General features: G+C 41.7%; 2 protein-coding genes across 5 annotated transcripts; one reads left to right on the top strand and one right to left on the bottom strand.

The window, feature by feature from the left end:
• The first annotated feature begins 40,035 nt into the window (after nucleotides 1–40,035).
• OPRM1 (opioid receptor mu 1) lies at nucleotides 40,036–84,193 on the top strand. The gene is made up of 4 exons (XM_048488519.1): nucleotides 40,036–40,420; nucleotides 57,354–57,706; nucleotides 60,309–60,829; nucleotides 84,068–84,193. The coding sequence occupies exons 1-4, from the start codon at nucleotides 40,206–40,208 to the stop codon at nucleotides 84,074–84,076; spliced, it is 1,098 nt and encodes a 365-aa protein (XP_048344476.1). The 5' UTR covers nucleotides 40,036–40,205; the 3' UTR covers nucleotides 84,077–84,193.
• On the bottom strand, nucleotides 81,358–130,921 carry IPCEF1 (interaction protein for cytohesin exchange factors 1). Of its 4 annotated transcripts, none has more exons than XM_048488495.1 (10): nucleotides 130,907–130,921; nucleotides 110,460–110,496; nucleotides 109,722–109,891; nucleotides 102,201–102,274; nucleotides 101,371–101,442; nucleotides 96,865–96,923; nucleotides 95,316–95,407; nucleotides 88,767–89,139; nucleotides 82,891–83,081; nucleotides 81,358–82,015 (listed from the first exon to the last, which is right to left on the bottom strand). In XM_048488495.1, exons 3-10 carry the CDS (start codon nucleotides 109,878–109,880, stop codon nucleotides 81,812–81,814), a joined length of 1,224 nt encoding a protein of 407 aa, XP_048344452.1. In that variant the 5' UTR covers nucleotides 109,881–109,891; nucleotides 110,460–110,496; nucleotides 130,907–130,921; the 3' UTR covers nucleotides 81,358–81,811. The 4 variants fall into 4 exon arrangements, with proteins under 4 accessions (XP_048344452.1, XP_048344435.1, XP_048344462.1 ...); XM_048488478.1 differs by lacking the exon at nucleotides 130,907–130,921 and adding an exon at nucleotides 119,976–120,070; XM_048488505.1 differs by lacking the exon at nucleotides 130,907–130,921 and adding an exon at nucleotides 110,647–110,661.
• Between the last annotated feature and the right edge of the window lie 13,258 nt (nucleotides 130,922–144,179).

The following is a 144,179-nucleotide window of genomic DNA, read 5'->3' as shown; positions in this document are numbered from 1 at the left end:
TGCCTCCTCCTTTTCCTACACTGTTCTATCCATTGTTCTGTGTCTTTTGCCATGGTTTGCTTTCTCCTCAACTTTTTTGTCCTGTCTCTTACATATCATTTTAACACACCCTTCTTCTCCTCTCTATTCTTTTTTTTTTGCCTTATACCTTTTCATTATATTCCCAGCTCTGCTTAGTCACTTATAATGTTTTGGCTGTCCCCATAATAGGGCTTTCTCTCTTCATTGTCTCCTGCAAGCCATGAAAGATTGGCAACCCTAGCAGCAGGTGTCTCAAAAGATAAACTGTAGTTCTTGCTTAGGCCCCAACATCTGAATGTTGTTGAAATACATATCTCTCTTTGGGCTAGATTTTGTAGACAGAATAACATGCTTTGTGAAGTATATTTCTATCCAAAAAGTTGAACACAGTCAGTGCAGCACAGCTATTATGAGATAGATTCCTACAAGAGGCAGAGTCAAACCTTTTGGAGTTTGGAAGGAGATCACTTGAGAAATGATCATTGCTGTGTAATTAACAGCATAATCTAGATGTCCCAGGAATGCTACAACATCTGAAGGATGTTGCCTCCAAAGGAGCTGCTGCCTCCAAAGGAGCTCTGAACAGTGCAAGCAAGAGGATAATTCAAAATTCCTCTTGCTTCCATCAAAGAAACAGACTTGCACCACTATTTTTGATGGTGTAAATCTGATGACCGTACCAGGGCCACTACCAGAGCAAAAGTCTGGTGGAAGCCAACTAACGTCAACTGCACTCCCAGAACACCCCCAGCCAGTCAGTGTCCAGGAGGACTCTGATGTAGCTCTGGGGGCCAGGCACTTTTGGGGGCCCTGCACTGTGAACCTCCGTGGTTCCCAGCCACTTCCCAGTTTGCCCTCTTTGAATCCTAAAGCTACTCCCCCTGCTAAGGATTGGGCTGCCCAAGTATTATAAGCATGCCCCTGTTTTCATATGTGTAGTTTTAGAGGAATTGTGCTGTAGAGTCTTGATTATTCCCCAATGCCCTTTAAACTAACTTTCAGGAGATCTTTCAGGCACCTAACTTTATGAAGCATTAATGTTTGTTCAGAAGCAAGTTCCCACTGGGGTTCAACAGGGCTTACCAGCATGTAAATGCTCATATAATTGCAACTTTCCTCTTGCCTAAACTTCTGCACTTCACAATTTCCTGGGCATATATTTAAATGTTTTCTATTTTGTATGGAGATGGAGGTTTTCATGTCTTCTTGAATTATATTTTTATTCCAAATTCAGAGAGTGTCGTAATGATTGAAGGAGACCTTATGAATATTGTTCCTGCTGTGATGCAGCTTTAGATTTGTGGTACCTGAGTACTCAGCACCACCACTGGACAATAAAAGAAAATGCAACTGAAAACCTTGCTTATAACACATTGACCATGCAAAGCACATAGGAGAGATTAACCCACCAAGGCAATTCATAAACAACAGAGAACAAAAGCACCTCATCCTTTGCAGAGAATAATGTCACTGAAAGGTGACAAAAGGAAGAGAAATGTGAAAATCTAATCAAGAACCTCAAAGTACTTTTTCTCACTTCCAAGAATAATTGTGCATTATGCATTGCAAAGTGGGCGATTTCATTTTCTCTGAGATCAAAGAGAGATTCAGAACCAAGTCTGCATTTTCTGTTCTTTTTCCAAGACTTATTTTCATTCAGGACTTGTTTTTAATCAGCAAACAGAAATGGCTGTCTTTAAATAATTATCAGTGTCTTAATTTACAAGGAACTTTGATGACTTTCATTAGACTTGTTAGCTATCCATCAGAGAATCCAAACTGGATAATGTTTTAAAATATATGTATTTATTTGCCACCATTTTTGAACAAAAATATTCATTAGGCTGGTCATATTTTTTAAAAAATCCAAACAACATATATACCAGCAAAATCCACAAATAACTGTATCACATTTGATATGCAAATTAGTTCTAGGCCTTTTTAATATTATTTATTTTAAAAGAAAAACACAAAAAAAGAACAAGGGGAAAAACTCAAAATCCAGCAACTAAGCAAAAGCTTTAGCTTTGAAGAGACTTGTTCACTTTGTTAGACTGGTTATCACCTGATAATTGTTTGTGTATCAAATTGATATTAAAGATATAGTTACAGAGGCCTGTTTAAAACTTTTTTTGTGCTTGCTTTCCTGAAATTCCATTTAAAATGAACTTCGGATACTGATCTCATGAGTTCTGTTAAATATTCTGCAATAACCACCCCCACCCCCCAAAAATCCAGGCAAATAGTCTATAGAGGAGGATTTTATAAGCACCCCTCATAGAAAATGTGATTGTTGTTCAGCAACACTTTGCATTTTTTCAATGCAGGAAACATTTGTACAGATCTTCTGTGAAATGGCCAGACAAAGTTGAAGACATTTGCCAATCACTTATTCATAGTAGAATATGGCTCAGGTGTTCATTGGCACTGATAATGGTTCCCACTTTTAGAGACAACTCTGAAGCCTTCTTTGAAGTGAGCAGCCATGTGGGAATTGCTTTTTCTCGTCACAATTACCATGCAGCTGCCTGTGAATGCAGAGCCATATGTGCAAAGAGATCATGATGTCTTCCCACATTATCAACCATCAATGCGGTAGAGAGATCCAACGTTTAACTCCGCTCAAGTGATTGAGTCAATCACATACTGACTTATTGTTCCACTGCTTCTGCAGCTGTGTATGAAGAGGACTTTTAAGACAAAGTAAAGTATGCGGTAGAAATCTTCCTTAAAACATATATTCAATTCTATTTATCCAGACAAATTAGTCCTAAATATATAACTTTGAAAGAAATGCAAAGTTAGTCAGCACGGCTAAAAATTGAACTAAGTTGGAAACTTTGCTGTAACCTGTTTAAATCCATGAGACACACTGATCTATAAATAGAAACAAACAAGCAAATATTGCAATAGCTTTACAGTGAATTCCAAAAAGAAAAAAATCTTCTGAGTCCAAACTTCTGTCATTTAAGACATGTCACCTGAAACTAAAACCTACAAAATAATGATGTGAATGGTCTCTAACAAGTATACAAAGGTGTGATGTTTGAGACCTTCTATGAAAAACAAAAAGAGGAACTGAAAAGAGGGAAAGGAGTAGAATTCTACTTCTTTTTACCTAAAAATGAAACTGCGCTATTCAAAAGCCCATTTCTATCTAATTCTTATACGTATTATTTAAGAGGTGGAATGACTTGACAACAAACCACCAACCAATTAGCATGCAGGAATCATGAAGTGAGTTGAGCCATTTTCCATCGATTCTCCTTCCCTGAACCTAGGACCCTCTTCCCCACCCCAAACAACAAGCAGTCCCACCAGGGCAGTTGCAAGTTGCTACCTGTTTCCTGGCCGGCCAGGTCCAAGCCTCTCCACTCCACTATACTCTCTCTCTCTCTCTCCCACCCCCAACCTCCTAAAAAGCCAGGGCCCACTATATGCCCCACCTCATTCCACTGCCTGCTGTCACCTTCCCAAAGACTAACCCAACCACAATCCACCCCATTTCACCCTCCCAACCCCAAAACCAAGCTGGACCAGTGTAGCAGTGACAGTTTGCAACTCGCTGCCTCGCCGGTCTGGCCCAAGCCACCCCATTTCATGTCCTCCATTCCATACTCTTCCACCCCAAGTCTCCCCATGCCATGCTCCCCCACCTCAAAAAAGACAGCTGGGCCAGAAAAATAGTGGTTTGCTGCCCACTACCTTATCAGCCCACCCCAAGCCTCCCCGTTCCACCCCGCCCCCAACATCCTGATTGCACCCTCTCCCCAAGACTCCCCATCAGTGGTGTATTTACCTCGGGAACATGGGGTACCCTAGGTCCACAGGTGCCCCCTAGTGGGGGCGCAAAAATTGCAGGTTCATTTGTGTGTTTTTATCTATTTTTAGTGTTTTTTCTGTTTTTGGCCAGCAGGGGGTACAGTTTTTAGGATAGCAGCACCATATTTTCAGGGATCTTTCAGGAGACCCTCCTGATGATACCACGCAAGTTAGGTGAGGTTTGGTTCAGGGGGTCCAAAGTTATGGACTCCAAAAAGGGGTGCCCCATCCCCCATTGTTTCCAATGGGAGCTAATAGGTGATGGGGGCTACACCTTTGAGGGTCCATAACTTTGGATCCCCTGAACCAAACTTTGCCAAACCTGGGTGGCATCATCAGGAGAGTCTCCTAAAGATACCCTGAAATTTTGGTGCTGTTAGCTTAACAATTGCACCCCTGACAGCAGGCACCCTTCAAATTTCTCCAGATTCTCCTTTTACAAATCCACCCCCTTTGGCATGGACTTAAAGGGAGAATGTGAGGTCCTCAGTTTAAACATTGAAAGTGATGCTGTTTGGGCGTGGATTCCACTGGAGGTGTTTTGTGAGAGATGATGCTGACATTTGTTTGGTAAATGTTTTGCTGGGGGTGATTTGTGAGAGATTTACATGCTTAATACCCACTTGCACTGGCTTGGAGCTGTTTATCAGGCTAATAACCTACCTCATAGGGTTGATGTGATGACAAAATTAGGAAAGAGTATTGGTGTGGAGAGAACCATGTAAGTTTTGCTGGGGGTGGGAGGTGTTTTGTGAGCTGGTGAAAAAAATCGTTGTTTAGTCGTGGTGAGGGAGGGTGGCCACCCATACGGGGGGCATGCCAAACTCAGGTTTTGTCCCCGGGTCCAGTTTGCCTAGATACATCTCTGCTCCCCATTGCACCTTTCCCCCACCCCAAGCCTCTCCATGGCACCTTCCCCCACCCCCACCCCAAACCTCCCCATTCCATTCTCCCCCCACCCCAAAAAGCTAGCTGGGCCTGAGAAATAGTGGTGGTTTACCTCACCAACCCAGCTCAAGCCGCCCCATTGCCCCCTCCCTGCACCCCAAAAAGCAAGCCAACCTGCCAGGGCAGCAGCGGTTTTCCTTCCACTCTGTTGTCAGCCTGCCCCAAGCCTCCCCATTATATCTTCCACCTGAAAAAGCAAACTAGGCCAGAGGAAAAGTGTTGGTTTGCCACCCACTGCCTTATCAGCCCACCCTAAACCTCCCAATTTCACCCTCAATCCAAATCTATTGATTGATCAAACCTCCTGCCTCATCAGCTTAGCCGTAACCAGCCCATTTCACACACACACACACACACACACACACACACACACCCCAAAAGCAAGCTGGGCCAGCAGTGGTTTGCTGCCTGCTGCCTTGCCAGCCCAGGTCAAGTCATCCCATTCTACCTTTTCACCACCCCAATAAGCAAAATAGATCCATAGGGCAGTGGTGGCTTGGGCCCAATCCAAGCTACCCTATTCTACCCTTCCCTTGCCCCAAGCCTCCCCATTCCACTCTCCCCCATTCCAAGCCTCCTGTCTTCCCCCTGCCCAAAGCCTCCCAATTCCACCCTTCACCACCCCATGCTGCCCCATTGCACCCTCCCTCCAAGTCTCCCCATTGCACCCTCTCCCCACCTCAAAGAGCAAGCCAGGCTGGTGGGGGGTTACCATTAGGCTTGCCATCCCCTTCCCCATTGTCTTACCACTCTCCCCTCACCCCAAACAAAACAAATCAGGAATTACCTGGCATGGACAGGGAGCAGTGGCCTTGGGTGAGTTCAGCTTGGTCTGGGCCAAAGCCTGGTGTGAGGGTGCTCTCTTATGGAGGAAGAGGAAGGGAGAGGGGACCCCCCATGATCCCTCCCCCTGTCTAAAGCCCATCTTATTCCATTTTAAAATGGTCTTCACTGCTAGTTTACTAATATTTCCCCTTCTCCCTCATTTTTTTCCACAGCCACATCATTGCAATATATTCCCACCCACTCCCATTTTTATCTTATGTCCTTATAAAAAAGAAAACAGACTCCCCATTCCACTCCAGCAGTCCTCCAACATTGGAACTGCAGCTGCAAAACATCAGCATGAATATCAGGGATTGACATGGGTGGGCACCAGCAGAGGGCTCCCTACCTTTTGAACACACCAAGTTACCAATGCAGAAATGCTGAACACTACTGGAAGAAGCAGAGCACAAAAAACCATACATTCTACTTCCTCCTTCAGGCACCCTTCCCATGGCCCAGAGGCCTCTGTAACATCCCATGGGGTCTCCAGAATACTCTCCAGCTTCCTTACGTTGGGAGCAGTGTCTTTTTTAAACTTATTTTTAGATACAATGGAATTGATGAGGCTGAAAAGTATACTCCACTCTCTCCAACACAACTGCAAGCGAGAGTGAGGAGAGACAAGAGGCACAAGAAGGAAGGGAAAGGTAGCTATGGGTGGGGGCAGAAGGCAGCTTCAGTTCCATCTTAGAAGTTAGAACCCCCATCCCAGTCCCACTCCATCAGTCCTCCAATACTCTATTCAGTCCTACATTATGTAGCCGGTACTGACAGTCACCATGTCATTAATCATGCAATTTTACTTAGGAAAACTCCACAATGGAGAATGCAAGACCATGATTAAGACTATATAAATGAGCTAGGCTCATTCCGCACACGCAGAATAATGCACTTTCAAGCTGCTTTCAGGGCTCTTTGAAGCTGTGCGGAATGGCAAAAACAGTTGTGAAAGCGGCTTGAAAGTGCATTATTTTGCGTGTGCGGAATGAGCCCTAGATAAGTCAAGCGACATCACATCAACACATTCAGGTTAAGAATTAGCAAGGAGGAGATTCATCATTTTGAGCCAAAGAGGAGTCGTATCAAGGGAACGTCTAAATAATCTGAGCCAAGAAAATTTACTGAAGAAAAAAAGTATCTCATCTGCCTGGGTTTTTTAAGAGATCCAAATTATGCTGTTTGGACTAAAAATTGTCAAGGATCATAAAATCTGTCTCACATTTAAGAACATACAGTTCAAACTTATTTGAAATATAATTGGCAGCATTCAGACTATTACGGATGCCATGGTGCATCTCTTTGCAGCATTCTCTCTTTCATAATCAAAGCTGCCAACTGCTTTTTTCTGACTTTCCATTCTTTCTCCTTAGCTGGAGAGGGTATCACCAAGCTCTGACTGGCATCTCACTCCAAGAACTCTAGAGAAATTGATCTTATATCAGCAGCTTTTTTAATATGAAACAGTATTCTTCTCTGTAAATATAAATGATTTAAATATCCCTATAAAAAGAAAGTTAGCTGTTAAAGAATAAAAAGCACATCTATAGTAATACTGATGGTTCAATAAATGTATATTAAGCAACAATTTACTGATAAGGAAGTAAAATCAGATAAATGAGGCAAACGTTTTGTGATTATAGGTCATATTAAAAAAAACAGGTATTCCATAGTTAATTGTTATGTACTTAATAAATTAAAGCAATTATTTGATTTTTCTAAAACATTAAATACATTTATGGAATTATAAATTATAATGGATGAAGATTTTAATAGCACAATGGACTCAAACATTAATATCTTTACCACTAGTAAAAGCAAATAATTTTTTTAACCACAATCTTTTCATGAAGAGCTAAAAAAATTATTTAAAAATCTGTGGGGATATTTCAAGTCTAATAAAAGAGACTATGGGTTTTTTTCACTATCTTATTCTAATAAACAAAGATTTAATCTTTGTGATTCCTAAAATGATTCCATTAATTTATACTGTGCATATAGAACAAAAACTCTTACTGTTCAATGTTTGGTTGCAAAAATTAGGAAAACTTTAAAAAACTGAATTTTTATGGAGATTAAATATGATCAAATTAAAACAAGAAGGGATCTTTGGACAATTAATTTTGAAATTAAAACATCTTTTGAATGTAATAAAACAATAAATATCTTAGCAGATTAAGTGGGACACAAGTGAAGCTTTTCTAAGAGGTATACTAATTAAAATAGCAGCCATTTGTAGTTACTCTAGTAAATTGAAGTAAAAGAGAATTTCTAGAACATTAAAGGAGGATTTGATTGCATTGATTAATCAATTCAAAATTAAACCCTCTGGAAATGGCACAGTGGAGTGGCAATGAGCTGTGCAAAAGTAGGCAACCTTTTTATTTTTTGTATTGGACTAGCAGTATAACTATTAGTTTTTTCAACAGTTATTCTATGATGTAATTATTATTACACTAATTAATTATCTAAAACAATAAAAATCAGATTGAAATAAGAAACACCACCCTTCAGCCTAGCAAAGAGATGGTCAGGCAGCATATATAACAGTGTGCCTGAAAAAAATATGGCTTCATTCACAACATATATCAAAATTAAAAATACAACACAATACATAATACTCCTTCAAGAACAAAACAGAACAAGGTTCTCTTGCATCAGACCCATTGGTGAGAATGGAAACACTGACTCCCTTCCATCTGATGGGTTGTGCCCTTTAATGCTAATTGTTGATTTTCTTTCTTTCTTTCTTTCTTTCTTTCTTTCTTTCTTTCTTTCTTTCTTTCTTTCTTTCTTTCTTTCTTTCTTTCTTTCTTTCTTTCTTTCTTTCTCTCTTTCTCTCTTTCTTCTTCTGTCACTCAGAACTGGCTTATGCAGAAACACTGCATTGCTAATTGCAGGAACTGTTAAGAGGATAAGTAATAGACAAACTGCAAATCTTGCTCTATTCTCGTTAGTTTCTGTATATAGAAATTCAGATGCCACTGCTGACAAGAAATGGAATATGTGCCAGAAAATGTCATACATAGTTTTTTAATTTGTGATGAAGATATGGTATTTTCTGGCATCATAGTGCTAACAACCCTGATGGAAACCTTAGAGATGAGTCACAAACTCCTCTGACAGAAGATATTTAGACTATACATATCTGGACATCTCATGTATTAGAGACATTATGAAACCCTCATGTAATCCCATGTGCAGACTGTCTGAACATAGCTGCCCGTGTTGTGTCCAGCCCAGACAAAACATTATATAATGCAGCAGGCAGGGACGTAGGTAAGGGGGGGCACCTCAGGTTCAGCTTGCTTGAAACAATGCATGGAATGGAACAGCTGGAAACCCCTCAGTCACTGAACCCACCCCCATAAAAAATCTATACCTACGTCACTGGTAGCAGGAAAGAAGCCCCGAGCCCACTCTGTCCATCACAGAATCATGATCTTCAGTTGACGAGGGTATGACTCAAAACTGAATTATAGAATAAGAGTTGCTCTAGTTTCTGAGAACTGAAAGTGACTTGAGATAATTTGGTACCTGGGGGAGCCACTCCCTTCACCTCTGGCACTACCCCCACCTACTTCTCCACCACCACTTAGGAAACTAGAGCTCCCCTCTTTGGTCTCAATAACAAAGCAGCAAGCTGGATATGCCCTGTTGGGAGTCTCAAACTTGTGCAAGATACCTCTCACAAAGATGTGGCCCTCGTTCTCTGAGAAGTATTAGTCCCTCTGGTTGCAGTGCTAAAGTGGAAAATGCAGCAAGGTAAGGATAAGAACACAGGCAGTAGGAAGGAAAGGAGATTGCAACTCCTCTGCAAAAAAAATCAACCAGCTGAGGCGACTACCTCATATTGCCTCATGGATGAGTCAGCCTTGTGAGAACATGTCATTATTTGTATGCCAAAGAATTAAGTGCATCTAATAATCTGAGTAATAATATCAGTAAAAAGAATTTATTAAAAACATTTTTATCCCACCTTTCCCAGTTGTTCAAAGCTGTATACAAAAATAGTTACAATATTTTTATTTACAACCAAAACTAAAATAGCAAACCCTAAATCTCTCCCCACTCCCCCCTTAAAAGATGCCTGCTGCTCAAACCCCTTCAAAAGCCATGGCAAACAAGAAGGCCTTGTAGCACCTCCTGAAGATCTCCAAGGAGGGTGCCCCCCCCCCTTCCAGGAGTCCAGTCCACTGAGCCAGAGCCACAGTGGAAAAGGCCTGGCCTCTGATCATCCTAAAAGACCACTTTAAGTGCCAGCCTAAGTGCTGGAATAGTCGTGGGATGGTTGTTTGATGACAGCCGTTTGCCCACAAGGACAAATAGAAGGTGACTGTCCTTTAAATGCTGACCTCTTGCAGGAATGCTTGTCTTTGTTGGCTAATTAATTTATTATTGCCAAAGTATTCACCTTTTAGGCTTGTACTGGTTGTCAGAAATATGCTCACTGATCTTCATCCGAACTCTGGAGACAGGCTTTCAACTCTAAAAATTTATCCTTGCCATAACTACCTCTCCAGCCCCAAGTGAATTACAAAATTATTGTCCTTCAAAAGTCCAATTTTAAAATTTCTTATATGCACATAATCTAATTCTATATTTTAGGGACAACAGAACTATATGGGTACAAGCAGGCAGAGCCAGAAATGGCTCCAATTTAGGGAGCCCAGCATACTCTGCTCTTCAGTCCAGAGACAGCTGGTTTTACAAAATCCATTAGTGTCAGGGTCTTCTACTTGCACATTCTCTTATTATGCCCTTTAGAATTTGTGCCTTTTACCAGCATAGTCAAAAATTGGTATATCCTTATCCCTGGAACAGTTTCTACCTTAGAAACCCAGGTGGGGCTTTGAAATCTCCTGGAATTACAAATGATCTCCAGATGATACAAATCAGGTCCCTTGGTGAAAAACTCCTGCTTTGGAAGGTAAACTATATGGGCATATGGCATTATACCCTCTCCTTCCAAAACACTGCCCAGGATCTACTACACACACACGCACGCGCGCGCTTGTGTGTGTGTGTACAGTGGAATCTCGGTTTTCATTGGTAATCCAGCCAAAAAAGAATCAATGAAAACCGAAACCGATGAAAACCGAGGCAAATTTTTCCATAGGAATCAATGTAAATCCAATTAATCCATTCTAGGCGCTCCAAAAAAACATACCAAAAACACATTTTTTGGTGAATAAACATAGTGTTTAATGCTGAAAACAGTAACAAACAACAACACTAGGACCAGCTTCAGAGCCAGTGGACCAATGTCACACCAGAAAGCTGTGCAAAGAGGTCTGTTTCTGACGCCCCTTTAAGATTTGTCTGAAATGGGGCAAGACATTGTCATTAAACAAGTTGCAGACACGGCCTGCAACAGCTTTGTCCCGGTGATTTTTCTCCACAAACCCCTGCACCTTACTGCAAATCGATGAAAACCGAGGCAAATCGATGAAAACTGAGACAAACTTTTCACTGAAAAAATTGATGAAAACCGAAACCGATGAAAATCGAAGGCAATGAAAACCAAGGTTCCACTGTATATTAATTTGTGTTGCTCTTAAGATTATGCAGAAATTGCTGCATGGAAGAGCTTCTACAGGAATCTAGAGGAACCCAACTTCTAGCAACCATCCCTCTGAAATCAGCATATATATTTATTTATTTTTATTTATTTTCTTAAACTTTTATACCGCCCCATCCCCAGTGATATGAAATTTTTATTGTTTTTATTTTAATCCCTTATGAAAATAACACATATTTCATTTCTCATTGGTTTCAATAGAAAACAGACACAGCCAAGCCGAAACTTATTTGCTGTTTATCCAACTGGAATGAAGTTCTCAAGGACAATACTCTTCATCCAAGTGATTCCCCCTGCCAAATTTTCAGGCCAATTGGAGAAAGGATCCCAGTTTTATTGGCAATTAAAAGTTTTATAGGCAATTAAAAGTTGCATTTGCATAGGAGACAGAAGCAGATACGTTGCATCCCCTGAAGAAAGGCAGTTTTACACAGCAGGCACAAAATAGTATTTAGCACTTAAAAAGCGGGCAGAGTTCCACAACAGATGCCAAGGTTAACTACCTGAGCACCTCAAGAGAAAGGCTGTGATTCTTTTGATGATCCTCTGGATATCTATCATTTCTGATCAAAACATTTGACTGAGAGAGCAGATCTCTGAGGGAGAGCACTGCTACAATGCTGGGGGGGGGGACCAAGCAGCCTTGTACAGGGAATGGAGGGTGGTGTTTAGCCCCAGAAGGCAAAGCAGGTAAGAAGAAAGTCTTGAGGTCACCTGGATGAAGCCCAATCCCAAGACAAAGTGCCCAGCTTTGGGAGGAAAGGAGGAAAAGGTAAGCCCTGTAGCTGTAGGCACTGCATCTAGAACCTAAGTATGTCCCAGGCATGATCTCTGCTCCTTCTGCTACCCCTTGGTCCTTAGAAGTGCTGATGGTCAGAAACTCTTGCCCCACATTCTTCTGATGGAGGGTTTAATGGCAACAGCCTGGCTTACAAACAGGTACTTCATTTTGACAAGGCTGCCTGTTGATAGTAAAAACAATTTGTATTGAATCTTCCCCCCACCCCCCCACCATCCCCACAACTGACTCTCATGCCAGGGACATTCTTGTCTTTGTCTGGCATCTAAGATCACCAAGAAAGTGAAGCACAGCATTGCAGAGGCAGGCACTTGGAGAAGTAGTGTTTTCTTCCTTCAGCAAATGATGCCCTCCAAAACTTTCTCTCCAAGGGTCTACCCTGGACTGGCACACACAGTTTCAAACAAATACACCATAGTGATGCAGTGGTTAGAATGCCAGGATATGGGAGTCTTGGCTTTAAAACCCTGCTCTGCCATGGAAGCTGCTGAATGTCATGGACCAATCCCATACTTACAAACTAACTTGCCTCAGAGGACTATTCTGAGGATAAAATGGAAGAGGAGAACATTCTAAGCTGCTTTAGGTCCCGCACCCCTGCCGGGATAATTTCAGGGCACTACATACATACATACATACATACATACATACATACATACATACATACATACATACATACATACATACATACATACATACATACATACATACATACATACTGCAGAAACTTTTTGGAAAATAAATCTTCCCTAATATTGTGTTTTTGTTGTAGAAGGGTATACTTATTAGTCAGATCTTGGAAACTAACCAGGGTCGTTATTTGGATAGGAGACCACCAAGGAAGACTCCTCAGAGGAAAGCAATGATAAACCCCCCTTTGCTTATCATCGGTCTTGACAGCACTGTGCTGGAGTCATCGTAAGTCAGGTGCAACTTGATGGCATTTTACCTGTACAATATTACCTTCATTTATAATAATTCTATTATTAGTATTGAAATTATCTAAAAGTGTGAATACCCAATTTACACTTGTTAGCAAATAGTTTATTAAACAGATACCTAAAGACATTGTAGAACCACAGGCTAAACAGAGCCTGGGTCCATCCAATTTCTTTCTTTCTTTCTTTCTTTCTTTCTTTCTTTCTTTCTTTCTTTCTTTCTTTCTTTCTTTCTTTCTTTCTTTCTTTCTTTTACTTCAATCACTGAAATAGTATCAAGATTCTGATGAGGTTCCATTTCATTTATCTGGCCTCTTCACCTGTTTAATGTAGTAAAATACATTACTGGCAGAATTACTCATAGTATTGATAGTACTGTCAGCCTGATCTTCAGAGAATTAGAAAAGCAAAAATGTTTCCAAGGATCCATTCCTGGCTTGTTCATGGAGCTGAATTTATCTTCTCTGGAGGATAGAAAGGCTCTCCAAATTTTAGCTAAAGATTCATTCAACAAATATGATTGACAGTATTTATCAGCAATTTTAGATAAGTTAAAAATAACTAAAATTTCAAGGCGTCTCCTTTGCTTCTCCTTGAATCTTTTATTATCTGAGCTTTCCATACTTGAAAAAATATAAATCACATTGGAGAAAGAGGATCATTTTTGACGTAGTCCCCTGAGAAAATCTGTTTTGCTGACATACTTTGTATGAACTTGGATGCAACAAACCTTTGTTTAAAAAAAATTCTGCTTAAATATTTTGCCCATAACTGAAAACTACTTCTTCTGCTTTTAAAAATGATAATTAAAAATTAGAATCAAAATTAAAATAAGAATTTAAAATGAATTTAAAAGTAAGGATTAAAATAAGGATTAAAATGGTAATAAAATAAGAATTAAAACAGAAGAATTCTTATGTTATCACAGCTTTCATAAAAACCAAGTCACTTACTCAGTAGTGAGTTCTTTAATCATAAGATTCTAATAGTGCCATTAATTTACTTCAATAGGCTTAGAAGCATGTAACTCTACTTTAGATCACTCTGGTTAACTGCTTACCTAAACCCAAACTCAGGTGGATTCTACGTGGGTGAAAATGGTGTAAAAAGGTTTAAAAGGGTATAAAAGGGTGTAAAAGGGTTTACACCATTTTCACACCACTATTACACCACTGTTTTTTTCCCATATGGAATCTGCTTATATGTTAGAATATTTAAATATTCCCTAGACCAGGGGTAGGGAACCTGCGGCTCTCCAGATGTTCAGGAACTACAATTCCCATCAGCCCCTACCAGCATGGCCAATTGGCCATGCTGACAGAGGCTGATGGGAATTGTAGTTCCTGAACATCTGGAGAGCCGCAGGTTCCCTACCCCTGCCCTAGACCCAACTCATGTTCCCCACAGTCACACAGCACCTTTAAGGAACAGTTTCTTTTTTAAAAAAAAAAGGGAGAGGAGGAAAAGAAAGCTCAAGCAGACTCACAACAACACCATGAGAGACAAAGTACTCCTGCTTCCCCTTCTCCATTTTCCTATGCAAATATCGTGATTGGGATAGAATTATTTCCCTGATTTTGCTACTCCACATGGAGAATTTGTACATATAGAGTAGCAATATTGGGGAAATAACAGTTCAGTTTTCATGCAGGGAAATGGCCCAGGGGTAGCCTTTTGTCTTCCTGTAATGCCCTTCTGAGCTGCAAGCTGTTTTGGTGTCTTTGGTGTGGAGAAAGGCAGGATATGAAAGAAGTAAATGAACAATAAATATAGCTGAACATGGGAGACAGAGAAAAGAAGACTGGTGAATGGCCAAGAACAAGAGATGAGGCAGGGAAGGGTAGATACAGACAAAAGCGCTGTGTCCTGCCCAAGTCCTTGAAAATTCCCTGTCATGCAAGTGGGCCTGTCTCATCAGCCTGCATCACACTTGGGCCATAGTTTTCCAAGTCTGAGGCGGGGCGGGCGGGAGCATGTCAGAAGTCCAAAAGGGAGATAAAGCTGGGTCAGTAGTTCAGAGGGAAAGAGAGAAGGAATAGGAAAAGGGGAGTGGCTGTAGAAGGGAAGGGAAAGAGGAAATAGTGAAGAAGAGGAAATGAGATCCTCTCCCCTCAAATCCTTGTAAGTTCCTGCTTGTTTATATTAACACTAGCAGTAAAGCCCATTTTAAAATGAAATCAAATGGGCTGTAGACAGAATGGAGAAGGGTCCTCCATCCTCTTTCCCCCCAAGAGAGCAGCGCAGCACTGGCTTCTACCCCAGCCCCAGTCAAACTTACCCAAGGCCACTGCTCCTCGTCCTTGCCAGGTAGGTCCTGCTTTCTGTGGGGGCTGGGGGGGCTGAGGCAAGGGGGAGGGTCATGGCAGGCAAAAACGTAGGTAAGGGGGTGTTCCTGGGTTCAAACACCCCATTACATGTCCAAAGGAAGACGGGACTGCCGGCTGCCACCTCAGCTAGAGGTGGGGGTGGGAGGGTTTCTTTCTTTCTTTCTTTCTTTCTTTCTTTCTTTCTTTCTTTCTTTCTTTCTTTCTTTCTTTCTTTCTTTCTTTGCCAAGTCCTGCTTCAATGGGCAACTTCAAAGCACTTTTTAAAAGATATGCTAAGGGTTCTGATAGCAAAAGTTTTAATTTTGGAAAGCAGAGCAACATATTCAGGAGAGGCAGTTTGGCTTCTAATGTATTTCATTCTGATTAAAAAAACATACTATCAATGTTAAACATTCTACAATTAATTTTTAATATATTTTTGTCAACTCTGGAAACAAATCATGATAATTCTGCAAGTGAAGCAATTATAAATTATGCAAGTATGCAAAAACTTTTGCTTATTTAGTGTGCCACTTTGTTTGTAGAACTTGTTATGTGGCCTTAGAGCAGATCTTAAAACACTAAACATTTATGAAATGCATCTCCTTAAAATCACTTGTCTTTCCCCTTCTTTGGAGGCATCGACTCATCATTCCTTGTCAACTTGATAGCAATAAGCTGTTGCTAGGATGTGAATGTTTCCATGGTAATAAGCAAACCATTTAGTGAGGAAAACAAATAGAATTCTCCCTTTCCTTTATTTCTCAACTTTTATTTCTCTCATTCTCTTTCTCAATATTTTTATTTATTAAGCCAAAATGACACACAATTGAAAACACAGTATGGCTGCTTGCATTCTCTATTGAGTAAGCTACATCTGCAAACTTGATTATTCCAGTGAAACTTTTGTGTAGTGATTTGTGAAAATGAGAATTTTGATGTAGATCAGAGAATAATATGCAGCTGATTGATGCAGGACATCATTTCAAAGCTAGTGGGCCCTGATTATATATCATTCTCCACAAGTTCTCTCAGGAGATAGAAGGAACATCCTTTTTCTCTTAAATAAAAGTGGGTTGTGGGGTGACTCCAGCATCTCACACTGTCTTGTTTGTTCTTTCTGGAATACTTAAAAAGAATAAATGCTTCCTTTTATAGCATAATCTGTGGTACAATTGCCACCTGTTGGGTCTGGAATTGTAACTACAGTGTTGTGAACTGTGATGTTCTGGCTCAGATAGCAATGGATAATCCTTATACCTATTTCTATTTTCCTGTGTACCAAAAATAGTTTTATGGATAAGAATAAATAAACCTGCTGGATCAGTCCAGTGGTTCATCTGGTTTGGTGTACTGTTTTACTCAGTGGCCAGATGAAGGTTACTAACCTCCAGAATTCTCCCTGAATTACTTTTTAAAAAATGAATTTTAAATGTTTGATTACAGATAAAAATAAGAGGAAATCCTTCCCTTCTCCAAAATTCTGACCTCCCCAAGATGAAAAAGGTAAAGGTCATCTCCTGTGCAAGCACTGGGTCATTACTGACCCATGTTGCATCATGACATTTACTAGGCAGACTTTGTTTATGGGGCTTGCCATTCCTGGTTGTCTACACTTTACTCACAACAAGCTGAGTAATCATTTAACTGACCTCAAAAGGATGGAAGCCTGAGTCAACTTTGATCTCCTACCCAAAACCAGCTTCCGTCACGATCGAACTCAGATCATGAGCAGAACTGTGGCTGCAGTTCTCCACTTTGTACCATGGGCACCATACAAAATATCCAGGAATCCCCCAAACAGAGTTGGCATCCTTAGACCATGACCTTCCCCCAAAGCTGCCTTCTAGCAGTGGTATTTCCTGCTTCTAGGGGTGGTTCTTAGTCACCAAATGTCACTCTGTATATCACCTCATAGTTGTAGAATTCCTTCATTTTAAACATTCATCATTGTTAGCAAACAAGAAGGAAATATTATTGAAAGGGTTGCCTGGGAGGAAATAGTCTGATTGTTCCCTGTAGTTTGATCTGCAGAAATCAGCAAGTGACCTTTTCTACTGCATGAGGACAAGTTTTTGCTGCAAGAAATCTGACCTGCCAATCTGGCTGTAGGCACAGAATCAAGAGCCAGTATAAAAAAGGTAACCCCTTTGGCTGTGATGCAGTCATCTTGTTGGATCTACAATTACTGTTTTGGCACAATGGTTGCTCTGACTCAAATCATCCAGACAAGCAATAATTGGAGTGGGAATTGCTGCCCTCTGCACTCATGGTTTATGGGTGATCAACACTTTGATATAGAGTACCAATCACCCACCAGCCTGTTCACAAAGGAACAATTTTGTTCATGGTGAGTAGAGAGCATGCAGAGAACAAGTCCTACTGTGCATTAAGTGCCTGGAATGCCTGAAGAATATGTTGAATGCCATAGTGGAGGAAAGTAATTTGTGGCTGAGGTCTGGGGTCAATGTATGGCAGTAGTAGTAAATTTTTATTAAAGCAAGCCATCTCTCTCCCTCTCCTTCATTGCAAATATTCCTTAAGGAAAATGGCCACAATGAAGCACACAGTTAGGCTGTAGCATACTGCAGCTTATATTGTTCAGTAGACATACACGAGTCTAACTGTGCTGAAGGGTGACCAAAAGTTCCTTCTTTCAGAATCCTTCAGAGATGTTAAGGAGCATCTGGTGGGTTAGTGCTGTGTGTACCTTAATTGTTTTTGTTAAAAGGCAAATCATCTTTTACATCCTTTCTCCTTGAAACGATTTGACTCCCTACCACCACCACTGCTAACAATATGCTCTGTGTATTTTTAGGAACTGCATCTAAATATCTCCAGCATGTGGTGCACAATATGGCTGTTCACAGCTTCCTGGGATATGTGATAACATTTGTTTAATGTTTCCTTGGGCAGACACCCAAGATTGACAGTGTTTGTTATAAGTTATAATGAAACTGAAGGTGGGAGTTTTTGCTAAAAAAAAAATGAACAATTTTCTCAGCCTTTCCCTTACTACCCAATTAGAACATTATGTTTCCACCATGACAGAGCTAAATTTCATGTAATAAAACATGCTTTTTTAATTGCCACATCATGTTTTTGAAAATTTCCAGTCAGTACTTCTGGGCTAAGAATTAGTTCTAGGTTAAACATTTATAGAACAATAATATGCTCATAACTCATTCCTGTAACTGAAATCTAGTAGGAAAATATTTTGTTCAGTACTGAAAAAAGACATACCCTTCTAACCTCACTGAATTAAATAGATTTAAAAGCTCTGCTCAGGATTTCGTTTACTACTGAAAGTTTCATATTCAGAAGTTGTATGACTCTACTGGCACTTCTGTAGCTGCCTCCCCATCCGTGGAGCTCCGTTTTAAGGCATATTTACCTGCCACCATCTTTGCTGTATTTTGGACACGAGACCTGTGGAGATCCCTGCAGTCATCAGCTATCTTGTACAAGTAATCTGTGCAGTTGCTGAGAAACAAAAAACATCTTAGCCTACCCCTAACATCTTACAACCAGCTTACAGTAGCTTCAACTGCATAGTTCAGTTAATGTGTCAGCTGTGTATACTATAGCCAGTCTTACCCTCTGACTGAGCTGTCTTCTTTCTGCCCATATACCAAGATGAATATACCTGCATAACATACAAAAATAACATGAGAAAGTATAGGGTACAGAGAAACCATGAGGCTACAAAAGAAAACCTCACATTAACATTACCAACTATTTCAGAAGAAATTACATATTTCCAAACCATTAATGTTGCATTAGAGTTATGTTACCTGGCTCCCAATTTCATGTGAGCTGATTAGATACTCTGTATCATAAATAACCTCTGGATTCATTTGATCTCTGACAATTCGGGGGGGGGGGGTTTTCTGTGTGCCATATACTTTAAATAATTCAGTTGCAGTGGTATGTGGTCTGTGGATTTCCACATTTAAGCTATAACTTGTCCGTTGAATACACTTGAGTTGGGTAATGGGTAGCACTGATTAGGACTGCACTGTAAATCTTCCTAATTACTGAAGAAGAGACATGTATGCTCTAGCATCATGGTTTGGTCATTAAAGGGATCTACTTATCAGACACAAAATCACTTGCAGTTAGTCCCCTTTTTGCACTAACACAACTGTGTGCATTCTTTAAATGATGAGCATTGAATACATTGCATTATTTGCTTTTTGCCCTTTTCTTCACAGGAGCTGTTTGCGAGGTCAACTAGGCTCATGGGCAGATACCAAGGGTACAAGGAAACATCTAAGCAGCAAGTCAGTTCAAAAATGCATGGAGTCCCCTTTCTGAAATTCATGAATTGCCCTTTTAACACTTGAAAGTGAAGGCAGCAGGAAGGTGGAGAAAATAGCTGAGAGAGAAAGCAGTCTAATCCTGCAGATAGCCAATCATAACCAGCAATAATACGTTAAGCTTGAGAGTTCTGTATTTTCCAGATCCATGGAGAAGGCTTTATTCATAATGTTATAGTACATAGGAAAGCTGATCCGATGACTTCAAAAAGTAATTTGAAAATTTGTCCTCAGATGACAAGATTATTTTTGAGAGACAAAAATTCTGTATATTCTTGGTTTGTTTTAGAAAGTAGTACAGACATGTATCCAGCTTAGGTTTCGACAGACACACCATTCATTCCCAAGGACAGATAAACTTAGAACAAGGGAACCTGAAGTTTAGCTGAGTAGGATCTCTCCTGGCCCACTTACCACATTGTATCACTTCATGCCAAGATGAGACTATATGTTTGAAATGCTTTCCTGTGAAAAGCACATGGAAAAATAATATGTCAGGGATAACAATAAACTAAACCCATTTCTCACTTACAGGTTTTTGAGCTGCTGGAGCATTCAGACAAGTAGCATATATGCACACCCTCACATGTAGCTCAAGTAGCATGTATGCACACCCTCACATGTAGTCCTTGATATACATTATCAGTTGATTTCTGCTACATTTATAAATCCACTTTAAGTGTAATGTAGCATAGTCTATAATCATCATCATTTACCATTTATTACCATGTTAGGGTCTGTACAGTGTTAAAATCAGACATGTTCTTGCCTGATTACTCACAATGTAAAAATGCCAGATTAGTAGTATTTGGTTTAAAATTCCTTTGTCCAGTGCCACACTCACAATCACATCAGGCATGGCAATCCAAACTCTGGATCTTTTTCACACTCATGCATCAGTCAAAATGTGTAAGCATGGTCTATGAACATAAACACAATCCATAAGGGTTGCCAAATGCCATTCTGCTAGCAGTAGTATTGGAATGCTGACAGAACTGTTGGCTGAATCCCACAGACTCTACACAGTTGGAAGGGTATATGAATAGATTTTAGTGCCTTTGATCTTTCAGAATAAAAAAATGGTGACTCAGGCAATAAACAGGTACTGGTAATGGATACCCAGACTAGACTGCAAATGATACTGCAGGAAAAAAATATTCCTAACCTTGAAACTCAGATGAACAATATGTACTGTATTTTCAGATTAAGTTTGCTGATGAAACTTGCCTCAAAAAACCCAACTGTGGCTGTAATTCTTCCAGCTACCCACCAAATTCTTAAATGTATTCATAACCTATTCTTCCTGCAAGGAGTTTAGGCCAAAGGAATTCAAGGGAGAGGTTCTGTTTTATCAACAGCCCTCTAGAATGGATTAACCTAACAAGGCTAATTTGCCCAACATTACCCAAAATTGTAGCCAAGTACAGTTTTGTAATTAGCTTTCCTACATCCATATCAAATCTACTAGCCATTACAAGGCTCTCTCAAAAAGATGAACAGGTGGCAGAACACATTCACACTATTTTTAAAAGCTTAGAAACAAATAAATATAATATAGTGATCAGTTTTTTTCACCCATTTCTGAAGTTTCCAAAGAATATATGATTGATAAATAGTATCCCTCTACAACTTCGGCAACGTTTGTTGAATACTATGAAAATGACCTGACCAAAAATGTCGAATTGAGTCTTGTTGAACATTCATGAAGTGGCGACAAACCAATATAAACAGGACAATTCTGAGGACACTTTCCTGTGAGTAAGCCCCATTGAGGCCCCTTCTGCACAGCAAATGTAAATCGGGTTGCAGCCGGATAAATGAATCCAGCATGGCCCTGGGCCGTTCACATGGCTGGTCCTCTCACATAGTCAGCGAATGAATTGTCTGGGGAGTGCGCCTTTGCACAGAGGCATGATTTTTTTTGTTTACCTCCCACTGATGCATAGCTACGCAGGCATGCACAAATGAACCCCCACAGCCATGCTGTCTGACGTTACAATCCTTTGTGCCTGCGTGACTACGCAGATGAGCACTGGGGAAATGTTTTTAAAAGGAACATGCAGTCCAATAAAGCACCTCCCTTGGTTCACTTGGAAGTGGCTGCAACCCAGGATTTTAAAAAAGAATCACAAATAGTGCAATTCTTGAGTAACCCATTTTGGGGGGAATAACATAGGGCTTGCTTTAGGGGTGGGATCCATATGAAGTCCCCCCCCCAAAAGAAACTTTTTTACCGTTGTTATCCCGGGTCTGCCCATGTGGAAAGGGCCTGAGCGGACCATAGTAGGATTCTGATTAGACTTTCTTATGATTGCACTTAGAATTAAGCAACTAACCCTAAGCCCATTATGTTTAACTAGTTTAGAATCAGATATTTATTAACCTGCCCCCAATTGCACTTGCAATTTATTGTCACTTTTTTAAAAAAATTACTTGCTTTCACTTATAATTTCCAATACTGACTTCTGTCTCTGTATTCTGCAGTCTCACTGTGGAAAACATACTTGAGAAAATGTGAAATTATGTTCCTTCAGTAATTAAAGACACTCACAATGCAGTTTTTAGTCTGTTATTGTGATATTTCATAACTTACGGTATATGGATTTGAATATTAACTTAAAGGAGGAAGCTAGAAAACTAGAACTGCAAAATGAAGGAAATAGATGATGTTTTGCAAGCACCTATATGTTATGTAAGTTAAAACTTCCATCTGAGATAACCATTTGGATTTATGAATAAGACTCCCAAGAACGAGAGATGATACATACCAGGTGCCATTTCATAACAGGAAAGATGATAAAGTGGCACAGAAGAGTAAAAAACTATGCATATCTCTAGGGAAACATTCATTTTTTAAAAAGAATTATTTGAATGTTTTCCTTTTTTCCAGCTGATTATATGCAGGTTTGCTGATGAAACCTGCTTCATTGAGGTTATGATTCAGACAGTTACAGTGCAATCCTATACTGAGTTAAACTGTTCTTGGGTGACTTTCCCTCCCCTCGCATGCCACCCCTCACTCCCTTAACTCCGTTGCATGCCACTCCTCCCTCCCCTCCCCCTCCCTCCGCTAGGGTGGGTGGGCCAGGTCCAGATGCCAGGTCCTGTTCCCTCCCCTCCCTTGCATGCCACCGCTCACTCCCTCCCCTCCCTTGCATGCCACTCCTCCCTCCCCTCCCCCTTTCTCCACTAAGGTGGGTGGGCCATGTCCAGATGCTGGGTCTTTTTCCCTCCACTCCCTTGCATGCCCCCCTCCCTCCCTCCCTCCCTCCCCTCCCTTCCATGCCACTTCTGACAGCCTGGCTGGATATTAGTCACCCAAGACCATCAAGAGACTTACAGTCTAGTCCACAGGGATGAGGTGACTGGGGACAGCATGCCACCACATGTGATGTGAGGAGGCAGCACACTTGGAAAGCCTCCATAGGGCTTAACTGAGCTAGAACACCTTTTTGGGTGGCATAAATCCAAAGCACTGGCCACAGTGTTCCTGACTTGAAAGCCCAGGTAGAAGCTAAGTCAACTGCAACCCCAGAAACACCCTGGCCCTCCCTCCACCCCACATGCTGATGTCTACTTGGACACCAGCATTAGTCTGCAGCAACACCTACTTCTGGGTTTTGCTGCCACAGAGCTGTGCGGCAGCCAGACACTGGGATCTTTGTCCTTTCTGACAGCAGGGGAACCCCTTATGCTGGTGAAGGAGTGAATGTGTCAGCACAGCGGCTTTCCCACAGCCCATTCGTAGATATACCCATCTGGACTGGGCTGCTCAAAGAATACAATTACATTTAGAAAGACACTGAAAAAAACTATAAATTTACTTACCACAACTTTGCACTAATGTTTGGGCAAAATATATTCAAATGTAATGAAGTAATGTCTTGTTTTTCAGTTTCCAATGATTGTACATAACAAATGTTGCAGCAGTTTAAATAAAGAATATTTAAATATGAAAGCACTAAAAGGTACAGATTTCTTCTGTCCAGATTGCTCACATTTTATGGCATATTGTTTTGGATTTGACACTGCAACAGCATCGAAGAAGATGTTTAAAAATATGCCCAGAGGATGAATTGGAGTGTCTACTAGTTTTGTGGGTTTTTTTACAAATGGACAAGAGCATAGAGTTGGCAAACATGCTTCTTTGACAAGAAGCACAACCATTTACTTGCATTTACAGAGAAAGTCCTCACTCAAAGACAAGTGCCTCACTTTCAACCCAGTCAGTGTTCTCAAACTCTTCTCCTTTCTCTATCCTTGAATTCAAAATGAGAAATTGCTTTCTGTTATTTTTCTGCCCTGCCTTCCAAACTTTGACAAGTAGCATATACCAAAGACTAGAGCTTTCAAGGAACATGGCAGTGCTTATGTCAAATCCCTGACTCCTATCAGATGATTTTCCAAGCAATGCTGTGTGAAAGAACCATTTACAATAATTAAGAAAACCAAACACACCAGCCTCACAATTTTACTGAGAAAATTTAGTTGCTGTCAAACAATATATATATAGTAGCTGTGGTTTAAATGTTATGCCCTCTGGGCTTAATTAAACACTTGCAAAAATGTCATGCCGGAATGGAATAAGATGCTGACATTAGGAGAAAGAAACCAATGTCTGTCTAACAACTATGGAACACTAGTTCCATCCAACATGTTCTATTTAGAATTTTTATTCTTATTTGCATTCTAAGATTCCATAAAAGCAAAGGAAGCATTCATAGTTGTTAAGATGGGTATCCTAGAGCAATCTGGGGCGGGGGGGAGAGATTTCACTGTGGCTGGCCATGACATTATAGCAGCATAGCTGAATCACTCCCTAAGGGGACAGTTACACTGCAGCCAGTATCGTAATTGAGAGGGGTTTTTTTTCTTCCAGGAACCATCTTGCCAGGGCAGAAGTGCCAGTGTTGAGATTGCATGGCAGGTGTTTAACCGTGGCTCAGGGGGCTGAAGTGGGGGTTTGATGAATGGGTTGGTTGCCACCAATCATGAGGCTGTAGACACAGGGGCAAAGAAAGCTGCTGAAATAAGCCCAATAGAAGGGAGGGGCAAGACCAGACAGATTAGTTCCCACCCACATGTCCTTGGCTGGCCCCAGAATCCAGTAGTCATACAATAATCTCCCTGTATTGTCGAAGGCTTTCACGGCCGGAATCACTTGGGTGCTGTGTGGTTTCCGGGCTGTATGGCCGTGTTCTAGCAGCATTCTCTCCTGACGTTTCGCCTGCATCTGTGGCTGGCATCTTCAGAGGATCTGATGTTGGGAAAGCAAGTGGAGTATATATCTGTCCAGGGTGTGTGGGGAGTGTCCAGGGTGGGTGGAGAAACCTTGTCTGTGAGTAACAAAGAATGTTACTCTTGTCTGTGAGTAACACATGATAAACCAACCTGGACATAGAATATTATTTGAAAAAACAGAAATTCTGGACCACTCTGAAAGCCACTACGTCAGACTACACAGAGAAGCAATTGAAATCCATAAGCACATGGACAATTTTAACAGGAAGGAAGAAACTATGAAAATGAACAGAACTTGGCTGCCAGTGTTGAAAAATACTAGAGTCAAGACAGTGTCTAACCAGCTCCACACAAACACAGGATGACCATAGACAAAAGAAACAAAGGCCAGGATACTTCTATTCAGATGCTCCCACCAGTGACCTTGCTATCTCCAGTGTTACGCCCATGCTATAGTCCTCATTGTTACTCATACTTCTATTCAGACGCCCTCAACTATTGACCTGGTTGCCTTCTTTGTTACTCACAGACAAGGTTTCTCCACCCACCCTGGACACTCCAACAGATATATACTCCACTTGCTTTCCCAACATCAGATCCTCTGAAGATGCCAGCCACAGATGCAGGCAAAACGTCAGGAGAGAATGCTGCTAGAACACGGCCATACAGCCCGGAAACCACACAGCACCCAAATAATCTCCCTGTCATTGGACAACTGCCTGCCTAGTGAAGGGGAGCTAGGGCAGTTGCGAATGCCAGAAAAACAGGGAAATCTGTAGACGTTACCAGCACCCATTGGGTTTGCCCAACCCCCCATTCCCTGAGACATCACACCCCCACATGAGCAAGGACATGGGGACAGGAGGGCGGTAGCTTACGTCTGAATCAGTTGCCTCCACCTGAGGATGGAAACCACATGGCCCCCAGGTCCACAAGGGTGGATGGCTCCAGCAGAGAGGAAGAGCACATAGCATGGGAGGATTCTGATTATATTGCCAACACTACCTGACATTGGGCTTCTGCCTCATCCAGTCCTGGCTGTTCACCTGCTGTGCAGACTTTGCCCTCCCAGGTGGGTGTTGGTTCAAAGGGCAAACTCCAGGGGCATATCTAAAGAAAATAATGTTCAGAGCATGCATGAAAACTGTGAACCCCTCCAGAAACCTGAAGTTGCAAACACAATGAGTACACCCAGGCAGGGGATGTATACTATTAAAAAAATATTTTTCAGGTTTGGGTTTAATAGTATAGGAAATTTTCAAACATTTTGAAACATTTTGCCATTTTCAAATCCACACTTCAGCAAAGGTGTAGAGCCGAATTTAGGCCCAGCTGAGCCAAGACCAGAGTTCAGCTCTGCACTGCCTGCTGCCTCCAAGACTCAGCCAGCAGGGAAGGGCAGAGAAGAGGGAAGGAAGGGGAGAAAGATTCCCAACCCAATTTTAAGGATCTGCTTTTCGGCTCCTCTTAAATCACTGCTATTTTTCTGTATTCAAAATCCCAAAAAAATACCTTCTTGTTATTTTTCAGGTTCTTTACAGTTTGACTTAGCTGAATGCACACCTCTACACCAGGGTCTATTTCTCAGCCAACAAGCAGCCTAGGCAAGGAGTCCATCCCCTCCATACATTCAACTTTTAAATAAGCAATTTTTTTGGTTGTATTTGCTGTCCATTTCACAACTTTGATCACAATTCACATGGATAATATAACTGTCATGAAAGACAATAAATGAAGAGGTGAGTCCAATGCTTACCGATTTCATGATGTTTGTTTATTTTTATGGTATCAAGTATACTCACATACTGTTGGCTGAATGGGCCCTAGTAGACATGTCCCTATGAATATCAGTGCTATTGTAAATGAATGAGAAGATGAATGACTTGCACTGTTTCTTTCAGCTGTCAACTGGATAGTTACAGATAGCCCATAACCTGCCTATAGAAATATGACTTCAAAAAAGTCTATTTTGGGGGCGGGGGGCGCAAGGCGGGGTTTACAGGCTTTATTAATATATTGCTTAATTTGCTATCATCAACCATTGTGATGAAAATAAAGTATCTTTAAAATAACAGCTGTGCTAAAAGAAACTATGGCTGATTGTGCACAGCAAAGTTCCCATAATTTCAAAGAGAATTGGCTGGGGAGTCTTTGTTTCAGGGCATGTTTGGCATTATTACCCACTGCCCTGTTTGAAGTGGGGCAGACATTATTTATCAGCTGGTTTTTTGCTTGCGTCTGGAGGGGGGCAATATTTCACGGGTTCTCTATTGCACATGTATGCTTTAATTTTTGATACAATATTTTTTATCTTTAATCTTATTAATAGATTAATATATCAATTTTTCAATCTACTGATAGATTGCTATATTGACATAAAAAGGTGAACTATTAAAGAAAAGTCTTGACTATGACATCGGTACACTTTGATCATTGATTGTCTTTTATGTTGGGAAGTGAGGGGGAGTAATGAAAGTGTGCAAATTGGAAAGTCGCAAAAGAATAACATGAACTGCCATTTGCTAAGCTTCCCAGGTACATGATTGGCCATCTCCCAATGTCCTGTGAACCCAAGTTCCAAGACAGACAGGCTTTTCCTGGTGTTGTCTGGAATCACTGATTGCTTGGGTATAAAGCCATGAAGCTGGAGACATCCCAGTTTGTTGATCAAATGCAGGGGCAAATCCGATTGACTAGTCGTATTTTTACATTTTTTTGTGTGTTAGTGTCGATTTAGCAATCTAGTAATAAGGTTATTTAATTTTTTTATCTAAAGATATGCAAGAGCAGACAAGCCATGAGCAATAGAAATGATACAGCAGGACAAGAAGCAGGAAGGAGTCGGCAACAGGGAGGAGGGTGAGGAAGAAGCATGCAAAGCAGCATGAGGGAGTGGGGAGTAAGACTAGGCAGGTAGGCTGCAAGCAGAGGAACAGGTCTGGGGCAAAGCTATGCCCAATGGTAAATCTGTCCCACTCTGGCAGCGAAGCAAAATTAAAATTGTTCTATAAGTGAATTTGCTTGCTGCAGAGACTGTGGAAAGTGAAAGCAGGTTTAGAAGAAATACATCCATACCAGAAATATTGCCACAGTGGACATTCACCTCCATTCCTCAGCAAACACCTTGTGTATACTCAACCAATAATTACTTTCCTGAACACAAAAACAGTCAACATCTGAACATAAAAACATTGCTTCTAGTCCCCACCTTCACAAACCTCTTCCTAATTCCATAAAAGAATCAAACCATGGTGCTAGGACGGGCACCATGGCAGCAGGCTGCCTACTGGGCCACCCATGGTGGTGAACTCCCCCCACCTCCCTGCAGTCCGCCTTCTGCAGGAGGCAGTCTGCAGGGAGGTGGGGGCAGCTCGGATGGGCGCCGTGGCAGCAGGCTGGCCCAGGAGCTGACCTGTGGCTGTGGTGGCCATTTGAGCTGCCCTGCCCCCAAGTCCTGCCCCCAAGCCTCACCCTTGAGTGCAGGGGGCACAGGGATAGCGGGTGCAGGGGCAGGGGGTGCCCAGAGCAGGGGTTTTCCACGGGAGCAATTTCCTCCTGATACACCTCTGTACTCTACCATGGATGCTTACTTGCTGACCTTAATGTAGTCACTCGCTCTCAATCCAACTGTCAAGCCATGGATCTGAGACCAAACGAGACTTTGAAACCAACAGTTCAGAAAGCTTTATTTGGAGAGCATCAGTAGCCAGCAGAAGAAAAGCCAATTCTGAATTGTCTTTTCCCAAACCCCAGTATATCAACCCAATGCTCATCCCTCCTCCCACATATTCCCATGCCACCTAACTACAAAGCAAAGCTGGGAAATAGAGAGACAGAACTCCAAGGCCAGAGGATGAGATAAGCAGCCATCTGGCCTGGGCACCCCTACTTGTTTCAGTTACACAGAAAAGAAAGTAATTTTCCATCCAGACTCCTTGCTCCCCCTCCCAGCTGCAAAGAGGCCTCCCTGATCCCGGGTTCCCGCCTGACACCAACATACCTCAAAGGAGGCAAGGACAATGTTGAAAGTTTTTTCTGGGCCCCCATTGGGAAGAAAACATGGTCTAAACAAAGAAATTAAAATTTTGATCTGGTATATATAGATCATAAGTGTATTACAATTATTTCAATAGTTTCAAACTAAATGCTGGAGAACACTGGAGTTTCTTAGAAGTTTTTTAGGGTTTTCTTAGAAGATCAGCAAAGGCAGTAAAGCTTTTCTGAAAAACAAATTGCCACCATTACCACTACCCTTTACAAACTGATGTTGTGGAATGGTACTGGTAGTGTTCTGGCATTCATTGTCTATGGTTGTGGCATGATTTGAGAACCAACCGGTCTGGGCAGTGCTTGCATTAATTGGAAGGGGATTAGACAGTTTCATGGAAAATAGATCTATCAGGGCTTACTGGCCATGGAGACTAAAGAAAACCTCTACATTCTGAGGCAGTCAACCTCGAAATTCCAGTGCCAGGAAGCAATATCAGGGGAAGATTTCAGCCCCTATTCCTTGTTGTTGACCCTCCAGAGGAACAAGTCAACCACTGTGTGAAACAGAATTCTGGACTAGATGGACCAGTGGTCTGATCCAGCAGGGCTCTTCTTATATTTGGTGTTTGTATGTCCTAAAGAGTTCATCTTACACTGTGCCCCAGAATACTCTGCAGCATGTAAAAATTCCATAATAGAAGACTTCGGAGTACATGGCAGTTCAACTGGTCTGAACTCACAGAAGCTCCCTGCTGCACTTTACTCAAAGGGGGGGGGGCTCATTGGCATCAGAGCAGACTGTGTTTGACGCTCACCTCTCCAGAGGTTCTGCAGACCTTTAATTCAACAGGAGAACTAGATAAGAGTTTTTTCCCAGACCCTCAAATACTGAAAACACCTAGGATCAGTAAGTGTGAGCTGCTTTCAGTTTCAGAATCTGCCTGTCCATTTTTCCCTACCCCTTTCCAATTCCACTTTTCTTATTTTCCAGGTATTTTCCCCTTTCTTTATACTTCTTCTTTATACTTCTTATTTCTTTATAATTATTTCTTCCACCGAATCTTTTTCTTTTTTTGTTGTTTATAACGTTTTGTGAAAACATAATAATTTTTTAAAAATCCATGATACTGCTCAGCAGTACCGCCAGCGTTGAAAGGGTTACATGAAGATAGATAATTTGACAACTACTGAACTGCCAGGATTCTGTCACTGACTAAAATTATTCCCGATACTCACAAGGGACCATTTAACCATTTAAGCTACAGACCTTCAGCAACCATGCAAGAATTTGACAGTGAGATGATGGGTAGACCTGACTTGTAAACCATGTGTCTGTCAACTTGATACAATAAACATGAATGAGACTGATCTCTGTATAAATGAATGTCTCTGTCATGTGAAGGTTAACTTGATTTGTTTTGCACAAATATATGATCAACCATTATTGAGTTTATGTGCAATATTTATTAGGACTGTCGGCTTCCATGCGCTTGTCAGCAAATACTTTAGATAACCTTCGACCTTTAATTTCACAGAGCTAGCGGTTATTTCACTGGGGCTTCATACAACATCCTGGTAGATCAATGCCTCAGAGTTTCGTTTTAACATAATGGTTTCCAGCAAATACCAGAGCTGTGTGTCTGAGTAAGGAAAAAAATAGCTGCAGAAAAAGTAAAACATACTGGTGTAAACAAATGAAATCTAGCCAATGACTTGTTGGTGATTTGTTTATTTACTTAAATCATCACATGAAAAAGAAAAAAATGAGATGCAAACTTTTTAAAAATTAAAATTGGATAGATTCCTATGAAACTATCATAACTGAATTTCATGAAAAGGTTTGTATATTAACAATACCATAAATGCATTCAGGGCCAGACTATTAAAAGGGGGATTAATTAGACAATGCCATTTTAGCAGAAGAGCCCTTTTGTCTCCCTTATTCATACATTATGTTGTATTTCTGAAATCCCATTCATTATAGTCCTTAAATCCAGAATTAGAAATAAAAGGACTGGTTTAGATATTCTACCTTTCTGTTTTTAATCTTAACTCGTTAGATGTCTCTGTGTATTTATAAGCAGAGCATGAAGGTTTCCTCCCAGTATTGGATATTTATGGATGGTGCTTTTATCCTCAGAAGTTTCCTTTTAACAACTACCAGCCATTGCTTCCACACTCACAGTCATTAAAGTACCATAGAATCCCCACTCGATCCTTAGGCATACATAAAAAAGGAAGTTAAAAAGTCATCACATTACAAATAGAGCCATTCATCTTTATCAAATGATCTGGAATGATCCAAAACATGGTTACATGGAAGCCAGCATCACCACACACAGTGGTACAACTTTGACAGTGATGTTCAGAACTGGGGTGTTCATGTGCAATATTAGCATTCTTGCTTGGCGCTGCCAGTTTAATCTATAATTCACAGAAAAACACAGGAATTGGGAAGAAATTCAAAACCACTTTGAAGTAAGGTACGTTACCTGAATAAGCACAGCAAGCTCTCTACCTGTGTACAACACACACACACACACACACACATCATCATCATCATCTTCATCTGCAAAGGACTGTTCAACTTTGAAGTAATCATTGCTGTTGCAGGCAAAGCTACCAAAAGCAACTACTTCTGTCAAGGAACAGTGATATCTAGTTAACGTTTTGCTCTCACAACAATAAACGGTAGGCAGCACCTTTTATTAGAACCAACTAAAATTTTCATTTCACAATGTGCAAGCATTTGGGGTCTCCAGAACTCTAAATCAGGCTGGATTTTTTCCCCAAGAAAACAAAGGGAGGAAGTTCAGGCCATAATAAAAAGATAATGTCTGATCTGCAATTCATAAATAAAGTATTAACGAATTCAGTAAATTAAGTAGTGTTGGGGGAACCTAGGTTAAAGTTTCACTGAAGCATGCTGGAAAGAAGAAGAAATAGTAGTAACTGTTTGACAGTATATGAGAAAAGTCAGTCAGTTAATTAAATGACTCTCTAGCACCGAACAGCATCCTTAAAAGGGTGAGAGCAGAGGGAAATGGTGGTCATCCTTACACTTTTTACTGAATTATTTTATACATTATTGTAAATGTTGTTTCAATTTTAAAATACTATTCAAAAGTTTTCATGTTTTCTGTATTAGGGACCCTAATTGAGTGGACAGGCAGCATAAAAATATTTTACATAAATAAACAAACAAATACATCCCTTGACATTAATTTAGAAGAAGAAAAAGAATTAGTTTTTATACACCATTTTCTCTACCAAAAGGATTCTCTAAGGCCCTTTGCACACAGGCTTACAATCACCTGCCCCCAGTGGTGGGATCCAGAGGGTTCGCACCACTTCTGCAGAACTGGTTGTTAAAATGGTGCTTGTAAACAACCAGTTGTTAAATTATTTGAATCCCACCCCTGCCTGCCCCCCCCCCCCACATACATACAAAAGGTAGGTAAGGCTGAGAGATTTCTGAGATAACTATGACTAGATCAAGGTCACCTAGCAGGTTGCATGTGGAAGAGTCGGGAATCTAATCTGATTCTCTAGATTTGAGTCCACCGCTCAAGTGGAAGAGCGGCAAACCAAATCCGGTTCTCTAGATCAGTGTCCTCCATCCTCATCCAGAATCCCAGGCTCAAAGAACTAATACAAAGTTAATGAAAGCCAAATTGGGTAATGGGTGCCCGGAGGATAACATGGCTGCCTTTGATCTGACACTTAGCAACCTTCTGCCTTGGACATGTTGGCCACCCGTTTGAAAAAAAAATGACTTCAACTTGACTAAGCTTGCCACTGTTGAGTGGGATGCAAAGCTATGCAGAAGCATACCAGGACTTGTTCCCCTTTTCACTTTTCTCAAAGGTCTTCAGTTCTGCCCCATCTCTTCAAGGGCAGGGGACTCCTCCTTGCTGCCTGTACCCAGGTGATAATGATGGCAGGAGGGCAGCAAAGTTCAGAAGCAGCTCAGTCACTTTTCATGCCACTGTGGCAATCCAGTGCTGCATGTTGCACTGCCAGAGAGGTATGCTTGGCTGCTCTTGCAGTGGTCAGGGCCAATGGAGGCCAACATAACTGTATAGTTTAGTACAGGAAAGAAATCACATTCAGCTCAAGGACACAGTCAGGTGCTTCTATTAAAATACCTTTATTTATACCTTGCTTTTTTCAACATGGAGGATCTAAAGTGGCTACAACATCATTCATCCCTCCTCCAGTTTATCTTCACAACAATCCTGAGAGGCAGGTTAGGATGGGAGTAATTGGTCCAAGGCCACCCAATGAACTCCCATGACAGAGTGGGGTTTTGAACCTGGGAGTTCCCAGATCATAGCCTGCCACTCAAATCACTATAGCATAGTTGAATTATGTAAATCAAAGTAAATGATAGACTGGCTATGTCCACAGTTAATTTTACTTTCATGTTCAGGAGTCCTTTCAACACCAACAAGAAGAAGCCCCTTATAATCACGCATGTTGACAGTTTTGCAGCTTTGGTGATTCTGGTTCATGGCTAAAGGCAGCCCCAGCAAACTAAAACATTAAACAGAAGTCATCCCACCACATTCCTATATTGAAGTGTTCACAATGGACCTCTATTAAGAAATATTTAGGGGGAAAGCCATGTGAGAAGAATAGGACTGGGAATTAAAGCAGGCAGAAATCAGATTTCTTGTTTGCCAGCTGTCCTACACAATCCATATTTGTTTTGCATTCCAACAAAATGTTTCCACCCAATGGATTCTTCCCCAAGCATTGAAACACAAAGGGTGCCTGAAAAGTCAGTTTTGTTCTATTTGGCCTGACCATTCCAGCTCCCCCTTGCTGCACCTGATCATGTCCTGAAACCTATGCCTTAACAATGGTTAAGCAAGCTGCGTTAATGAGATGCTGAATTATCCATTCGCAGAGGATTATTTACATCAACTGAGGAAGTAACCTATGAAAACGCTTTGATATCGCAAACGGTATTATAGATAGAATGGCCTTCTGCTGAACGCTTTGCATTCCAAAGAAGTACAGCATCACTTTAGTTCCCTATAATGCAGTCAAGACTGTTACTAAGGGAATTGTCTGAATTTATATGTGTTGTGTACTTGTGTAAGGCGGAAGGTTTTGTGGTTATAGTACTGTTCTAGATTATTAAGGCACCTTAATTACTTTTTCACCTCACTAAGTAAATGGTTTTGTTCAACACAGTTGTTGATGTATGGATATCAATTGTAGTAGCAACAAGACTGGCAATGGAATTAAGCCCAGGAATCCTGTCAAATTGGTTCTACTGAAGGATTCCATTTCAAATGTTGCCAGTTTCAAAAGGCAGAAGCAGCAAATTCCTTGTCTGTCTATGTGATAAAAGTCAGGCCCCTTACACTATTCAGCATCACTTCCTGTTCTTCATGTAGCTGCAAACTAAAAAACCTATGAGGGTACACAGATGCTAAGCCAGAGTAGTGTATTATGTCGTGCCACTTTAAGGTTTGCCTGAAAAGAGCAGCAGGAAGAATAACAGGCCCAGATTCTGGAAACAGCTGACAAGAATATAAACTAGAAGCCTCAATCATTCTCACAGTTCTGGACCAACCAGTGTAAAGACTGGCCATGCTAGTGGCTGCAATTTTTACCAAAGGGTTATCCAAACAATTTGCTCCTAGTAATGCTCCACTGCTTTTATTTTTAGTGCCAGTTCAGAGGAAAATGTGATACCCTCTCCATACACAGCCTTGATTTTAAGAAGGATATAGTCCTCCAGCTGCTTTCAAGGTATAGATGTTTCATACTCCTGCACTGGAGAACTCTCACTCTGCCAACCGAGCTTCAGAGGAAGTTCAAGCTGTTCTCAAGACAGAATCTAAAGATGCCCTTTGCCAGTTTCATGTCCACAGTAGGTGTAGCATTTGACCAGGGGCGTTATGCCCATTGGGCAAAGTGGGCAGTTGCCCAGGGCACCCCCTTGTGGTGGGCGCCAAAAATGCAGGGTTTGTTTGTGGGGGGTTTTTTGGTATTTTAGTGGGTTTTCTGTTTCTGGCCTGCAGGGGGCGCAGTTTTTAGGCTAGCACAGGGGTAGGGAACCTGCGGCTCTCCAGATGTTCAGGAACTACAATTCCCATCAGCCTCTGTCAGCATGGCCAATTGGCCATGCTGGTAGGGGCTGATAGGAATTGTAGTTCCTGAACATCTGGAGAGCCGCAGGTTCCCTACCCCTGGGCTAGCAGCACCAAAATTTCACTGATGTTTCGGGAGACTCTCCTGTTGCTATCACCCAAATATGGACTCCCAAAGGGGTTGCCTCATCCCCCATTGTTTCCAATGGGAGCTAATAGGAGATGGGGCTACACATTTGAGGGTCCATAACATTGGACCCCCTGAACCAAACTTCACCAAACCTGAGTGGTATTATTAGGAGAGTCTCTTACTGATACCATCCAGGTTTTGTGAAGTTTGGTCCAGGGGTCCAAAGCTATGGACTCCCAAAGGGAGTGCCCCCATCCCCCATTGTTTCCAATGGGAGCTAATAGAAGATGGGGGCTACACCTTTGAGGGTCCATAACTTTGGACCCCCTGAACCAAACTTCACCAAACCTGGCTGGTATCATTAGGAGAGTCTCCTAAAGATACCCTGAAAGTTTGGTGCTGCTAGCTTAACAATTGTATCCCTAACAGCAGGCACCTTCCAAATTTCCCCAGATTTTCCTTTTAACCCCCCCCCCCTTTGGCATGGATTTAAAGGGAGAATCTGAGGTCCCCAGTTTAAACATTGAAAGTGATGCTGTTTCAGGGTGAGGGAGATTCAACCCCAAAATAGCATCACTTTCAATGTTGTTTAAACTGGGAACCCCAGATTCTCCCTTTAAGGTGAATTTAAAAGAAGAATCTGGGGAAATTTGGGGGGTGCCTGCTGTTAGGGGTACAATCCTTGACCAAATGAGAAACTATAACAACTTGAAAAGGAAAAAACTTTAAATTTTTGCTTCAAATGATCAGTCCAATGGCAATGGGATTTACACCTTGGAACTGGCTGCAGAACTCTTAACAACTTCTGGAGGAAAATCAAAGGACAAAATCTAGTGTCTAACAAAATCTAAAGTAAATTACAGTCCAGGCTAGAAACACAAACATTCCACCATGCAGGCAGGCTCTATTTATTCTTTTGCCCCATTGTGATATTGATTTGTTCTTTGTGCGTTTTTTCCATAGAACACAGGATCACCCTCCAGCAGATGGCTAGCTGCAAGGCACAATCAAACAGTAGCCCTTGGCCTTTTGAAGTCATTGCTTGGATGTATGCCTGTAATTTCATGTTTGAAAGGAAATTAGTAGCTTTCTAACAAGGCAATATATAGGCCAAAGCACACTGCTGATTACTTCTTGGCCACAAAACATATACCAAAGACACATAATGTAAACACAAGGTGAAAGTAATTTTGATTCCAAACACCATTTCGAAGTCACACTTGACTAAAAGATAAAGGTAGTCCTCTATGCAAATACCAGGTCACTACTGACCCAGGGGGTGACTTCACATCACAGTTTACTAGGCAGACAGTTAATGGAGAGGTGTCCATTGCCTTCCACAGTCGTCTACATTTTACCCCCAGCAAGCTGGGTAATCATTTTATGTCAACCTTGAGCCAGCTACCTGAAACAGATTTTTGTCAGGATTAAACTCCGGTTGTGAGCAGAGCTTTGACTGCAGTACTGCAGTCTACCACACTGTGCTGCAGGTAATACTTGACTCCTTGTTATCAACAATTTTAAACATGGTTAATGACTAAAGAATATTATGCAAGAAGAATGTGAAGCTTACCATTGGCTTTATCCTGCATTGACTGTATGAAGGTCCAATTACATTATATTGTTTCTTCTGAATATGTCTGCAAATTTAGCTGCCATGGCTGCTTTACCAAGGAAGCAAACTTTCAACCTTTCCTCCTCTGCTGTTTCCTTACTTGGAAAAAAAACATAATCCCTGAGATACTTTTGCCCCAGCAGGGAAATACAAATATAAACACAGCTTGAGGGATGCATATAGCTCAGGTGTAGGTCTTGTTCCAGTACAAAAATGGTAGTGGATTGAAAGGTTGTATCTACATACACACACACACACACACGTACACACACAACCACCCTACTTCTGCCCCCTCACAGGCTATTTTTCTAATTGACAATCCTGGCAATTACATCTGCAAAAGAAAAGCAGTCATTTACAAGAAATATTTGAGCCCACAGTACTTCTCCTTGGGCATTACTTCCGTTTCACTGCTGTTTGATACAAGCCACTGGTATGGTCTCTTCTGCAAAACTAATGAAAGGAGTGTGAATGCAAGAGCAGGGTAATGGTGTTGCACAGCTCCCATTCATTCCCATGGAGCATGTGTAGGACAGATGTCCTAGCCCTTGGTATCAACATAGAAGTGCTGTAGTTTGTCATTCATTTCAAGAAACAATGTAAAAGCATGCTGGGGTACAATTACACAAGTATGGCATCTGGGGTTTGTAATGATCTCCATTGCTTACACTTTTGGGCCCTACTGACCCCTGATTATTAACTCATGCACTTTATCCTTCAACTCAAATCATACAGTCTTGGAATAAAAACAGAAGACAATATTTAGCAGTACATGTCAACCACAGTATCCAAATCTGAGAGTGAGTGAATGGTTAAATTAAAGTGTAATGTCCATGTTCATCATTACCTTAGGTCTCTTCCCTGCACCAGCTCAGTTTTCTTCTCTACTCACTTATATTGGTCTTACCCCAAAGTCATTTTAACATAACATTCAAAAAATCTCACTGGACAGACGAGGGGAGATCCAAACACCACAGAACTATGCCCCTTTCCACAGAAAAATGTGTGGAGTATGAATGGCAACGGCTAAGAACACATTCTTACATTGTGTATGTCTCTCAGGAGTAAACCATGACCCAAAAACTTGTAAGAAACTTAAAAAGAAGCTTGTGGTTCAGCTTGCACATTGCCCAGTTGAAGTATTATAAGACTAATAACTATAAGACTTCTTCTTCGTCTTGGGCTGTATTCCCCTTGAGGGGGTTAGCACTGACATTTTCTTGGCCAAGCAGCTTGATTTTGGGCATTTTCAGGGGTAAGGTTGACACACACATGTCTTCAGCAATGCTGTCCATCCACCGTTTCTTTGGTCTTCCACGTGGGTGGTGGCCACCAGGGTCAAAGTTTAGGGCCATTTTTGCAAGAAGTCTCCTCCAGGAGCATAATGTGCCCGTGCCGCCGGAGCCCTGTTTCCCTCATTTTCTTTGTAATTGGGGTCATTCCAAATCTTTGCCTTGTGACTTTGTTTCTAACACAATAGGAAAGAGTCGGGCCAAGCATCCACCAGAGCATCTTCATTTCCATCATATGAAGCGTCTGTTCATGTTGGGCAGAAGGGGAATGGGGCAACGGCCTGCCTGGCGCGGCCAGCTCTTGCGCCATGGGAGCTGGCTGTGCTAAGCAGGGAAAAACCCCTCCATGGGGCAGAGGGGGAATGGCAACAGCAGCCTGCTCAGTGCTGCTGGCTCTCGCTCCTTGGGAGCTGGCAGCTCCGAGCAAGGAAAAACCCCTTTGCCTGTTCCGTCAGGCAGAGGGGGGAATGGCAGCGGCCTGCCTGGTTCTGCCAGCTCTCGCACCATGGGAGCCGGCTGCACCAAGCTGGGGAAAAATCCCTCTGCCCCACAGAGCAGGTGGCTGCCTGCTACATGGGGCAGAGGGGGGATGGCAGCGGCGGCCGCAGGAGCTCTTGTGCCACAGGAGCTGGCAGTGCTGAGCAAGGGAACCCCCCTCTGCCCCACCAGAGCAGGCGGTTCGTGGGGCAGAGGGGAATGGCGGCGGCATACCCACTGTTGCCATCTCTCGTGCCGCAGAAGCTGGCAGAGCGGGGGAAAACCTTTATGCCCTACAGAGCAGGTGGCCGCCTACTACATCGGGCAGAGGGGGAATGGTGGCGGCGGCCTGCCCGGTGCCACGCTCTCGCGCTGTGGAAGCCGGCAGGTGGGGCAGAGGGGGGATGGCAGCCTCTGCGTTTTCTGCCCCTCCATGTGTCCCTATACAGCAGGGCCCCCTCCCTCATGCACCATCATACTGCAGGATAAGGTAAGTGGTGGCACGGGGGTGCGGGGTGCAGTGCGGGGGGGCTGTGCGGGGGGCTATGGGGGTGTGCAGCTTTGCCCAGCTATGCCTCTGCTCTGGTGGGGCAGAGGGGGTTTGCCCTGCTCAGTGCTGCCGGCTCCTGCGGCAGGGGAGCCAGCGGCACCAGGAAGGCCGCCGCCACTATTCCCCCTATCCCCTAGCAGAAAGACACCCCCACCCATTACCACAAGCTTGTCTTTGGATCAGGACTTGGGGGACTGAACTAACACCTACAATAAAGAAGACAGCTGGGGCAGGCTCTCACAGATCGTCTTGACGAGGCTCCCCACTCACTTCTTTGAAGTAAACAAAGCCCGAGTCCATTCGCCGGCACTGCTGCCGCAGCCTCATAGTGCTCCATAGGTGTTGCAGAGGAACTGCGTGCACAGAAGCAGCAAAAGTTTCCCGGTGCGTTGCCTAATCCGGGAGAGTAACAGACTCCCGTGACTCACGGTTGGTATGAATCAATTGTCGCTAAACCTCCCAGTCCTTCGCCTCAGCCTGGGAACCCCGTCAAGCTCAGCCTTCCGGTCCCCTCATCGTTTTTCGAGGGAGGTCTTTGCGGACACGGAAGATCTTAGAAAAGCGAGCGAGCTGTTACAAAACAGCGGCCGCCAGCGCTGCCTTTGCTCTGGGGTAGCTAAGGGGGCGAGAGGGCAGACGCTGGGCACCCCGCAGCCTGAGCACACGCAGCCGCCAGCTGCGCGCTTGTGCAGGTTGCGTTAGAAAGAGCCTCGCACCCCCACCCCGCCCCATACGCTCCACCAGCCTAAGGCTCCTCCTCCCCGTGCTCATCCAGCCAACTTGCCCACTTGTTTGTGGTGGAACCAGCTGTGTGAACGCACGTGTGCGCGCCCCTCTGGGGGGACAGGCAGCTTTTGATCGCTTTCGGGGATTAGATCCGTCTTCCCCGGTTTCTTTCTTTGTCCCTTCGCTGCCGCCTTCCTGCCCTGGGAAGGGATGCGGTGGGACCCAGCGGCAGAAGGCTGCTTTCTCCGGGCTTCAGCTTGGGAGCGTGACTGGTCCGCTGGCTGCTCTGCCCGGGGTCTGATGCTGCAGCTGCTGACCCGCGGCCGGGCTGCTTCCCCGCTTCTCTAACGTCCCCTGGACGGGACTTGGGCGCCGCAAGGAACGTGCCCCGCGCCTGCCTCGCCAGCCCCACGGACCCGCCACAAACTCCGCCGGCTGCAGTCTCTGCCGTCTTCTCCGCTGCGGCCGCTCCAGCCTCCTCAGACCGGTCAGTCCCTTGGGAGAAACCAACCAGGATTATGGAAGGAGAATTCTGGAACCAGAGTGACCTCAACAGCACCCAGTTGCCCTGCGGCGGCCCCAACAGCACCCAGGGGGCAAGAGGGGGCGGCCCGTGTCCCAGCGCTGGAGTCGACCCTTCCATGGTCACAGCCATCGTCATCATGGCTCTCTACTCCATCGTGTGCGTGGTGGGGCTCTTTGGCAACTTCTTGGTCATGTATGTCATCATCAGGTAAGGGGCATGCAGAGAGGGGGAGCAGCTGTTTGGGTTCCAGCTGGGGCTGTTAATGCAAGGAGACACGGGTGGAGATCTAATGGATCCAGGGCAGTCTGTTGTGGGCCCCTCAGGTCAGCAATGTTGTGAGGGCGATGGGCCCTTGTCAGTGTCCTCACTCCTAGGAGGGCATACAAGAGACACTGCTCTGAAGAAGGGGTCCCTTATGACTGTGGTCCCTTATGACTGGATTGAATGCCATGCCCAATTTGGTCCCTTATGACTGGGTTGAAGAGTTTGATTGGGAGGGTCTCTTCTCCAAGGGTAGCTTTTCTTTTTTCAGATGTGGTGATCCTTTCCCAGGCATGCAAGATCATCCTCAGAAATGCTGCTTTACTCACAGGAGGGGTCAGGATGCCTTTTGTGGACTGAATCTCAGCAAACTAGTAACCCACTGAAGTCTGCACCATGCCACAATCCTTCTTCTCCCACTTCTTGAGAGAGAGAAACCCTGCAGAGGTTTTCTTTTTCTCCCCAATATGGCTCATGCTGTTGAAGGGAATAAAGATGGAGAAAATGGTGGTGGGAGGGAGAAATGTATTGAGAAGGCATGCAGCTCTTGTTTAGATGCTAGAGGTTTGATGTGAGCACTGATGCCTTTGTGCTGGTTTCAGTTTGAAGCCAAAAAGAAAAGTGAGGGAAGCAAGTAAATCTGATCTTGAGAATACTAGGGAGTCAGTGGAGAGTCAGTGGGGCAGAACAGTTTCTAAATGAAAAAAAATACTCTTCTTGTTCAGCAAAATAATTTTCTAGTTACAAGTAAGGCTGATTCCACATGGGCCAAAAACAGTGGTGTGAAAACGGTGTGAAAACAGTATAAACCCTTTTACACCGTTTTAAACCCTTTTACACCATTTTCACACCATTTTCACACTGCTGTTTTTGGCCCATGCGGAATCAGCCTAAGAGAAAAATATAAGATGACATTGGAGCATATTTCTCATATCCACAAACAGATAGGAGATCTCCCCATAGAGATCAAACAGTGTTTAAGATAATAACCACATTTACAAATGTATTACATTTTAATGCCAACTTTCCTCCAAGATGCTCAGAACAACATGTACAGACATAGTCTTGTCCTCACAACAGCTCTGTGAGGTAGGTTAGAGTGAAAGACAGTGATTGAGTCAGGATCAACTCAGAAAGCTTCATGACAGAGGAGGCATTCTAAACAAGGTCTACCTGATTCATGCATAGCCCTCTAACCACTTCACCACACTGGATCCAAACTGTCTAAAATTGGTCATGGTATTCTCAGGATTATATTGATGTAGTGAAGTTCAGAGCCACCCTTTAAAAGGACAGAGTTAAGGTTAAAACAAACAGGGCTAATTCAGAAGTAAGTCCCAAGGTATTCAGTACAACTTCCTCCAAAGTTAAAAAAAATGATTCTGGTGGTTTTTCCGGGCTGTGTGGCCGTGGTCTGGTGGATTTTGTTCCTAACATTTCACCTGCATCTGTGGCTGGCATCTTCAGAGGTGTATCACAGAGAAAAGTCTGTTTCACACTGAAAGCCTTCGACAATACATTAAAAAAATTGTTTTCTCAGAAGTGCATGGATCAGTTTTTCTATGCATATATACAAATATTTCCAGTAAATCAGCTCAAAATGTTGATTTCTCAAGTCACATTATTTTTTTCACTCTCCCCTCCAAATTTCATACTAAAATGTTTTCTGGGTTTTTTTTTCTAATGAGGAAAGATTTAAGCTCATTCAAACATAAAAAATGCAATTTTTTTGCAAGCGAGTGAATAAATTCTAGGATAGAAGTTACTGTGTGAACATTTGTTTTAGATTTAAGGGTTAGGGTTGTTGCTTTAAAAGAAGCAATGATTTATGTCACGTGTAACATTGTTTCCTTTTTACAAATGTTAAATTAGATTTTTTGCAAGATTTTTAATATTTTTTGCAAGATTTTTAACATTTTACAAATGTTAAATTAGATTTTTTGCAAGCGAGTATAATAAGTTCTGGGATAGAAGTTACTGTGTGAACATCTGTTTTAGATTTAAGGGTAATTTGTTGCTTTAAAAGAAGCAATAATTTATGTCATGTGTAACATTGTTTTCTTTTTACAAATGTTAAATTAGATTTATTTAATGAATGTCAGGTAGGAAAGTAATCCAATTTTCTCCTGGCACAGGACTAAAATTTAAGGGGAAAAACGAGATTACAATTAATTTAAATGAGAGCACAGCACCATCTATTGAAATGATTGATAACAACAGGTGGAAATTGCTTTGAGGAGCCACAGTTTGATAGGAGGATCTGCTGCAATCAAAACAGCTCTGACTCTTTCATTGTCCTCCTCCCCCCCTCCCCCCCCCACACCCTTTCAGACTGATAGGAGGCTTAAGGAAACAAAGTCTGTATATTCTAGTAATAAAATAATAGATATTTGGTTTCAAGTAAAAGATTGCTGACGTTTCATACTGTTATTTTTGCACTGCTATAAATATCTTTCAGATTGCCTTGTATATCTGAGTTATTTATGCCTACTAATTGTTTACAATTCACAAACAATACTTTTAGTAGAAGTAGACATGATTTTACAATGCATTGTGTAAACGTTTGAATTCTGCAAAATTTTCCCTCAGGCAATATGTTAAACAAAAAGAACAACTGTACAGGAAGGGGGGAATGCTAAAGAGTATGCTGGCAAGGACCATTTGCTTGTCTTAGGAGGTCATTGGAAGAAACCCCCTGAAGACATGAAATGCAGTCCTATCTTTAGTATAGTGTCCCCCATGGGTATGGATTGGAATGATTCTTTCCATGATTGCAGTAAGAAGATAGTAAAGAATAGAGTATTGTCTGGAAAGGACTCTGCAGAGGTGCATGTTGGGACTGAAAAGCAAATGAAGGCTCCTTTAAATAGTTTTATATATTATTATCAGTAGTACTATAAATTATTTGTACTGCTTTTGAGATGTTTATTTGCCACCTATCCTCTCTATGCGGAAATCTCAAGATGATTCATGTGGGGTTTCCAGCGATCTTCTGTGCAAGCAATGATCAAATCTTTGCACTTTTGCTTATCTATGCAACTAATTATTCCATATGTTCCTTTCACCCCATCATCAAATAATACTACATTAGTTTTAAAATACAAGATTTAGTGAACAATAGGACATGATATACAAACATGAAGCAGGTTTACAAACTTAAAGCAGGTAATCACAAAATTGATTTTGATCTTAAATTAATGCTCCCCCACTGAATCCATGACTAGTTAAGATGGTGTTTTGTCCTGCTGGAATCCATTAACTGCAATTCTGTAAAGGAGCATATTAAAGATCAGGTAACTTCCATCCATTTATGAATATCATCTATATATATAAAAAGCAAACCGTGTATTTGTTAGTGATGGTATAACTCAGTAACTGCTGGGCCGATTCCTCTGAAAATTCCCAGCCACTGTAGTCAGCCAGGCGAGAGTGTTTTTAGATGTTCACATACCTGAAATTTCACACCTGGCCCAGGTAAAACGCCTTTTTCCTGGCGCTCCATGGTGAAGGACATGCTGTGTGTACTGTCACCCTTAGAATGTTCGTGCAGCTTAGAATGTTCGCTCAGATGGCCAGATATGAGCAGTGAAAACAGCACATAGGCATTAGCTCGAGTGGAAGTGAAACACATACACATACATACACATGAAGGAGAGGGAAGGGAGGGAGGGGGAGGGGTGGCATGCAAGGGAAGAGAAGTGAGGGAGGGGAGAGAGTGAGGGGTGGCATGCAAGGGAGGGGAGGGAGGGGGCCCAGCATCTGGATATGACTCACCCACCCTAGCGGAGGGAAGGGTCAGCGTCTGTTCCTTTCCCATTTCACCACAATAACCCACAGCAACGTGTGGCTGGGTACCACTCGTTTAATAATATTTATGCTTTCCAAATCATACAAAGAAAATTACTTTAATTTCTTATTGAGCCTAATAAGTCCCATAAGATCTGATTCCTTTCCTCCCTGGGATTACCGGTAGTAGGTCATTCTTCACAATGGAAACAATATCATGTATTTTACTGGCTCTTGACTACTCTTTTTTATATATGAATTTTGAGGAAAAGAGGAGACAGAAAAGAAGCACCTTTAAATAAGCAATTTGTACTTCAAGATATATATTTTTTTTTTAAAGCGTCATAAATTGTCTGCTGGATCCACAAAAATAAAAAGACACCTCAAGCATGAGAAACATGTGCAGTGCCAGTAGAGGAATTGCAATATCAATTTGTGTGGTAGTTACTAGAGGAAGTGATTACAGACTGTCTTCAAATTGGCGCAATGGATGGTAAAATTGGTATAGTTTGTATAGTTTATTTGGTATAAGTCCCTATGTGAGTTCTGGGTGTGACTATAAAGTTCCTGGATCCTTAACCTGAGACAATTGACCATTTCACCCTTTTTTCCTTTAAAAAAATCATAAACTGTAATCTTTTTGAACAGAGCACTGGGTGTGGTGAAGGAATCACTTGTTTCTTTTTTTTCTATCTATGTACTCAGAGTGCTTTCAAGGTTGCTTCCCAACCATCAGAATAAAAGAAAAACGATTTGGTAGCCACTAGCTGTGGCTTGTCATATTTAAAAACAGAGACTATGGCTCATTCCGCACACGCAAAATAATGCACTTTCAAGCTGCTTTCACAACTGTTTTTGCCATTCCGCACAGCTTCAAAGAGCCCTGAAAGCAGCTTGAAATTGCATTATTCTGCGTGTGCGGAATGAGCCTATGTGAAACTATCATGTGTAAATTGAACCTAACTGATGTGCAAATCTTACTCTTCTTCCAGTATAGGACAAGTATTTCATAACAACTAGGGAATTGTAAACTATTTCTACCAAGTTGTTCACTTTGGTAGAAATAGTTTACAATTCCCTAGTGGTTAAGATCGTCTTTCATATTAAATACTTGTGGACTGGTTTGCTTGCTTCTTGCCCTTGCCACTGAATTGAATGGGACATATTCTCATAGGGTTATTGTCCTTGATTAAACATTGCTGGAGATGTTAAATGTTTGCATTTCTGTATTTGAGAAATGATGTATCTTCTTGTTTTATGTATGATAAAAAATTAACATTTTTGGACTTTTAAAAATTCTAGCTCCTTCCATATATGTAGTCAGTGCTCACAATAATGGATTTTATATTCATAAAACTTAGCATTTATGTATTGTTTTCAAAGTTAAAAGTACTTCACATGCATGCATTATCCCATCATAAGCCTTACAACAGCACAGCAAGATAGGTCGGTATCATTCACTTCTTTCAGAAGAGGGAGGGAAGCTGTGAGAAAGGGGTTTACCTACATCAGTGGCAAAGAGAGCCTTTAGACCACAGAGGTTCTCTACGTTTATAAAATACATAGTATGAGGGCTGCTAGAAAGGATTTTGCTCACAATCAAACATCATTTACCTGGGTTCTAATTTACGTGGGTTTGAATCCCCATTCGTGCCATGAAAGCTTGCTGAGTAACCTTGGGCCAGTCACATTCTCTCAGCCTAATCTACCTCACAGGGTTGCTATGAGGATAAAATGGGGGAGAGGAGAACAATGTAAGCCACTTTGGATCCCCAAGAGGGAGAAATGTGGGTCACAAATGAAATAAATAAACAAATAAAATGTTTAAGCATAGAAGCTTCTCATAGGTGTAATCTTTGCTTTTTTTTGGAATGCAGACAATGGGGTACAAATAAGAGATGTTTACCATTTCTGTCTGGTAGAACACAAATTGGCATATCTGCTAGATATTGTTTGGTCTTCACAGTTCTGCTCCCTGATTCTGGGTGCTTCCTTACCCTCCATGCAAATTGATCTAAGTTTGGAGCCACTCTCGCCCCTTCCACACGGCACAGGCAGAGTGGGTTGCAGTCAGAATAAAATAATCCGCTCTCCTGTTTTTGCACTTGCATGCCTCCATGCAGGCAGTGACTGGAGCCCATGGAAACAATGACGGTTGCTGTCACTCCTTTGCACAGAGGTGCATCTCTTTTTTTGTCCTTTACCTCCCTCCGCTGCATAGCTGCACAGGCGGGCAGGCATGGACCCCCACAGTCATCTCACGATGCTGCGAGACATCCCTGTGACCCTGCATGGCTATGCAGCTGTGAAATGGGACCTTTAAAAACAAAGGGAAGCATGGCCGATCAAAGCGCTTCCCAGCCAGCCATTCACTCACAAGCGGCTTCAACCCGGGTTTTACAAAAAGTATCATGGAGAACACAATTCTAAAAAAAAATGGTTTGGGGGACCTAACATGGGACAGCCTCACTTTAGGGGCAGGAGCTGTGCGAAGCCCACCCACCCACCCACCCCAAAACAGGTTTTTTTTTTACCATCCCCAGCCGGAGTTTATTGGCCCATGTGGAAGGGGCCTTTGTGACAAAGGACTGAGACAGATGTGAGACAGCCCACCTAATCTTGTTAGGCAGGAATCACAACCTCCTCAGGGTAGCAATCTGGTTCAGAAGGCTCAGTAAAGATGATGCTCCTTCACCAGCATCTACATTCATCTTTTGAATGGTACAGAATATTACCTGAGAACGGCCCAGAACTGTCTTCTGCATTCCAATAGTTCCGTACATTTTCATTGCAATTGGTAGAGATTGAAGAGACTCAGGAACTTGTAAGAAAGTAAGGACTGCAATTTAGTTTTTAAACATCGGGATCTGTAATGAACTTTAATCACGTTAATGTGTGATTAACAATAGGCAAGTCTCATGGTTTTTAGGAACTTGATTTTGAAATAAATTAAAAAGCTGGAGATGTCATTTTGAAGAATGTAAGCTGGTCAACATTCTGACTTTTACCTTCCTTTTTAAACTGCATATAGTTCAGGTACATCTGAAGGTGCACCCAAAGATCCTGGTTAAGATATCATCACAACAGAGCATGCCACTGCCTAGAGCTGCAGTTCTACGCATACTGAAGGGCCCGTAGCTTAGTGATGCAGTACATGCTTTCTTTGCATAGGTAAAGAAGTCATATCTTAGCTTCTTAACACATCCATTTAAAGGATATGTTTATTTCTGAATTACTACTGGGCAGGCCTCTACCTCTGTATGATTTTCATGTGATAAATGGCCTTTTGGACATTAAATTACTGGTGATAGATCCAACAATAATGTGCTGCTCTTTGCATGAAGCTTCTTGAAAGACAGGGTGGATTGTTCTGGAACAGGCTGTATAGCATTTTATGAAACATCATTGAAGCATAGGATACTAGGCAAAATAATACTAAAAGGCAACATTCTCAACAAGCTGAAAGTTGACAACTGAGGAAAGCAGAGAGGGAGAGGATGAAGAGAAGAGGCAAATGTAACTGGATAGCACACCCTTTGAGATCCAGCATGGTGTAGTGGTTAAGAAAGGTGGACTTTAATCTAGAGAACCAGGTTTGATTCCCCACTCATTCACATGAGCAGCGGACTCTTATCTGATGAACTGGATTTGTTTCCCTGCTCCTATACATGAAGTCGGTTGGGTGACCTTCAGTGGCATAGTGCCAAGGGGGCGGTGTGGTGCAATGCACTGGGTCACATTGGTGCAGGGGCATGGCAGGGGTGTGGAGAGGTGTTCCAGGGCACACGCATGCCCTGGGCGCAGTACCCCCTCACTCCGGCCCTGGTGACCTTGGACTATTCACAGTTCATTCAGGACTCTCTCACTCCTAACTTCTTCACAAGGTATCTGTTGTGGGGAGAGGGAGGGAAAGAAGTTTGTAAATTGTATCGAGTCTCCCTACAGGAAATCCAAACTACTACTACTACTATTTCTTTTTCTTCTTTGTAAAGGTACTAACCCCTTACTCCATTGTAAAGGATAGTAATAGCCAGTGCAATAGGATAGCCAGTCTGCAGTACAGCAAGAAATCACAGCCATTTAATCTGCACAGGAATGGTCCTATATATTGCAGAGACTCCAAAGCAATGAAACTCTTTAATGATGTCTGGAAAGATAATCAGGAATTCATCACCTAGTTGAAAGAAGCATATTAACCATCTAAGACAGGAAATCCTCAGTAATCAAAACATGTTGTATGCATGTCCATAATGAAAAAGGAGATCCAAAATGCATATCCATCATGGAAGAGAAAAGAAGACAGCCCAAAACAGGAGGTATTGTTGGGCAGATGTAAAACATGACCAACAACTGATAAAAAACACTGCATAAGAAAGGGCCCATTCACTTACTTCCTTCCTTCCTTCCCTCCCACCCCCCTCTCTCTTTCTCTCTCCCTTTCTTCTTCCTTCCTCTCTCCCGCTCTCCCTCTCTCCCCCTTCCTTCCTTCCTTCCTTCCTTCCTTCCTTCCTTCCTTCCTTCCTTCCTTCCTTCCTTCCTTCCTTCCTTCCTTCTTGCCTTCCTGCCTTCCTGCCTTCTTCTTCCTACTGCACTCTAGTCTGTTCAAATTTCAGCCTACTTCACATGTAAACATCACACACTTCTAAATCCATTACACACTTCTAAATTACACATTTCTAAATCCATTGATTTAGAAGAGTATAATTCTGATTAGAATTGCACTATAAATCCTACATGACAGTATCTTTGATGCAATAATCCTGTAATTCATGAATTGTCACTTTGAATAAAATACAATTTCTATCAATCTAGAGATTTGTTGACATGCCATTTTGTCTTAACTGTGTTATGATATGCTATTCTTCTCTGTAACATCTCCATTTTAGTTTATGTGCTGCCAAAGTTAGTGCAAGGATTCCTGAATTATAAGGTTGATAAGGTAAGTTTTCCAAGATCTGATTTGATTTCATAAAAACAAGCAATTGTCCAACCATCAGACTAATTAAAAATATTGCAAAACCTGAACTATCTCAAGAATGGGTCTTGGGAAGACTTTTCTTCCTTTGTAATGTAAGTATAGTATTTGTGCAAGTTAAATTAATTAGTATGAATATAAATTCAGATCTTTTGCTGATGATGTAGTAATTATGATGGAAAACCCAAAAAGTTCAATAAATACCCTAAGAGAATGTTTAGAAGAATTTGTTAAAAGTATTTGTGCAAGTTAAACAAGGTACACTTGCTAAAACTGACTTATCTTTGCCTGTGAGTCAAGCAAGGAACTTTGGAACAAAATTTACAAACAAAATAGAATGATAAACTTGAGATTCTATTACCTAAGTATATGACTGGAAGCATCTAAGGCAGGAAGTCCGCAGTCAACAAAACATGTTGTATGCATGTCCATAATGGAAGAGGAGATCCATAATGCATAATTCATATATTCTTGGTTTTAACAGCCCAATCCAGAGAGGGGAACAAATCCACTCCCTCAGCTTCCCCTGCACCAGCATGAGGGCCATTCTACTGATACAAGGGGCACTGGAGGGGGGGCAACCTACCCTGGTGGCCAGGCACTGTGCAGCTCTGGGACACTCAACCTGAAAGTTGCCTGTATCACTGAGGCCTACCAGTACAAAATGCTGTGTGGGCATGGTTGGGGACATTCTGGGGGTGGGACCAAACTTAGTTGACCTCCAGTGTCCAGTCTGCCTCCATGTGCCAGTGAACCCACCAGCAGAGATATGCCACATTTTTCATGGTGTACCTCTATTCTTGCTTATAGGGGATTTTAAGGTGAGTTTTTGTTTTCTACTTTTGGGGACTTCCCACACAGTGAGAAAGCCCTGTGGAGTGGAACAGGTGGCACCAGAGTGGTACAGTTCCAGCCCACCAACCCTGTACAGATTGGGTTGTAAGTCTCATCACTGGGCAGGTTAATGAGAACGGGAATCCCTTGGGATTCTCAAAATTGCTAGTCATATACATTATGATCTTTGTCCACATAAGAATGTATTTAGCGGATCAAATCAATGACTCATCTAATCCAGCACTGTATCTTGCAATGGCCCATCAGATACTTTTGACAAACCCAGAGGAGGGCATATAGGTTACATTTCTCCATTTCTGACCATCAGGACACACTGCTTTTGCATATGGTTGCTCAGTTTTATTAACATGACAAACAGTAGTTGGTACATCTATCCTCCTCTTGGTGAATGTGTGCAATCCTTTGAAAAAGCCATCTGACTTAGTGATTTCCACAAGTTAAACCTGCTTTTGTTTATCCAGTAGAAATACAAATCAACTTGAATTTGTAATCCCATATTCCAGTATTATGAGACTAGGGGTTCTTTCGATTCAATTTGCAGGATATTAATATATCATAATAAACTTGCAGAATGTGTGCAAAGAAACATTGAATGGCATTTGGTATCAGATAATTCTAACAGAAATTCTCCCTTTTCCCCCACTACACAGGCCTACACAGGCCCTTCGGGGGAGGGCGGTTTATAAATACAATAAATAATAATAATAATAATAATAATAATAATAATAATAATAATAATAATAATAATAATAATATAACAAAACTACCAGTGATTTCAAGAGATTACTGCCATGGGGGGTTTTCTACTTCTACTTCTATAGAATGGAATGGTCTCTTTGCATAATATCTGCACTAGTCACTACTGATTATACATGGATTCTGTTGCCCAATGCAGAGCACATCACTAATTGCTTTATCCTAAATGTTCCAGGGAACCACAATAAGTACATATGGTTTTGCATCCTTATATTTACCTTAACAGATCAGTGTGGTCTCAATGCTGGGTATGCTTTTACTTTTATATCATTATTGTGGTATGAGAAGTCACTTTTTCTATTTAACAAACAGTTGCAAAAAACCAGACAAATCAAAGTAGTTAGATGTCAGGAGGCTTGAAAATAATTCAACCAGTCTCAATGTGTTGGTTTACAAAAGCCAAGCAAATGGTCGTCATGCTTCCCTGTCACTTTGCAAATCTGAGCACCTGTTGAACGGTCTTTGGAATACATTTTTCATTTCAAATGAATATTTTTAGGAAGAAACTTTCATCTCCATTTAGATCAGCCCTGACGTGCTTGTGCAGGATCAGGCAGTGCTGTGGACAAAGAATCACTGGAATGTTTGCATTAGTTGCTATGGAGGCAATCAGCGGCATTGTCTTTAGTAGACTTGATTAAAAGCCCATGGAGGAAGTGCACAATTGAAGGTGACCTTTTCCATGATGTTCTTCCAAATGGAATGCATATTTATTTTTTAAAATCAATATTTTGTTGCTAAGCAAGCTTATTTGCTCAAAATATTTATTTACCACTTTCTGCATGCTCACAATGATTTACCCCATATATACTCGTGTATAAGTCGACCCACATATAAGTCGAGGCACCTAATTTTACCACAAAAAACTGGGGAAACTTATTGACTCGCGTATAAGTCAAGGGTGGGAAATGCAGCAGCTACTGGTAAATTTCAAAAATAAAAATAGACACCAATAAAATTACATTAATTGAGGCATCAGTAGGTTAACATTTTTTGCATATTTATTTCAAAGAAAAACAGTGAACTAGCTCTGTTAAGTGGAAAAGAGGGTCAACAAAAACAATATGGTCTCAACAATAACTTTAAAAGTACAAAAACCTTAGCTCAATCAGCAACCAAGCTAAAACACAAGAGTTAAAATCCTTCAAAACTGGATTTTTGGTCAGGGGAGGAATTTTTATGTTAGCAGTACCAACATTTCAGAGTATCTTTAGGAGACCCTCCTGATGATACCACCCAGGTTTGGTGAAGTTTGGTTGAGGGGGTCCAAAGTTATGGACCCTCAAAATGTAGCCCCATCTACTATTAGCTCCCATTGGAAACATTAGGGGATGGGAGCACCTGATGATACCACCCAGATTTGGTGATGTTGGGTTCAAGGGGTCCAAAGTTATGGACCCTCAAAATGTAGCCCCATCTACTATTAGCTCCCATTGGAAACGATGGGGGCACCCAAAGTTATGGACCCCCTGAACCAAACTTTACCAAACTTGGGCGGTATCATCAGGAGAGTCTCTTTAAAAAATCCCTGAAATTTTGGTGCCACTAGCCTAAAAACTCCAACCCCAGCCCGGAAACCACACAGCACCCAAGTTCCTTATCTATTCTTGTATAGCTTTCTTACATTAAAATAACCTAAATATTGCTCTTGCAAGCAGCAAATAATCCATTAAAAACAGGTAACCACTGTTGTTTCTAGGCAAATGAGACAATTTCTTTTCAAATATACAAGAAAACGGAGTATGGCTTTCAGTATGGACAAGATGAAGGGAATTTTGTTATATTTCTCAGCTCAGTCGTAGCCTATTATGGTATTTATTCTTATTGAAAATTACCAGCTGTTATATGGTTTTACCAAAGCAACAGATACAATAGACTTGTCCAACAATATGCTGGTTCTTGTGCATTTTTTACAGGAGCTTCAGGAATACAGTTCATGAGTGGAATATGTAGTCAGAGGATTTAATGGAGGAATGTATGGGTAAAGGGCTGCAAAACAAAATTGCTAAACTAAAGATATACATGGAAATCACTGGTTTGGATTGTTACCATGATTTTTTGGAATAACAACACAAATCTGAGATTTTTAGGTATTACAAAAATGTGTGTTCCTGCTACTAGCCAACTATAGCATGTGCATGTATTTTTCTTTGATTTTACTGATTTCCTGAGCAATTAAATTTTTCCCTTCCACTCATATCTTTGCAAATGAGGAACACAGAGGGGTGACAGGAGGACCATTGGCCCAGCTTTACATTCACAGGGAACTTAAATTTAGATTGTTGATGTTATCTCCAAATCAGGTTATATATACAATCACTGAGACACACTGACAGGACTAAAAGATGATTATCATACAACTTTAAACTTGTGCATCATTACCAGGCCACCCCGCTTATAGTGCATACTTAGAATTAATATCCTCCTCTGTCATCTGAGGCAAAACTGGGAGCTGCACCGGACACATGTGTTGCTAAGGAGGCCATGAAAGATATTTTGAAACATAAATACATACAAAAGACAGATCTCTTTGAGTAATGCACAACATTGATTTAGTGAGATACATGGGCTATAAAGACTATCCTGATACATAATTCAGTGAGATAAGCAGTTTATACACAATATTTGCCAGCTCACTAAATTGTTATTATATAGATGATTCATCTTGATTAACTTGCCTATACAGATTAAAAAAATTAACATTCTCTGCAAAAATATCTCATAGCTATTCCTGCTATTTAATAAGGAAACAATTATTTATAATAAGAATTATCCTGTAATTCCTCAAAATATAAATACCAGTAATACTAGCTCACAGATTATTCAGAGTAGCTCTTAGAAAAAAATAAGGAGAAATTCCCTCTAGTCTTATCATTCCAAACATTATGAACATTGCCTAAAGTTCCAAAAACTTATTCAGAATATTCAATTTTTCACTTTTCTTTGGTGATATCTTCATTTTAATAAGTGATATGTTCTCCAAAGACAATTCAGCCAATCTTGTGAATGTAAGTCTCTAGGTAAAGCAATATTCATAATTTTCACACCTCTGATTGTTATTTATCTAACTGGAAATCCGTAGTCCATTTATTATTGTAACTTAAAGACAGACAGACAGACAGACAGACAGACAGACAGACATGTTCTCTTAGCCACACACACACATGGATCCATGCTCTTAAGATGCTAATTAAGTATGTGACCAATCAGATGCCTTGCCTTCCTGGCCAAGTCCCCTGCCCAGGAACCAATGACAATTCCTCTTCCTTTTAAAAACCCTAGTCAGGATGCAGCACACCTTAGTAGGTTGTTCATGTGGCATGGGATGTTGTATGACAGCTGGCTACTGTGCATACTCGAAATGAGTGGTGTGGCACAAGAGTGATGGGAAAAGCACAGAGAAACTTAGCGCAATGGATTTAGCACTTTACACCAACACCCATCCTGGATTCAAGACCACATATTCTGTGGCTAACGTTTCTCAGTTCATCTCCTCTGGCCTCACTGGAGGGGGTGAACACTCACTGGCATGCATGCCAGAGACTGCTCACCCATCTTCTTTCCACCCTTCTCTTCATGCATGGCTGGAAACTGCCCTAGACTTGCTGCCTGTCACAGCTGCCAGGGGGTAGTCTAGTAGCTGGATCTGAACTGGTATGGCAGCTGTGACAGTGACTGACACCATGTGACTGAGAGGGCAGCTGTGACAGTTGACTGACACCATGTACAGTGTAGTGGGTGACATGCACACCCCATGCCTGATTCCCTTGCAGGAGGAACCCTCTCCCCCCCCCCCAGCACATGCCAGAGAGGACCCATCATTTACTATTGGTATGAACAGGTGCTGCCAACAGGTAAGGATTATGGGAATGATGTGAGCTAGTTGCTTGTGGGAGAGCCTGAGGAGCTGATGCCACAGACACCACCCCACCCCCCCCCGACTGCTGAGTGGACTCTGGAGTTACCTCTCAGGGATCCTGCAGGACCTACTAACAAGCCTTCATCCTCTTGTCACAGATGAGTTTGTATGTCTTTCCGTCGGCTGCATGTGGAGATCCAACAGGGACAGCTCCATCCCCAACTGCTCACCGCTGTTTCATCCAGAGGCTTCCCTGTCTGTCTGTCTGTCTGTCTGTCTGTCTGTCTAGTTAGCTTAGAGCCAGTGTGATGTAGTGGTTAAGAGCAGTACACTCTAATCTGGAGAACTGGATTTGATTCCCCACTTCTCTACATGAGTGGTAGACTCTTATCTGGTGTAGTGAATTTGTTTTCCTGCTCCTACACATGAAGCCCAGTTGGTGACTTTTAGCTAATTTGAGAAATCTCTCAGCCCCACCTACCTCACAGGGTGTCTGTTTAAGGGAGAGGAAGTGAATGAGTTTGTAAACCACTTTGAAACTCCTTAGAGGCAAGAAAAGTGCAATATAAATCCAAACTCTACTTGTTTATTTATTTAATTTATATCTCATGTGCTCTCCCCACAGGGGACTCAGGGAGGCTTACAACATATTAAAATGTACATAAAATACATCAAATACAAATAAATTGGAAATAAAAATAATAAATACAATAAAACCAATTAAAATATCACCTACAATATTACTCCAAATGTTGAACAGTCTGTTTTCATGAACAGTCTGTGGGTTGCAAGACTGTCTGCTTATTTTAGAGATGTGGTCTCACAGATATGAAGGCCCCAACTATTAAGATCTTTGAAAGTGAGTACCAAAACCTTGAATCTGATTCAATTTACTCCACCTGCACCCAATGCAACTGACAGAACACCAGTTGGATATACATTCACCAGGGCATCCCAGTCAGTATTCACACTGCCACATTCTGCACCAGTTGGAGCTTCTGAAGCAACTTCAAAGGCAGTCCTGCATCGAGCATGTTGCAGTAGTCTAGTGGTGACCATTGCATGGATCACTGTGACTAGGTCAGGATGATATAGATGTGGGCAGCAGCCTTGCCTGGCGCAGGTGGGAAAACTCCAGGTGAGCTACATTTGTGACCTGGGTCTCTATGGACAGGAAGGCATTCAGAATCACGCCAAGGTGGAAAATTGGGGCAGAGCAAATTATTTCACTCTTCAGGCAGGTAAATTAAAGTTCTAGAACTTTCACACCTACAACCCATGCATTCAGACTTTGCTGGGATCTTTCCCTGAACTTTAGAGCAAAATAGTTTTAGAGGGAAGCTATGGAGACCTTGGGATATGCACCACAATGCAGTGGGAAAGTGAGAGGGAGTCACCTTTCAGATAGCATTGACCCCAGAGCAAATAAACCTATGCGGAAACAGCTTAAGATGATATAAGATAACACTAGACTCCTTTTTATTTTTCCAGCTGTTGTTTGATACATCCAGTAAAGTGAGATAAAGGCTAGTGGTAATAATAAAAAGAAAGACTGTAAACTTCCATCTTTTAGGCCCTCCCCTGGGCATCATTCCATGTTTGTAGCTTTGGTTTAATTCAAGCTTTGTTGCTTGCATTACACATTGATTTGTTGCTGTTAACCCACAGTACTTGGATGGAAGACAACCAAGCTTTATTCAGTGGGACAAGTACCACTAGCACAATCAGAAGCTTAAAGCGCCATCCTACATATGGCAAGCATGGCAGAGCCATACACGAAACCTTGGGCTCAGGGTGGTATCCATATGAAGGACTGATGATGACTATCCAGAAACAGCAAGATCTAATTCAATGTTTCATTGTATGTCTTACCTACTACTTCAAAGAAAATTTTTGTGTAGTTGAGCTATGTATTATACCACACAAGGTCAAGACAGAATAGTGCTGAATAATTCCAGTAATGTGTTATTTGCTTGGCACAAATGGATCCAACATTGGCCCTTTCCCCACTTACCCTTTTCCGAGGGTTGCTGCATGCAATTCCCAGCGCGTGGCATCCCTGGTGTGCGCCCCGGCGTCCCCACGACCCCGCGCTCTGCGCGGGGTCATCAAAAGGCGCCCTTTGAAAGAACGCCAGGAATGCCTCGCGCTGAGGGGCGCGACAGCAGCAGCGTCGGGGCGGCTGCGCTGTTGCCGCCCCTCTCAGTGGGGAGTGCCGAGGGACCCCGTGCTACTCTCCTCGAGTAGCGTGGGGCTTAAGGTAAGTGGGGAAAGGGCCATTGTCTTCCCTCCTTGCTATGTTACTCTGGAACAATTGGTAAGTGTGAACTGGATCAAAATGGGATCCAGCTGAAATATCTGACAGAAGGGGTCTGCTGACACACCCACATAGAAGACCACTGATTCCTATGATGCTTTTTCCTGTACTCTTCAAAACTAGGAGCAGAATTTTGAGGAATGTTTTGGGCAGCTATGGGAAGGAAGGAGGAAGAGTTGTTCTTCTGATGGAAATCCCTTCCGTCATTGGTGGTCTTGCCTGGGATCCAATTCTATTACTCCATGAAGATTTCCTACTCCTGAATCATTAGTCTTGTTTTAATTTGATCTTGATACATGTTTTCATTTGTCTATTTTGCTGACTTTTCTAGATACACCAAGATGAAGACTGCAACCAATATCTACATCTTCAACCTTGCCCTGGCAGATGCCTTAGCAACAAGTACGCTGCCATTCCAAAGTGTGAATTATCTCCTGGGAACATGGCCATTTGGTACAACCATTTGTAAGATTGTTATATCCATAGACTACTACAATATGTTCACAAGCATTTTCACTCTTTGCACTATGAGTGTGGATCGTTATATAGCAGTTTGCCACCCAGTGAAGGCTCTTGATTTCCGCACTCCCAGAAATGCCAAAATTGTCAATGTCGGCAACTGGATTGTTTCTTCAGCCATTGGTATCCCAGTTATGATCATGGCAACCACAAAAGAAAATAATGGTAAGCAAGGATTCCATCTGCTTCAGTTTATGAGATAGACAGACGCCTGGGCATCCCTCACCCAGGTAGCTAAATTAAGTTATTTTCCAAGACAATTATTAGGAACCTGCAAAAGTTTTACAAAAATATACCTCTATCAAAGTTTTAACCCCAAGTGCATTCTAAAATGGTGCTATTTGAACAGCTAGCTAAAATTTGGAGTTCATAGCCCAGGATCTGCCCACGAGCAGTCACTTCCTACTCATTAGAAAAGCTTGATATTTGCAAGCTATGGTCAAGCAACAAAGCATATCTCCAAATGGTTTAAGTCATTTCAGGCCACACAGAAAGCTGAAAAGTGATTCAGTATTTGGTATGCATTTGGTATTCATGTAGATCAGGACACACTGCTTACTAGAAAAGTTTCAAAATAGAACAGTTTCACACTTAGCTATCAAATAAGTAATATAGATTACCTCATAAATGGGACCACTATTCCAGCAAGAATATGTGGTGTAGGGTAGGAAATAGAATGTTGGATATTAAGTTTTATCATGCCTTCACAGATTTCAGTCATACCAGGATTTGTGGGAGGGGCTTTCTAGCATCAGAGCAAAGTATGCTGCCATATGTATACAACACTCATAGCAGCAATCAAGTGCAGTACATTTATTATTTTGTTTTATTTAAACATTTTAATGTTATATTTAAAACAGATTTGGTTGATTACTTAGTGAAATGTAATGATACTGTCAAACGTAAAGCTACGCGTCTTTGTTTTTGAGATCATTTTGTACTGAATTTGTTTCTATAGCAAATAATACCCAGGGGAATATGAAAGATGACCTTTTCTTATAAAAACAAATGGCAGATATTTTGTATTAAACTGGGGCAGTCCCATCCAGAGGGCCAGGTGTTCAGATGCAGTGCCTTGGCCACACTGCCCTGCCATTTCCAAGGGGGCTATCTAGCAGCGTGAGGAGACAAAGAATACAAAAAGGCCTCCCCACCGCCAGAATGACCCTGTTGGGCTTAATAGATTTATGCCACCCAAAAGCTGATATAAGTTCAAAACCTCAGCTGCTGGCATAATAGGAGAAAGGGCTGGGTGGAAGCCAACTAATGTTGACCCCTCCCCTGGCTTTGTCTCAGACCCCCCCCCCCACATTTTGCTGGTGGGGTGGGGTCTCAGAGATGCTGGTGCAGTATTCAGTGCTGCATTCTACCATTGTGGAGGGCCACAGCAGCCACTCACTAGCAGACCTGACACTTCGCCAAGGCCAGTGCCCCAAGGAGGGCAAATCTGTCAGTGCAGTTCCACACTGCTTCCAGCGATGGATTCACCTCTCCCCTTCCTTTGGAGGGAGTTGTTTTTCTACTGACCCAAAAGAAATGACAGCATAAATCATGACAGCTATGAATTTTTCTATAACACTATCCAAATTATTCAAAATATATCAGGTGTCAGTTCTGAACAAAATTACTCCAGTCAGTCTGAAGATCACTTACAAACCTAGCTGTCTGTTCTCAGTGTTTAAAACATCCCACTTTTAAATAATCCTACTTTTTCTGCCAATCAGTGGGACTCCAAGAAGCTTACTCCATTAAAGCCTGCTAAAAGCTAAGTCCACTAATAATTCTTAGTCTGATTAATCAGAGTTGCCCCTCTGGGTCACTGGCTCTTACTGTCAGTGATGTTTCATTGTTGGCTCTTTTCGGTAAAATGTATTTTTAAAATAAAAATGTAAATTTGTTCAGGTCATTTGGCCTGCATTAAGAATTCTGGTGGTTTTCTTCTCTCACACAAAACTGAGCAGTCCAGTTTCATGAAAATGTGCAGAATATTTACCAATTAAGGGACTAATCTGGAAGTGTGATATAAACAATTGTCCACAAGATCAGAATGTTACTCTTATATTAATTTACTGTCCTGCAGTATTACATTTCTTAATAGTTTTAAAGTGCCTTTATTACAGTTTTCACTATTATTATTGAATACTCTTTTAAGAATTCTGTAGAAAGAACGCTAGGGAGCAATCCTAAACCAGTTATTCAGAAAGAAGTCCTGTTTTATTCAATGGGACTTATTCACAGGAAGGTGTTTTTGGGATTGCATTTACAGATATTTAAATAAGTGAATAATTAATATAATAGATTCCAGGCTAAAATTTTATGGATAATAACTACACAAAATAATTAGGAGTTATGCTACCATCACTCTGTGTCTCAAATAATCTGAGGGAAGGGAGCTTGGCTAGGAGTGACTCTGTATCACCATTATCACTACACAACAGCCTATATAACCCCACCACTGCCACCAAGAATCAAAGGGAGCTAAGAGCAGTGAGTCTGGGGCTGCTGCCAAATGGAAATGAGGTAACCTAGAACCACTTCATGGGTTATGAGATCCCAGCACAGAAGTATGTATTTCTTTATTTATTTTAGGTATTCATATTCCACATTCTCAGCCAGGATAATATTGTTGCAAAACAAAATATCAGCATGAACTTTTAATTTTAGCAATCCTTTTACCAGACTTGTTCTGAATTCTAATACAGTGGAAAACAAACATTTGAAAAAATGTAATAATCCACTAAAAATTACTCTGTTTTTGTTTTCACAGGATCTATTGATTGCACTCTTTCTTTTTCTCACCCAACATGGTACTGGGATAACCTGCTGAAAATCTGTGTTTTCATTTTTGCCTTTGTCATGCCAGTCCTCATAATTACAGTATGCTATGGACTCATGATTTTACGCCTGAAGAGTGTCCGAATGCTTTCTGGCTCCAAGGAGAAAGACAGAAATCTCAGAAGGATCACCAGAATGGTTCTTGTCGTAGTGGCTGTTTTTATAATCTGCTGGACTCCCATTCATATCTATGTTATCATTAATGCCTTGGTCCGCATTCCGGAAACTACTTTCCAGACTGTCTCCTGGCACTTCTGCATTGCTTTAGGGTATACAAATAGCTGCCTTAATCCTGTACTTTATGCATTTTTAGATGAAAACTTCAAAAGGTGTTTCAGAGAATTCTGCATCCCAACAACTTCAGTGATTGAGCAACAAAATTCCACCCGAATCCGACAAAACACTCATGAACATGCCTCCACTGCCAACACAGTGGATAGGACTAACCATCAGGTATGACTAGCAGTGGAGATGTCATCTCTGGATTCAGGAATTCCTCCTGTTGATGACATTAATTCTGAAATTACAGTCTTTACTGATGTATAGCTTTTGAAATATTTGCAATGCCTTTTGATTTATCTTTCTTAACTGGGGTGTTATAGAGAGAAAGATTAACATTAAGGTTGTTGGATAGCTTCAGTTCCCGTCATATTCTGGAAAACCTGGAAACTTCCAGATGCATGATCAGGCCCTGGGTGTGTGAACAAATGCAAGAATGACTCATTAGATAAGGACCGAAATTACTTCATGGTTTTTGTTCACAGAATGTTTGCTACTGCTCAGTTTTCTACAACTTTATATATAGAGATGTTAGCTCAGAGTCAAGGGTCATATTACAAACATGGGCTACCAGCTCTTCATAGACTTTCTATATATCTTTAGATATGTCTACATGTTCATATTCCATATGTTTTAACAGGTTTTGATTATCCATTTTCTTATGAGTGTCATCAGAATGTCCATGATAATGTTATTAAGGTATTAACTTACTTTGAGATACCTGTCTGCTTGGCAATTTTACATATAAACATACAATGGGGAATGCTTTGTGGAGAAGCTTGTGTGGACTGAAGATACAAATTCTCCATTATGTTCACTTGCTGTGTAAAAGCAAATCTGTGGCTGTTTCCGCACAGGCGGAAAACAGCGCCCGAGGGATGTTAAAAGCACCATCCCTGGGGCACTGTTTGCAGAGCTGGCACTGCTGCATCACAGCAGCACTGTGCACACACACACACACACACACACACACACACACACACACACACACACACACACACACCAAAAGCGGCACAAAGATGCTGCTTTTGAACCTGGCTCAGGGAGTGAGGTTTTTCAAAAATGGCATCTTCCTGCCGGCACAGTGCAAACCGCACTGGCGTGAGAGCACCGTTTTTGACCCCTCCATGTCCCGTTTACTTACCTCTCCTCCCTGCACAGCTCTGGATGGCTTGAGGGACACACCCACCCTGCCTTCCAACCCCCGGAGGTTGGAGGGCAGCGTGGGCATGTCCCTCCAGCCATCCAGAGCTGCACTGGGAGGAGAGGAAAGTAAACAAAATGAACCCAAGTCGGCTCCATGTGGAGCCACCTCTGTGGTTTGCTGCATAATTAATGCCAGTGGAGAGCCATTTCTGTGGCCATGCAGAAACGGCCTGTGTGTCTAAAGAAAATTCAGTAAGTCTTATCTATTTTTTAAATGACTTCTGAAGGCAGCAAAAAGAAACTTTATATCTGCTTTAAAATAGTAAAATTAACCAACAAGAATATTATTTTATAGAAATATAGTATCATTCTATTTCTCATAGCCATGCTGAAAACTTAAATTATTACCTATGTTAATAAGAAACTACTGTAGCCATTAGGAATTAATGACTTGCATTCCTAATTCACATCTGATTATTCAAATTATGTAACATGATAACTCTAATATTACCTTACTGATGATATAAATAGCTGGATTATCCATAATTGGCAACAATCTTAACCTTGCATACACACAACTCTAGATTCTATCACCTTTTACATGTGTCTTCTCTTTAAATTAGTCATGTGTACTGCCACCCATATTTTTCTGCAGTTTAAGGTACAGGGACAAGTGTGTGTGTGTGTGTGTGTGTGTGTGTGTGTGTGTGTGTGTGTGTGTGTGTGTGTGTGTGTGTGTGTGTGTGTGTGTGTGTGTGTGTGTGTGTGTGTGTGAGAGAGAGAGAGAGAGAGAGAGAGAGAGAGAGAGGTGCTGTCAAGTTGCAGCTAACTTATGACAACCCAGTAGGGTTTTCAAGACAAAGACTACCAGAAGTGGTTAGCCATTTCCTTCCTCTGCATAATGACCCTGATGTTCTTTGGTGGTCTCCCATCCAAGTATTAAGCAGGACCAACCCTGCTTAGTGTCTTAGCTCTGACAAGATCAGACTAGCCTGAACCATTCGGGTCAGGGTAGTCTTCAGCTACCTATGGGTTGGACTCTGCAAATTGCATGATTAAGCTACTTACAGAGTCAGATCTTCCCTCCCCCCCCATCAAACCCCCTATAACTTCAAAAAAAGTATTTTGCCCACAGGGTTCCCCTAACCAACATCAGTTTTCTTGGAATCATAGGGGGCTGTTGATCAAAGGGGAAGAGAAAATATGAATATTTTCCATTCACACATATAATTCATCCCTATAAAGTATCCTAAAACCTATACTTTAAAACCCTGATACATGGTCAAGAAAACTTTTATATAAGCACGGTATTGTCGTTGTACAACCTTCAGAAACCAATCATTCATGAAAAGAAAGATGTGAGATACGTTACTTTTGCAATCTGTTGCAATGAATAACTACTACAATGTCTACAATTGTGGTTGAACTGAAAAGTCCATTCTGGGAGTCAAAATGAGTCAAACCAGTAGAAAAATGGAGCTACAGATACTTTCTAAAGGCCTCCAAGCTAACGTTTAATCAGTATTATTTATAAGTTTATTTGGTTCATATATTTCTATGGTGCCTTTCCATTCAGGAACACTCAAAGTGACTGTCAGAATGAAAGACAAAAGAAATAAAACATTAGACCTGAATTAAAAATAATTAAAATCCTAAGAACTGTTCGATTTTCTTAAAAGCCTTCCAGAATGGATCTTTCTTCAGATGATACTTTCACATGACTTATAACAATTACATCAATCATATTCCACAGTTTAGGGATGACGGCCAAGAAGACCTTCAATATGAGCTTCCAAAGGCGGCAAATCCTCCTGGATTATCTCAAGTTTCCATAAGATCACACAGGTGGAAATGATCTTTCAGGTCCTTTTGACCAAAACCATTCAAGACTTTCTCTGTCTCTGTCACACCCACCACTCCCAACTCCCATCTCTCTCCAGAAAAGTAGACACATGACTTAACCCTTTTCATATTTCTTTTTTAGATTCAGGATTGAGTTCTAGAAGCAGTTCTCTAATTTAATATTCTAAGCAGTTATCAGATAGTGAAGGTTCCATTTTCTGTATATAATGGGAAACTTTAAACCTAAATTATGTGAGAAAACCAAGTATGACCACAAAGAATTCTGTTAAGTGCTTCTATCGTTTATTCTGACAAATGCAGTCTTCTTGATTTTATTCGTGGAAGAGCAACCTACTGTGGAGATCTATTGACTTCTAAATAAAACAGGCCATTAATACCACTTCATTCTCTTTAGCTTTCTAACTATTGCAGCAAGGGAGAAAATTACCACTTGAGGTTTATTTATCACATGAAGAAAAGATAAATAGTGTGTAGCTTCTTCATTATGGAAATAAAGTGTTAATAAGAAAACAAGGAACTGTATTTTAGAAGACTATGCCTTTCTGAAGCTTTATCATCCTAGAATGAAATTCAAAATAACCTCTGTTTCCCTTACTATTAAAATAGTTCATACTATTTCTGTAATGATTTATCAAAGTTGCAGAAAAGTTTCTTCAACAATAAAGCAATAAACATTTGCAGCAAAATGCTAATTGGGAGGAGTTGAGACACTAACCACAGAGTAGGAATCCAGATACAATTGAGCCATTTGGATCCGAGAGACATTCATAGGCCACTGGAACCATTAAGAGCTTCAGAAATAACTGTGATGCACACTGACTGCAGAGCCAAATGTCTATCTCAGTGGTGGCGAACCTTTTCGAGACCGGGTGCCCAAATTGCAACCCAACACCCACTTATTTATTGCAAAGTGCCAACACGGCAATTTCACCTGAATACTGAGATTTTAGTTTAGAAAAAACGGTTGGCTCCGAGGTGTGCGTTACTTGGGAGTAAGCTTGGTGGTAGTCGGTGGCTTTGCTCTTCCAACGAGTGAATCACACCCCTAGAAGGGTTTTCTCAGAAGCAAGCCCCATTGCCAGCAACCGAGCTTACTCCCAGGTAAAGGATTCCCCTTTAGTTCTTTGCATGAAAATCAGTGGGGTTTAACAGCACTTAACAGGGTTACCTACACTGCTTCCCCAAAACTAGGTCTTCGGTTTAATGCTAATAATCAAGCCCAGAGGCCCAGGCCAGCCTAGTTGTGGGAGGGGGACTCTGTTTGAACGTGCCCACAGAGAGGGCTCTGAGTGCCACCTCTGGAACCCTTGCCATAGGTTCGCCACCACTGGTCTATCTGATGTATCAATCAAAGCATCTACGCACTGCACTTACCACAAATAACGAAGAGTTTTTTAAAAAAACATTTAAAAGTTAAGGTCTTTTGAGTTCCTCTGGATGCTGAGGAACTCAAAGAGCATTTAAATACATTCAGGATTGCAGCTTTAACCTAAGAGAATACTGTGAGTGACATGACAGGAAGTACTCAATATAGAAAAACATGGCAAACTTTCAAATGGTAGCTTTTCATCAGTGACTTTAAAAAACGTTTAGAGAATAAGCATCCTTTTATATCAGAGATCACAGGGGCCTGACAGAAAATTAATCTGTGCTTGATATGCAATTCATTTCTAGTTTGTATGTGTTAATATTTCTCTATATGGCTGAATGGAACAGATCCTATTTGTCTAAACTTGCATAACTGGGTTGAACAAAGATTCACTCGTTTATACTATATTATATATAATATTATATAATATTATATATAATATAGTACAGAGAGAGACAGAGAGACAGAGTACTAAATATCATATAGTATAAATTAATACATCTGTAGTTATGCTAGTTTATATAAATAGGATCTTTCCCATTCAATCTTTGTGCAGATATCCCATCTCTGTTTTTGATATTTGTCTGTAAGAACCTTGTAAAGGTCTCAGGTACAGTAGAAGTACAGTGTTGAGATAAATTTTAAAGTCAAATTCTGAACAGGGGAAAGCCTCAGTCACCAAAGGAATTTTTGTATCACCTTCACAGTTCCATGAGCCTATGAGTTATTCCAACCAGTGTTGGATTCTTCCGGGTAAAATGGCATGTAACCAGAAGAGGAAAGTGTGGGAAAACTTTTATGGACATCCCAGTGAGATTGGTGAAAATTGAAGAATAAGAAAAATTGGGTTAGGTGAATGAGCTTTTGTAGGGTGGCTGAGATCTTTGAACATTAGAAAAGGTTTTGGTTTTATGAAGAAGATCCTTTCATATTCCTTGTGGTTTTATGAAAATTCCCTTATATAGGTTCATAAACAATCAAGGTCTACTGCAAAATCAATGTTCTTTTGAAAAAAGGGAAGCATTAGTCTTATGTTCTTATGAGATGCCAATCTTTTCTGTAATAATAAGTCAGTTCCAACAATTATTTCATATCTGATTTTCTTAAATATCATGACACTTTTAAGTATATATCAGCAGTATATCAGTAACTGTTCATTATGCACATTGAATGCATGTGAGCAGTGGTGGGATCCAAAAGGGGGGAGAAGGGTTTCTTCTAATCTTTTTAAAATGGTGACAAAGTTGAAGTGGCCCCAAAATGCCTCCAAAACGTGCATTTTTCCAGATCCACTTTTTAGCCCCCTTATATTGCTGCCATTTTGAGCAAAGAGCAGGGAAGAAAATACCTGAAGATGCCAGGTATTGTGGGGGAGGGGGTTCTGATCAGCTTTGCCGAATGCACACTCCTAGTGGGTTGTTATTGTTTATGATGAACTGACAGTTTTATAGAACGTAAAAGCATACACTCCTGTCCTCCCTTGCATTTCCTGGATAAAAGATTTTCTAGATATATTGCCTCTGGCTAAGGAGGCTCTCTTGTTTAGTCTTTATGCCACCTGGCTACTTTTCAATTCACCATAAGTCATTAATTTTCAGTAGATTTGCTACTGTGGCTCAAGGAACATCCCTTTGTAGATCTGCATCATCCAAAGAATAATTTTCTTTGATTAGGTCATCCTTTTTTTAAAAAAAAAAAGGCTAAGAACAATGGGCCTTGATGAAAGAACCTTGATGGAGGGGGTGAGGAGGCATGACTCATCGGGTGGTTTAACCTTCCAGTTTTCTGAGTTCTTCAGGTGGGGTTGCATAGTTGCTTGGGCTAAGTTTCTTTCCAAGCCAACTGGAATCACAGAGCCTGTCTGAGATTTGCCAAGCAATGCTACCTTTGAGATTGGAGGTTTTACATTTGTGCTTCAGTTTAAGGTTTTGTATTTTAAAAGGTGAAAGCAGATGTACTTGGGGTGTTGTGGGGTTTCCGGGCTGTATGGCCGTGTTCTAGTAGCATTTTCTCCTGACGTTTCGCCTGCGTCTGTGGCTGGCATTCTTCAGAAGAAAATGCTACTAGAACACGGTCATACAGCCCAGAAACCAACACCCCAGTGATTCCAGCCATGAAAGCCTTCAACAATACAGATGTACTTATTTTCCTTATTTCTATATAAAAGGCTATTCTCCATGCTGCATACATGCCATGCTGGCATTTGATTTCTATCTGATACTGTTTTGGGACTAAAGTTTTGGGTCTAAAGTTTTGGGACTAAAGCTGTTTTGGGGGATTAGTGGCAAAGCTCTTTTGTTCCAAAACACTGAATTTAAGTTTCTGAAAAACTACAATCCTTTTCTTGGTTTGCAATATTACTGAGAGGGGAGATTGGAACAAAAAGCTCCTTGCAAAAACTTGTGACAAGTATTAGCAGTGGTATCTGTAGCAAATTTTTCCCTGCTGAAAGGAATGTCTTGGGCAATGCATTTGAGATCATGTATAGGTCCATATGTACAGACCTATACGTAATCTCAAATGCATTGCCCAAGACATTTTTTAAATGGAGGAGGGATACAACTGCTAACAGAGTAACTAAAGCTTTCTGCATGAACCCTCTGGGGGGGGTCACAAAGATTTAATTTGAGGTCTCCCAATTAACCATCTTTTTAGATGTCATCCATTTATGATAAAGGCAGAATGAAAACGTATTTGTAAATCTTAAGAAAGTCAGTCAGTCAAATCAGGTGCAGCTCATTTTCCGTGGCTGTGATTGGTCAGGACAGATTGGCCAGGGTTCCTGAAGAATGTTTTCCTTTGTCTGGGTATAGATCAGGGGTCATTGGAGGAGTTGGTTGGGGAGATAGTTGTGGATTTCATGCATTGTGTATGAGATTGGACTAGATGACCTTTGAGCTTCCTTCTAGCTCTATATTTCTATGAAACATTCATGTTGATGGTGGAACTGACCCAGTTTCTTCAGCCTTTGTCAATTCAGATTGTATTGTGAATGTATTGTGTATTGATTGTGAATGTATTGTGAATCACAAAATGTACTGTGAATGCCTGCTCAGAACTACTTCATTCCTCTTTGTTGACCGAGGAAGGAGCTGCAAATGCTGACCAAATTCACCAAGCATGGTTGGAAAACAACTGGCTGGGGGAATTAGCTCATTTATCATTGTATTTCTTTCCTTTCAGTTGGACCTTCTGGAATCTGCAAACCACACCACTGCTGTGACAGGGTTCACTGCCATGTAGCAGCCACAAAACAGTGTCACTGAGTGGCCATACTGTTTGTAGTGGGAATATTTAGGAAACTAATTTTCCTCTCCCTTTCCCAAAGGCAAGTGCCTGCTTTTCAGATTCATCAGAATGATTTGCCTGAATGGCAAATTTTCATGATACACTTTGAAAGCAAATTAGTCAGCCAGCCATTAGGGTCATAGGAATGTTATATTCATTTGCTAATGAACTAAAAGATAGCCTCAAGGAATGTGTAGTTACTGGCACTGCCTTATACAATATCCAGCTTACAGAGCAAAATCACCTAATAAAAACAAAGATGTAAGATACAGGAAAATGCTACCCCCAACAGCTGCTACCACTTAATGAAAAAGAGCAGTAGTATATCGAGAGCATTTGTGTACCATAATAAAAGGATATGAATGATCGTTTCCATGTTAAGTTATTTTGTAGGATTATCTTCCATTAAAATATTGCTAGCGCACCCTTCTCCGTGAAAAATAACTGTAAGATAAGGTGACCAGATTGTCACCCTTTGTAAACCAGGATGGGTGGGCGGGTGGCCACTGTGACAGGGCAGAAACTGGGAGTGCCCCAGAAGGCAGTGCGCTCCTGCAACCGCGTGCGCGGGAGACTGCCGCACTGCCTTCTGGGGCACGCCCCAGAAGGCAGTGCGGCAGCCTCCCAAAAATCGGGATGGTTCAAAAACCCCACGGGACGCGGGACAAATTGTTTTAAGGCGGGACTGTTCCACCAAAAGCGGGATGTCTGGTCACCATACTGTAAGATCCTTTTCAAACTGCTCTTATAAACTGTTTTAGCAGCTGGTTGCTAATGGAGTTTTTGTGTAATTTCAGACACACCTTTTCAACTTCTTGTGTCCTACTGGCATCCTAGAACTCAGCCATTTTTAAAGAAAAATGCTTTCTCCCATTTTCAGTTCTTCCTTGAGCTTCTGAATCACTGCAATTTGCTGTTTAAAATGTCTGGAGCGCTTCCAAAATGGCAGCTCCCCACTCCCACCTTTTCCCATCTTTTTAAAAAATTAATATTTTAAAAGACAAACATACAAACAACAAATATAGTTACACCCAAACAAGTATTCTACAATAAAATAAAAAGTCTGGCTTCTGATTTCTTCTGCACCAAATGTAAACACAATTGAAAATTTACCACTCGCTCTCTAATTGCATATATATAGAAATATAATTCAGTTAGTTCTTACTTAATTATTACTAATTAAACAGAAATCACTCTTTTCTCTACTATGTCAAATTGCTTATCATCTGGTCCTCAGATCCACAATTCATCATTTTTGTCATTTTAAGTAAAAAGTCCATTAAGGGTTTTCAACTGCCCATACACTTAGACAACTACTTTTCTCTTAAAAAGGACATTTTGCCATCTCAGCCAATTTGAATATCTGCACAAATTATTCTGAAGTAGTTGGTACAGATGAAGTTTTCCATTTTTGTGCATATAATACTCTCACTGATTATGTCATATATAAAAACGAAGTTCTATATTTTTTTTCAAACTGTCTATCCATAAGACCCAAAAGATAATCCTTTGGTTTCATTTGTATATTAATCTTTAAGATCTTCTGAATTACTTAATGTATTTCTGACCAAAGAATTTTAGTTTTATTGCAAGTCCGCCATGAAGGGTAAAATGACCCTTCATGATGCTTACACTTCCAATGCCTATTCAGAACATTTTTATATATTTTTGCTATTTTTTCCAGTGACAGTTACCAATGATAACACATTTTTATAGAAATTCTCTTTGAAATTGGAATATAATGTAAATTTAACCACATCGATCCATTTGTATATTGTATCCAAAGTTACTGGCCACTGTTTCACCTGTTCTTCTTTTGCTTCAAGTTTTAACAGAAACGTATACATTTCACCTTTTCCTACTGTGCATTCCTTTTTGGCTTCTAAAAAAATCTTTTGAGATTTGCGTTTTAGTGCTACAGCATCATAGCAATCCAACACATCTCAATTCAGTGCTATATCTCCAGCATTCCAGTGCATTGGATAGCGAAAATTTTCGAACATTTTTAAAAGCCAAAAAACAATGTGCCACAGGAAAAAGCAAGAAAAAACCAGAATTGTTTGATATGGTCAGAGCACTTCAGAGGCCCCTTCTGCACATGTAGAATAATGCACTTTCAATCCACTTTCACAATTGTTTGCAAGTGGATTTTGCTGTTCTGCACAGCTGTAAAGTGCATTGAAAGTGCATTATTCTGCACGTGCGGCAGCAGAAGGGGCCAGAAAGTTTTGGAGACAGCTCATAGATGGATTGAAATGAGCTGTATGAAACACCTGTGTCTGTATCACTTTACTTGGAAATGGGCCAGCAATGGATCACATCCATTGGGTCATGATAACAGTGCACAAATTGGCTGCAGTAACAATATTTCCAAGCTACCTCTGGGATACAAAAACCAGTTTGTTATCTTAGTTGAGACTGAAATTCGCATTTGTTGAAGCATTCCATTTCACTAGATCAAGATTTCCTTCACACAAGAATGTGAATACAAGGGAAGTCACTGTCCATATTCTGTGCTGAGTTAAGGTCTCCTCCTCTATCTTCTACTTAAAATATTCTAACAGAACAATGGAATGTTCCTTTGTTCCTTTTGGGTAACTGCAAGCGTCAGCTGGCAAAGTTTTGTTGTGATTGCTGGTTTTCTGTATCAAAGCAGAGAGTTGCATTTTGTAAAGAGAATTATGAATACTTGTATAGTGTTAGCAGTATAGCAGCAAAAATGTATGGCAATGTATTTTAAATAAGTGCATTTATTAAATTTGCCTATATTCTATATAACTTGTTTTGAAAGCTCTTTGTGTATTTAGGTGATAAGATATAATATACATTTATATATTATTTCATTAGGCACAAAAGTACAATAATTTATGTAAGTGTTGGTGCGTGTACGTAATACCATCTGTAAAATACTTAAGCATTAGTATATGTAGAAAATTGTTTTACTACTTAAGAAGCAAGACATTATGAATTTCTTTAACCATTAAACAAGTTTTATTTATATGCAAAGTCAACCTATATAAGGTTTATGTTCCATTTAACAACGCCTTCAAGTAACTAGCATAACTAACAGCTTTCAAAAGCTTATTCTGTCAAAACAAAAGCTTTTTTGTCTCTGGCATAAGCAACAATAATAATCGCACAGATAATTTGTAGCTATATGACATTTTCTACTTGCTGTTCAGCAAATGCTCTGTATTTAAATGGTCAACAATTACCCAGCAAGCAAAAAGCACTTTGATGAATTTGTGTGCATAGTAAATAAACCCATTCCCATTGCTTTCTCTTTTTTAAGCTTATGGCACTACAGTCACACAGCTGCTTTGTTCATAAATTATATAGATAATGCTTGCCTTGTGTAAAAAATGTTTGTCGTGACAGAAATCTATTCATCATATGGAGTAAAGTGGTGAAGCTTGTTTAAAGGTAAATAAGTGACATCTTTACATTTTGTATCAATGAGAGATTTGTAAAATATGAAAAAGTGCCTTATGTCTCAACATTATCTGGAAATCATGCATTTTGCAAACTATTAACCATTACTAGATTGTATTATAGGTGATTGATTTTAGTAACTGTTTTTGATTTCCTTCCTTCTTTTAAACAAAATAATATATTACAACCAAACCATGTCACCAACCACTGGCTCTCCAGCCAGCACCTGGTCTAAACTGATTTCCATGCTGCCTTCACCCTCACACCTAACTCACCCTAACTCACCAGCAAAATCTTGCTTAGAGAAAGAACAGCAGCAAAACTAAGGCGGTTTCCGCACCGCCCAAATACGACGCCTTAGGGACGGCAAAAATGCCGTCCCTAAGGCGCCGTTCGCATAGGCGGCGCTGCTGAAACGCAGCAGTGCCAACCTGGCTTCCCTCCACCTCCCCCAGTGCGCCGTCAGGCCACCCCAAAAAACCTCCCTCCTGGAGGGAGGTTTTTTTAAAACAGCGTGTTCCCGCCAGCGCGATTCCCCCCCCCCTTTTTGAGAAAGTACCAGCGGGGGGGGGGGGGGTTCTTACGTCCTTTATGAAGTATGATTGCCAGCATCCTGATGAGGCCTGGAAATGTCTAGGAATTGCAATTGATCTTCAGATGACAGAGATGAGTTCCCCTGGAAAAAAATATTGTTTTGGAAGGTAGGCTCTATGGCATTATATACCAATGAAGTCCCAACTCTCCCCAAACCCCACCCTCCCCAGGTTCCACTCACATTTCCCAACCCAGAGCTGGCAACCCTAGGTACGGAGTGACCTGTATGCTGCCCCAATGGATCAATAGCAGCTGTTGAGGGAGAAGAGTATGGGAAAAGGTTAAGTCGCCAGTTCTTCTTGCCACCATCCACATCCATACTGAGAAGCCTCACAGTTGCTATTTACTGATAGTTTAAAATTCTTGGGAGATAGATTAATAGATCACCTAGCATCTTGTCAAGTTTGGACCCAAGTTCAAGATGGGTGCTCCCCTGCTCTTTGGCTCATTCCGCACATGCAGAATAATGCACTTTCAAACTGCTTTCAGTGCTCTTTGAAGCTGTGCAGAATGGCAAAATCCACTTGCAAACAGTTGTGAAAGTGGTTTGAAAACGCATTATTTTGCGAATGCGGAAGGGGCCTAAGTTCTTCCTTGCTTTCTAAGAACTCTTCCTTTGTATCTCTCTGTTGTGGACAGACAGAGCCCAACTCCTGTTAAAATCAATAGGATTTGAAAAACATAGCCAGACCAGAGGTTCAATGAAACCGACAAATGAAATAGATTTAAAAAAACAAATAAGCTTACTAAAAATTTTAATGTCCAGAAAAATGAATCCCAGAAGACAAGAGTAATCAAAACTAATGTATTGTTGAAGGATTTCATGGCTGGACTCAATTGGTTGTTGTGGGCTTTCCGGGCTGCATAGCCGTGGTCTGGCGGATATTGTTCCTAACAGTTCACCTGCATCGGTGCCTGACATCTTCAGAGGTATATCACAGAAAGAAGTCTGTTACACACTGTGTCCAGTGGGAAGGGAATGTTTAGTGGGATATATATTGTCCATGCCCCAGGGTGGGGAACCAATCAGCAAGTGTTTGGGTGGAACTTGCTATGCAAAGGTGTGGTTGAGTGCATTGTATTGCAGGTGGGGTTTTCAGTCCGTTTACATTGGTATTCGCATTTGCATTCCCTGCAGTAGCAACAGTCTTAGTGAATGCAAATCCTGTGTCCGGGTGGAGTTCATTGTCCACGAACCTAGCATGCCCTACACCTTTGATTCTGGTGTTTTAAAGTACTGGTAGCCAAGTTTTGTTAATTCTCAGAGTCTCTTCCTTCTTGTTGAAGTTGTCTTGGTGTTTGTAAATTTCAATAGCCTCCCTGTGTAGTCTGACATAGTAACTATCCAAGTTGTTCAGAATTCCAGTGTTTTCAAATAAAATGCTGTGTCCAGTTTTGTTTAGAGCATATTCTGCTATTGTAGATTTTTTCAGGATGGTTAAGCCAACAATGACTTTTGTTCTCTTTAATATGAGTTTGAATGCTGCATTTTGTAGCATCCTATGTAGACCTTTCCACAGCTGCAGGGTATGCAATAAACTACTGCAGAAGTGAGGGGATCTCTCTTGTCCTTTGCTGAGCTTAGCATCTGCTGTACCTACCAGAAAACTACTGCAGATGCTACACTTAGCAAAGGACAAGAGAGATGTGTATCTCTCTCTTGTCCTCTGTGATACACCTCTGAAGATGCCAGCCACAGATGCAGGTGAAACATTAGGAACAAGATCTACCAGACCACGGCCACACAGCCCAGAAAGCCCACAACAACCAATCAAAACTAAGTTCAAACAAAACGTATAATAATTCCATGATTTTCTTTCAACAGTAGATGAAGAGGAGGTATATGCCTGTCCATACAAAGGAATATAGAAAAGACATATTCATAAGGGATCTTTGCATTCACTGAATGTGTATATGATTTCTTCATTTCATATCTTACAATCATGAACGCAAGTATAAAGCTCTGGAAGAGCTCAGAAGTAAGCCACATGTTACTTCTAGGAAAATATCCTTCCAATCATAGCTTTAGTTGCTAAGGAATTGTCATCTCGCTATTGGAAACATCTTACCTACTACTGAAATAAAAAAATGGAAAGGCAGATTAGCTAAAAATAGTTGGGTAAGAAACAATCCCGTTAATATTACTGTTCTGTCCTCACACAGATCTGTGGGCTTATTTTTTTTAAAAAAATCTAAATAAGGTATCATATTCAATGTTCATTACAAAACTTTTTGTACTCTAGAGGATGCTGTAATTAAAGAGAAACCATGGTTTCTCTCAGTCATCAGCTTTTGCAGATACTTGTGATTACTTGAAACCAGTATTTCTTTGATGCATAGGAGTGTGTAGCTGTCTCTGAGGTTATCAAATTAGTTTTGGAGGTTAGTCAAAGCACAATATTTGAGTATTCTTTTTGGTTCAATAGAAGAACCACTTTTAACACATGGTTCAGTGGATCTTGTTGAAAATGTTTGCGGGAAACCTTTTTGGCAAAGTAGAAACAAACATTAAACTGTGGAACAACCAAACATTAAAGTGTATATTTAATGTTTTAAAATTTTTAAAGTATGGGACAACCAAATATTAAAATGTATTTTTCAGAGAAGGCACAAATATTCATTGTAAATGCATTACCATACATGGTAACATCTTGCTTTTTTGTCCTTCATGCACAAATAAAAAGGAAACTGAACAAAACTTTATTTTCATTTGTATTGTTATGGGCATGGTGAGAAAGGTAGTGGAACAGTTGCTAGATTTGACTGAAAAAGTCAAAGAAGATGTTGCAGCACACATAAATAGAAGAAATCTGGCCTGGCAGGGAAGGATGCCAGCAAGAGAGTCTAGATATCCAGAAATGAATAGCCTTGAAGATCAGAAAGAAGAAGACAGTAGTTCAGAAGCTGTCAAACCCATTGTCAATAAATACAATAGTTTAGGCCCAGGTGCAGAACATTCGGAGCACTATAAAGGATGTCCAGTTCATGGAAGTGAAGATATGATTCACAGATGGGAGTATTGATTGAGGGCCAACAGATGTTCATATATATGATAAACTTGTAATCATTCTTTTTCAATAGACTTTGCTAAGAAAAATAGACCTAGAAAGAATGAACTAACATTTTTATATATTGAAAGACATTTTAAGTATCCATCGCCTTATATGGTGTTTGAAGGCATCATGAGTTAGCAAAAAATGTGCATCCTTATCAGTGGAAAAGTTGGAGATTACTAGTGAATGATTTAAAAATCCTATAAATGGGGGAAGTTGTGTTAATTGAAGGCTTCTTCTCAGAAGGGGTTCCTTCTGCTTACTTTTGGGGTAAGAGACTTTTGTGGACTTTAATTATCCGAATAACAATGATGGATATAAAACAATCATGTTTTATAGATTTAGTCTGTTTTAAGATGGCAATGGTTATGTTTATTTTATTTATTTATTTATTATTTAGATTTTTTATACCGCCCCATCCCCAAGGGGCTCTGGGCGGTGTACAACATAAAATTCAGCTAAAACACTAGTTAAAACAATTTAAAGCAGCGATAATCATAACAGGCGTCCGGCAACCCCACTTTTAAAAATCCTCCCTAGGAGGGAGGGACAGCAAGTCCCATTAGTTGGAACAGGGGGGGGGGGGGCGCCATCAGCGGCTGGTCCCTCCAAAGGCCCGGCGGAACAACTCCGTCTTACAGGCTCTGCGGAACTCACCAGATCCCGCAGGGCCCAGACAGTTGGAGGAAGAGTGTTCCACCAGGCCGGGGCCAGAGCCGTAAAGGCCCTGGCCCGCGTGGAGGCCAGTCGCATCATTGAGGGGCCGGGGACCACCAACAGATTGGCCTCCGCCGAACGGAGATCCCGTATAGGGACTTATGGGGTGATGCGGTCTCGAAGATACGAGGGTCCCAGCCCGCGTAAGGCCTTGTGTTAATTGAAGTTTAGAATGGCAGCAGATGTTTAGAATTTTAGACGTTGTTTAGATGATGTTTAGACGTTTAGAATGGCAGCAGATGTTCTCTCCCACTATTTACTTGTGTACTTTACTGAGAATGAAACTATAGTGATACTGTGGCATACCTTTGTCTAGGACAGTGGTTCCCAAACTTATTTGGCCTACCGCCCCCTTTCCAGAAAAAATATTACTTAGCGCCCCCTGGAAATTAATTTTTTTTAAATTTTAATAGCAATTAAACAGAAAGATATATGTTTCAAGTGGCCCAATTTCAAGTGGCCCAATTAATTGAAACAGTCCTTTCGACTGACATTGTAAAAGTTACAACAATAGACAACTTTAAATTTAGCTATTATTCTATCAATTGTCAGTCTGGCAGGGTTCATGGTCACCAGAAACAGCAGGAGAGTGGAAAAAAATGGGTGGTATCCTGTCAGGCTTTCCAGTGGTAGAGGCTGCTATGGGTCATAGGACCCATGTGAACAAGTCTCAAGTGAGAACAGAGCTGTAGTGGGGAAGAGAATGAGGCAAAATTGAATACAAAAGCTACAGTCCCACATGTCAAAACGAATATAACGAAAGAAAATACCAAACCCTGGAGTGGCAAGTACAAATGAGATACAAATACAATTCACTCTCTGTTGCATACAACATGACAACCAATGAATATTTAAGAAATTTATAATAAAGTGTCAGACTGCAACAAAAACAATTATCACTAATACATATAAATTACAATAGAACTCAGAACAGAGGAAGAAAAGCACGTCTCAATTCAAGGCAACTTCTCTTAATATTCTAATCTTATTCAAAACGAGACACTGAGAGTAAAATATAATCAGTCCAATTGTAAACAAGATTCTGGGAGCCAAGCACAAACACTTTTCGCTATAAGAAGTCCGCTTTCAAAAGATTTTTTTTTCAAGGTACAATGCCTCCTTATCAATGTATGTACAAAGGGGGGGGGAACAGTAGACCAGGACAAATCACAGACAGAAAACACCTTAGAACACACTTAGGCGAACAGAAACAACAATCACACACGCCAACACTAAAGAGTCTATTCAAGAACCATGCTCTCCCTGTAGAGGCAGGAAAAATACTGGGGGAAGATGGCTGCCGAACCTCAAGACAATGGGGTGAGGAATCACCCACAGCTAGATGTCCTCTGCCTCCAGGAGAATGCATTTTCCAAGTCAGCAAAGATTTAAAGAATGCTAGCTTGGTTAACAACCCAACTGAAAAAAAAACCTATAAACTATAAAAAGCAAAAAGTGTTCTGTTAAAAGCAAAAAGTGTTCTGCTAAAAACTGTAATTTCTGCCCCAATGAATTTAATAGAAGAGACCTCATGCTCTGGCTAAAAAAATTAAGTTAGGTAATCATTAAGCCTTCAAAAATAAATTTTGAGGAGCAGGTTGCTAAAAGCATCACAACAACAAAAAAATTACTCAAATATATCTACAGCAGAGAACCATCAAAAGAAGCAGTTGGGCCTTTGGATGACCAAGGAATAAATGGATTGCTGAAGGAAAATGGAGAGATGGCAGAGAAGCTCAATTAACTTTTTTGCTTCTTTTTTATTGTGGAAAGTGTGGAGCATATGCCTATGCCACAGTCACTGTTTTCAGGAAGGGAGTCTGAAGAACTGACACAAATTGAGTTAATGAGAGATTAAGCTTTACACCTAAAGGGGGAATTAAAAAACATTAAGTCTCCAGGTGCTAATGGTATATACCTGTCAGTTCTTAGATTGTTGATCTACTAACCCACATATGCTCTTAACACTTAATTCAGTCGTTATGCCGAAAGACTAAAAGGTAGCAAACGTTACACTGATTTTTAGAAAGTGGTCAAGAGGGGAACAACAAATTCCACGCCAGTTAGCCTGTTCCAGGAAAATTAGTAGAAACTATAAACTGTGAATGTCCCTGGCCTTGAAAACCATACAAGTCTGCTGTGACTTTACACCCCCCCCCCAAAAAAAAAGCAATATCAGGATCCCCCAGCAGGTGGTGGTCATGTACCAGTTTCTTCAATTTCTCAGCTCCAGCACTGTTGTAGCATTAAACTTAATTTTAAACTCCTGAAGGATAAGAGGGGGACAGACTCTTCCAATTCTTCTGACATATTTTTTGTTAATTCAGGGTATTCTGTCCCATTTGATACCATATCTATCTTTCCTGCCACTGTTATTGGAGCACTGAGTTTTGGATTTTAAAACTGATTCAAATGAAAACAGAAGTGTGCTTTTCATTCCCTTGATAAATTAAAGTGATTTTAAAAAGGTAATGTTTCCCCTTCAGTCGTATCCGACCCTGGGGTACCACTGCAAGCAGTGATTTCACAGGCAAGTTGTTTTTGTGGGGTAGTTTGCCATTGCTTTCCCCAGCTATTCTTTACCTCATAGCTATGAGCTAGGTACTCATTTACCGACCAAGGAATGGATTGGTGGCTGAGTTGACCATGAGCCAGCTGCCAGGATATCTGACCCACAGGGGGCTCAAACTCCTGACCATGTGAGTGGCAGTGCAAGCACTTAACCACTATGCCACGCAGCTGCTGTGATTTATTTTACATTAAGTCTTTTGTTGTGGTTATATTAAGTAATAAAAAAGAAATCACTTTAAACTAAAGTGTGATCCTAAGAATACCTACCAGAACCATACTCAAACATGCTTAAAGATTGATTGAACTGATAACTGATTGATTGAACTGATATCTACATTTTTATCACTAAATATCAGCCAGGGAGAGGAATAGGGGAGGATGTAGAAGGGTAAATAAACTCATTCCAACTACTATTTCCCCAAATTCAGAAAGCCCTCTGAGGCCCCTGTTATTTGAGGAACATATAGTTGATGGGGAGGGGTGATGTGGAAAGAATCAAAACTTACTGCCTCCCCCATGTCTTAGTTTTGATCCTCCACTGTCTAGCATTAAAAATATACTAGACATTTGTTAGGGATCTTCCAACATCACCCCAAGCTTGACCCAGGACAACCATCAAGTGTCTAGTTTGATACTCAATATGTCATAAACTTACTTGGTGGTTTTAGAGAAAAGCCTCACCTCCAACAAGAGGACGCTGTCATCATAAACTCACACTAGAACCAAAGTGCATTTTGTAATGGCAAGTTTTTGCAAGCATACTGGAACATGAAGTGTACATTTTGAAACAATTGCCTAGATATCCTTCTGTATGGAAGTCACTTGGAAATAAAATCATTACTTATCTTAATTGTTGTCCATCCCTTTGAAGGGATAAACTTAGCAAGTCTGGGCTCTTAAATCTTGTAATTGTAAATCCTGGCCCACAGCTGGAGAATCTTTTTAGCATATTTAGGCTGGTTCTGTATTTGACAATGTGATCCTTCTGAACATTAACTAGGGCTGAAATTAGAATCTAAATTGGTTCTACCCCTAGTATCTATCTGAGCCAGCCTTCCAGAGATTAATATTCTTCCTTCCAAGGATCTTCTCAAGAAAAGGAAGCAAAAGCCTGCTTTTTCTGGAGAATTTTTTCTGAAAATGTGAGTGTGTTTACCTACCGTAACAACTTATTAAGATTAGGGGACAAGCTTCTACTAATTTAAAATACTGCTTTGTATTTCAGTGATCAAAACTGAAGAACATTACTTCCCTGATATGCCTATCTTCAGGGTATCTACAAATAGTTTCCTATATTACTTCCACAAAAAAGTGTCCTTGCATGGGTATTTGAGAACAGATAGAATCTCTAAGGATTGGTTGTTGTGGGTTTTGTTAGGAACATGTTCTGCTACTGCAGATTTTTCAGGATGGTTAAGCCGACAGTGTCTTTCATGCTCCTTAATATGAGTCTGAATGCTGCGGTTTGTGGTTCCAATGTAGACCTTTCCACAGCTGCAGGCTATGCGATAGACTCCTGCAGAAGTGAGGGGGTCTCTCTTGTCCTTTGCTGAGCGTAGCATCTGCTGTATTTTCCTGGTAGGTTTGAAGATGGTTTGTAGGTTATGTTTTTTCATCAGTTTCCCTATTTGATCTGTGATTCCCTTGATGTAGGTCTTGCATTTCTTTTGGTACACACACACACACACACACACACACACTCAAAGCAAAAACTATTAGTGATTCTCTACATGTTCCCTGCCAATGGTATCATAGTCAATGCCATGATACCATGTAGCTGATCGGTTTGGGCTATGTGACTGTGCAGTGAGCTGATAAGATTTGAAGCCAATTTACCCTGGTTCAAGTCCCATGATCCATCAAGCAATAAAAAGCCATATATGTAGAGAATGTCATGCCTTTCTTCATTTCACTCTGTGTGTGTGTGTGTGTGTGTGTGTGTGTGTGTGTGTGTGTGTGTGTGTGTGTGTGTGTGTGTGTGTGTGTGTGTGTGTGTGTGTGTGTGTGTGTGTGTGTGTGTGTAACAAAAGAGATGCAAGACAGAGTGATCAGTGCCCCAAGAAACTCAAGAAAAAGTAATGGATGTATGGTTAAATACACATTGGGGAACCTGAAAATATGATTTCCATGAAGAAAATGTTCCCATGTAAATATTCAGTGCACCCATACATTTCCTGACGTCATTAAAATTCAGTTCCCAACATTGCCTCATGCAAAGGACAGAATGTAAAGAGGGGCTGTGCAGATTAGAGCAGGCTCCATCTTTAATGCCCAATTGGGACAACTAACCCTCCAGGAAAATGAGGAAATGGGCTGTTGAATAACAGCATCTACTTCACTTGAACATGTTACTTAAACACCCTTTAATCACAAGTGTAACACCAATTTCTGTGTTTCACACACATTTCTGAGGGTGCATTTTTGTGAGTTCCCTGTTCCATGCAACAAAAAAATGTACAAAATTGTGAGCAATGGCAAGGAATTTACTTTGTCATGAAAAAAAAAGCTCCAATTTATGCTTTCTCACATGACACAGGCACATCTTAGCTTTGGTAATTCATAAATACAGATAGTTTATCATCTCACAAGATGTCTACCAAACAGTATATAAAAGGTACAGGCTCTTTCAATATTGTTATTGTTTCTGTGATTCAAACAATAGATTGTAGTGAGGGGTAACATGTTTTTATTGGCAACAATCTTTAAAAGCCAAACTTTTCAAACCATTTCTACAGCTTAAAACTTTTGTTTCAGACAACCAAGTTTTTATTTACAATATGTACATAGACTTTGAAATACAAATTCCAGATATTGAGTTTACTAAATCGTTCCTGCTCTGAAGTTTGGCCATTTTAAAAAATGGAAATGCAATTTCCCTCTGTTGGATAACTGTTCTCTTCAGAACTCCAAAGACGAGTTACAATGTGATCCTTTGGATGGCAACATTCTTTGTTCATGGAACACCAAGAGAAGAAAGAATATTTTGGATCATGGGCTGAATTTTCCATAGTAGAGAAGCAACAAGCTCTTGGAAAAATAACAACACTTGAAATGGTAGCAGCTTAAACTTTTCACAGGTAAACAGAAACACCAGAAGAAGAAGTAATGTACTGTCCACAATTCTCAGATAGTACTTTCGATGAAAGAAGGTTGCAGGGGCACCTCTGGCTCCTTGATATTTTCCTCAGACACATTCAGTACATCCTGCTCTGGATAGATATCTTGAATCAACATAGAATTTGTGTTCTTCCACTCCCTGTACTTCCTTGCTGTTAGCTCATTGTCCCCCAGCAACTGGTTAATCATGGCTAAGTCACGTTCTTTGCACTAGTAGATAAAAACAAAAAGGTTCATGGAACAGAAAACATTAAGCAATCAAGGATCCTCTTATTTCTAAAATTGTCCAAATTACTTTTTAGTTTGGAAAATTCAAGTATTAGATAAAAATCCAGGTATTAATTACAAGCACGGTTTCATCAGGAGCTTTTTCTGCACAAAGCATTTAAAACGTTTGCCAAACATTTTGAAAAGAATCGCTTTTGTGGGTTTTGTCCACATAGCCCAGAAAAATTAAGTGTTCATTGTGAAAATAGGTCTTTTTAAAAACCACTTCTAAGTTAGGAGGACTTGAAATCTGTGAAGCCTTGCCAATTGTGATGTTGAATCTATGTAACCTCAAATCCACTACACACAAAATTGGAAAATGGCACGTTCACATAATCAGCAGCCAAAACTGAATTTATTTGTGTACAGCAATGATGGAAATAGCGGGCATGAGAAATGTCAGAAAATGGCGGACAGGCAGAGAATCTATGAAGCAGCAGAAAATGGTGGGCGGCAGAGAAACCAAAGTGAAGCTTCAAATTCAAGAGGGAGAAATAAAACATTTCCTGTTTCTCTGCACAGGTAAGCAGGAAATGTTTTGAAAACATTTTGAGAAAAAAGATTGCTAGTTTACTGTATCCAAATAAAACAGTTGGAGGCTGAAATAAACATTTCAAAAACATTTTGGGAGGAAAAACTGTGCAGAACTCCTGCAGGAAACATTTTATTTGCCTGTCTCAAAATGTTTTTTTGTGCTGTGAAGAAAGAGTCAGGAACTCACAGTTTTCAGGAACAGCTGAAAACCCCATGAGTCAATGCAAATACATTGGATTTCCCCTGTTTCTCTGCTTGAGTTTAATACCTCCATAAAATCTTACCTTTAATGTACTATTCAGTGCTCGGATTTTGTGGAGTTTATCATTCACGGATGGGTTGTTACTCCTTTTAATGAAGGATTTTCTCAGTTCTCTTTTAGTCGAAGGCCGGTGAGTCCCAAGAGGAGATAAACAGGCTTGCTCTAAAGATTTGAAAAGCTTCTCCATTTCATCTACAGAGCATTTCCCTTGTTCTGTAAGAAAAACATAAGCAACAACATATATAAACAAAGTGCAGGAGTTGCTGAAATAAAATCAAAGTGCTGTTCATCTTGGTAGCCAAATGAAAATTACAATAGCATAAGGAGAGACTGAAAAATTGTGAAGCTGAAAAACTGCTTAGCCACACTTACTTTCAAGTGTTGCTGTATGTGTTACTTAGGCCATTTCTGAAAGGTCCAAAAACAGCGCCCTAGCGACGGTGAAAACACCATCCATGAGGCGCTGTTCGCACAGCTGCCTCTGCTGCAGCTCAGCAGCACCATGCTCACCTCCCCAAATGGCGCGAAAACGCTGCTTTCAAAATACGTTCCATGAGTGTGTTTTTTGGAAAGCCACATCTTCCCACCAGCACTGTGGGAAGGGCACCGCCATGAGAGCTTTCAGGCGCTGCTTGTTAGCATGTGTTGTTTACCTTGTCTTTCCTCCGAGGCTCTGGATGGAGAAAGGACACACCCACACTGCCCTCTGACCCCCATGGGTCAGAGGGCAGTGTGGGCGTGTCACTTCCTTCCTCTGGAGTCTCGGAGGGAAGACAAGGTAAATAACCATGCAGACCATGCGGAGCCACCTCTGCCGCTCGCAGCAGCTTCAGTGCCACCCGCATGACACAGTGCGAATGGTGCCACAGCTCCATTGGTCCCACGGCTCCAGTGCGAATGGTCCCACAGTCCCGCTGTGCAGAAACAGCCCTAGAGGTTTCTGAGGTATAGGTCTTTTCCACATGCACAGTTCACCACAGATTTTCCCGGTGGTCAAACCTTGTGTCTTGGTAGTGTTTTCAGTAAAATCACACACCTTCTTTCCCCCTGTTGTTTTGGGCTCCCCCATCACCGCCACTTTCTCTCTTTGGTTGCATTTATTCTACATGTTATGGCAGAAAGCAAGTTATTCCTGATAGAAGTAAGATATCATATGTGACACAAAAGCTCAACCCTCCCATTTTTCTTCTTTTGTGCAGGCACTCTAATGTTACCACACAATTAGACTGAAGTGGTAAGTCAAACATTTTCTCAACACCCATTTCTACCATTGAGAACCACCCACACAGAATGAAAGCCCACAAAAACCTACTGGAACAGACGCCATTATCTGAAGGAATAGAAGCATGCAACCCCCACCATGCAAAATCCTTCAATATCCAGCCAAATCGGAGCTGCAGTAACACACTGTCACTACTGCAGCACTACTACTTACTCCAAACTGCGAAGTGTATCTTTGCCTTAATGTTACAGAAATATTTCAACATGAAACTGACAAAACTGATCTAATTGCCCTGCTCCTTTGTATCTGTGCCTGAACATTAACATCAATCAAGGCTGATCTGATCACCCCTACTTCTTAACTCTGCTTCAATTTTGCATTGCTAGTTTGAAATGACAAAGAGATTTATTTTAACAATCTTTTTTGAAAATGAAGGATGAAACAAAATGTTTGAAAATGAAGTTGAGTAGCTACGTGAGGTGTGGATAAGGGCCAGGTTTTTGGTGGGGTGGAGAAATAAAGGCCAGCTCAACATGTTGGCAAGCTTCAGGAAAGCCGGCTTGGAAACAGATAGAAAAAAACACTGTGGTAAAAGTGCTCAGAAAAAAAACAGAGGAAAAATGGAGGGGAAACTTTTCTGGCACCAGAGGAAAAAATATGTGGAATTCAAATTTTAAAAGAAGCAGTTGGTGGCAAGATTCATTGTAAACAACTTGTGTGAAAAAGACCGTGTTTCCAAATAGAACATGCCACCTGGTGGTCAAAACCTTTGAATTGCAGCCCTTGTGTTGTGGAATACCCTCCCCATATTGTCCTCTAGAACCTCAGGCCGTTTCCGCACGGCCCATAAACGACGGCCTGGGGGTGGTAAAAACGCCGCCCCCAGGCCACCGTTCGCCGCCCCCAGGCCACCTGACTCAGCTTCCCTCCCCCCAGGGCGGCGTCAGGCCGCCCTAAACAACAACCCTTTAAAGGGTTGTTGTTGGGGAGGAAGCGTCTTCCCGGTGGCGCGGTGCGAACCATGCCGCCGGGAAGACGCTGTCTCCCTCCTCCGTCCGACTCACGATGTCCTCGTCGTCGCCTGCTGGCCGTCGCAGCCCCGGCCACACTGTCCTCCGACCTCCAGGGGTCGGAGGGCAGCGATAGTGAAGACTTAGGCGGCCAGCAGGCGACGGCAGGAAATCGTCGAAGTCTGAAAAAAACAGGAAGAGGCGGCTCCGTGTGGAGCCGCCTCTCCTGTGGCGGCCTCTGCGTGGCCTGCTCGCAAGCTTGCGTGCAAGCGGGCTTCCGCCCCCACGCCGCCAGAACTCTTGCCGGCGTGGGGGCGCGAGGTGGCCGTGCGGAAACGGCCTCAGTTTTCAAGTTTTAGATGCCACATGCAAATTTCAACATCTGTAGGGCTTTTTTTTGCTAGGAATGTGTCTATGGTTAGGATGTGTTTCCTCAGTTGTCTAACTGCACTTATCCTTTAGTTTATTTACTGTTTTTTCCCTCTTGTAGGTGTTGCACTTTTCTAATTTTTCCATCACTATATTTTCTGCTTTTCTTGATTGGTTGGTATGCATTGTGCTGCTTATAACGTTTAATGTCTGGCTATAATGGTTTTGATGATGAGTTTAATTTTGTTTCTGTTTTATGGCTTATATTGACACATATTTTTAATCTTGCATGGAAGCCACCTCAAGAGGATTTTGATAGATAGTCAGGTACATGTGCTTTATATGAATAGATATGGACTGGTGTTATCATGATGGAAGAGTCTATAGTAATAGTAATGCCATGCTTTCCTGGGGGCTTCTGGTAATCAGATTCTCTATGAAAAAGGACTTCGCTATAGGTCAAACCACTTTATTTGCATTTATGCTGCTGTGTCGTGCAATCAGCATTAGGAAGTATTTCCTGGCATCTTCCTTGAGACTACTACAGTTTATTAATGGTCTTGATATCCTGTAGCGTGAAGTTTACTTAACTAAACTGCAGCTGTGCAGTTACCACCATTAAACAAAGGGAACACGGAACAATAACTCAAGAACAAAATCATAATGTGCAGTAGACATGTAGGAAGCCAATCTATTAGAAAAATGGCACCATTATACCTTCATTAGGACTAACTAAAATTATACTTAACTGCTTTGTGAGTAGTTTTTTGGCCTAATAAAGTTGTCATGATCATAACATACTGTGTGTTCTCAAGAGCTGTGATTCTTGAAACTATGTTTTGGGGAACATCAGAACAACTCTGCTGCATCAGACCAATGGTTCATCTAGTCAAATCTCCTTTTACCAGAGAGATGCCTCAGGAAGTGCACATCAGAACACAAAGGCCAAACCTTTGCCCTACTGCAGCTGGCATTCAGATATATAAATATAATCCCTGGACATAAAGGTCCCCTTAAAGACATTGGCTGATCTTTCTTCCATGAATTTTCCTTTTTAAACCCAGGAAATCCTGCATTCCTCAGACATTTATCACAGAAATAACTGCAGCTACCCACATGAACAGGCAATGCCAATTCTTCTCCATATAGCATAAATTTGGGGTCTCTACCCAAGCACTGGTTAGCTTACTATCCTTTCATTAGGATATACACAGTGTTTTCTGAGATTCCTATTTTTTCCCAGCTCCTCCGAGGTTTATGTAATTCGTTTTATATTCTTTTCCATATACATTAATGCTTTGCCCCTTCTGTATCAAAGCTTTAGCTTTGTGGTGTCATTGAAAATGTTCTATCGTTAACAGCCTTCCTCAGGTCTTGCAAACTGAAGGCCATTGAGGGTTCCTTTATAGAATCAATCCATTTCATGATAGGCCTGTTATTGTTGCTAACATGCACAACCAAAGGCGGAGCTACAACAGGGTGGGGGAACAAATGCCCCAGGCACAGGTGCGGGGGTGGAGAATCACTCCCCGCACTCCTTTCCACCCCTCCTCTCAGGCCACCTCCACATCTTGCAGCAGCCTCTGGAGCCCGCAGCAGCCCCCACGGACTGCAACAGGCTGCTTTTTTTCACTTTAAAAAGGTAAGTAAGGGGTGTTTGGGGGGTGGGGGAATGGGGGGGGCGCCATTTCACCCTGAGGGCCATTTTCCCTTGCTATGGTACTGTGCACAACAAAAGCCAAATGCATCAAGGAGCTTGGAATGGCGTTTTCCATATGGTCAGTGGTTACAGCCTAGGTACCCTACAAGCATGCACAATAGCATTCAAAAATGCTAGGGAGAATGAGAAATGGAGTTCCCTAGATGCTCTGTAGATATGTTTGTAGCAGCATATAGACCATGCTGTAGCAGCATATAGAGTCATGCAGACAACATTTGGTTAATTGAGCAGGGTTAAGCAAGGTTTGCTCTATTTCTAACCCCACCTCCATTAAGGGGTGTTAAGTTGCATTAAACTGCATAGAGGAGAAGAGAGTCTACCCTTTACATGAAGGCATATAGAGCTTTCTTACTTAAGGAAATTTTTGAGGGCTGTACTGGGGGAGTGGTGTTTGAAAAGGAGGTAGCATCATTTCTGGGTGATGACTTAGGAATTTCATCTAATCTCTATCATACAGACCACAGAAACATGGGGGTAATCCAATGACATCCGATGGAGACCAATTTCTGGCCATTGTTTTCAGTTTCTAAAAGGTGGGATTTTGAAACTGAGGGCAGGCGTTTACCCACTGCAGGCTGGCAAATGGTAAGCCGTTGCATAATGCTGGATGAATGCAGATTTAATCTAAACCAAGTTCTCTGTCCACTGCAAAACGTGTAACTAAGAAACTAATTTCCAGAAGAGGGGTCATTTAACAACTGAATTAGAAGAAGATTAAAGTGCAATTGTTGTATTTCAATAGGTCCCAGAGTTTTCTCATCATACACACACCCTCCCTGAAATGCTTATCATTTGAATATATTCTTGCTTCTTTTCATTGACCTTTTTTCATTCACCATTCCAGTGACATATGAAAAGATTACGGGTAAACACATTCGCTATCATATGTGGCTTTGCCAAGGACAATTAAGGCTGCAACCAAATGTCAGTTTCAGAGGGTAACCAGGGTGGTCTTCAATAGAACAATTAGGTTCAAACCCAGTACCAATGCAGACACTAACATGGGGTTTTGGGTAGAAGGGTTTTTGGGTACAGTCAAAGATCCCCTTGGCAGATATCCTGGATACCATAGAAAATGTCTGGCCAAGAGGCTTCTATCAAGTAAATGTGAATAAACTGTGAATAATGTGCCAGCATTTTTTTTTTACATATAGGGTATGGCTTTCTATCTTTTAGAAACATTCATGTTCACGTTGCTATTCTCAACTGGCCAAATGTCATTTCTGAACACATGGACTCTATTTACATTGTATGGCTCTGCCCATGATTCACATGAAATGGATGTGAGTAAAAAAGTTGGCACATTATTAAACAATGTCTAAATATCCCTGATAGCAGCTCAGACTTTGTTTACTTGTAAATATTGTTATATCAAAATATATTATCTACATTCACAGCATGGCAAATGTCAGGTAATTTCCCAAATAACTTATTCAAATGGATGTGCTTGATGCAAAGATATCCATTATATGATCCTTCTGCGTACCAAAATAGAATTTCTAATAAGATCACATCTCACAGATAAAGCAGGGTAAGTACTGTTGTGCAACGAACAGATCTCCTCCTGCTTGGCTTACCTTTAGGTTGAGCTTTCAGCGTTGTTTTTCCAGGCTCAGCAATGTTATCCTTGTCTCCACCTATAACAGGGGCACCTTTGGTTAAAGAGTTCTGAAAGCTATCCCCCAATTTCGTGACATCCTTTTCCTTTGTTTTGTTACAGTCCATCATTACCAAGCAATCAGTATCTTGAGGGTCATCAGTGACAGCTGAAGGTGGGCTGTCTACTTCTTCCCCAGTTGAAGAGCTGTTAACAAAGTCAAGCCATGATTGTCTCTCTGGCTGTAATGCTTTGGACAATGAGGAAGAAGAAAATCCTTGTGACTTCCTACTGCTTTCAGGGGAGGATGAAGAACTGGATGCATGGGATGTTGAGGAAGGTTCTTGCTGGTCCTGTTTTCCAGAGCAAATAAGATAAGGAAAGAAAAATGAGAAGTAATAAGGCAGTGCTGCAAATCAGATCAAACTCAGAACACTGTCTTACCCATCCTGCTAGCCCTGCCCCCTCCCTGGGGATAGAGATCCATGGCCTCATACCATACTCAGCAAAACTGCTTGTCTTGGCTGCTTATAGGATCTCAGGCTGAATGTACTAGATGACCTAAGACAAAACAGTTCACCTCCACTGCTGATAAACTGGGCACATTTAACCTCAGTTGCATAATCCCCCTTTCTGTGAGACCATTTCAAAAAGTTTAACCATTGCTGAAGTAATGGATGAAGGAAATACAGACCGGGGCGGGGGGGTGTCCAAATGTTTTTTTCTCTTTAAAAGGGTTCCCAGGAAAGGTGGCATAACAAATCTAAATAACTAAAACACTTCAGGCTTTCAATGTAGCAATGTCCCATTTCACAAAGTAAAAGATTAAAAGTGATTTTATTTCTTCTGCAGATATAATCCTAACTTGGTTAACAGATAAGAGTATTTCCATGAGGCAATAAATGTCCAAGAATGAATAATACATGCAGATGTTTGGCCTCAGTAAACAAAAACTTTTCCTTGGTAGATTGATAAGTCTTTAGGGACTATTTCAAACAGCAATTGCAAGCATGATATATAGCCCCTCTAGGAATCCCTATGTAAAGAGGTCTGGGAGTTTTTTTGTTGGTTAGGGAGGAGTTTGCAAGGAACCTTGTTCTTAATGCTCAAGAGAAAGATGTTAATTTTTTCCTTCTACAACACTAATTTCCACTTGTTTTCTCAAACTATCTGGTTGGTGGTTAAGCAAAGAAAATCACATGGTCCAGCCCAGTGGTGGGATCCAAAAATTTTAATAACAGGTTCCGATGGTGGTAGGATTCAAACAGTGGTGCCGCCGCACACACGCACCTCCAGTCCCTATTGGGCAGGGAGGTTGCTTTAGCAACCCCTTCTCAGCACTCAGAAAAAATTAGTAACTACTTCTAGAGAAGTAGTGAGAACTGGTTGGATCCCACCTCTGGTCCACCCTCAGAAGTTGTTATCCAGCAAAATAGACTATCCAATCTTTAGATACTTCTTCTGTCAGTGTATCTGCACATTTGACAGAAAAAGGAACATTCAGAAAAAAAACAAGCTTGTGAAAGCAAAAGGCACAGTCAAGCTGACTGATAATTTTCAAAGGTACTTTCAGCAGCTCTTGCATTGCCTTTCCTTTTGCTTGGCCCCAGGGCCAAATCTGGCCAATGGGGTGCATCCAGTGGTGGAATTCAGCAGGTTCGCACCACTTCGGCAGAACCGGTTGTTAAAACGGTGCTTGTAAACAACCAATTGTTAAATTATTTGAATCCCACCACCAGAACCGGTTGTTAAATTATTTAAATCTCACCACTGGGTGAACCAGTCATTCTCACTGATGCAACAGACAGGCAAGAGTGGTGTGTGGAATGAGTGATGGCTACCATGAAGTGATTTGCTACCAGGACAGGCAGGGAGCTTGTCCTGATAACCCTATCTCTATGTTCCTGTTAAAGTGTCCTTGCCATAGATGCAGGTGCTAACAAGGGCTGTAGGCATCCCGGTCCTTCCTGCATAGTCTAGGATGACAGCAAAAGAACAGGCAAAATGAAATCTTCCTGAACATGCATTGAAAACAAGCAGGATTAAACTGTTTGACTACGCACAGTTTTGAGACATTTAGCAAAGTGATATATAAAAATTTGACTAAAGGTATTCAGAAGGTAAGTCTCCATTGTGGTGACATGTAGCCAAGAAGAATATTCCCATCCATTGTGATAAGAGAGGGAGAATGAATGTTAATCATTTAAGGCTGCAATCCTGTCTGAATGTTTGGCTAAGCATAAGGCTCACTCACCAGTGGAATTTACTTATAAATAATCTTGCAACAGATCAGGCTGTTTTACTTACTGTTGATATGAGGTTTTGGAATGTTCTTTTCTATTTTGTTTGAAACTTCCTTTTTGATATTGTGTTCATCATTATTTTATTGCTGTTCTATATTGTATTTTAATAGACAACACGGATGAGCATATTATTAGCCCTCCTGGCTTGTCATACCACAAAGGGCTGGAGTTCAACTTCTTAAACGGCAATTTGAACAACACGTTCCTAGGAGTAAGTGCTATTGAATAGTCCTGGGAAGGATTTTCAGTTATATTTTCCAGGCCAATTCAGTTGGGTTCTAAGGCTGCCAACATCCAGCTGGGGCCTGGAGATTTCCCAGAATTACAAGTGATCTCCAGGCTACAGAGATCAGTTCCCCTGGAGAAAACGGCTGCTTTGGAGAGTAGAATCTTAGCATTATCTCACCAGGATCACTTCCCAATCCCTGCTCCTCCCCCAGGATCTACCCCAAATCTCCAGGAACTTCCCATCCTGAAGTTGCTAACTCCTGCTTGCCGCTAGTTCACTTCAGAGTTTCTTCTGCATTTCTCTTTGTGGTTACAGTTGCCAAACTGTTGCCAAACAGGCACCAAACATTTGCCAGCTTCTTCATCATACTTATAATAGTATAACAGTCTTCAATCAAAACAAATAAAGAGCAGCCAGCTTGGCCTAATGCTGGCATTACCCAAGGCACAACCCACTCACTGGAAGCTCAAAAACTGAGACATTTTATTTAATTATTACCAGTGTCCCAGCATAACTTTTTGTATGCCACCCCAACCCTCCCTCCCCACCACCTCCCCTCCCTCCGCTAGGGTGCCGGGCCCCCTCCCCTTACTTGCATGCCACCCCTCACTCACTCCCCTTCCCTTGCACTCTGATATTTAAAACTTTCTGACTCTTCATTTTTATAGTACATACAGAATTATTCATTTTATGTTACTGCAATTCATTTTATGTTACTCTGCCAGTGATTTTTTTCCTCTCACTCCCCCCCCCCGCCCCACTGTGGAATTTAAGAAGGATGGAATGAGTAGTGATTACCTTATCTTGCTGAAACAGAAGGGAAAATTTAGGAGAGGATATTGGTGGAAGCATTACTCGCTATTCAAACAGCATAAAAACAAAATGAGCTCTAGCAAAATCTGTCACAACAGAAAGCTACTGAAGAAGCTAAGCTACCCCCACCCCACCCCCGGTCAACTATCAACACCCTGTCTATCCAAGTTCTTTCATTATTTAGACAGCAAGCTCTTAAGTGTATGTGTTAGGAAAAACTGCTGTAAAGTTCCTTGGACTTGCTAAACAAGATATGCTGTACCATAGGGTAATAATAGCAAAAATATATGAAATTATTTGGCTCAAAAGAGTTACAAGAACTCTTCATCTTGAAATTACAGAATGTTCATTGCCATAGTATGAATAGCACTAAAACACATTTCTTTGGACTGGTATCTAAACATTTCTTTGCCTTCAGTTTTGAAAGTGGAGGGGTCACGGCTCAGTGGTAGAGCATCTGCTTTGCTTGTAGGAAGTCTTAGGTTGTTTCCACACAATCAAAAGATCCTGTGGTGAGCATGGAAAATATCCTGGTGCATCTGGGAATTCCACACGGTTCCGAAAGCTGCAGTGGGTCTGCCCTGGTGTTGCCCCGCTATTTTTCCTTTGCCCTGCGACTTTCAAAAATCACCAAATTGGCTGTTCTTTGAAAATGCCCCTGTGTGACCCCACTGCCATGCAAACACCATGGGAGCAGAACCGGGATAATCAGTAGGCACTGCATTTTTGTGGGGGTGGTCATGAGCCGGGAATACAAATGGCAAAGATGGGAGAAGTGAATTGATCGTATTAAGCAGAGGCTGATTTCCAGCACAAAGAGGAGGGAGGGGGCAAGGAACAGTAGTAGTCACTAGTCTGAGGAGGGAGAAAGAGAAAGTGAAAGAGAATATGCCTCTTTGTGGGCATTGCAACCACTGCCACCTCCTGCTCTCCTCTTCTTTTCATTCCCCCCTTTTTCCTTCTCAATCCACAGTTTCTCCTTCTGTGATTTTTTTCTCTGCAACCTAAGTCATGTCTCTTACCTTCACGAAAGGCATTTTCTCAGTGTAATTGGGTTCACAGTTAATTAAAACTAAACACTTGAGATAAGATCCTGTGTAAGTAGTCTGGCAACTAGCAAAAGTGAGTGGGGGTAGGGGGACAGAATAATGCCATGTGTGTAACACAACCGGCAGCCAATCAGAACTCGGGAAACAGAGACTGTCCGCACATGTGCGGAAGACTTCGTGGTACAAATGAAAGAAGCCCTGGCCTCATGTGGAAACTGCTGGGGCATTATGTCCTGGCCCTGCCTCGACTCCTGAAAAAAAGCGGGGAACCGTGCAGAGGCAGAAACCAGGAGAAGATAGCCACGGTATGTAAGATCCCGATTCTATCCCAGGATATTTTGACAGTGCAAAAACAGCCTTAGTTTCAAAAATGAAGGAAGGGCTGCCTCTGAGAACCCTAACAGCATTTGAGAGTTCTTTCATTTTTGAGATCTCCTCAGGGGCGTGGCCCCATCCCGAAGCATATAAAAACAAAGGTCCCAGCACAGAGCCTCCCCAGAGGGGAGGGCAGAAGGGACTGCTAGCTACCGGCTCAGAGCTGGCAGCTGGGAGGGGGTGGAGCTCGAGGGTGGGTTTGCAAAAGTCCCAGGATATAATAACTTTAGATAATATGTTGGAGTATGTTGTTGACATGAAATATGGTTTTATTACTGCTATGAATAACTTTAAAAAGAAAAGAAATGAAGTATGTTTGATACTGAAGAATGCGTCGAAACTTTGTATCGCTGGATAACAAGCCAGGACACATGAGAAACTCACAGGGATATTCCCTCATTGATTCCTGCTTTGTCCTTTGGTTTCTGACTCCTGCCTTCTACTACCTTTCTCTACCTTTTCCTCCAACTGTTGCCACCTCCTCCCATATTTTTCCTGACACATCTACTACTTCTCCTCCCTTACCCCCAACAAGGGTACCCATCTCTCCCTTGTCCTCCCTTGCTCTCCCCTTGCCTCAGCCTAACTTCCCCTCTATTTTATTTTTATTTATTTATTTGTTCCACTTTTATACCGCCCTCCCCCAAAGGGCTCTACGTCCTCACCATTCAGCGTGCCCCAACCCCCTTCTCACAGCTCACTCCACCACTTGCCACCCGGCCAGCCTGCATAGCTGAAGCCCCACTGGTACCAAAACATTCCCTCCCCATCCTCTCATGGTGGTGGAGTGATTGCAGTTCCACCTCCTGCCTGTTCCACTCCAGTCCATTCCCCTCCCTCCCACCACCACCTTGCTCTCCATCTGCAGGCCTCCCCACCTAGCCTTCCTCCCCCATTATTCAGAAGGTCAGCCTCTTGCCAGCTGGCCTAACCAGCTAAAGCACTGCTGGCACCTGAATGACACCCACTTTCTTCAAGTGGTGGGGAGTGCCTAGCTCACGTGATGCAGGTGCAGTGTCAGCTCTTTCTCGCATCCCCTCTCTTCCTGTCTGCCCTCCTATCCACCTGCCCTCTATTGCCACTCTGCACTCCCATCTACCTCTTCCCTCAACCTGCCTGCTGTGCCATTGCCTCTGCCATCGTGCAGAAGCACTGGTTCCAAAGGAAATGTGATATCTGTGTACATGCACAGAAAACACCCCCCTGTTTGGGAGACTTAATCCCTCTTCCTTTTTTTTAGGTTATCAGGTTTTTCTGCAACCCTGGGGAGTCCTGATCTGCAGATTTAAGTATCCACAGATGGGATCAAGTTGAGAATTAGAAATGTTGATTTTTGTTTGTTATAAACCTGCTGTTCATCATTGAATTGGAAACAAATTTCCTGGTTCCATCTGTAGTATCTCCTGTTACAGGAGCAGGAGTCAGTGATATGAAAGAACTACCTGAGACTCTGCAAATGCTTGTAAGTCAGAGTAGACAATACTGAGATCAATAGTCTCCTTCAGTTCAAGGCAGCTCCCATGTGTTCAGTTGTGATAATATATTAACTGGGATGCATGTTCAGTTCAGTTGCATGGATAAGTAATCTTATCACAGGCCTTCATATGCATGCAAGAAATTTCCAAGAAAATCCAGCAGAAGACAACTGGCACCCCTTCAGTACAGATCATTTGTCAAACAGGGATCTTGTAAATTAGACAGGATGACATTTGTACAAGCTATTTAGCAAGTGGAAACAAGCTAATGACTATAATACATACCAAATGAGGCTGCACCAGCTGGTCAGAATATGGAGGGGGTGGTGTCTTCGTGTTTATTTCTGGTTCTTCATGATCACTCTCACTATAGCACTCTGAAGCAAAACCACAACATTTTAAAAATGTGTTGTATACTCTTTTCAATGCTTTGCTAAAGAAAGCACTCTCCTTGCAATTAAACAAGTGGTCAGAACTTGGTTGAGTCGAAGTAGAGCCACTGGGTGGATCTTGGCATTCTGCTAAATAAAGTTTTATGCTTTCTAGCTCTTATCCTACTCTCCATTTTTTGCTTTCTGCATCTGGCATCCCAGGACGGCAGGTCAACAGAGGCCCATCTTTTATCTTACTTCCTTCTCACTGTTTAGTTTAGCAGGGACTCCTTTGGCCTACATGGCCATAGAGGAAATGCCCAACTTATGTAATTTTTTTCTCTTCCTTTCTATATTTAGCCATTTCCCCTCCTTTTGTTTTGTACAGTAGACATTGCACAGTACAGCACCCAAAAAGTATGAATATATCAAATCTTGGGTATAAAGTCATAAAGCTATTAAAAATTTAAAAGACACATTGAATGAGAGAGAGGGCTCACACCAGCCTTACAAAAAATGTGGTTTATAGTTGTCAGTCCTTTAAACAGGCAAATTTAATACCAACTTTCTAACCAGGCCAAAATTTTCAGTAAAACCGTGCTGAAAATCTCATGGCCTCTATGGTATGCATAACATTACAGTATTCTATTGACTCTGGTTCAAACCCCCACTGAGTCACAAACTTCAGTGGGGCCGCTGCTACATAGGGTTTATTCCCTACCTCTTGGAAAACAACAAGCCCACAGATTAAAAGGTAAAATCAACATAGCACTGTCTCATTCCAAACATGAATTTCTCCTTCCCAGTACTTTCTCTCTTCATATTAAAAAGGGGAGGGTGGTTTTGTTACAAAGAGGAACCTTCAGGATGGCTGTAGGCGGACACTCCCCTACATAATCTGTATGTAGAGAGGGCACTTCCAAAGTTGGACCAAGTTTGAATTCACAATCTGCCATGAAACTCCCTCAGGGCCAAACTAGATGATATGGCATCTCTGCAGAAGCCACCAAATTTTTACCACTGGAATGCTTTCACTTTATAAATGATACTTGGGCCCAAACCAGTTCAGGACTATTTGAGGGGAAGTGTCTGTTCCTCCCCAAGCTGTTTTCAAGAGCCTAAACCATTACATGAGGGAGACAGGATGAAATCTTTCTTTCTCTGCACCACTGTACTGAATAGAATCAGGCCTCTACAGCATTTGTAAAGCAGGAATTCCAACTACAAAATGGTGGCAACATCATAGGTCCATCCTGAGGGATGCTGTATTGTCTAGTTTGACACTCAGTGACATTGGGCTAGACACTTTGTCTCAGCCTACCCATCTCACAGAATGTGGGAGGAGAGAACAGTGTTATATGCTGCTGTGGGTTGAAATATCTAAATAAATAGAGAGTGAGTTAAAAATAGATTTGTGTGGATAATATTGGGATCCCGTCTTCCAAATGATACTTTGAGCATACCTTCTTCATTCTTTTTGTTGACTTGCTTGACAATGGCTAGACTTAGTTTATTTAGCCATCTGCGATTTAAAAGAAAACATATGCATTTGTAAACAATAGAATATCAAAGTAATGTTAAAACAAGTTTTCAGATGTCCAGCTGTTTTGCAACTGTCATCCCATATTATCTTAAACTCAAAATTCAGCCAACAACATTAACAATCTAAATGAAAGCAACCCTTGAATCATGTACAGTATCATGTACAATATCCACATTATTTTTTGAAAGACACATAATACCTTTTCATACCAACCAAAGTAACATAAACATATTTGATTTAGGCATATCTTGACTACAACAGACTATATTTTATTAAGAGTTACATTTGAAAAGCTTTGTGTTAATTACTGTAAGATTGTAATGTGTATTCTACTTATTTTTAAAATGCTTGAATTTGCAACCAGTTCATTATTTCTTTAGTTGATCCTTCCACACACGCAAAATAATGTGTTTTCAAACCACTTTCACAACTGTTTGCAAGTGGATTTTGCTATTCCTCACAGCTTCAAAGAGCACTGATAGCAGTTTGAAAGTGCATTATTCTGCATGTGCGAAATGAGCCCTTGAAAAGTTTCCCCTTCAGTTCCACTGTCTATGTTGGTTTGGTGGAGGCCATTTCCCACTGCCACCCCCTTTTTTGCTTTCATTGCCACTGGCTTTGTATCTAATGCATCATCTAAAAACATACAGAGACAATCTTATCTGGAAACATGCCTGTCAGAGTAGGGGATGGGACACCTGGATTCAGATCCCCACTCTGCCCTGGTAGCATGCTGGGGGATCTTGGATCAGCCACTCTCTTTCAACCCCACAGAGCTGTTGTGATAATAAAATGGGGAGAAGAGACATTGTGAACCATTCTAAGTTCCTTGATTGGATGGTGGGGTAAAAGTATGTTTGACAGAAATTAATCTTCAGAATTAGGGTGGTTAAGATACTAAGCAGAAATGTTTTTTCTCTCCCCTGCCCTTTCTTGATTATGTTTTAACATCTAGTCAGGATGACCCAAAATCTGCAAGCTAGTTTGTGTTAGATTGTTGCTTCTAATAAAAGGTATGGCATGCTTTTCTGTTTGGAGTTTGAACTGGAAAATGCATCTACCTACAAGATCTGTCATATGTGTCAAAATGGGCTCCTCTTGTTACCCACGCAACCATGTGTTCTATGCAAAAGTCCTCTGCATGCTTACCTGGGGGTGAGTCCCACTCAATTCAGCGGGATTTACTTCTGATTGTGTATATCTAAGATTGCACTGAGAGTCACCTTATTATTTCCCCATCACACTATTTGGCATTGTTTTCAAAATCTATGGCACACCATAAATAGAACAGTCACAGGCTGTATTCTTCTATCAGATACAGCATTCCATTTATGCAGAATATTCCATCACTGACCTTTCATAATTGATTACTCAGACAATAAATTGTATATACTGTGTGGTCTGGGAAATCTATTGTGGCAGCTCAGTAATGGAAGATGTTGAATAAGTAGACATCTGTACGTGTCAACAGACAAAGACCAAAAATAAAACTTACGGTTGACAGAAGGTTCAATTGACCAGTCAATTATTGTCAATTGACCACCTGTTATCAGACTGCAGGCAAATTCTGTCAAGTATTCCATGAAGCTTAACTTTTATTCTTCACCACAGAGTATTACAATAAATAATTACAATTGTTTTGAAAGTTAAGTAATTGTTTCACAATAACAACATTTGTTTCTTAACTTGTTCTATGTAATTACCTGAAGTAAAACCTGTGTCTTTTTTGTTGTCTTGATATTAACATTTTAGAAATACTTGAACATCATTTGGCCACAATAGACCAGTCACTTGGCCAGATATATTCTGACTGGTTGAATGTTCAGTCTTAATGCAACAAAAGAGAGGACTGGAACCTCTTAACAACCACAAACCAAGAAGATACACAGAGGGGGCTGTTGCTGCCTCTGTCTCCCCCAATATAGCCTTTTACTCCAATAACTGACTCCTGAGCCTCCAAGAATGTACAGGAACAATGTGGGATATGGCTGCATAGTGCAGGGCTGTGGTGTACCATCCATGGGGACATGTGGTGTCACATGTCCCTGGGCACACACCATTTAGTCACGTGGAGGCCACAGGACAGCACACAACGCCGGCACAGGCCAGCGAAGCCCTGGCATGGGGCTGGGCTTGAGGTCGGCCCACAGGTGTAGTAATGTGTAGTGGTTAGACTAGTAGTTCCAGGGACATATCCTGGGAGGAGTGAAAGGGGTCTTGCAACCCGTCAGGGGCGTAACGAGGCAGCCCTGGGAAAACTGTAGCCCTGGGCAAAGCCTGAGTTGGATGCCCCCCCACCATGGGCGGCCACTCCACCACGACCAAATTTCTTTTTGCACCAGGACATTCGTGCCTGCAGGGGGTGCATTTTTAGACATACCAGCACCAAAATTTCAGCATATCATCAGGTGACTGTCCTTATGCTACCCCCCAATTTTGGTGAGGTTTGGTTCAGGGAGTCCCTGGACTCCCAAAGGGGGTGCCCTATCCCCCAAAGTTATGGACTCCCAAAGGGGGTGCCCCTATCCCCCATTGTTTCCAATGGAAGCTAATAGGAGATGGGGGCTACAGTTTTGAGGGTCCATAACTTTGCCCCCCCTGAACCAAACTGCACCAAACTTGGGGGGGGCATCATCTCCAGATGATACCCTGAAATTTTGGTGCTGATACATCCAAAAATGCACCCCCTGCAGGAACATCCCAGAAATTTGCCCAAGAATCTTTGTTCTGCATTTAGTTTTCTGCATTGCTGTCAATGGGGGTTGCAGGCTTTGGGGGGCACATTTCTGAAGGCACAGTCTCAAAACTTTCAGGGTCTCATCAGGAGACTGCCCTAATGATACCCCCCCCCCAAGTTTGGTGCAGTTTGGTTCAGGGGGGCCAAAGTTATGGACCCTCAAAACTGTAGCCCCCATCTCCTATTAGCTCCCATTGGAAACAATGGGGGATAGGGGCACCCCCTTTGGAAGTCCATAACTTTGGACTCCCTGAACCAAACCTCACCAAACTTGGGGGGTAGCATAAGGACATTCTCCTGATGATACGCTGAAAGTTTGGTGCCGCTAGCCTAAAACTGCACCCCCTGCAGGCCAAAAATGGAAAACCACTAAAATACCCAAAAACGAACCCAGCATTTTGATGCCCCCCACAAGGTGATGCCCTGGGCAGCTGCCCACCTTGCCCAATGGGCATTACACCAGTGCAACCCGTCGCCATGCGCCTAGGTCACATAGGGCACATTTGGCCACCCCTTCCTGCACCACCCACAGGCCATAAGGGCAAGCGGCAGAGTAGGCCTCGCTACGGCAAGAGAACAGCAAGCTGAGCTGGTGGTCAGTTGAGCAGCAGGCTTGTGAACATGGGGCGATGGCTCCGTGGTGCAGAGCCTGCCATATCAGCTGGGATAAGAGTGGCATGACAGCCCTTTCTGGAGCCTGCCTGCCTGGTCCGTTGGGGTGGTGGGCGCATGCAGCATGATGGCCTTTCTGGGGCCTGCCCACCCGCCTCTTCCTACTTCTCTCTCTGTTCTGTGCAGCGGCAGTTCTTTGCAAGACCAGCAGACTGGGGGCAGGTGGCGGCAGCGGCTTCCCCTAATGTCCAAGAGGTTGGCTTTCTCTTTCCCTCTCCCTCTTTTTCTCACTCTCTTACTCCACCTCTCTCTGTACCTCTTTTTCTGCCTCTCTCTCTCCCCCTCTTTTTCTGTCTTATTTCTCCCTCTTTTTCTGTCCAGGGAGCGAGATCTCCAGATGCCTCCAGGGGGCTGGCAACCTGCTGCGGGAATGGGGGGCTCCCCTCAGGGGCCACAAGGGGAGTGGGGGACAAGGCTTGTGTGGCAGCAGGGGAGGCGGAAAATCTAGGGAAATGGAGCAGGGGGTGGAAACTCAGATTTTGCAGCAGGCTCCATTTTTCCTAGATACACCTCTGATGCAGGGCCAGAGGTACAGTTAGGAGGGAGATTTGGCATCAGTTGCCCCCCTCCTGTGTGAGTCATGAAACAGCAGCAGGGTTGCCCGGTTCCCTCTGGCCACCAGCTGGAGAAATGGAAGGCAGCATTGCCAGATCTGGGTTGGGAAACTGCTGGAGATTTGGGGAGCCTGGGGAGGACAAGGAACTCAGTGGGCTACAATGTCACAGACCCCACCTTCAAAGCAGTCATTTCACCAGGGGAGTGGATCTCTATAGTCTGGTGATGAGCTGTAATACTGGGGGATCCCTAGATCCCACCTGCAGGCAGGCATTCCTCACTTTTTACAGTAGTCCCTGAGGTCTCAGTAGCAACGGAGCAGATTAAAGGCTAGAGTAGAAAGAGGGAGATGAGGAAAGTCTGTTCTGTTAGTGTGCTCTGTTCACAGCAGCATAGGTTCCAACTCATATTTCTTCTTAAAGCAATAGAAAGGAGTAATGATGGTTATTTGCTGTTACTCACATAATCATTTCTTCTCCATTCTCTGCTGCAAAATAAAATGTCTTGACCTTTGGATGGGTGATTTTCATAGCACTTCCAAAACAAAACAAAACAAAACAAAACAACTTCAACATATATTTATATAATTGGGAACAATTTAATTTTTTTTAAAGGTTAGCATTTAGAATACTTTAAAAATATATTCCAGTAATTTGGTCAAGATTTTATTATCCCACAAAAAATTATTTAAAATACAAAGTGACATTTTGAGAATTCTTATGAGTTTGCTTCTCTTTGGTATTCCCCACCGGAAGAGGAATCTCAAGTTTGCTGAGGACAGGCCTTGTTTTTTGAGGGTTAAAGGACTGTAAAGTAGGAGATGGTGCAAATTTTGTAGACATGCATTTCTTTTCCATAAAAGAAACCGTGGAAACCAGTGATCAAAAATGTACAACATATGACAGGTTTGGGGGTTAATAGCCCTGTTTCCTTCCTCCTACTCTGGAAGGTAGCATGCAGTAGGATTTTCAGTGAAAAGTATTTCACATTAATATCATTGATTTATTTTGAGCTACAAATGATCAGTTGTCCTTCACATATAAGTTCAGCCAATCAAAATTTATAGAAAATCTCAAAACAGTGATATTGCAGGGTGGATTACAGTTAAATTCTTTCCCTCTGAATAGAAAACCATTGCTACTATAATCGTGAATTATAGATTTACATAGTTGTTTAAACTGCTATAAATCTCAATCTCCATACACCCAAAATGCCCTTTATGAGTTTCATGTGTAGAATTTGGTTTGCAGACATTTATTTACACAAAGCTCTGGGTGGAATGATGGACTTACTACTTTTTCTTGCACTCCATGGCTTGATCCACTGTGAAGTTTGAAAGGCAGAGGAATCCTTCAGCTTTCTCTGCCTATAAAAAATAAGTAATCAGCATCCACTGTGAAGTATATCAAATTATTTATCAAAATTATGCACTGGAAATTGACTGAATTTTATAAGGAGTTATAAGGAGTTAGAAACATGCAAAGTTACATGGTGAGAAAGATTTAGGACCTCTGCTGCATTCCCTTGAAGTTTACCAGTACAGTAATAAGAGCTGGGTTTAAAACAAAAATCAGTAAAATTCAGGGTCAGTTTTTTTTTCAGTTTTAAAATTATCAGTAAAGCCCAAACCCCAAATACCTGTATGGATAAACCCAAATATAATCAGGTTTTCCCCAAAAAAACAAAAAAAATTGCCTTCATGTTAGCCTTAGGGAGATTTAGGGAATTTCCGTCTGGAGCGGGGGGCAGGGTATTTTCAAGACAGAAACACCAAACTTACATGGTGGCTTCAGGAGACTCTCCCAAGAAGAGCACCCATGTTTGGTGAAGTTTGGTTCAGGGTTCAATTCTATGGGCCCCCAAAGGGGTGCCACCATCTCCCATTAGAAACAACAGGAAACAATAGGAGATGGGTGCATCCCATAGGCTGCAATGGAGCAAAGTCATATAACATCAGAGCATCCAACTCTGTGGAAAAAAAATGTTCCCAGGCCATTTTTACATGGTCAAAATATCCCGGGGTGAGCACAAAAAATATCCCTGTGCAGCCGGGAATTCCACACGGCTCCTGAAGCTGCACAGGGTCTTCCCCAGTGTTCCCCCATGATATTTACCTTAGCCCAGGATTTTCAAAAATTGCCAGTCTGGAGGTTCTTTTTTAAAATCCTGGTGTGAAGTGCCTGTGCCATGCAAAAACCAATAAGGAGCAGGACCGGTTTATTTTTCCCGCCCAGCCAGCTGATCTCCCCACCTGACGTTCATTCAAACTGCCATTCAAAAACAGCAGTCAATCAGAATGCTGGATACCAGGTAAGCTCACAGGTGCTTGCAGCTGCCACTCAAAAGCAACAGCCAATCAGAGCAATCACTTGGTCTATTTTCCTCAGTACAAACTTTATTTTAAATCAATTAGCAGACTATTCACTAGTTTTCTCCCTCTGACAGCAAAATCTTATTTTAAACTGGGAGGGGAAGGGGGTGGGGGTGGCAGGCAGGGCCACTGGGAGGGGAAGGGGGTGGGGGTGGCAGGCAGGGCCACTGGGAGGGGAAGGTGGGGGGATGGCAGGGGTACCGTGAGATATGAAGAGTGAGGTCAAAGGTACCGTGACATCGAAAATGTTGGGAAACACTGCTCTGAAACCAGTGATTAAGAGTTCCGATCCCAATCCAACACTGTCCGTTGGAAGGAGGGCCTCAGAAGGTTTAAGGGAGGAGGTTTCCACTGTATACCCTGATTCTCCTCTCTCAGCAACAGGCTCACACCATTACAGCCTCACACAGGTTATACCGTTGATGATATGGCTGCTGGAAACAAACAGTCAAACTCCTTTCAAAAAACAAACTAATGCTAAAATTACTTTGATCTTAAAATAGCAGCAACAAAAAATTACATCAGTGCACAGGAGGGATTTGAACTTTCAACAACAAGAAGATCCAACCAGGTCTCCTTCCCCCAAGCTACCAGCAAGCCCAGACAGTAACTACAACAGTCAGCAACATGCAGGAGCAATTAAACTTTTAACTTATAATCCTTTTTAAAGGATTTTCTGAGGCCTACATGTGAAAAATAGCCCTTTGAAGTTTAAATATCTGGAACTCAATAAACCAAATACCTGTTCATGTCATCAGGTTTTTCACCATTTGTGTTTTGGTATTCAGCCTTGAAACCCCCCGCCCCCCCCCCAAAGCCAAATATGGCCGTGGGGTTGGGTTTACCAAATCACCAAACCTAATCTGAACATTGCAGAACATAGTAGCATGCTTAATTTCACCAGCAACCATACTGTGCTGGTGATTTTTTAAAAGCCAAATGTACAGGGATTAGGGTTTCTAAATCAACACAAGAAAACTGAAGCTAGGATGCATCTGGATGTGCATTTACCACACTTATAGCTGTAGTAGAGAGGAGCTTGTGTATACATAACAATAACTTTTTATCACAGATTGTGCATCCAGTTAGGTAACATAGTTTGGGGTGGTGTGTTATTAGCAGTGTTATGCAATTGCAATTGAACCTCTATGCATGGAAGCAGCAAAAATCATTTTCACAAGGTAGTTATATATATACTGAGGATGTTTGCAATTTCAATCTTTGAGACGTGTTTTCCGGGTTGTACACCACAATAAATCATAACATTGCAGAGCTTCAGGTCTCAATACCAACTTCCACTGATTTTAATTATTTTTAATTTAATTCCACTGATTTTAATTATTTTTATCATGTATGTTTTAAAAGTTTAGCCAACTTGGTAGCTTTTATGAGAGCAGAAAGGTGGAATATAATTTTTGTAAATGAAGTCAGTCAGTCAGTCAGACAGACAGATGAATACACACATATATGTGTACATGAGTAGGTATAATTTCTTAAAATTGAATACTGTCTATTCAGCATGTGGAATTAAAGGTTGCTTTTCTATGTTTAGTACAAAATCATGTAGGAAAATGCCTGATTTTTTTTAAGGTTAAGCACTTTAAGTATCATTGCAAGCAAGCCTAAGCAGATCTACTCAGAAGTAAGTCTCATTTAATTCAGAGGGGCTTACTCTCAGGAAAGTGTTCTTAGAATTGAAGCCATAATGATTTATGTATTCTTACTGTATCTGACTCAATAAGTCAGTATAAGTGTTAAGATGCAGAAGATTCTATTCTATATCTCATCAAGACCATTCATGTAGTCCATAAGGTCTGCGACATTTGCAGTTCTCAAATTATTAAGACTAATCATTCTAACAGTAAGACTACACGGATGTCTATTTTCCATAAATAATGAATAATTACAAGCTGATCTTATGCTTGTTTACTTTGTTCAATATGTTTTTCCCCTAAAGGATTATGAATAGGAGTATCAACCGAGCTTATAATGATCTTCTTCTTTAGTATCCTTGTGTGCACCCAGAGAATCCCAAACATACATATGCTTCTACAGTCTATTTCTAAAACACATGCACTTGTTAATCATAACCTTGGATTGAATAATGGTTTTATTTAATTGCAAACTAATAGGTGAAGTCTTAGAATTGGTGAAAGGAAGAAATCCATGGAATGGATCTTCCCCCTTCAGGACGCCAAACCCCAGGAGGATACAGCAAGGGGAAGGCTGCAGTAAGAGAGAGAAATAGGCAAGAAGCAACCCACATACCACCATTACTCTTGCAGAGGTTCTTGCTCCATTTCTAGAAATGCTTATGCAAGAGAGAACAGGCTGATTTCTCTCCATTTCCTGTCCAGCTATGCCCCCTCCACTTCCTGCAAACCCTACCCTCTCTCTCTCCATGGCCTTTCCTTCGCTCTCAGGAGCAGTTTTTAATGTGTGCAAGAGGCTATGGGGTGAGAGAAATAGATTCATTCTGTGAGCTTCATTTGTTATAGGCACACTCACTAGGAAATCCATGGATTTCTGGGTGAATCCCCACTGAGAAATTAAATCTAGATACAACCAGGCAAAAGAAACAGCACCTTTTCATCAAGGTTTCACCCTCCCCACCGCAGCATGTGTGTGATGAGGACATCGATCTCTATCACGCTTTCAAACAGTGCAGCAATCCCCACTACCACGCGATAAAACGTGTGATCTGCTCAGCAGCTCTTCCTTTCTCATCCTGATTGGCTGTTGCTCTGTGTTGGGGCGGGAATAAAAAAAAATCGCACAGCCACGTCACCTCGCACATGCGTAGATAGGGCTGTAGCTGTTTTTCACGCTAAGCTATGTTTATGCGCTGCTGCACTGACACAGAAGTCTAATTTTACGTTACAGTTGGCACAGAAATCATGTTCCACGTGGCCCCGTTTCCACGTAGCCTCCACCGGCGTGAAACAAAAAAAAAACTGCACACACTTCGCGCACAGCCCGCTGTGCTCTGATCGGCTGGAAGGCTCCGCGTCACTACCTATGGCGGGAAAAACAAATTTGGATTCAAACCCCGATCCTCCCCACCGATCTGGATTGGACACGTTTTTTTTTAAAGGTGCACTTCCATGCAGGTTCTGAAAAAACACGTGATAAGGGGGAGAGGGAGCACCAGAACCAGGATGAATCCATGTTTGGCAATCAGGTAGTTGGGAGATCTTCCTGAAACCGTGTTTTTTGCTGCAAGTAGCCCGTGTTATATTGACTGTGGGGATTCCACCTCTAAAAGGGAAACTTAAAGTAGCATAGGCTGAATTACCAGTTCTTTTTTTCCTCTAAAATCTTACTGAAGAACCAGTTTTCACACCAACCTGCTGTTGCTATGCTACAGATCCCTGCATCTGGGAAACTGCAGATTTTGCTTCAAGATGAACTGAGCTCTCGCTTTACAAAAGCATGACCCACCACATACATGCATAAAATATCAGGGGGATGAAGACAGTTTCTTTGAACAGAGTCTCCGCCCCCACAGCCACATCACTGTGTTGTCTCCCTAAAGTAACTTCCCTGTTTTTGTTCACAGAGCCCTGAACTCAGTTATTTACATGGGAAGGGACTTTCTCCCAGTTCCCTTTACAAAACAGAAAATGTTACCCAACACCCACTTTTCTGCAACCACAGAAAACTTCAAATGAGGCAGGTGGCAAGTTTGCCTCTGCTTTAGAGCACTGGAACCTTTTGAGCTTTTAAACTGAGGCCGAATAAACCTGCTTAGTTGAAGGTGAACCAAGGAATACAAGGATGGCCTGTCTGGGTGTCCTTGCCAATCCTTCAAACCCAGCACCAGCAGCCAGTCAGAGTTTTACAGCACACCTGAAGCCAAAACACAAGGGGTGCAGGAGATTTGTACTGGCTTCTCTCAACGATTTGGTTTTCATTTGGATTTTTTGAACTTCAAAAACAGACTCCAAATATGCCTGTAGCATTGGGGAGAGGATATTTCCTCTGTAGCATAGACCGCTCAGAGCCCTCCAGGGGTTGAGCGGTCTATGAAGTCTAAATAATAATGTATTGTCGAAGGCTTTCACGGCCGGAATCACTGGGGTGCTGTGTGGATTCCGTGCTGTATGGCCATGTTCTAGCAGCATTCTCTCCTGACGTTTCGCCTGCATCTGTGGCTGGCATCTTCAGAGGATCTGAAGATGCCAGCCACAGATACAGGCGAAACGTCAGGAGAGAATGCTGCTAGAACACGGCCATACAGCCCAGAAACCACACAGCACCCCACTAAATAATAATAATAATAATAATAATAATAATAATAATAATAATAATAACAACAACAACAACAACTATTTTTATTTATTTATTTATTTATTTATTTATTTATTTATTTATTTATTTATTTATTTACCCCTTCCCCACACATAGTTACCTCAAACCTAATTACCACATGAAGCTGCAATTACCCCCTAAGGGAAAGCACAGCTACAGTGTTATACTTGTATTGCCCCCACACACACACACCAGGAACAAACAGCAGCAAGAACACCATGTGATGTGGTGATTTATTTGTGAACCTGCAAACCACTTATGGACCTGCCACATCAGGATTCATTGAGAAACTTGAGTCAGACTATTTAGCCTTTAAGCAGTCAAAAGGGAGCGCCCTAAATTATGAATGCAAAGTGAATGGTACACAGTACTACACATACAGTACTGGAGAAATACAATCCCTACAACAGGCAAACAGGGGGTGACAGCAGCAAGTGAGGGGAGACATCTTTACCAGCCATATTAGATCTTGGATAAGCTCCTGCTTCCCTTTCTGTTGCAGGTATATAAGCTTGGGCATGGCCAAAAGCAGTTGGTGTGAAGACAGTGCCCCTGAGTGAGCCAGCCCAGAGCATCTAAGACCCACTCAGGCTGTCATTGGTAAGAACATAAGAGTCCATCTAGTCCAGCTCTCTGCTTGCAGTGGCCCACCAGATGCCTTGCAGTGGCCCACCAGATGCCTTTGGGAGCTCACATGCAGGATGTGAAAGCAATGGCCTTCTGCAGCTGTTGCTCCTGAGCACCTGGTCTGCTAAGGCATTTGCAATCTCAGATCAAGGAGGATCAAGATGGGTAGCCATAGATAGACTTCTCCTCCATAAATCTGTCCAAGCCCTTTTAAAGCTATCCAGGTTAGTGGCCATCACCACCTCCTGTGGCAGCATATTCCAAACACTAATCATGTGTTGCATGAAGAAATGTTTCCTTTTATTAGTCCTAATTCTTCCCCCCAGCATTTTCAATGTATGCCCCCTGGTTTTAGTATTGTGAGAAAGAGAGAAATATTTCTCTGTGTCAACATTTTCTACCCCATGCATAATTTTATAGACTTCAATCATATCCCCCCTCAGATGTCTCCTCTCCAAACTAAAGCGTCCCAAACACTGCAGCCTCTCCTCATAAGGAAGGTGCTCCAATCCTTCAATCATCCTTGTTGCCCTTCTCTGCACTTTTTCTATCTCTTCAATATCCTTTTTGAGATGTGGCAACCAGAACTGAACACAGTACTCCAAGTGCATTCGCACCACGGCTTTATATAAGGGCATGACAATCCTTGCAGTTTTATTATCAGTTCCTTTCCTAATCATCCCCTGCCCCCCGCCCACTCAGGATCTCACTGCCAGTCACAAGCTCATGTTCATTCTGAGTCATGCACCAATTTGGTTGCAGGCATTGTTGCCATTGCTTTATTATCCATAGCTAAGCAAAAACCACAGAGATGCTTTGGTATCTTGGAGCAATCCTCTCTACTCCCTGAATCATCTCTCTGTTCCAGAAGCTGACTAGGGCTTTGACCATATATCACCTAGAAACTTACTGAGAGAGGGGCCCATAACTTCAGGGACTCATATCACCTACTTGTGGACTCAGGAAGTCAGACCAGATGCTGGGGGTAGGAGTGTTGAGCTAAAATTCTTGTCCCAATCGAACATCTTCCATGTGCTTTTCTGAATGAGAGGAGCACAGGAAATCCTTGCTTTGGAGCTCATGCTAGGTTTTGGCAGCCTTGGAAAAATTAAGGAAAACTGGAGAGAAACCCACAGTGGTTCCTGCAAGAACCATTCTTCTAAGATGGCAAAGAAAAAAAACTGCTGCTCCCTTTCCTAGTTAAACAGCCAACAGAGGAGGATTGTGGGGTACTAGTACCTGATGTCGGTTAGAGCATTTAGGGGAGCATCTATGGGCTTACAACTTCTCTTAAGAAGTAAATGCAGGTTATATATGCAGGCTCACCTTAGTATGAAAAGCATGGGTATAATTTTTTTCAATGCAAGAATAAAAATAGATACACAAAGCAAGCAACAGTCCGAACATCTAAAGGCTATATTATCTGTAGCAACAAAGGACATAGGAACAAGCTCTTATCATCATTTTTTTAGACCTAACCAAAGGGCGTGTTTTCTTTGCTTACCAATTGGTTGCTGTACCAGTATAATGCTGAACCCTTCAGCACACACCAGAACTTTTTCCATTTGTTGCCAATCAAACTTCCTTTTTCTTTTTTCTTGTAAAGCCAGCCCTGGCAATCAGCTAGTCCCAGATCCTTACAGGAGATCCTTCGGCGGCTCATTACAAAAATTCCTGTACAGTTGAAGATATGAGAAAACATGGTTTTGTAAAAAAAAAAATACAGTACCAGTTATATATAAATCCCTCATATGCCCTCTAGGAACAGTCAGCAAAAGGAAATCAAACAAAACAAAGTTTCAGGAAATCTACATGGGTATATTGAGAGCTATTGATTACAAATCAATAACTAAATATTCTTCTTAAGGCTACTGTACACAGCACTAAGGCTTCAGTGACTATAAATTGCAATGCATTCTTGTAAAACTTTAAAAGACCCTTCAGAAACAACTACATTGCTAAATTATTTAGTATCATACACAGAAGAGGTTTCTAATCAATTAAGAAGGAAAAAGAGTCTCTCCTCAAACACACCCGCTCTCTCCAGTACTGACATACCGAAGCAGCTTAGTCCATATAAAGAGCATGCCATCATTTCTTCCCCCTCTCTGAATCAATGCAAAACTACACTGGTTTTGAAGAGGAGCCCACTACCAACTAAATAACACTCCAAAAACCTCTGCCTCTTATGGAAAAGATGTCTCACTGAACAAAAAGAGGAACAAAAGGAAGTCCTCATTACCTTGACTTTTCTTCCTCGTCTTCTGACGCAAGGGAACCTGCGAGAAATGCAGGAAGGAAAGAAAAGAGGAAATTTCAAATTGTGTTGTAACATTTGTAGAAAAGGGAGGGGGTTCAGGAGGCGGAGGGAGAGGAGATAGCAGGGCTGTCTCAGCCTCGAATGGAATCTTTCAAGCATACACACTCACCACCTCCCATGGGAACCCCGCAAGTAGGTGAAGCAGAAAATGCTTTAATTAAAATTGATGCATGTGGAACTTCACACGAGCAAGTGGAACAGTGTTACGCCTCTATCGCTTGAGCTTCCTGTTTCACACCCACAGCTTGTTATGCTTCTTAAGAGCTGTTCACATTACATTAAAGCAGAACAAAAAGCTGGTGCTGAAGTTTCACTGCCCAACTGTCAGCTATCTGAAAGTCCCACTGGGCAAAAACATGAATGTTGGGCATTGGTACAAACTTGCAGCATGGTATGACCTTTCACACACCACAAGCTGAGGTGGCAGAGGGGGTGTGAAAGAGTTACATCTACTTCACAGCCCAACCAGTTTAATTCCACCGTGGTCAGAAAGAGGAAGGATCAAGTCACACCGATGTACACCATCAGCGTCACATGGCTTGATGATTATACATGACACCGACTTGTTCTCTCTTGATCCACGTGACAGGATTAGAACCAAGAGGTGGAAATTAAAGTAGGCAGATTTCTGCTAAACATTAGAAAACACTTCCTAACAGAAGGAACTGTTCAGCAATGGAACAGATTGCCTTGGGAGGTGGATGCTCCCTCAGTGGGGGTCCTTAACCAGAGGCTGAATGGCCCTCTGCCAGAGATGCTGTAAATGCCTATTCCTACCATGAGCAGGGGGTTGGACTAGATGACCCTCCAAGGTCCATTTCAACTCTTAACAGTCAATGACTTTTACTCCTGATGACTAACAGCTTAACGTGCTGAGCAGCCTTCAATGGAAACATTCAAGGTGCTAAGAAAGCCCTTTCCATGATGCTAGACCGGTGACTGGTGTTTCACACATGCAAGTCAGAGCTCGATGTTGCACTCATGGAGCAATAAATCTGTCCCACATGTTTAGTCACTTTCCTGACCTCCTATTTCAGTGGGGGACATACCACAAAGCTAAAGCTACCTAGTGAAGCAAAAGGAAAATCCAAAAGAAAACACCCTAAGCAGGAAAAGCTGGGAAAGTGCTGTCAAAAGAGCAGGGCAAACCACCCCAGGAAAGAGACCAGCTTCAGGGAGGAAGCAAGAGTGCAATAGAACTTGTTTTGATGTGTAGGGCATCTACCATAACAGTGGGGGAGGGACTTTTCTCCTTTTCCTATCTTTCATTTGTCTACCATATCTGTATATTATTCGATTTCTCTCTCACTCCTTCCCGCCCACTGAGCCACATATTTTTCTTTCACACTGAGTGATGTCACGACATCACAACATACTTGCTTAACCTACAACCCAGTCCACCTGAATATATTGAACCCATCTTGTGATTAGTCTAAAACATATCTGCATTGCATCTTGCCACCATCTTTGAAAGTGAGCAACAAAAGACATGGGAAATTATAGATTCTAAGCCTTTGAAGAAAAATTCAACATCTTGGCCAAACATGAAACCGTTGCAGGCGGGATACGTGAACCCGTCCTCATCCCAGGCCATTCGCATGGCTGGCCGTCCCATGGACAGTAAGCGCATCCGTGCGAAGGCACGTCTTTTTTTTTTTACTTACCTCCCACCGATGTACAGCTATGCAGGCAGGCACACATGAACACTCAGAGCCTTGCTAATGCCTCATGTTCCCAGAAGTGCCTGTGTGGCTCTGCAGATGGGAGCCAGGAGTTAAACGAAAAGAGGAAAGCGCAGCTGCATAACGCGCCTCCTGCCCCGCGGTTCACTCAGCCACAGCTGCGAGGTGCATTAAAACAAAAGAATTGCACAAATCGCGATTCTTGAAAAAACGGGTTGGGGGGGCACACGCAGAACAGACTTGCATTAGGAGCGGAATCCATGCAAAGTTCCTCTCCAACCTGGGTTTTATCCCATCCTTGACCCATGTTTATTGGCCCGTGCAAAAGGGGCCATTGTGATGAACTGGATTCATGTTTAATTTGTATTCTGTGAATGCTCAGAGGTTAAGCTAAAATAACCTTCCTATGCAGACCAAAGAGTGCAAATAAAATGTTTCTTTGCTGCAGTCTGTGAGTCTAGCAATGAAGCAATTTTCAAGTTTGTGTGAGACAGCCAACAGAACACAACTGACACCTGATATTCAAGTAGTCAATGGAGTACTAGGAACTAGTTGTTATCTGCAACATACGTTGCTCTAGACTTGAGGTTTTCCATAAGGAATTATGGGAGGGGAGTGAGAGCCTTAAATGGAAGACTTGTGCATTTTATGAGAGAGAGGTGTTAAAGTTCTAGTGAGTTTGAGAAAAGAAACAAAAGCATTTCGGGGTACAGGATCTGACTTTCTTTGAAGATCTCATATGGGATAGCAGACCTGTGGCCCTATAGGAGTGGCTTTTTGCATTCACCTGTATTCTCATTTTAAAATGCATAAGTCTCTAGTGCTCTTTCCTCTGATTAAACCAAACCAGGAAAACCCTAGCCCTTGAAACTTCTCACCATTTAGAGAAGATGCACAAGTATAACAGTATATAACATCCATTTTAAAAAGTTTACCTGAGCTGACTTCACCATGTGAAATATAATGGGATGGATCCTACATAGCCTTTATGCTAGCTAAAGAGGAGTCCTGCACCAGAAACAGAAATCTTTCTTTTTCAGTACAAGATTTCTCACTTAGTGGAAAAGAGTCATCCCCTAGAGCAAGAGTCCTTACTAATGAGTCACAGGATCGAAGTCAATTTCATAAACCTAAGACCAACTTAAATGAGAATGCTTCCTGTTTAATGGAGTCACAACTTGGGATGATAGAGCAAAAGAGAGAAATGAAACGTCATCCTTGTCCCATAAGCTATGTGGAAAGGGCAATGTGGTTGCCTCATTGTCATGATTTTGAGTAAGCATCCTATAGCTTCATCATAAATTTAAGACTTCCACAATTTTGCAGTATCACTGCAGGACGTGGTTTTTGTAACCCAATTTCAATATACACGAGTAAAGTCAAATAAAGGAATGGAGCTGGTATGCCTTGCCAACATTAGAAAATCTGGTTTCGATATCCTTTCAATTTCAATGTGGAATTTATTCAAAGGCATAATGAAGTGAAACACACAACTTGCTTAAAGACTGAACGCGTTGAAGTGAAATTACCAATGAACAAGTGCTTAGCCAAGTTCAGGTCTGTAAAAAGCATCTACAAGGCTGTTCTCAGAAAAAGTACCTTTGGGGGACAACATTTATCTGGTTTAAATTTTAAAAGCGCTTTTTTAAAGAAATCATGACACAATGTCCTCTTTCAAGGCTGCAAATGAACTACGATAAAGATGTGATCTAACCAATTAGAAAAAGCATATTGTATAGGACTGAACCATTTTAGCATACTGGTGAGGGATAATGGGTTTGGATTCTTATCCACTCATTAAGGAATACACAGATTGGTTCTGGGATCCCTGACCTGTGTAGGGCATAACACAATGAAACATTACTTGAGAGTTCTCCTGCCTATAAAGGAGACCCAGTTGAGATCAGGACAATAGTTCATGGACACCATTTTCCCAACCTGAAACAGTCTGAGGAAACACTATATTTATTTATTGTTTTATTTGGTTCAATTTATACTGCCCTCCCCAAATGGAAACTGAGGAAACTCATTTGTTTCCTGGTATACATGTGGTTTCTCCAACAGAAGAGCAACACTTTGGTATGTTTCAGATTGGGGAAATGGCACAAGGGAAAGCATTTTATTTATTAATTTATTGCATTTGTATGCCACCTTTCCCCATACAGGCTAAGGGCAGCTTCCAACTATGTATTCGATTCAATAAAATTTCAGATTAAAAACAAACTCCCCTAACACTACACATTCTCAAGATGCACTGGGCCCTGACATGAATCATGGGAACAGATATGTAACCAAAATTCTCAAGTGACTGTGTTACATTTGACAAAGGCTGGGAACCCCAGACCCAGTTTGTGAGTTGCCCATGTCAAAAATCCCTTACCCATGCAAAAATAACACATCAAGGAGAAGAGCTGATGTCAGGTTTTTATGTCAGGTTTTTATAAGAAGGGGTATTTATACATGTTCAGATAGTGAGAGTTGCACCACATAAACTTTTTGGAATTTGAAGATTAGTTCTGAGACTATAGTTTACCCCCAGAATTACTAGGTGGTTTGCCAAAATAGTTTGATTTAATGTCACTGAAATAATTGTCAGCATTTTGAACTTGACCGGATAGTAGTGAGACTTATACAACTCAACATTACAAGACATGTTTAATTTATGGACTCCACTGTCAAAGTAATAACAGTCTCAAACAGATGGTCCTATGGCTTGCTCATTTAAGACTTTTTTGTTTACAGATTATTCCATAAACAAACCCCCCATATACAATGCATTTATTCTGGTAACAAAAGTGTATCTTATGTCCATGCAGCATAAGAACATACGTTGCTCTAGACTTGAGCAATATTAATGTAAGGAAGTCATCACATATGAATCAGCCCTTATTCTTGCTACACATTATTGTGATAAAGTGTGAACAAATTCTATAGTATTCAGGCACTAGAGATGGCCCTGTTGTGTGTATATAGTTTGTCTCCTTAGTTTCATTGAATGGAACTACTAGTCCCACAGAAATTGATCCATTCTTTAGAATACAAAAAAAAATACAAGCCTCATTAACTAATTCTTGAAACATTTCACTATTGCTCATTCTCTGGAAGAAGCAGGGATAAGTAGCAGTGGAGAGGAGTAGCAGGGAGATGAGAAGTGGGACAGAAAGCACTAGGTGAGCTCTATGTTTTCTTTTGGGAGGGCTTTTCTCAAAGTCAAATCTTTTAACTGTGTGTTTTTGACACCGTTTTTTTTCTTTGTTGCCTTTGTTCTGGCATGTGCTTGCCTAGGCTTCTGAGAGGTGGGGCTTGCTATTAGCTCTATTGCTCATTCTTTGGAAGGAGTGGTACACACCTATTAGCACGCACAGTTCTTTTACTCAATAACAACGTATCTTTTGAAGGAGAGTAGAAGGTACATTGGAGTCTTGACAAGGGGCTTCAGCCATCAGATCTTGTTCTTGAAGTGCAGTAAACGGGGACTTGTCTAAAAAGGTAAGGGGAGCACTTTTTTAGTTGAGAAATTCTTACAGAACTTTTTGAAAGGAGGCCCTGCACTACTTAACTGCTAAATATGGCTGGCGGGGGAGTTGCTGCAGTTACTTGCAACAGCTGTGGGATGTTTGTTTTTTTGTGATGTGTGTAGGATGTATGTAGCCACACATGCAGCAAGTGTAAATTGGTTGTTCTCTTCGAAGAGAAGGCCCTGCAGCTTGAGGTGAAAGTATCTACCCTTCAAGGTATTCAGGAAAAGGAAGATTTCCTCGACAGAGTAGAACAGACAGGTGAGGAACACACTGGGCATCTCTCCAAGGAAGATAGCAGCTCTCTAACACTGGAGGTGGGCAATTTGAGGAATGTGACACAAAGAAATAGAGGTACTAGGGAGCATTCTGTGAGCTAAAACCTACAAAATCGATTTGAAGTTCTCTCCTCAGGGAGGATAAGGAACAGGCACAGGAGCAACAGATTTTGGAGAATGTGCAAGTGGTAGAAGGTTCAGCCCATAGAATACCCCTGCAAAACCTCAGAGGAGAAGTGTAGTCGTGGTTGGGGACTCCCTGCTGAGGGGAACAGAAGCAGCAATTTGAGGGCTGACAAGATGTCGTGAGAGGTATGCTGTCTACCTGGGGCAAAAATTCATGATGTCACTGAGAGGCTGACAAGACTTGTTAGGCCCACTAACAGTTACCCCTTCCTTTTGATCTACACAGGAACAAACGACACAGCAAGAGGTAGCTTTTGGGACATCAGAAGGGATTTTGAGGCCCTGGGAAGGAAGCTGAAGGATCTGGATGTACAAGTTGTCATTTCATCTCGACTCCCAGTTGAAGGACATGGCCCAGGGAGAGAAAGAAGAATAGTGGAGGTGAACAACTGGCTTCGCAAGTGGTGCCACCAGGAATGATTTGGGTTCCTGGACCATGGTCTGTGGTTGCATGAAGAGGGACTGCTGGCAAGGGATGGGTTGTACCTCACGCCTGTAGGAAGGAACATCTTTGCCAGGTGCCGAAGGCTCACAAACCTGATCAGAAGGGCTTTAAACTGAGTTATGTATGGGAGGGAGACAGAATTCAAGCAGACAGGAGTTCATCAAGTGATATTGATGATAGTCCAAATGTTATAGAGAGAGCTGACCAAATAGGTCAAGAAGCCAACAGCGGGAGGGGAAAAACCTTAAAGAAGCAGCCAGAGGAAATGCACCATGGCCTTCGATGTCTCTACACCAATGCACAGAGCATGGGAAATAAACCAGATTAACTCGAACTCTTAACACAGCAAGACAAATATGATATAATAGGTATCACTGATTCCTGGTGGGATGAGTCTCATGATTGGAACATAAGAATCGAAGAGTATCACCTATTTCAGAGAAACAGATTAAATAGGAAAGGAGGAGTAGCGTTATACGTAAAAGATTATTACAATTGTGAGCAGGTCCATGATTTAAATCCAGGTTGACAGCATTTGGGTAAAAATTAAGGGGGAGAGAAACAGATCTGATCTCATTGTGGGGGTCTAATTAAGACACACACACCCCCATGCCAGTCTGGAGAGATGGGTGATGCATTCTTGGAACAGTTGACGAAACTTTCAGAAAGGAAAGAAGTAGTAGTCATGGGAGATTTCAATGATTCTGATATTTGTTGGGAGTCAGACTCTTCCATGACTATCAGTTCCAACAAATTTCTCACTTGCCTTGCAGACAATTTCATGATCCAGAAGGTGGAAGAAGCAACAAGGGGAACAACTATTTTAGATCTGCTCCTAACCAATGATGACCTGACTGGTGGAGTGGAAGTGGTAGGATCCTTAGGTTGGAGTGATCACGTTCTCCTGAAGTTTGTTATACAGTGGAAATGGGATGCTAAGCCTAGTTATACACACATTCTAGATTTTAAGAAGCAGATTTCAGTAAGCTTAGGAATCTACTGGGTCCAATCCCATGGTCAAAAATACTAATACTAAGAGAAGGGAGTGCACGATGACTGGGAATTTCTTAAAAGTGAGATCTTGAGGGCACAATTTGAAACAGTTCCAATGAGGAGGGAAAATGGGAGGTGTCTAAGGAAACCAGGATGGCTGTCTAAAGAACTTTCAACTGAGCTAAGATTTAAAAATGACATGTACAAGAAATGGAAAAGGGGGGAAATCACCAAAGAGGAATTCAAACAAAGAACCAGGATGTGTAGGGAGAAAGCCAGAAAACCTAAAGCTCACAATGAGCTGAGACTTGCCAGAGAGGTTAAAAACAACAAAAAGGGCTTTTTTTGATAATGTCCATGGCAAAAGGAAGAATAAAGATAGGATAGAGTCACTGCATGGAGAAGATGGCAAAATGCTAACAGGGGATGGAGAAAAAGCAGAACTACTTCTTTGCCTCAGTCTTTTCCCAAAAAGGAAACAGTGCTCATCAGGAGAAAATGAAACAGAAGATACAGTAGGAGAAATTCAACCCAGAATAAATAAGGAGTTAGTGCAGGAGCACCTGGGTGCTTTAAACCAATTCAAATCTCCAGGGCCTGATGAACTACATCCCAGGGCATTAAAAGAACTGGCAGAAGTAATCTCAGAACCACTTGCTGTAATCTTTCAGAACTCCTGGAGAACCGGAGAAGTCCCAGTGGACTGGAGGAGGGCTAATGTTATCCCCATCTTCAAAAAGGGGGAAAGGAGGCCCACAACAACTACCACCCAGTCAGCCTGACATCAATACCAGGGAAGATTCTGGAGCAGATCATTAAATAGACCGTCTGCCAGCACTTAGAAGGGAATACTGTGATCGCAAAAAGTCAGCATGGGTTTCTGAAAAACAAGTCTACCAGACTAATCTTATCTTCTTTTTTCTGATAGGGTGACAAGCTTGGTAGATGAAGGGAATGCTGTGGACGTAGCATACCTTGATTTTAGTAAAGCTTTTGACATGGTGCCCCATAATATTCTCGCAAGTAAGCTAGTGAAATGTGGACTAGACAATGCTACTATTAGATGGACTTGCAATTGGTTGACTGACCAAACTCAAGGATGCTCATCTTCATCCAGGAGAGAAGTGACTAGTGTGGTGCCACAGGGTTCTGTCCTGGGCCCAGTGCTATTCAATATTTTTATCAATGACTTGGATGATGGAATAGAAGGCATGCTAATCAAATTTGCAGATGACACCAAAATAGGAGGGGTAGCTAATACCCCAGAGGACCCAGTCAGAATTCAAAATGACCTGGACAGATTAGAGAGCTGGGCCAAAACAAACAAAATGAATTTCAACAGAGATAAATGTAAGATACTACACTTAGGCAGAAAAAATGAAAGCACAGATATAGGATGCATGACACCTGGGCCCTTTCTGCACGGGCCGGAATCACCAGCCCGGTAAAACAACGTTCGGTGTTGGACCCTTCGCACAGGCGGCACTGTGAAACTGATGCAGCGCTGCTCTTCCCTGCCACCAATGATGTATTCAAACCTCGCTTTGGAATACGGTGGCTTCCATCCGGTGCTGAGCGAATGGCACTGGGTGGAAGCCAGCGTATTCCCTGCACCGGCCCCAAATGCCTCCTTACCTCCTCCTGGCTTCCGTCACTCTGTGGAGACCAGGGGACATGCCTCCTGGCCTCTATCCCTGCAGTCGTTGCTCTGGCCATGGGGGCATGTCTCCCAGAAATTTGCCCAAGAATCTTTGTTCTGCATTGAGTTTTCTGCATGGCTGTCAATGGGGGTTGCAGGCTGTGGGTGGCACATTTCTGAAGGCACAGTCTCAAAACTTTCAGGGTCTCATCAGGAGACTGCCCTGATGATACCCCCCAGGTTTTGTGCAGTTTGGTTCACGGGAGCCAAAGTTATAAACCCCCAAAACTGTAGCCCCATCTCCTATTAGCTCCTATTGGAAACAATGGGGGATGGGGCACCCCTTTTGGGAGTCCATAACTTTGGACTTCTTGAACCAAACCTCACCAAACTTGGGGGTAGCATAAGGACAGTCTCCTGGTGATACACTGAAATTTTGGTGCTGATATGTCTAAAAATGCACCCCCTGCAGGCACCAAAGTCCTGGTGCAAAAAAAATTGGTCATGGTGGAGGGGCCGCCCATGGGGGGGGCATCTAACTCAGGTTTTGCCCAGGGCTACAGTTTGCCTACAGGGCTACAAAGACATATCACCTTCCAAGGAGACAATACATGTACAACAAAGGCCTTACGCCTTCAATATAATCATTCCCCTCCCACAGATATGCATACACACTAAGATAAACAGAGATACTCACAAGAGCTTTGCCATCAGCTGCCATGCACAATATTGAGATTGATGGAGAAGCTGGAAAGTAAAATATGTTAAAATAATTACATTTTTAATAACTTAATAAAAGGGTTTTCTAAATGTGTGTATTAAAAACACTCTGTGGATATTTTAATGTTGGGAATATTTTAGAAATATTTTCTGTGAGATCATCTCCTTTCCTCCAGAACAAGATTGCATTGCAATTAATCAGAAAGCCACCTTTTGGGGGCGGATTCTCTGTTAATCTATAAAAAGAAAAATGTTAAAATGTTCTGTAGTTTTACTTCTCAGTGTCTGTTTTTGACAAGTGCAGCATATGCCTCTCTATGGCGTCCATGCTGGACATCTGGAAACTGGTAAATTTACTGAGTTACAGCACTAAACATTATTCCTGTTAATCCTGGGAACTATTTTCCAGAATTAGACTAATATGAGGACAAAGCGCCAAATTCCATGTGATTGATGTGCATTTCAACTTCAAAAAGCAGCTGGGTGGCAAACTGAAACACATCAGAACCAAAATGCTACCGGAAGGCCAATTAACTCTCCCCGGGTGCTGTTTCCCTGATAAGAACCCTCCCAACACCAACACCACAAACACACGCCAGGTTGATTTAAGCCCACAAAGGGGAGAAAGATGGGTACCAATATTCTATCTATTCTAAACTTTGGATTTAGGTTCCCTCTCTTAGCCATTCTTTTCAAAAACTCAAAGAATCTATATATGGCCTGATGGAAAGAAAATGTACCCTTTAAATAAACAGTGGCCAGATGGAAGCTCATAGATCACATCTTGCCCTGCTATAGTTTCCTGAAGATTGCCTCACCTACAGAGTTGATGTTTATGGTACGGGTTTTTTTTGCATATATTATATTTTTACTTCATTGTTTTACTTCTTGTAATCCAGTCTTATTGTGGTGGTGGTGTTGGAAAGTGCTGTTAAGTCACAGCTGACAAGGCAAGCCCATAAGGTTTTCAAGGCAAGTGTCATGGCCAGCCCCCTGCACCCTGCCTCTGGCACCTCCTCTGACAGCAAGGGGACCTTCCTTGGCTTACATAGTGATGCCAGTCTCTCGCACTCCACTCTCAGCCCCTCATCAGACAAGCTGAAGCTGTCTGAAGATGGACAGAAGATAACAGGTAGGTTTGTGGGTGGATGGAAAAGACTGAAAGAGGTAGGGGAAGGTGACAATATGGCATTATCCAGGATAGTGGAAATAGGAGATAGTGTGGTGAGAGAAATAGAAAGGAAAGTGGGGTGCCCCCTGAGAGTCCTCGAGAATTCCCCTCCATGCAACTAGGCTGACACTGCCAACCAGATGCAACTGGGCCACAGTTTTCCTGGGTAGAGGCTGCCAGCAGGAGAGGCGGGTAAACTGTAGATGGGGGGGCGGGGGGGGGGAGAGAGAGAGAGAGAGAGAGAGAGAGAGAAGGAAGCAGGAAGCAGGAAAAGGAGAGGCGCTTGGAATGTTTTTAGGGAAAGGAAAAATAAAATATATACCCCCACACACAAACCCTTGTGCATTCTTCCTTGTGCTGTTCTAAATTAAATATTTTATTGTACTGGAAATAAGTAGTCGTTGCAAAGAAAAAGCAACAAATGAGAGGTGAAGTGATGCTTAGCCCTTTCTTCATATATTGATTATCTTCTGCAAATGCTCCCATGGGCATTTTTAATAATTTTTCTTAGGCTCTGAATTTCATTAATGGCTGAAAAAAGTTGTTCTCGATGTCAAATCAGTTACATTGCAGGTTATATGTCTCCAGCATAAGGATGAACATGGGAAGATACAGTTTGTGAAAATGGAAAGCAAGGGTTGACTGTAATCATTACTGTCTAAAAATCTGATAGCCACAGTAGGAATTTATTTATACTGTGCTCTTCTGGGACAAACAAAGATAAACAAGGCCCTCTCTCAGACAAAGGAAATGAAACTCCATAACCCTGTCTCTGACACTGATCTTCTCACTATTCAGGGAAGTGGAGAGCCCGCCACAGCAAATTTGCAAAACAAAACACTAGTGAAACACTACACAACTGCAAAACAAATGTCACAACAAAGAGCGAGTGTGGTGTAGTGGTCTAGAGTGTCAGACTAGGATCTGGGAGACCCAGGTCTGGTTCCCCTGTCAGTTACTCTGTCATGAAAGCTCACTGGGTAACCTTTGGGTAGTCACTTTCTCTCAGCCTATCTCACAGGCTTGGTGTGAGGGTGAAAGGGAGAAAGGGAGATTGATGGTGTCAGTTCTTTCCACTGGAGAAAAAAGTGGGGTATAAAGAGTTAAATGAATAAATAGAAGCCAATTGTCACTCTTTTCAACCTAATGTCCTTTCACAAAGAACACTGCTGATGCCAAAAAAAGATCAGTAATCTTTTATGAAATGTTGCATGTACCAACCTAATAATCCCACAAGATTCCAGCCACACTCCCCAGCATTGAGTTTAATAAGGCAGCTGCTCAGAAGTTGTTCTGACTTGACACACAGCAAGAGAGCAAATAGTCAAGATTTTAAGAAGCAGAAGATGAAAACAAAAGCTTTCCAATTGATATTTATGTAATTATAAAGAAAGATTTGATTGTCAGATCCTCCACAAGACATTGGGTCAATATGACCTGCTGGGTACTGACCTGCTGGGGCCATTTTAAAACTTCTGACACATTCCTTTTCACAGAATAATCATGCTGTTGTAGCAAATAGCAGACAATACGCATATAATAATTTGTCACAATAACAATAACAATGGCATGGTCCTTCTCCAGCTGATTTTAAAGAAAACTATTGCCTTTTCCATACACACATCTTACCAACGATTTTCTTGTGTCTGGGAAATGCTTTCTGTGAAATCATTCCAAATACCTCTATTCCCCCTCCCATCACAACTTCCATCGTTTTCCCCTTGTCTCTTCAGTTGCATTTATTCTACCTGCTACTGAGCGATAGTATTCCTAATGGTAGTGGGTCGTCATCCATGATGCAGAATAAGAACTGTGCCCTTTTTCTTATGGGCAGGTGCTCTCCTGTTGCTGCACAGTTAAATTAAGGAGCAGTAATTCAAAAAATGTCTCAGCTTTCATTTCTACCATTGAGAACTACCCACACAAAACAGAACCACCACCACCCAAAAAAACCCACCTACTGGAGTAGGTGCCATTTTCTAAAGAAACAGAAATGTGTACGTTACATAGGGTTGCCATCTCTGGTTTAGGAAATTCCTGGAGATTTGAGGGGTGCAGCCTAGGGAGGGGAGGACCTCAGCAGAATATAATGCCATAGTCCACCTTCCAAAACTGCCATTTCTCCAGAGGAACTGTTCTCTATAAACTGAAGATCAGTTGTAATTCCAGGAGATTGCCAGGGATCCCTTACAGCATTCTAACCTAGATGTTACCAGAGTGAATGGCAAGGCCCTCCCTGAACGGGGGAGGCACCAATGAGAGAAAGAAGGTGCTTTATCTCACCAGGGCCAGTTGTTCTTTAAAACAAGAGCCATCCCAGGCTGTTAGCTTGATCCTTACAAATACTACAACCCCATCCAGAACAGGCTTCTTTATCAAAGCATATTTTACAGTTTATTGTCGAAGGCTTTCACGGCCAGATTCAACTGGTTGTGGTGGGTTTTCCGGGCTGCGTGGCCGTGGTCTGGTGGATCTTGTTCCTAAAGTTTTGCCTGCATCTGTGACTGGCATCTTCAGAGGTGTATCACAGAGGGAAGTCTGTTACACACTAACAGACTTCCCTCTGTGATACACCTCTGAAGATGCCAGCCACAGTTGCAGGCAAAACATTAGGAACAAGATCTACCAGACCACGGCCACGCAGCCTGGAAAACCCACCACAACCATCTTTTGCAATATTCAAACACATGAGAAAAATGCAGCACAATAAAACATTCACAACAACAAAATCAGTGATTTGTATTGCAATAAGACCAAAACAAAATTTAAAAAATAACCTTTTTTTTGCTGCCTTTATAAATAATATTTATGGAAATAAATAATATTTATGGAAACAGGCAAAAAAAGACAAGATGGATAGATCCCCACAAAGCACAGGCGTAGTCAATGTAAATACACATGCCTATAAAAAGATTAAACTCTTTGAATCAAATTATGTTATTCTTAATTGCATTAAGCCAACAAACTTAACAATAGACCTTGCATTAAGCCAACAAATTTAACAATTTAGTTTCTAACAACAATTAGAAACTAAAAATAAAGAGAGATGGTTCTAAAAGTAACTACAACTATGAAAAAAAAGCTGAAAAGGGATCCTATGAAAGAAAATTTCAGTGCTGTTTGGAAGTTATATCCGAAATGTAAACAGCAAGATAGGAAACACCTTTATCATCATGCAAATTATAAGGAACATCAAAAGTGAACTAGAAAGCAAGGAAATAGGATACCAAAACAACATCCCTAAGTGGGTCGTAGGCATGAAAAGTGCCTTTGGGATTATAGTTGAGAAAGTAGTTATTAATCATATGTGGAATAGTCAGCTTCTGACTTTTGCAGAGAGGAAAGTGGATAGCAGTTCTCAAGACAATAACCTGTTATTATGCATAATGTATTGTGCTTACTGTTACTATTTATTGAACATTGCCTGCTACCTTTTTGATGCCATCGTCATTACTTCATTAAACCAGCCTTGTCAATTTCACTGGGCTCACTGCTCCAGTGATAGACTCTGGGGGAGTGGGGAGGAGATCATTTCAGACTGTACTGAAATGGTGGCCTGAAGAGTAGGAGCAACCGGTGTGTTGTAGACAGGGAAGAACAGGGAGGAATGAGGAAAGCTGAGGAAAGCTAAATGCATGGTATCTCCTTCGCTTTTACTAGAGAAAAGGTCATACTTTTGGTGACTGCCGACAAGGGGAAAACATGTGTGTAACCAAGAATCAAACCCAAAGGGAATGTACACTCAAGCCAAAGGTGACCACATGTGTGTAGATGGTCTTGGACTGCCAAAAAAATCAAATACTCGGGTTCTATTTCAAATCAAGCCTCAACTCCCCCTAGCCTAGAAACTAAAATGACTAAACTGAGCCTATCATAGTTTGGTCAAATTATAAGAAGATAAGACTTACTGGAAAAGAAAATAATGCCAGGAACATCTGAAGGTGGTAGGGAAAAAGAAAGCCTCAACATGAGATGAACTGACTTATTCATCAGTTTGCAAAACCTGAGCAAGGCTATTAACCATAAGATATTTTGGAGGACATTCACTGATAAGGTCACCATGAGTGGGAAGTGACTTGACAGCACTCAACACACATGCAGAAAGTTATGAGATATGTTTTGGGGTTGGGGCATGGAGGAAGTGTTAAAGATGCAAAAAAAAAAAGAGAAAAGACACAGACACAGACATCACGGATGTGCTGTGAGGATGCTGCAGAAGTCCCCAGTGGCATACCGCTAATGGGGACATGGGTTATCTCATGTCCCTGGGTACAAGCCGTTTCGTCATGAGGGGGGTGGCAGAAGCCAGCCTGCAGGGAGGCCAGGATGCCGTGGTGGGCGGCCCAGGCAGGCGCCATGGCTGCACACTGCTGAGTCCCGCCCTCCCTCGGCCTTCCTGCTTGCTCCCGTAAATGGGGTGTGGGGAGCCAGGAGGGGGTGCGGGGAGGCGGTCATGCCCCCAGGCGCCATTTCAGCCCAGTACTCCACTGGAAGTTCCTCTCCACTGCGCAGCTCTCTCTGCAGCATATGTATTCACAATGGTGGTGGGGAGGAAATAACTGAAAAAAGTGCCTTCCCATTTTCAGTTCATTTCTAATAACAGCAAGATAAAAAGAAGGTTTAAAACAATTAAATTCTTCAAAAAGTACAGCCTTTTTGCTTTAACAGCATTAACAGCAATTGCATATACTTCATCTTTAAATACATCTTTACTTTTCAGGACACATCCAGATCTAGTTTTCCTCTTGTTTTTTAATATGATCAAATTGTTGATATTATTTGTCTGATATATCTCTTGGGATGAATATTTCAGCTCAGTGAGCCCTCATGTGGCAAGCGGTGGTACTTATCACTGTAGGAACCTTCATCTTCAAAATGGATAATAATGCTGAATTAAAAGACCAGCTGATTTATTGTAGTGTGTAAAGAGAGGTTAAAGTACATCAGTACAGACCAGTGCAGAGTTCTTGTTAAGCAAAGGCCTGAAGTAGTACCTCCCATCTTCTGCTTTGTGTCCCCTCCCCAAGAGAGATAGAAGCGGTAAGAAATTTAAATTATTCTCATCCCTGGACATCATCTTTGGAAAGAAGTTTAATCAGATACATCAAATGACATGCTTTGAACAACTCAAGTCTCACTATACTAACACATACAATTGGAAGAATCTATACCACATGGAATTGGTTGCATAGTATCTTTACCAAGTCAAAGATCTAAAATGAAAATCTGGCTTATATTTTCTGAAATTCGTTGGAATTTATAGGTGCAGCTGAAATTCACAACTGTATTTCCAGGGATTTAATTCCATAGCAGATAGAAACATATAATACTTGCTCCAGATTTCTTTTGCTATAGCTTTTCTACATTAGCTCAGAGAGAATTCTTCAGAGAGTAGGAGGTAGTATTGCTCACATTATGCATATTTATTTTTGTGTTATGCCACGTCTTGGTCAAACTTACTGTTATTAAGTTTATACATATAAATAAAACAAAAAGAAGTAGGAATCCTGGGTTTCCTACTATGCATGTAGATTTATGCCTAATAAAGGTTTACTGTTACTGTTACTATGCACGTAGCATGTTCCAAAGCTGTATGAGCATTTTTAAAAAAATGTATTTCCCTCTTTATTCAAAGTGGTAACTGCACATATGAAAAACATCTCAAGTAGTATATACTCACACTAGTGGACTCTTGGTACACATAGTTATATTGTCTGAGAAAGATTGTTGTATACTATTGTGAATACCCCTTTGGATAGTTCTCATGTCACGTTATACATTCCTCTCCCCTACAGTGCCTGAAGCAGTTAAAGGGAAGTGTAACTAATTACTAAGGTGTTTCTCCAAACTATATCCAAAACCAGTCATTCCTTGAGATCTCCTCTCTTCACCAGAAATGGGAAAATGTCATAATGACTACAGGATATTAACTTAGAGGAGGTGTCACAAGCAGTGCTGAGTAAGTGCTGGAACTGTCATGCAACCACTTTCCACACAATACTTCAAATTACAGTAGCCCAACTAACTGGGGAAAAGACTGCATTCTGCTGTTTGAGTGCTGGGATAATGCATTCTTCTTGAAACAGAATGTTCCCTTGAATGACAGTGTTGGCCTGTCATGCAATAAATGAACAACCCTTGTTGCAATATAAACTCATAACCTGGAATAGCCTGTCCAAATATACAAAAATGGGGGGTGGGGGGACTAGAACTATGAATTACATAAAAATTGTCAGGAATGGTGGAAGTGAAAGCATTCAACATAAAGCAAGCAAAGAAACCTTACTGCTTCCCAAATTACGCAGCAGAAATTTCCTGTGGGCTGTTTCCACACAGGTTATTTGACCCAGAGTTCAGTGCGCTTTATTTATGTAATTTTAATGTATTTATATCAGGCAGAGGCATATCTAGGGACAATAGTTTTGAAGAACTTCACACTCCAGGTTCTTATAACAGTCTCAACAGGGCATTTATTTGGAATCCTAAAATCCCCCAGAAAATTTTGGAATCCAAAAGGATCCACAATCTGTTTCAAGTGGCCCACTTTTTCATGGATGTCTTTCAAAGGCTCATTGTAAAAGATTAAGTCCAAGGTATGAACTCTTTCATGGGTTGGATCCAGTGGTGGGATTCAGCTGGTTCGCACCACTTCGGCACAACCGGTTGTTAAAATGGTGCTTGTAAACAACCAGTTGTTAAATTATTTGAATCCCACTACTGGAACTAGTTGTTAAATTAGTTGAATCCCACCACTGATTGGATTCATCATAATTAGGGAAAGGTCCAGATCAGCCAAAAAAGTTATAATCTTGGACTAGCCCAGGCAAGAAGCATTCAGCCTGAACATTGAAGTCATCCAGACTGACCAGTCTAGGTATTTCTGGCACATTCGTGCTGTTGAGAAGCAAGTTTTCCCTTGCTTTCCCACACCACAATTGTCTTTTGGTTTTTCTTCACTCCTTCCCAAACTTCCTATGCTCTGAAGTTTTAGGAAAGAATGCAGCAAAGTTTGGCTGCCACATGGATAGGAAAGTTTGTATTTTCCCAACATACATTTTCCCTGCTCCTGTTCCCACTACAGCCATTTCTTCTCCATGCCACCAGAGTTGTTTGTTAAAATCAGCAATGGAATATTATTAGCATTAAAACAATTTGTGTATCAGGTTCTCTGAAGTGCCTATTTAAACACACACACACACAGTATTTCTAACCCCTTTTTCCAGAGATAAGGGGAAAGGAATATCTCTGTGAGATATTCTACTTTTTAAAATAAATATAGTATTGTGATATTCAGTTGCCATTTTAAAAATGAAACCATGAAAATCCTGGTTGTGTAGAAAAAATTGACAATGTGGAGGCCCCATTGCTACTGTGTTGTAGTAGCAGCTGTAGCAGTTATGGAGAAACCACACAAGCCTGTTTCCATGTGTGAAAAGCATGTGTTCTTCCTGGCTCGCTAAATACTGTACTATGTTCCTTTGATCAGCAACTGACTTACAAGTATCTATCCCAATAAAACATTAGATTTTTTTTTTGCACTGGTTGTGTCACACTACTTTGAAAGAGGAGCAAATTTTTCCAGTAAAAATATAGCAAGACAAAGAAGTGTTTCAGAACAGACACCCAACTTAAATTTTGCCTTTTTATTATAACCAATATAACTAGACAAGGTAGTCTAATCTCCCTTGCAATTCTCCATGTTTGTGCTCTGTCTGCTCTGTATAACTGGTCTAGACATAAAACAAAATTATATATATATATATATATATATGCAGTTCAGGGTTAGAACTAATTGGAAGTAAGACCTTAGCTCTATACGTGTGTGTATATGTGTAGGTGGGTGGCACGTTCTCTTTCGGAATATGCTTGTTTGCTTCTACCCTGCTCATACATTTACAAATAAAGCAGTGGTGGGATCCAAAAATTTTAGTAACAGGTTCCCATGGTGGTGGGATTCAAACAGTGGTGTAGTGCAAATAGGGCTGGGCAGGGCACGACCAGAGTGGCCGGGCATTCCAGGGGTGGGGCATTAATAATTTCTCTGTTACTGTAAAAAACTCTTACTGTAAAAAAAAAGTTCTTAATTTCCAGCTGCTATCTTTCTGTCCATAATTTAAACTCATTATAGCAAGTCCTATCGTCTACTGCCAACAGAAACAACTACTTTTCTTCTAATTGACTGCCTGTCAAATACTTAATACTTTCAAATACTTAATTTTGTTTCTAGAAATCAAAGAGAAGGGATACTTTCCTTAAACAAGGAACTTTTACCATATTTCTAAAACATGTTTTTAAAACAGCTCTTCCAACAGGAGGAGAATTATCCCGTTTTCTACCTTGCATCGAACCAACCAAGCTTCATAGGAAACAACAGGACTTTATGATTTTTGGACCTAATGGAATTTCTAATGGAAAAGCAGACCCAATTAGTAACCCCCTCTCGGCACACACAAATAATTAGCAACCCACTCTCGGGAACTGGTGAGAACCTGCTGGATCCCACCTCTGAAATAAAGCCAATATTACAAACTCTAAAATAAAAGAAGGCCGTTTCCGCACGGGCAAAATATGACGTCGTCGCAACGGAAAAAGAAGCGTCAGAGCGAGAGCGTTCGCACGCGCTTAGCGGCTGGCGCAGTCTTGATGGCGCCCGTCAGCGAAAGCAGCTAAACCGGCCTTGAAGGCGGTGTATGCTGAAAGCAGCTTAAAACCACTCTTTTTCCCCATGCTTGGCAGCTTGTCGACCTTAGCCGCTTTTCGTGCGAACACCAGCCATGCCCGGGCTATGCCGTCACAAAATGGCGTCCCGGGCCTGCACGGCAAAGTCTTGCGCATGGCGCTATAACGGTCGCGAGCCGCCGCTTCCATAGCGCTTCGTCGCGAACCGTCACATTTCTGCGGGGCTGCGGACGCCCGCAGCTCCGCCTGTCTGTGTGAACGCTTTTTTTGGGATGCGTCGCAATTTGCGACGTCATCGCGTCGCTGCTTTTGGCCGTGCGGAAACGGCCGAAAACAGACTTGGAAACACTACCCCTGGAACTTCCTTCTACATGGGGAGGTCATCATCCCAACAAAACATCCACTCAATGTTGCTGCAAAAAAACCCCATACCGACAAAGGTGGATGGTCAGCCACTGGGGTGCACAGTAAGTGCATCTGTGAAAATACAGGGTTCACAAACAATTTAGATGCAAAAGCAGCATGTCCTTTTTCTGTATCCACTTGGACTGCAATCGACTGCAGTGTTTAAGAAAATTGTTCTGAACATCAGCCATTACAATCTTTAACTGTGCCACTGTCAAACACCCAACATTACATGCATTCAGTTTCAGCTAAATTACCTGGAGCTTCATACTTTGCTTTCTGATTTAGAATTAAATAATGGGTGGTTTTAAAAAAACACAGAAACAGACATAACCTCGCCAAAATTAAGTATTTTTTTCCTTCTACTGATTACAACAGGAATGCTACAGGCTTAAATCTCTCCCCTTGAAAACAGTGGAACTTAGAAGTGGCTGGACTGTGCATTTTGTTGAAATCATTCATCTGTGCTGGGTAACCAAAGGAAAATGGGAAGGGGGACGTTCTACAGATCATTGCAAAACAGAAGCCGAACTGTATAGACACTTCATATGCATATGCCACACTGTAGCTTCTAGACAGCTGAATCTCAAGAAAAAGTAAACAATGAAATAAGTGTTAAAGGTAATATTGTAAAAAGGTCAAATTACACATACCCAGAAGCCAGGAGTTCAAATGCTGCCACCTTCTTTACCCTAGCAAAAGGCAACAGGAAATCCTTCTTACTCAAATTAGTTGCAATGACAAATTACCCAAGAGGAAACGGGTGGAAAAGTCATGAGTAGGCAAACGAAAGGAGTAAGCTGGTTGGCATAACAACAACCCAGAACAAGTCTAATCAACAGCTTCCAAATTAAGACCGAAGGAGAGCCTGGAGTCAAGTGTTCAGTCAAGATTTGACAAAAGTCACTAGTTAACATAATCTACCCATAACCCAAGTATATTCAAACAATCATCATTTGTGACACTAACACACACAATTGCACATATACAATTTGTAAGCAAGAACATGTAATGGATGTTAATTTATCCAGAGTTGGCCCTCCTGAAGCTCATCTCCACACCTCCTCTGATTTCTGGATTGTTGAAATCGTCAATTTGTCACAGACTATTGATTGGACTGGCTTTTTGGAACAGACAATATACTTTACAGTTCCATGACGATACAGCTAAATAAAAAAGAAAAGATCTGCACCTGAGGGTGGCCACTATTTTCCTTTGATGACGTTCTTTCCCATCTACAAGCAGAGGGCAGAGTTGCAAAAAGATCAACCACATTTATTTATTTGTGTTATCTACAGCCTGCCTTTCTCACAATGTATATTACATCTCTAGTTAACAACATCAGTTCAAACATCAGTTTTTTCAAGGACAAAGGCAGCTGCCACCCGCCACTTGCAACTTTTGGGAGACAGATGGGGTCAGGATATTTCCTCTGGGACATTTGTCCCAGACATGGTATATTTTTCATATGGGAGAATTGTTTTGCTCCTGAGGGCTACCCTGGCATTAAGATGAGGATTTGACACAGTGAATTTGTGGATTTATTTTTGTTTCTTCTAAGGGAGCCAGCAGTTAAAAGACAACGATGCAGATACCAAAATCAGGTTAAGCAGAAATGGTTAGTCTTCAGCGGGACAAACTGACTATTTACTGTCATTACTTTTCTAGAAGTCAGACTGCAAGGCAGGTCTTAGCATGGTTCATTTTTAATTAAATATCTTGACCTCTTTATAGACCTGATAAAGTAGGCTTCGGCTTGTGAAACATAAGCCACAATCAGTTTGTTCGTCTTTAAGGAGCCATGAGTCATCAGCTGAATTTCGATTAATTCTCCACTTGTCCTAGCTAGATTCAGGGGAACTTGGGAATGATGCCATCTCAGCTCACATGTCTATTATGAATGCTTATTTTGACGATGCCATGAAGATTATCAGTACTGTAAATTCCTTAGTAGGTAAAAGAGACATTGGTCACTTCCAGAAGGCAAATGTATAATGGGCTGCAGTCATTATAAAGGAATCTGTTTCCCTTTTCCTGTTCACAAGTGTTCCATGCAGGCAGCAATTGGAGCCCATAGAAACAATCTGGGTTGCTTTCACGCTTTCGTATGGAAATGGCTTTCTTTTTCTAATTTCCTGCAACACTTGCACTGATGCGCAGGCATAGAGAAATGAACTCCTGCATCCATGCCTATCGCATGGTGCAACACTCAAAATGTAAAAAAGGGGGGAAAAGGCCTCCCTGCAATGGAAGGGCAATACTGAACGCATTACTGACTGTGGATGATGGAGTGGAAGGGAGGGAAATAAAGTGTCTCCTGCCTGGTCATTCACGTGGGAGTGACTCCAATCAGGGATTTTCCAAAAGGATCGCTAGTTTAGCGATTTCCAAATATCCCAGGTTGAGGGAAATAAAATGGGGTACTCATTTTGGGGACGGGACCTGTGCGAAGTCTCCCCGTTAAATTTGCAGTGTGAGGAAACCACCATTGTTAGCCATCTGACTTCTTCCAGCAGATGTTGGCCTTTTGAGTTTTTCATTTGATACCATTGGGAGGGAGCAAGGAGCTTCCCACAAAGTGTTCTACATCTAGCCCAGCTTTTGAAAAGTGTATTGTGATGCCGGAATCAGTTCTGAGATGATGGGTAGGGTCGAATATGCAGTTTGTTATTTGCGTGGTTTTCTTTTTTGTGTGTCCTTTTGGGTACCACTGAGCATCCAAAGCAGCCATTTTCTCCCGTGGATTCTCCTGGGGAACTGATCTCTATTGTCTGGAGATCAACTGTATTAGTGGGTGGCCTCCAGCTATCACCTGGAGGTTGGCAACCCTAGCTTCTAGTCTGAACTGCTTTGAGACTTGTTTTAAGCTTTTCAATATTTTATGTTTTATGCTCTGTGAGTCTTTAATGCAGAGTTTTAAAAATTGTTTTTAAATTGCTACTAACTTTTGTGGCATTCTATGTTTTGATTATGCTTTATTTTTTTTAAGCATCCACAAGCAGTCTTTCTAGAGAGGCAGTGTGGCAGGCTGGGTCTGGAAACCAAGGGAATCCATGCTGCTTCTCCAATGAATCTGAGGAAACTGATTGGTTTTGAGATATAAATTTTCCCATCAGTTGTAAGTTGTTCTTACATTAGCAAGAGTAAAGGCATCAGGGCACTGCTGTGATGTAAACTTGGTACTCAGCATGAAGAATATCACTAAAGCAGGAGGTTTCATAACTATTGCTCTTTTAGAATTGCCAGCTCCAAGTTGTAAATTCCTGGAGATTTGGGTGTGGAGCCTAGGGAAGATGAAGTTTGGGGAGGGGAGGAAGCTTGGGGTGCATAATACCCTATAATTCACCCTCCAAAGCTGCCTTTTTCTCCAGGAGAACTATTCTCTGCCATTTGCAGATCGGCTGTAATTCTGGTAGATCTCCAAGCCCTACCAGGAGAATGGCAACCCTCACAGGATTCTCTTCAAAGCTTTTAGTTGCAAGATCTGCTAATCACCAGATATGTGTGATAGCAACTGCTTAATGATGAGCTGTCCCAGTCATGGAACCTTGAGTGACAGGAGGTTTCAAAAGGAAAAAAATAGAATTCTACAGTTGGCGGTTTAGAAACTGACAGTTGAAAAAAGACTGATGAGGCAGAGAGCTGAGGCTGCCAGCTAGAGTATGAGGAGCACAGTCATGTAGGACTAAGAGGATCCTTTGTGTGAGGGAAATGATTTGAGTGTCCTTCCCTGAGAGAAATAGCTCCTAAGTAAAGGTTGTGATCCCTAACCAGTTTTAAGGAAGGAAAGTGGGAAAATCTGTGTTTTGTTCTTGACTCCAACAATTGAAATATTGTTTCAAGAAGCTTACGTCTGTTCAACTAAGCAGTGACTGCCAAGGAGCTATTTCAGTATATATCAAAAATATCAACACCTGTCCATGAAATATTTTTGTAATCAGATACATTCTGATTAGAAAATATCAATTGTTTAAATATCTTAAGTTTCATCATTGTTTTGTTTTGTTACTTACAAGTTTATTTTCTGAAACTTCTCTGCAAATTGACTTTACTGCTTCCACAAGTGACAAAAATTTTATTTCATTAATCCTCTCTTGGGCCATACTACCGGTACTTACATACTAGGAAAGAATTTTTGGTGGATTCTCCTTCATCAAAAGTGTGGGACAGGAAAACAAGAAGAGACAAATTATACATCTCTTGAGTGATAGTGGTGGTCGATAAAGAAAAATAAAAAATAATTAAAACAAAAAGAGGTCCATCAGAATAGTCCTCACAACTCTATACTCTCCCGGAGGTAGAGTTAAACCACTCTGCCACACTACCAGGCTGACATAATCACAAAATTGTGTGTTCCCTTGATGAGACAATTCTCCTATCTGTACTCGCTCTCAAGCAGCCCTCAACCCTGCTTCCCAGAAGGAGACTGAATGCTGGAGCAGCACTCCCATAGGCTCAGGTGGATGTTTAACCTCTCAGGGAAAGGACAGACTCCTGTCTTTAATAGACAGCATAGAAACTTTCCAGTTACATATCACCTGATGACACCTGATTTGACAACAGTACATGTGAATGGGATCTGGGAGAATTAGTAGACACAATTATGAGTCAGCAGTGTGATGCTGCAGCCAAGAAAGCCAATGCAATTTAGGGATACATCAATAGGAGTATAGTGTCTAGCACCTCTCCATTCTGCATTGGTCAGACCTCACCAGGAATATTGTGTACAGTTCTGGGCACCACAATTCATGAAGGATATTGACAAAGTGGAATGAGTCCAGAAGAAGGCAACCAAAATGGTAAAAGGTCTGAATTCTGTGTCCTAGGAGAAGAGATTTAGGTTGCTAGGTTTATTTAGTCTGAAGAAGAGAAAGTTAAGGGGTGACATGATAGCCATGATTAAATATTTGAAGAAATGTCATGTTGAAAAGGGAGCACTAGGACAAGGGGTAATGGAGTCGAGATACAGGGAGATTCCACCTAAACAATAGCAAAATCTTCCTGACAGAAAGGGCTGTTCGATACTGGAAAACACTGCCTTGGAGTGTGATACAGTCTCCTATTTTTGAGGTTTTTAAACAGAGGCTGGATGGCCATCGGTCAGGGGTGTTTTGATTGTATATGCCTCCATGGCAAGGGATTTGATTGCCCTCTATGGTTCCATAGTTCTATGATTGATTTTCATAAAAGTCCAGGTTGAGAAAAATAAAACATCCTGAAAACATTTTGGGGGAGAGAGCTGTGCAAACTTCTTCTCCAAAACACTTTTTATAATGTCCTCAAGACTTAGAAGGCATACCTGCTTAAGATTACACCACATTCTTATTTTTAAATGAACCAAAAAGCTCTTTTCCAAGTGTACTTCTTGTGATTTCCACTTGGTGGTAGTATCTATACTATATCTACTATATATGGTTAAGGACTAGCTGCCACTAGATATGCTGCAGGAGAAGAACAAAACATGCCAAAGAAACAGATGCATATTCAAGACAAGTTATTCTCAATACAATGTTAAAAGGAAGTTCTACTGGCTTCCAAAATGTTCACTTAGCCATAGAGATTTCAGCCAATGGTGACTACATCATGCCCACTGATTTCTGTTCTCAATACCAACAGTGACTTTTATTTTGAACCCATTCATTGTGGCCTATTTTACACTCACTATCTAAAAATAGAACCTGAAAAAATGTCACTTGTCTGAAAGCATTCAGTGATGGTATTTCACATTTTACTTGAAAAAAATGTTCTGGTTTCTGCTTGTATTATAACAGATGCATAATAAAGTCAGAGCTGCCCCTCTACCTATGCATCTCAATGGCATTCTTTTAGGAATTCCCAGGGAGGCTATCATCTTCTTTCAGCATCTGCCTCTTGAACTCACCTGTGACATCAACAGTGATACTCAATGCTTTGGAGGAAAGTGAAGGAGGTTCTGGATTTAAAAGCTACCCAGTAGTGTCACAATTTCATTATCCCTTCCCGATTTAGTGAGAAGGAAGGACTGAGAGGATTTTTTTTTTTAAAAAAAAATACATCTTAGAGTTTAGACTCAATCTTTCTACACATAATTTATGTAAATTATTGTACAACCTTTCCTCAGCCAGCCAGTCATAAGATATTTAACTATTAACTACTATCTGGGCTGCAAAAGCAGGGGTATATCTACCTAGAATGGTGCCCAGGGCAAGCACTGAAATTGCAACCCTGCCGCAACTCTGCTGCACCAGAGCAGCCTCCACAGCCCTTCCTACAGTGTTTCCCCGAAAATAAGACAGTGTCTTATATTAATTTTTGCTCCCAAAGATGTGCTATGTCTTATTTTCAGGGGATGTCTTATTTTTCTGTGTTCTGTTCGTCAGGCATGCTACCAAACAAAAACTTCGCTACGTCTTACTTTGAGGGATGCCTTATATTTCGCACTTCAGCAAAACCTCTACTACGTCTTATTTTCAGGGGATGTCTTATATTTGGGGAAACAGGGTAGGATAGTGGAGGCCACTAAGGATTCCTCAGGAGCCAAGTCAAGTGTTCTTAGTTAAGTCGGGGGGGAGGGGCAGTAATCAAAAGGACTCCACCTGGCTTAGGAGGGCAAGTTGAGGCAGAGCACAGCAACACAAGTGGTTGATCCCAGTGTTGAATTGCAAGCTCAACCTGGTCAGGTCCAGCTTTAGACTGCTGGCTTCACCTCCAAACTTCACCTCCAAAGTCAGGTAAACTTCAAGGGTAGAGTCCATAGTATAAAGCTGGTCCTAGCCAGGCTGAGCCAGCAATCTAACTCTGGACTTGGCCAGATCCAATTTAAAACTGCAGACTCTGCCTTCAAAGTCCACGTGGACTAGGAGGTGGAACTCGCAGTTAAATGCTGGCCTAGGCCAGGCTGCAGGGGAGAGCGGGGTTCCATACACACCTGGGCCTCTCTGCACATGCAGAATAATCCACTTTCAATCTGCGTTCACAATTGTTTGCAAGCAGTGGCATTCCTGCCTAGGAACAGGGGGTACCCTATGTCCCTGGGCGCCCCCCATTTGGTCACGTGGGGGGGCGCCAACATTTCAGGGTCGTTTGTGTGTTTTTTAAAAATTTAAGTGTTTTTTCACGTTCTGGCCTGCAGGGGGCGCATTTTTAAAGCTAGCGGCACCAAAATTTCAGGGTACCATCCAGAGACTGTCCTGATGATACCACCCAAATTTGGTAATGTTTGGTTCAGGGGCAGCAACGTTATGGACCCCCAAAGGGGGTGCCCCATCCCCATTGTTTTCAATGGGAGCTAACCTGAGATGGGGGCTACCCATTTGAGGGACCATAACTTTGGTCCTCCTGAACATAACTTCACCAAACTTGGGTGGCATCATAAGAATAGTTAACAGATGATACCCTGAAAATTTGGTGTCACTAGCTTTAAAAATACACCCCTTCCAGGCACCCCAAGACATTTGCCCAAGATTCTTTGTTTTGCAGTGACTTTGCTCCATTGTAGCCAATGGGGAATTTCTGAGTGTGTAGGCAGGCTGCACATTTTTGAAGATAGAGGCACCAGAGTTTCAGGGTGGCTCCAGGAGGGCCTCCTGGTAATAGCATCCAGGTTTGGAGACCTTTGCTTCTGGGGGTCAATTTTATGGGCCCCCAAAAGGCTTATTTTGTTTCCCCGCTCCTGCACATGAAAGCCTGTGGGCTGTTCTCTCAGAACTCTCTCAACTCCCCCCCCCCCACTCCAGAAGCAAAGCTTACCAAGCTTGGATGCTATTACTCAAGGCCTCTTGGAGCCACCTTGAAAGTCTGGCGCCTCTATCTTCAAAAATGTGCAGCCAGTGCTTACACACTCAGACATTCCCCAGAATCTGCCAGGCTCTTCAGCAACTTCTGTGGTGGGAAAAATTACTTTCCCACCATAGACTTCAATGGGGCTTTCTGTTATGCCCAGATGGCTCTGTGGTAGAGGTTTCAACAGGAGGCACTGTGGTAGGGATCTTGCTCTGGGTGGGGGCATTTCCTGTAGCTGCTGGTGTGAGTCTCCTGAAAGGAACCAGCCAAATTTGCTAAGTTGTGTGTGGAAGAGGAAAATGCTGTGGGCACCGAGTTGAAGGTAAACCTGATGCCCACAGCATTTGGCCATCACAGGCAAACTTTAGCAAAGTTGGCTGGTTCCTTTCAGGAGACTCACACCAGCAGCCCTGCAGGAAATAAGTGCCCCCGCCCAGAGAAAGACCATTACCACAGTGCCTCCTGTTGAGACCTCTACCACAGTGCCAAATGGGCATAACAGAAAGCCCCATTGAAGTCTATAGTGGGAAAATAATTTTTCCCACCACAGAACTTGCTGAAAAGCCTGGCAGATTCTGGGGAATTTCTGAGTGTGTAAGCAGTGACCACACATTTTTTAAGATAGAGGCGCCAGACTTTCAAGGTGGCTCCCAGAGGCCTTGAGTAATAGCATCCAAGCTTGGTGAGCTTTGCTTTTGGGGGTGGGTGGGGGCGCTGAGAAGTTCTGAGAGAACTCAGCAGGCCTCATGTGCAGGAGCAGGGGAACAAAATAAGCCTTTTGGGGGCCCATAAAATTGGACCCTCAGAAGCAAAGGTCTCTAAGCCTGGATGCTATTACCAGGAGGGCTTCCTGGATCCACCTTGAAAGTCTGGTGCCCACACTCAGAAATTCCCCATTGGCTACAATGGAGCAAAGTCACTGTAAAACAAAGAATCTTGGGCAAATGTCTTGGGGTGCCTGGAAGGGGTGTATTTTTAAAGCTAGTGACACCAAATTTTCAGGGTATCATCTGTTAACTATTCTTATGATGCCACCCAAGTTTGGTGAAGTTAGGTTCAGGAGGACCAAAGTTATGCTCCCTCAAATGGGTAGCCCCCATCTCAGGTTAGCTCCCATTGAAAACAATGGGGATGGGGGCATTCCATTTGGGCATCCATAACTTTGCTGCTCCTGAACCAAACATCGCCAATCTTGGGTGGTATCATCAGGGCAGTCTCTGGATGATGCTCTGAAATCATGGTGCTACTAGCTTTAAAAATGGACTCCCTGCAGGCCAAAAAAACACCAAAAATACCCCCCCAAAAGCCTAAATACCTTGCATTCGCATTTGTTCATATTTGGGCAGGACATAATCGGACAATTTCTGTACGAATGTGCCCAAATTTGCCCAGATTCCAGCCGAATCTGCTATTTGTTTCATCTGAATCTCCAACCCTCAAAAGTGATGCTGTTTCAGGTGGAGGAGTATCCACCCCCAAACAGCATCACTTTCAATTTTGTTTTAACCGGGGACCCCAGATTCTCCCTTTAAGGTAGATTTAAAAGAAGAATCTGAGCTCCCCAGTTTAAACACCATTGAAAGTGATGCTGTTTGGGGGTGGATTCCACCGGAGGTGTTTTGTGAGAGATGATGCTGACATTTGTTTGGTAAATGTTTTTCTGGGGGTGATTTGTGAGAGATTTACATGCTTCATACCCACTTGCACTGGCTTGGAGTGGTTTCTCAGGCTAACAACCTATCTCATTGGGGTGTTGTGATTAGGAAATTAGGAAAAGAGTTGGTGGGGAGAGAGCCATGTATGTTTTGATGGGAGTAGGAGGTGTTTTGTGAGCTGGTACAAAAAAATCATTGTTTGGTCATGGTGGGGGAGGGTGGCCGCCCATATGCCGGGCCGGGGGGGGGGCAAACTCAGGTTTTGTCCCCAGGCGCCAGTTTGCCTAGGTACACCCCTGTTTGCAAGTGGATTTTGCTATTCTGAACAGTGAAATCCAGCTTCAAAGTGGATTGAAAGTACATAATTCTGCATGTGTGGAGGGGGCCCTGTGTTCACCAAACAGTAGTCAAAGTCTCCGAAGTGCTAACAGAACAATTCAGGCAAATCCTAAACAGAGGATCACTCTGTCTTGTTCATCATAACAATTCTCCCCACAAGAACCAGATTTTACTTTGGGATTACCACTGCTATCATACCCCATAATGTAGCTGCAGAGTTAAACTTTAAAACCGAATCAATTTTTTCACAAATATAAACATTAATTCTTTCCTCTAATTTTTGGTTTACACTTTTTTTTTACACAGCTGTGCTTATGCAGACAAATATAACAATCATGGATAGGGTTGCCAACTCTGGCTAGGGAAATTCCCAGATAGTGGGGGGGGGGGGTGCCTGGGAAGGGTGGATTTTTGGAGGGGAGTGAGGTCAGCAGGAATGTGATGCTGCAGAGTCCACTCTCCAAAGCTGCCATGTCCTCTGGTTGAATTGATTTCTGGAGAACAGTTATGGATCTTGGAGTATTCCAGGCCCCACCTAGGGATGGGCAATGTTATGCCTCCGGTAGAAACCTCTGTGATTATGACTGCTAGATGAAGTGTTCCCACAGCCATGAGAACTGAAGCTGCTCATATTCATCATCACCCACTCAGTTTTCTCAACCAGGGGTCATTTTCTCTGCATTCCTAAAGGGAATTTGGCCTGCTTATGTGGATCTCATGCAGTGGATTTAGTCTTTGGAAGTTTACGCTTCAATAAATCTAATAGATTTAAGGTCTTTAAGGTGCCACAGGACACTTTTTTGTTTTCCCATGGCAAAATACTATTTTATGAACAAGCCTTATGTCTTCACAGGAATTTAAGAGATTCAGACTGATGCTGGGAAAGTTGTTTACTACCAGACTGTACTTCCAGGTTTTAATAAGTTTAAGTCTTCTGATTTGAGCCAAGGAAATTGTTTTTACATTATTTTCTCTCTGATCTGACCTCTTCACTTATACTTTTCTCCCCTTTCAATCTTTCCAGTTGGTTTTATTTATGTCGACATACAAGCATGGTAAATTTCAAGCTGTAATTTGTGGCTTCCTGTCTCCAGAATCATTCTGAAGTAGTTCTCATGTGGCCATTCTTTCAGCTAAATATTTACACATACATACACTGTGCATAACTCTTACTTATGGGTAAGGACTTGACATGGTTTCACATAATTTTTCAAGCTCTACATATGGTTTGTATCATGACAACATATTGAAAATATGTGCCTACAAAACACATTTAAAATGTATTTATACAAGCCATTATTTGCTTATCTTTGAGGTATTTTCTATATATAGAAGAAATGGATTAGATTTCCTGTTCTCACTGCCGTGTGTGTGTGTGTGTGTGTGTGTGTGTGTGTGTGTGTGTGTGTGTGTGTGTGTGTGTGTGTGTGTGTGTGTGTGTGTGTGTGTGTGTGTGTGTGTGTGTGTGTGTGTGTGTGTGTGTGTGTGTGTGTGTGTGTGTGTGTGAGTGAGAGAGACTCCAACAAAATACTTGTAAAAATTCCAGCTATGGTTGCAGTCCTGAGCTCAAGAATGCAAAATGCATTCAAATTATTAACTACAGTAGGACCTATGTATGGTGGATTCCGCATGGGCCAAAAACAGCGGTGTGAAAACAGTTTGAAAACAGTGTAAAACAGTTTAAACGGTGTAAAAGGGTTTACACCATTTTCACACCACTGTTTTTGGACCATGCGGAATCCGCCTATGTGTCACCAGGTGCCATGTTTTGGTCAAAACTTGCAAACATCCAGGTGCATCTAGAGATCTTCTGGAATTACAATTGGTCTGCAGCTGACAGAGGTCAGTTCACCTAGTCAAAATGGCTGATTTGGAAGATGAGCTCTGTGTTATTATAACCTGTAGAAATCCCTCCCTTCCCCAAACCCTGCCCTCCCATGAAAGTACTCCTAATTTTTCAGGAATTTCCCAATCCAGAGAAGACAAACCTACTGTGGCCTAAGCAAGATAATAAAAAGAGGCTCAATGTCCTTGTCAATTCTTCATATAAATTAAAACTATTGTGGTAAATTATTCACTGAGTATATCTGCATTTCTAGATTCATGCTGTATTAGTAAGATGAATCAAGGAAGCATGTTTTACCCAAGCAGCTGTACATTTAACTTCTGAGAAGCAATCCTGTACTATGTTTGATGTTCACTTACATTAGTCTTGATGTTGTTTGCATTCTCATAATTTCCTATATTTTTTTGTTTCTGTATGAAGGAAAGAATCAAAGTACTAATAGCCACATGCAGGAGAAAAAAATAGAGAACTAGAAAAAGAAATCCTATTTTATTCTGGCTACATGTCCTAAGTATTTTCCTTCCACAAGAACTTTCTAGAGAACGCACAAGTACGGCTTTGTGCTTCCCTGAAAGCAATTCATAGTTCAAGTCCAAGTAAATATCAACACGATGTCTATTTGAGAAACAGAGAAAGAGCCTGTTGAATTATACAGACAGCTGCTAATTCTGAGCATGGATGATCACTTTCCATCATACCAGACTTGTATTAATTTTACTCCATGTTCACATCATAGCAGCCCTTATCCATAGTTTCTGAGCTGCTGCAATCCAGCACATGATTTGACCTGTTGCCATAAATGTTATTTAACTGCCCTAACTATATGCAGGATTATAACCTTTATTTTCACTAGAGACCATGATAAATAAAAATGATCCCAGCCAAGGTGTATTCATCTGGTTGTCTAATGTCACTCTGAATAGTTTTAAGCGGAAGAAAACTATAACTCAACTGTTTTACCACTCACAATAACAGCCAAATCATACTTACACAGGCCCGTTCTTTGTGAGTTAACTTGTCAAGCTCAAGAAGTTCATTGAGGTAAAGGACTTCTGTTCAAGGCACAATCCTGTTAAATCTTAACACTGCATAGTGTCGGGGGAGTATTCTTTAAGCCTATAGTGTAACCCATTCCACACTCTTTAAATATGGGGAAGTTTGCTACTCAGTTCTCTAAATTTTCAGTGTTGTTATTGTTGTTAAATGTCCACTGCAGCAGCGCATCACTGCAAAACAGTTAACTTCAATAGGATTATCTGGAAGGAAGTGGTTTCAAGGTACAGATAGTTTGCATTCATTTCTGGACAAATGTTCTCATCGCCTTTTCTCAGAAGTAAAGCCTTAATTATTTCACGTGAATTTACTACTAACTCAGATTTTCTTTACTACAGAACTTACTGCTTGCTCCTTGAGACACAGATTTTCTCAGAGAATGTGCAGTTCCTAAAATAAAGTATTTGTACACACCATATGACTGCACACTAGCAGCCCTTTTATTATTATTGGTTCCCCTCCTCAGTCCCAAAATGATGAGGGCTATACATGAATGCATTGTTCTCCTGTTGCCATTGAACTCACAGCTGAGAGCAGTATAGAGACAAGCCCTCAAAAGCATTAACCTGAAGGTATCTAGTCTAATGTTTGGTTCTCTTTAGCATGGGACCCAAAAGGGATAATAATCCTCAGTCTGAAAGTATGAATATTCCTGCCTCAAGACCATTCTTCCGTCCCACACAGACCAGCTTCCCTGAAACATGGAGAGAAAAGTATTTTGTGACAGAGCAGGGCTCCCTATTTTTCTTGATGTGCAGGAACATTTTTCACATGTCTTCTGTTTGTGCAGTTGCCAGTCTCCAGGTAGTTGCTGAAGATCTCCCAGAGTTACAACTGGTCTCTAAGTTCTTCTGGAGCAAATGGCTGTTTTTGAAGGTGGAATTTATGGCGTTAAACCCCACTGAGATCCCCCTTCCCCAAACTATACTCTCCTTAGGCTCTGCAACCCCGAATATCTAGATATTTCCCAACCCAGAGCTGGCAGCCATAAAATGTGTGTGATTATTGATCATTTACTGAATTAAAGACTTTGTAGCTACACCTTCAAGCTAGGCTTGCCAGATCCCCACCAGGGGTGGGGGATCCCCCACTTTGGACCCCCCCCCCCCCGTGCTAACTAGCTGGTAAATGGTGGTCTTACCAAGTTTAAAATGAGCCCTAGGCCTCAACATTGCTTGTGGATGCTGTCACTTTTGGTAGTGATGTAATCATGTCACCATGACAAGATGGGCACTCTGGTATTTGGGGAAAACTCCATGGTACAAACTTCTA

The sequence above is a fragment of the Sphaerodactylus townsendi genome, linkage group LG01 (assembly GCF_021028975.2).
Source record: "Sphaerodactylus townsendi isolate TG3544 linkage group LG01, MPM_Stown_v2.3, whole genome shotgun sequence".
In the NCBI taxonomy this organism is placed as follows: domain Eukaryota; kingdom Metazoa; phylum Chordata; class Lepidosauria; order Squamata; family Sphaerodactylidae; genus Sphaerodactylus; species Sphaerodactylus townsendi.
The sequence above is the reverse complement of the archived record's forward strand: the minus strand, read 5'-3'. Positions and strand labels throughout refer to the sequence as shown.

Bases quoted from the DNA above. Each gene is read 5' to 3' on its own strand.
- OPRM1 (XM_048488519.1), top strand. From the start codon at position 40,206: ATGGAAGGAGAATTCTGGAACCAGAGTGACCTCAACAGCACCCAGTTG. The intron at 40,421-57,353 runs GTAAGGGGCATG...TGACTTTTCTAG, and splicing joins GTCATGTATGTCATCATCAG to ATACACCAAGATGAAGACTG. The intron at 57,707-60,308 runs GTAAGCAAGGAT...TTGTTTTCACAG, and splicing joins AACCACAAAAGAAAATAATG to GATCTATTGATTGCACTCTT.
- IPCEF1 (XM_048488478.1), bottom strand. From the start codon at position 119,999: ATGGCAGCTGATGGCAAAGCTCTT. The intron at 102,275-109,721 runs GTAAGCAAAGAA...TATTTTTTATAG, and splicing joins ACTGGTACAGCAACCAATTG to GCAGAGAAAGCTGAAGGATT. The intron at 95,408-96,864 runs GTATGCTCAAAG...GTTTTGCTTCAG, and splicing joins CAACAAAAAGAATGAAGAAG to AGTGCTATAGTGAGAGTGAT.